Source organism: Hyperolius riggenbachi, chromosome 4, assembly GCF_040937935.1.
Source record: "Hyperolius riggenbachi isolate aHypRig1 chromosome 4, aHypRig1.pri, whole genome shotgun sequence".
In the NCBI taxonomy this organism is placed as follows: Eukaryota; Metazoa; Chordata; class Amphibia; order Anura; family Hyperoliidae; genus Hyperolius; species Hyperolius riggenbachi.
In genome coordinates this window covers 150,948,911-151,071,920 of record NC_090649.1, presented here as the reverse complement: position 1 = coordinate 151,071,920, position 123,010 = coordinate 150,948,911, and the positions used below count along the sequence as shown (strand labels likewise).

Below are 123,010 nucleotides of genomic sequence, written 5' to 3'. Positions count from 1 at the left end.
CCACTCAAAGACCGGGTCTTGGCCCCCAATACATCACATATGGTTCATATTGAACCAGAGTGGATTTATATTGCAGCATTCAGGGTTACATGGAAGAGGTGAGGCAATTTGCATAATTATATTTTCTATATAGGATCATTGGAAACTGGTTTGGTGTCTTGTACACAATTTTAATTTTGGAATTTGGCTTTGTGATCTAATAAAGATTTTGATACATTGATATATCATGGTGGCGCAGTTTCTTTTCGCAGGGTTTCTTTCTATGGTATTTTACTATATTATGCTGATCCTGTTACTTGCATGCCACATATAATTATTGGAGTGCAGACAGGGGCGTAACTAGACATCACTGGCCCCTCCTGTAAAACTTTGAATGGACCCCCCTCGCTTTCTGCACAGGAAAACTGAGGACCAATGTGTTTTCCCCATGCAGATAAAAACACTTAGACTTAAAGGAGATGTCAGGCAATCTATGCTACCACCAGATCTACTTACCGAAGGCTTCCTCCAGCCCCTTGCAGCCAACAAGTCCCTATTTGCAGCTCTACTTCCAGTACATACCTACACACACAGCCATATTATTTTACTACATGAGAGCACATGCTATATGGAGGAACAACAATGACATGCTGAACATAAGATATAGTATTCACTGTATTCACTTTGGCAAAACATTCAGAATGTCACTGATTGATACTGTTATTACAGGTTCTTGGATTCAGTATGAGACAACAAGCTCTCAATGAGGCAGCGACAGTCAGACATCAGTCTTACCCACTCCACTGTATCCATAATCAGACACCATAAGGTCACCTGCCTGTGTGTGATAAGAATCTAGGAATCTCTTCTGAGGAATTGCTGAATAAGGGTCAGTCTACAACTTTTTATCAACCTATGACTCCTTTGTTTGTAACGTTGTACATGAAGTCATCAGAACTTTGCTGCAGTGTGAGACAGATGTTTTTTACGAACCCTAGGGAGCAGGAACAGTGTACAAATTCCAAAGTGTGTATGATTCCTTATCTGTGTGGTGGACACATGCAGTCAATATAACAATGGTACGAGAGCAGAATACTTTTTACTCTCCATGCCCTTAGTTGTCAGTCTCTCAAACTTTTCCCAAACAGGGCTCCCTGTGGCTTCTGGGCCTCCCTGTGGAGGCATCCCTCGCCGGGTCTATTGTTACGCTCCTGAGTGCAGATACATCTATCCTTTTGCAATTTAGGTTAAATAATTGCAAGCGATCTCTGCTTGCACATAATGGTAACATTCATTGGAGTCCACCAGCACTAGGAGTTACTCATTAGAGGAATTATTAATATGAATGTAATAACCTTCATAATCTTGACAGCATTTCTGAACGTGTTTTATTAAGCATACGTTGCACTCAAACCAGCACTTAAAACACATATTTCACTGAAAAAAATCTCATTGGTCAAAAGAAGAAAAAAAAAGTATAAATATTGCACTTAAAAATGTTCATATGTTACACGACCATATTATTAATTACTAAAAATATATTTCTCAAAGTTTTCAGAAATGTATAAATAAAACAAATTTAAAAGTAGTCAGAACCTAGAACAGTTCAGTTTATAAGTTATTGGAATCTCAATGGGAGAAGCTTATGAAACAACATCCCCTGCTCTACTGGAGGCGCCAGTAAATAAATGTGTCGAAGGTGGCTGCCCATGCAGCTGTTACAGTGTCGGCAGCACCGCATGGGTCAACAGTCTTCATGGGTGGAATTGTGGAAGATATAACATCTCCTTCATGAAACAGGGGGAGAACAGTCACATTTGTCAAGAAAAACAACGGACGTCTAACATCTCTTGTTTTTCAGTGTGGTCAGCATTTTCTGGTTCTTTGTTTTGAAGTTCATGACAAAACTGTTGGGGAAGACCTTTCCTCGACCCTCTTCATCTACTTGGCCCATGATGATATAATTTAAGCCTGTGGGGTAGAAGACACAAAAGGATTGCTACATGCTGTCCTTGGCATTGATGAAGATAATCGTATGAAAATGTCATAAAACGTTTATAACTTTCACAGTTAACACTTACTTAAAGGACAGTTCCAAACAAATACTTCACACTAAGAGATATGTACAGAAGTAAATAAAATAAATACAGGATTTAAGTCTGATGAAGGCTGAATAGCCGAACGCTTACTCTTAATTATTTTAAAATGAACCTAAACCCAAATGAAAAAAAAAAAGAGTTTAACTTACCTGGGGCTTCTACCAGCCCACTGCAGCCGCCCTATGCCTACGCCATCTCCGTACAATCCTCCGATCCCCACCGCGGCTAAGTTTCGTTTTTTGAGCGACTGGCCAGTTGATGGGCTAGTGCGCATGCGCGGCTCTGGCCACGCGTGTCCTTGTTTACGTTGGCATCGCTGGAAGCATAATGCACAGGTGCAGTTGGGAGACCGGAGGATCGTACAGAGATGGTGCAGGTACAGGATGGCTGCAGGGGGCTGGTAGAAACCTCAGGCAAGTGAAACTTTTTGTTGATTTGCCAATGAGAAGAACACACTGAACACTTACACACTGAACACTGCTTATCACTGACAGGGATATATAACTGACGTGCAGATACTATTCACAACAAGCAGGTCCCATTGTCAGGCAGAGAACACTGAAAAGCAGATACCACTGACAGGCAGATACCACTGACAAGTACATACCAATTACAGACAGTTATCACAGACAGACAGAGAGTAAAAATACCCCTGTGAAACATACCTGATCCTTGCTGCTCCTCCATTCTATCTCTTGGGTACATATGGCCACTCCAACCTCTCCATAACTACTTTGTATTGTGCTCCTTCTCCTCCAACCCAGTGTCCAATCAATAAGGACATTCACTAATGTTCTCGGTAATTGGCCAGTTGGTGGCAGAGGAGAAGCACGCTTGCAGAGTTAGCAACAATTGCAGTAAAAAGTCACTGCAAAATCTGCACTGCATCGGCCCAGCTTGCTCAGGGGGCAGCGTAGTGAAATGTGTGCTGTTCAGAGGACACACGGGGCATAAGTAAAATAGTGGCAAAAGAGTTACCGTATTTTTCAGAATATAAGATGCTCCAGAATATAAGACGCACCTAGGTTTAGAGGGCAAAAATCAGGAAAAAAATATATACACTAAACCTGGTGCCTCCATGTTCTAGGAGCGTCTTATACATGTCCCCTGCCCATTGTCCTCCTATCCTATGTTCACTATGTGACCCCTTCTGGCCCCCTGTGTGGTCCTCCAGTCCCCCTGTGTCCACTCCTGCCCCCCTGTGTGGTCCTCCTGACCCCATGTGTCCCCCCATGTCTCTGCTCCAGCCCCCTCCCAGCATGTCTCCACTCCAGCCCCCCCCTCCCCGCATGTCTCTGCTCCAGCCCCCTCCCCCCACATATCTCCGCTCCCTGGGGTAATAATAAATGCAGAGTGACTCACCTCCCTAAGGTTTCCAGCTCTGGGTGGTCTTCTCAGTGCTACACCTGTAAAAAAATTGTTAGTGGCAGAGCGGCTCACCTTCCTCCGGCGGCACCGATCTGCAGTCATCTTGCGTACTGCGCGGCTCCCCCTAATGACGGCTCATGTTAATGAGTCATGGAGAATGACTCATTGAATCATTAACATGAGCCGTCACTAGGGGGAGCCGCGTGGTACGCAAGATGACTGCAGATCGGTGCCGCTGGAGGAAGGTGAGCCGCTCTGCCACTAACTATTTTTTTTACAGGTGTAGCGCTGACAAGATAAACGTGGAGAGGACCAGCCAGCACTGGAATCCATAGGGAGGTGAGTCGCTCTGCATTTATTATTACCCGAGGGAGCGGGGGGCCGGCAGACCACACAGGGGGACAAGGCAGGGAGTCCCCGACGTAGCGGCGGGTCGGCGGTTGGTATCGGTGGGCGTTTTTAAGTCGGGGATTCCCTGCCTTTGGAATATAAGACGCAGGGACTTTTCATCCCCAAATACGGTAATTGTCCCTCCCTCCTTCACAACCAACCAGGGGACTCCTAGGCTTTATATAAATTGCCCCTCCCTCCTTCCCAACCAACCAAGGGACTCCTAGGCTTTATGTAAATTGTTGTGATCCATATGTGCCACAGTAGTTGCATACAGATCCATGTCTGCTCCCTCTCACCCCCCATATTTCTAAACAGATCAATATGCAGTGCAGGCAACCGGCCATGAGACAGTGCAGGTAATAACCAGTCAATGAGCATACCCAACCCGTGCCTTAGTTCATAGCCAAGAGCTGCTGGCCAAATTCAGTGGTGTCTGTAGAGTGTTTTTCTAGTGCTACAAAGCATGTGTAGAACAAAACAGTGATCATGCTATCATTATTCAGCAAGCAAAATCATGCAGCAAGTGGAGGAGCAGCCAAGAAAGAGCTAGACAAGAGAGAAAAGTGAGTATTATTAAGTAATTCATATTTAATTAAATTAATGTAATTTAATGTTTAATGTAATTAATGTAATTAATTATTAAGTGATTAATTATTGAGTAATTAATGACTGCCCGGGAAGAAAAGTGTAATGATTGACTAGGTTTGCACGTCATTTGTTTAATATAGGCAGCAGACAGGTTCACTTAGAGAGATTTAATAATAGTGAAAAAAAAGTGATGCATTGCTGGGCCTGGATGATAAATTCAAAAGCTATAATAAGGGACATTGTGGTCAATTCATAAAGCATTACCACATTCGGTAATGCAGAAAAAAGCTGACTTTACCGAGCACTAAGGAAAATGTCAATCCATGTTACCACATAACAAGCTGAAATTACCGAGCAGTGAGGTACATTACCGATTGGTACGGAAATTACCTCAACACATGTCAGTAAATGCCAATTCATAAAGCCTGCAACATGTGATACCACAAAATCTGCTTTGAAGAGGTGAAAAAAAATGCAGTCTGTGCTGGGAGCCGAGATTCACAAGCAGAAGCAGAGGCAGCTGTGACTGACAGGAGCAGGGAGCCAATAGAAACAGCCCATCCTCTGCAAGTCTGCATGATGAAATGGAATAGGACCCACAGCCTTCGCCAGTGGGAAAAGCTTTTAAACCTCCCAGGCAGCAGCAGAGCGAGATCGGAACAAAACAGGCTTCCCCTGAATACCTTAGGCTGTTTAACCTCTTGTGTTCCTGTTTGAAGATGAGTAAGAGCTAGTGGGGAAAATCACCTAAGCATTGCATGTGTAAAGTTTATTGGAAGATAATCTATGCTGTGGCAATTAAATAGAATGTTAAGAAAGACTAATAGACAGATTCAGAGAAAATTCAGAGCTAGCAGAGGCAGTATAACAAAACATGAACATCTAAAGGGATGTCTGGGATGCCTCTAACTATTGTAATGCCCTCATTGCACGGAACAGCTTGTAACAACACAGAGACAATCCACTCCCTTCTGCTGTTATAGAAAAGGTTTCAGTCAATGGGCTTCAGTAATTTACAGAACTTCTACCGCACCTGTGAACATTTTTATTAATAAGCACACAAAAATCTAAAATACCAAATGCTGTATTTTTCTGACCAGATTTTTTTTCCACACAGCCTTTTATGAATTGACCCCATTATGACGGAATGCAATAGCAAAGGGCACTACAGAGAAGGTGCAAGAAAAGAGGATATTATAACCAGAGATGGATTTAGATGTAATGAGGCCCTAGGCAAGGTATTAGATTTGGGGCCCCCTTGTGGTTCTTTTGGTAAGCTGAAGTAAAGAGAGGTCAAAGAAGGTGGCAGGTGGGCCCCTTGACACCCACTAGTGCCCCAAGCATCTGCCTAGGTTGCCTGGAGGATGATCCTGCTCTGATTATAACAGATAGTGTGAAAAGAGTCAGAGAATAGAGAAGTGGTGCTCAACACAATGCCACTCCCATTTTCCTAAATTGCAAAGGCCTGTCACAAGATAGACTACATCTTGAATATTATAAGACACATCATGAACCTCAATTAGCTCAGCATTTTCCCATGGAACCTGCCACAAAGAGCCCATCATAAAATGTATTTGGTGTGCAGTTTAATACACAGATGCAGTGGCATAGCTAAGGAGCGTTAAGCCTCTATGCAAGTTTTACATTGGGCCCCTCAAGCATTCTTCCTATGGCGCAACAAAACCTGCCAAGGGCATCCACAGTATGAGAAGTACAAGCAGAGGAGGGAAGCAGAGGAGGGGAACAGCTTGTTAATGATTATCACTATTCAAAGCATATATAGAAGTGATCATTATTACCAGCATAGCAACATTGAAGAGCTAATACTGTGGTTGAGGGAGGGCCCCTAATGGGCCCTGGTATGTTTAAAGTTTCTTGGAAGTTAATCTATGCTGTGGCAATTAAATATAATTGTAAAAAGTAAACACATTCAAGTAAAAGACAATACAAATCATACACCAAATATGACTGTAGTAAAAGGTCAAAAACACTAGCCAAATACATCGGATGCCCTAGGTGTAGAACGCTTCAAACAGTGCCATGTTTGACCTCTTTAAATACCTTATTTGATTCGGCAAAACAATTCTGGTTTAGAGATTGTGAAGCCTTTTGCGCTACTTTTCTGTGTGTCTAAAATAAGGGTCCATACATACCTATTTGCTGGGAAATGGGTGGGCACATTTTACATGTGCTTTAGATGTATTTTATGTGCTCTGTACCCATCGGATTCCTCATTTACCAATCTGCATAGATTATGTCCGCAGTTTATAGTTGATGCACAAATTAAAGGACCAACTGTGTGGATGGTGCCCGGTCTTCTGGTTTCGTTTGAGTGCTGCTTCTGCGGAACAGTCCCACGCCCAGAGGACATACTGGTGGGTGAACTCCGGCTTTATGCCGCATACTGTGATTATCTCGAGTGTTGTTTCATTTACTTCATGTTTAGATGCTTAACATTAAAGGATAGGTCCAAGCACAAAAAAACAAAATCCACTTACCTGTGGCTTCCTCCTGCCCCTGGCTGGCATCCTGTGCCCTCGCCGCAGCTCAAGTGGCTCCCGGTGTCCTCCGCTGCAGAAGCCGACATCACCAGGTCGGCTTCCTGGTCGGCTTTCTGTGCGCTCCACGGCGCGGGTCACATGGTTGGGCTGACGTCACCAGGTCTCTAGTGCGCCGGCGCAGAACTACTGTGCCTGTGCAGTACAGATCTGATGAGGTCAGTCGGACCACGTGACCCGTGCTGTGGAGCGCACAGGAAGCCGACCCGGAAGCTGACCTCGGCTTCTGCAGCGGAGGACACCGGGAGCCACTTAAGCTGCGGCGAGGGCACAGGACGGCAGCCAGGGGCTGGTGGAAGCCCCAGGTAAGTGGATTTTGTTTCCTTTAAGAACAACAGTGGTTCATGCAGTTCAGGTATTTAAAAATAATGCACAGTGGCCCTTATTCTATTTACTTTTACTCTTAAGTTACTTTTACTCCTAGTTATCCTAGGAGATACATTCTCAACTTCTGTTTAACCTTCCTGGCGGTAACCCCGACACAGATTGCTGCCGCCCCACTCCTATTCGCCGCTATCCGCCGCGCCGCACCCCCCCCCCCCCAGACCCCTTGCGCAGCCTGGCCTATCAGCGCCAGGCCCTAGGCTCGCTACATGATTTAAATAAAAAAAATGGCTGCGCTGCCCCCTGGCGGTTTTTAATAGACCGCCAGGAGGGTTAAAATAACTTTTCTTCTCTCTGCAACTGAAAAACTGTCGAAAAAAGTAGGTGAAATAGTACTGTCAAAAAAAGTATTTTCTTGTTTGCTGGTGGCTTAAAAGGCATTTTATTGATAAGGTGTGAAAATGTCACCTAGGAGAAAACGTTAATTGAATAAGGGCCAGTGTGTTATACAATGCTGATTCTTATCCTGTTCAGCTGTGCAATTGGAAATATGAATTTGCATGGAAATGTTTTAGCACTGATTCACGGCTACTGACCTCTTCTGATCATTGGACAGTGTTTGCACACAACAACAATTTTGGCACTCATTGACTTGCCGGCCTGCTGGATGGCCAGGGTCCCCTCCTTATAGACATTGATAATGGACACCGTTACACTTCCTCCTTTGCTTAGTGCTGTTAAAACTGTGCAAGTGATCACTGGAAGAGCAAAATAAAAGATGTTACTATGATGCACATTGCCTTAGGACATCATTTGCAATAACATAGTACACGTAAATGGGACAAGTTCTAACATTATAAAATCGTTGAAGGGCGCTGCTACAATGAGAAGTTGTGTTTTTCAGCTGCCTATTCCTCAAGGTGTGGGGTATCCCCCAACCCCCACCAGCATAAAGGACACACAAAGTATTTTAACAGAGGATGGCGCCATCCTCTGTTAAAATACTTTGTAAGTTCTAACATTAGGATTACACTACCATATATTCAGAGTAAACTATAATAAAATAAATGTACACATGTATAAATATAGTGACAGAGCTACCCCCATAGAGATCACTAAAATCATTCACCTGGATGTCAAGTGCCATAGCTACCATCATATTGCCCATCAAGAATGGCATGCTGAGGGATTGCACCATGCCTATACATGTTTTTTTTCTTCCTTTTTAGATTTACAGTATTGTGATCCTGAATAAAAGTAGCCATAAATGTATCGATTTTCATGTTAACTTCCTCAAAGACACATAAAGAAACACAACTAAACAACTTTGTTATGTTGCCAATCTAACTGTCAGGCTGGTGTCACACTGCAAACTGGCGGCAGCAATGCAGTGCATCGCGCCGGCCGCACTGCCAGAAACAGGCCTTCAGGGAAACACCACATTAGTATGCGGTGTTCCCTGTCTGGCCACCATCCAAACAGGAAGTGATGCGTGCTTGTGGTCACTTCCTGCTTCATGGTATGCGGAAGTGATCAGAAGCATATTGTAAAAATACTATTCCGTGCATGTGCGCTGCTACGTAAACTTTTTCAAAAAAACCTGTGTCACCATAGACTAACATGACTTCCAGGCCGACGCAGATCACCGCAGCTCGCCGTGGATCAGGCACGGTAACGCAGTTCTGCGCTAGCGTTAGATTAGGGACTTCCGGCAGAGCGTACCACAACGTGGGAAGTATGAACTTCCCCATAGGGTTGCATTAGGCACACTGCACCAGTGTAAAAGGGCACTAACACTTAAATTATAGAGTAACAACTGTAGCAAAAACAAAACATTATAAATAGTATTGTGAACTGGGGGAAAATTAATAATTATAAGGGCCCATATGCAATTCACTTTTTCTCCTGAGTTTTCTCCAACTAGTCGTAAAATGCCTTTTAAGCCACCAGCATACACAATAATACTAAAATAAATTTGCTAGTACTTTTTGACCAAATTGTAAAATGCTGAAAAGTTAGTTTAAAGAGAAGATGAAAATGATCTCCTAGGAGAAAACTCAGAAAAAAAAGTAAATTGCATATGTGCCAATATATTATGCATATGTAGGATAATAAAATCAAGACTGTGTTGTGTTACTCATAACTTCTCATTTCTCCATTTGTAACACTGTGTTACAGTGAATCTGAATTATACTACCCACCAAGAATTTGATTCCAATGTGACAAACCTGTCCTTGTCAGGCAAATATATACAGGGTGTTCCAGCAACACAACATGCTGAATAAAGACCTTTATATAGTAACAGTTCACCTTCTGTCTGGCCATTTGTGTTTACCCTGTTTGCCTGGGACACATGTTTATGTTTTTCTCTTCCATATGTCTCAAGGAATCTTTTGAGTCATGGACACCAATGCAAGACACAGATGGTGCATATCGATGCCAAGTTTTAGCTACGTTTGTGCCATCTCCCAGCAGTCAGACATACTATCTCTAATCAATAATTACAGGTTAATTTGTTTTCCCATACCAAAGTTACTTGAACAGTAATTGCTCTCCAGGGTTCCAGTTCTTCTACATTTTTGTTGGCAGAGTGGAACTGTTGGTTTTGGACCTGCAATAAAATGAATGCTGCAATTAAAACAAATTGTAGACATCAGGAAAAATAAACATTTTATATCATGTTTTAGAATAGCAATTGCAGTAGTAATAGTAATAACAACCACCACAGTAAAAGCACTAATCAGTACTTAAAGCCTAATTACAGCTTTAGCTTTGATTGAGCCACCCCAGTATTCACATAAACCAAATTGAAAATATTTTTATTTATAATTATTGATTTATATAGCACCACCATCTTCTGTGACGCTGCACAACAGAATGCAAACTATGACAATACAATATAAACAATACAACAATTAACAATACAAGACAATGGTGGATTACAGCAATAAACAAATCAACTAGAGAAGGGTGGGAGCCAGGGCCGAATTTACAACTCAGAGACCTGCAGGCACAGGCATTCTGGCGGCACAGGCGTTCTGGCGCCCTAAACTCCAATCCTGAACACAGGCCACGCCCCCAAGTAAAAAATGTTGAACTCTGATCCCTAAATTATATTACTTATATCACTTACTTCCTTAGAATCTTACACTGGCTCATATCATCCTTATTGACATGAGACAAGGATTAGGGTGTAAGTGCCTAAGGTCAGTGATATGAGGCAGGGATTAGAGTGTAAGCTCCTGATGTCAGTGATCTAAGGAGGAGGTGCCTTCTTTCCCACATAAGGCGCCTGTGGGCACGTGCCTTATGGAAAATCCGGCCCTGGTGGGAGCGTGGCGGATGTGTTCAGGGAGAGGTTTGCAGAGGAGTGAGAGTATCAAGAGAAGTCTTGTAAGCGGGCGTGAGAAGTGGTGAGAAGAGAGGAAGATGTTGTTAGTAGAGTGGAGATTGTGTGTATGATGGTATCTGGAAATAAGTTTATTTAAATAATCAAATGGGCCCCTTTCTTTCTTCTATCTACAGAGAGCGACTTCTTAATCTTGAGTTGGGACAGGCTAATCTCCCCACCGGCTTATACAGTGGTTGCCTGGAGGTAACCCTGGCTTGTGAGTATAAATTTGTACTCGTTTCACCATACCCAATTGTCAATAATGACTACACTATATTGGGCTCTCGTTTCTCCTTTTTCACAAATAACTGGTATGGAGCAGTACCACCTCGCAGTATAATGTAAACTTCTAAACATGACATAGTGTGTGATGTCTCCCTTCGTCAGGTGCCCTGCAAGATTTGACTACTCCAATCACCATAAGGAGCCCATATCTCTATACAGTATCATGATGTTCCAATCAAAATGTAACTGGTCACATGCAATATGTTGAATACATAGCATGGATTTGAAAATGGAAGCCTAGCCTCTGGTTAAAAAAAAAGATATCTTTACCAAGTAAATGACTATTCTATAGTGCTGTGGGTCCTTGTCTTATTTAATACACATTCCACCAGTGATGTGGAAAATGTGGGAGGTATGTACAGCTGATATAAATGTTGGCCTATGCATGATACACGTGTGCAGTGTGTATATGCCGTGTGGCCAGCCACAGTGGAATGTGTGAATAACAGAGGCACTCCTGAGCCACCACCACCCTGTAATTCTTCTAACTAACCAGATTTATTTATAGTAGAAAACATAGAATTTCCAGTGGCATTCCAAACCTCTAAAAGAGCCTTGTAACATATAAAACCACCAGAGCCTTGCTGTTCTGCAGCTTCAAATACATGGTGAGGATTCAAACTCACAGAAGGAATGCAAGACATTGTATTAGTGTCTGGAGAACTAAAAGCATGACTTCCATAGGCAAAGTCACGTAAGTTTACCGTGTGGGCATCAAGACAGCATAATGTACATTCTGGGAATTACAAAACTATTTTCAACTTGAGAGGCAGAAAGATTGAACAGCCATGGATCTGATTACTTTTGTGCGATTTTAACAATACAGATTCTCTTTAATGCTGGCCATACACTTATAGATTTCCACCCAATGTTCCAAAAACAATCGATTCCTTTCTGAAAAGAATTGATTCAAAACGAATTGATTCCCCCCATACACTGCACATCAATTTCCAATGCATCTGTAGTCTAACTTTGGAGAAAAAAGAATGAGGAATACAGAGAAAAGAAACAAATGGTGGTGGTGGGGCTCTGATTTGAAGGCCAGATTTAAATTAATTACGTTAACAAGGATATCCACTTTTACCGTAATTTTCCACTTCCTATACTGTACTAGAAACACTTCCTATACTGTATGTAGCCCCACCTTCCCAGTGATGCTTAGCCTAGGCTGATTAGATATGCCTAATTCTCACCCCCCGAGCATTGTGGGTGATCTGGTATATTTTGTACGTGCTTCGGAATTCTCAGAAAAAAATATTCTGCAGAGATCACCTGCCAGTATTAAAGATGTTACCGCCTGTGTAAAAGTTCAATAAAATAAATCAGGGAGAGGAAAGATGTTACAATGAGAAAACAATGACTAAATCATTTCTAAAGTAAAAGTGTAAAAAAAAAAGCAAATGTATTCATTATGCTATCTTTACTACAGTTTCTCTTTAACCTGCTGAGCGGTCTGGACGAGCTCAGCTCGTCCAACACCGCCAGAGGCTGCCGCTCAGGCCCTGCTGGGCCGATTTTAGTCAAATAAAAAGCAGCACACGCAGCCGGCACTTTGCCAGCCGCGTGTGCTGCCTGATCGCCGCCGCTCTGCGGCGATCCGCCGCGAGCAGCGGCGAAAGAGGGTCCCCCCAGCCGCCTGAGCCCAGCGTAGCCGGAACAAAAAGTTCCGGCCAGCGCTAAGGGCTGGATCGGAGGCGGCTGACGTCAGGACGTCGGCTGACGTCGATGACGTCACTCCGCTCGTCGCTATGGCGACGATATAAGCAAAACAAGGAAGGCCACTCATTGCGGCCTTCCTTGTTTATTCTGGGCGCCGGAGGCGATCGGAAGATCGCCTCCGGAGCGCCCTCTAGTGGGCTTTCATGCAGCCAACTTTCAGTTGGCTGCATGAAATAGTTTTTTTTTTATTTAAAAAAAACCCTCCCGCAGCCACCCTGGCGATTTAATCAGAACGCCAGGGTGGTTAAGATCTTTAAAGTCACATGGCCAAAACCATTGCAGCTATGCTCTTGTGCAGAGTATAACACTCAGCTAGGCATCCTCAAGTTCGCCGACGACACCACCATCGTTGGCCTCATCTCGGGTAATGATGAGCAGGAGTATCGCCACCAGATTGACAGAATTTGCCACTGGTGTAGGGAGAACGGGCTGGTCCTCAACACTACAAAAACGGTCGAGATGATTGTCGATTTTAGGAAACGCGGCACCACCCCACCCCCGATCAGCATTGATGGCACGGTAGTTGAGAACGTCCCCTGTGCACGCCTCCTTGGCACGACAATCTCTAAGGACGTGACATGGAAAGCCAACACTACCTCAACCCAGAAAAAAGCCCAGCAGAGGCTATTTTTCCTACGCCAACTAAAGAAGTTCGGTATGGCCCGCGAGCTTCTGACGAGCTTCTACACTGCCACAATTGAATCTGTCCTCTGCTCCTCCATCCTGGTCTGGTATGCTGGATCCGCCGCCAGCGACAGACACAAACTGCAGAGGGTCATCAGATCAGCGGAGAGAATCATCGGGAAACCACTCCCCTCTCTTGACCAGATTTTCAACTCTAGACTGCGCTCCAGAGCTCAAAAAATCGCTAATGACCCGTCCCACCCAGGTTTCCGCTTCTTTAGTAGGCTCCCCCTAGGCAGGAGATTCCGATCCAACTACACCAGGACCACAAGGCACAGGAACAGTTTCTTCCCCTCAGCCGTAAATTATCTGAACTCTTAGAAGTCTTAGATCCCTCCTCATCCTACCACGACAAGTGGTGTCTGGTAGCACCCAGCCTGACCGCACGGGTGCACACTTCATATACACGTGTTCAAATGTGTCCAAATGCTGTAACTGTACCCTTTATATTGTCTGTCTGCTTACATACTGTATATGTATCGTTTATGTCCTGCTCGTTCTCACACTAGCCCTGTACTTGCCAAACCCAATTCCGGGCACGGCCCAGCCGTGCTTGGCGAAATAAAAGATTCTGATTCTGATTCTGAAACTTGTATAGAGAATGAACAAGACAGGACAAATATACACTCTGCAAGGATTTGACCAACATCACAGCTCTGAAATGTTGAGAAATCCCCCTTCTCACTTCTGTTCAGTTCCAGGAACGGAGAATCACTCAGAGGACTTCAAGAAAAGTTCCTTTCTTTGAAAGAGGAAACATTACAAAAGGCGATGTTACGGTTGAACATTTATTGGCTTGAAGAAGGATCGCTGCTGACCTGAAACGTCTCCTTTTGTAATCTCTCCTCTTTTGCAATAAAGAAACTTTTATTGAAGTCCTCGGTGTGCTTCTGCTTTCCTAGAACTGAGATATTTACACCTCAAGTGTCTAAGGGGGTGTGGAGGACCCTGTACATGGCACATACAGTGGGGTGTGAGTGTCTGAATTACTTCTATTCAGTTACACAATGTTGCATTGAGGCACCTGTAGCATTTTACAAAGAACACCGTAAATATGGAACACAACCCGTATGTGTACATTTTCTTACGAACAGTTAACCATTAGAAAGAATAAAGTAATAGTATCTCTTAAGATTTTACAAAGAGGGCTGTCAAAGCCATAGGTTGAATACTAATAAGTAATAACAATTTATAATGATTTGAATGGTAGGTTCTGTGTTATCACCCATTTTCAGCTCAACGCTATTATCTTGCCACTATGTTACATTACAAATGTGGAGAGTTAAGGCGTATGTTTGACGTTTGAGTGCGTGGTACGGTATAGTCAGTATTTATAATATATGTAAAATACTGTTTTTGTCACTTTTTTCCATCCACTGGCTATGCCTAAACAATGTCCTTCTCCTTACTAGTGCCTCACCCCAATTTCCACCTCAATGCTGATTCCTTCCTAATATCTGACCCAAACCAAACCCCTCCCCAACCTTAGTTGCTTCCTATTGTCTATTCTTTTCCCGCTTCCCAAAATTCAGTTCTTCGTGATGTTAATCCCTAACCTTTTCTCTAACGTTAATTCCTTCCTAATGCCTAACCCAATGACCCCTTCCCACAATATACAGTACATCATTAGGTCTAACTCAAACCTTTAAACTGTAACTGTTACATATAACCTTCCCAAACGTATCCCCAACCTTCCTAAAATAGTGTCTAACACTAATTGATACTTCCATTGTCTTTGTTTATAGGTAGTGTATTTGGTTGCTGGAGTTTGCCTACTCTGTATCTGAGAACCAGGACTTGGCTAGCTACTGCACATCAAATGGTTCAACTGTATTTTGGCGGCAAATCAAACAACTTACCCTTCAAACAGCATATAGCCGCTAATTTCCATCAGGTGAATTGTGGCACCCGAATTTACTGGTTCACTGTTTACTTGCTTCAACAGTGAAGGCAGGTGAAATACGTTTTTCGTCCAAAATATACACACTCCATGGTGTGCACTGTCATTGCGAATTGCAATGCATGGTTGCATGTATTTTGGTGTGTTTGCGCAGCGCATCTGGGAAAATCGCAATGCCATGTAGTGCCATGGGTCACCACAACTACCTGCATTGCAAGTGGAAACGAGGCCTTAGGGAAATGCCATTTTATCTGGGCTACACATAGCTCTTTAAAGGGAATCTCAGTAGACATGCACTGATGAATTTGCGTACTGTAAGTTTAAAAATAAGTATGTAATTCTAATGGGCCAATTCAAATGCCTATTATGTGGATATACAGTATACCCTTCTGAAACTGGAAAATATATTTCTAACCCTTTAAGTTCACCAAAACTGAGAGAGATATGGAGGCTGACATATGTATTTCCTTGTAAACAATGCAGATTGCCTGGCTGTCCTGCTAAACCTGTCTCTAATAGACATAGGGTACCTACACACATGCAATTTTGATTGGCCAATCACTGACCAATTTTTCTACCTCCATGTAGTACGAGATTCAATAGATTTTTAATATTATGAACAGATTATGTAGGTAAGCTGCCCCACTTCCTGGAAGTGGTAAAATTGGCCAATGATTGGCCATTCAAAATTGCATGTGTGTACCAGGCTTCAACCACAAACCCAGAACAAGCATGCAGATCAGGTGTTTCTGGCAAGGTTATTAACATGCTTGTTTCAGGTGTGTGATTCAAATACTACTGCAGTCAAAGAGATAAGCAGGGCTGCCAGGCAACTGGCATTGTTTAAATGGAAATAAATATGGCAGCCTTCCTATCCTTGTCAGTTCAGGTATACTTTAACCATTTCTGCCGCCCAAACGTGAAGCTCACGTCTGAGCGGCTGATCTGCTGTGGTGCCGCGCACGCCCTTGTGCTGTCCCCTGGTAGCCCTGACATCAGTGAACGGGAACATGGTTCCCGATCACCGATCCATGTCCCCAGCAGAAAAACCGAAGCGCTCTTACAAGAGGCTTCAGTCTTTCTGCACGTACAATTTTCCGCGTCATCCTTGTGCTTCCGTTTAGCGAGAAGCACAAGGAGAAAAAAAACAACTACTATCTTGTGGCCAAATAGTAAAACTACATCTACATATTTTTTTACATTACAATTTACACATATAATAACATTAAAAATTAACTGTTTATTTCCCACACCAAAATATTACCCAAATACAATTTTTTAATGGAAAAAAAAAATTACAATAAAAAAAAAAAAAGCCATAAATCGTTACCTAAGGGTCTGAAATTTTAAATATGCATTTGAAGGGGGTATACTACGAAAATTTTTTAAATTATAAGCTTGTAAATAGTGATGGACGCAAAACGGAAAAAATGCACCTTTATTTCCAAATAAAATATTGGCGCCATACATTGTGCTAGGGACATAATTTAAATGTTGTCATAACTGAGACAAACGGGCAAATAAAATACATAGGTTTTAATTATGGTAGCTTGGATTATTTTAAAGCTATAATGGCCGAAATTTGAGAAATAATGATTTTTTTCCATTTTTTTCTTATCAATCCTCTTAAAATGCATTTATAAAAAAATAATTCTTAGCAAAATGTAAAGAAAGCCTAATTAGTGGTGGAAAAAACAAGATATAGATCAATAAATTGTGGTAAGTAGTGATAAAGTTATTAGCGAATGAATGGGAGGTGAAAATTGCTCTGATACATAAGGTGAAAAATCTCCGCGGGCTGAAATGGTTAAAGCAGTTTGATTTTGTTAACAAAATGTTTAAATTATAATGTGCGTTTCTGCTGCATTTTATTATGTGTAGCAGCGCAGTCAAAACAAGATGAAATGATATGCGTGAGTAGTTTAATCAAATCCGCTCATCACTTTCCATTATGCTCATGATAATGATTAATACAGAGCAATATCCTTGCTGTCACCCAGCGTGATCAGATTCTCCTGAACTGTACCAATATTCTCTGTTCTGACAGATGTAATGTTATTAAAGTCTTTTTCTTCATTATGCTTATTACCTTTTGCTGAGAGGTATCTATTACCGACATGAGAGATCGCACTGTAATTTCTGAGAACCTTATAGATGGGAAAAATAAGCAGTGTCAGACTTCAAAGGACTTGTTTTGATGAACATCAGAGCTGTTCCATTAAAATGCCATTTTGCTATCTGTAATTAGCAGATTTCGGTATTTGGAGATTAGTATCTCAGCCATTTTCAGAGGAATGCACCATACACAGGTAGAGCCTTGCTCAGTGAATGTTTAGGATGGGTGAAGTTACTGCAATGCTGAGTAGAGAGATCTTACCTGCAGAGAATACTTACTTGTAGTTGTAGTGGTGGTTGTAGTAACAGGAGCTAGTGTCGTTGGTGGCAGCTTCTTGGGCCTGAATTTGTAATGAGCGATAAAGCCATCAGCAGTTAAGCTTAAGTCTGACAGGAACTGGATGTAGAGCTCATTTTTATCAGATACAATAGGCCTAATGCAGAAAAAAAGAAATTCAAAATGCATCATTAAACATAACAATATCAAATATGATTCATTAGGGTTGATTCATAATACTGAAACACATAGATTTGTTTTTTTACACCCATAACAATTTACAGCCCATAAGCAATTAAAGCAGACCTGAACTCAGAAATTACTCTGCACTATAAAAAAATAGGCAACTGTATAAAAAACATTACCTTGATGCAGCTTATAGAGCTACTTCAGAGATGCTGCAGTGTAGTAACTTTCTGGTTTGCTGGGAGCACAGAAAGGGTTAAACTCCCGTGTTTACATATTAGCTCTCAAAACAACAGACAGCTGGGAGCTCAAATTACACTAGCTAAATACTTGCTGAGAAGGGAGAATTAGACAGGCGGCTCTCTATAAACACATGCAGGGTGGGCACAGGGTGGATTTCTTTGTGTTCTTCTCTCCTGTGCAAGAGTTCAGGGCCCATATGCAATTCTTTTTTTTCTCCTAGGTTTTCTCCCATGGGATAAAAATAACTTTTCAGCATTTCACAATTAAAAAAGTACCAAAAGCAGCAGAAAAAGTACCATCAAAATTATTTTGTGTATTTTCTTGCTTGCTGGGGGTTTAACCACTTCCCGACCGCCCACTACACAGGGGCGGCGGGGAAGTGGAGCCCTGCAGGACGGCCTCACCCACAGAGGCGGCGGTCCATTTAAGGGCATGGGCGGAGCGATCGCGTCATCCGTGACGCGATCCTCCGCCGGCGCCTGTCACCGTTCGCTCGCCGCAACATCCCGCCGGCTATACGGAAGCGCCGGCGGGATGTTAACCCCGCGATCGCCGCATACAAAGTGTATAATACACTTTGTAATGTTTACAAAGTGTATTATACATGCTGCCTCCTGCCCTGGTGGTCCCAGTGTCCGAGGGACCACCAGGGCAGGCTGCAGCCACCCTAGTCTGCACCCAAGCACACTGATTTCTCCCCCCCCTGCCCCAGATCGCCCACAGCACCCCTCAGACCCCCCCCCTGCCCACCCCCCAGACCCCTGTTTGCACCCAATCACCCCCCTAATCACCCATCAATCACTCCCTGTCACTATCTGTCAACGCTATTTTTTTTTTATCCCCCCCCCCTGCTCCCTGCCCCCTCCTGATCACCCCCCACCCCTCAGATTCTCCCCAGACCCCCCCCCCCAGACCACCCCCCCCTGTTTACTGTATGCATCTATCCCCCTGATCACCTGTCAATCACCTGTCAATCACCTGTCAATCACCCGTCAATCACCCATCAATCACCCGTCAATCACCCCCTGTCACTGCCACCCATCAATCAGCCCCTAACCTGCCCCTTGCGGGCAATCTGATCACCCCCCCACACCAATAGATCGCCCACAGATCCGACATCAGATCACCTCCCAAATCCATTGTTTACATCTATTCTCTCCTCTAAACACCCACTAATTACCCATCAATCACCCATCAATCACCCCCTATCACCACTTGTCACTTTTACCTATCAGATCAGACCCTAATCTGCCCCTTGCGGGCACCCAATCACCCGCCCACACGCTCAGATTGCCCTCTGACCCCCCCTTATCAATTCACCAGTGCATTAATTACATCTGTTCTTCCCTGTAATAACCCACTGATCACCTGTCAATCACCTGCCAATCACCTATCACCCATCAATCACCCCCTGTCACCCCCTGTCACTGCCACCCATCAATCAGCCCCTAACCTGCCCCTTGCGGGCAATCTGATCACCCACCCACACCATTAGATCGCCCGCAAACCCGCCGTCAGATTACCTCCCAAATGTATCGTTTACATCTGTTATCTTCTCTAAACACCCACTAATTACCCATCAATCACCCCCTATCACCACCTGTCACTGTTACCTATCAGATCAGACCCTAATCTGCCCCTTGCGGGCACCCAATCACCCGCCCACACGCTCAGATTGCCCTCAGACCCCCCCCCCCCTTATCAATTCGCCAGTGCATTAATTACATCTGTCCTTCCCTGTAATAACCCACTGATCACCTGTCAATCACCTGCCAATCACCTATCACCCATCAATCACCCCCTGTCACTGCCACCCAACAATCAGCCCCTAACCTGCCCCTTGCGGGCAATCTGATCACCCACCCACACCAATAGATCGCCCGCAGATCCGACATCAGATCACCACCCAAGCGCAGTGTTTCCATCTATTCTCTCCTCTAAACACCCACTAATTACCCATCAATCACTCCCTATCACCACCTGTCACTGTTACCTATCAGATCAGACCCTAATCTGCCCCTTGCGGGCACCCAATCGCCCGCCTACACGCTCAGATTGCCCTCAGACCCCCCCTTATCAATTCGCCAGTGCAATATTTACATCTGTTCTCCCCTGTAATAACCCACTGATTACCTGTCAATCACCTATCAATCACCCATCAATCACCCCCTGTCACTGCCACCCATCAATCACCCCCTGTCACTGCCACCCATCAATCACCCCCTGTCACTGCCACCCATCAATCAGCCCCTAACCTGCCCCTTGCGGGCAAACTGATCACCCACCCACACCAATAGATCGCCCGCAGATCCGACATCAGATCACCACCCAAGCGCAGTGTTTCCATCTATTCTCTACCCTAAACACCCACTAATTACCCATCAATCACCCCCTGTCACTGCTACCTATCAGATTAGACCCCTATCTGCCCCTAGGGCACTCAATCACCCGCCCACACCCTCAGAATGCCCTCAGACCCCAGCCCTGATCACCTCGCCAGTGCATTGCTTGCATCCATTCCCCCCTCTAATCACACCTTGAGACACCCATCAATCACCTCCTGTCACCCCCTAGCACACCTACCCATCAGATCAGGCCCCAATTTGCCCCGTGTGGGCTCCTGATCACTCGGCCAAACCCTCAGACCCCCTTCCGATCACCTCCCCAGTGCATGGATTGCATCTATTTTCCCCTCTAACCACCCCCTGAGACACCCATCAATCACCTCCTGTCACCCCCCTAGCACTCCTATCCATCAGATCAGGCCTAATACAACCTGTCATCTAAAAGGCCACCCTGCTTATGACCGGTTCCACAAAATTCGCCCCCTCATAGACCACCTGTCATCAAAATTTGCAGATGCTTATACCCCTGAACAGTCATTTTGAGACATTTGGTTTCCAGACTACTCACGGTTTTGGGCCTGTAAAATGCCAGGGCGGTATAGGAACCCCACAAGTGACCCCATTTTAGAAAAAAAAGACACCCCAAGGTATTATGTTAGGTGTATGACGAGTTCATAGAAGATTTAATTTTTTGTCAAAAGTTAGCGGAAATTAATTTTTATTGGTTTTTTTTCACAAAGTGTCATTTTTCACTAACTTGTGACAAAAAATAAAATCTTCTATGAACTCGCCATACACCTAACGGAATACCTTGGGGTGTCTTCTTTCTAAAATGGGGTCACTTGTGGGGTTCCTATACTGCCCTGGCATTTTAGGGGCCCTAAACCGCGAGGAGTAGTCTAGAAAACAAATGCTTCAAAATGACCTGTGAATAGGACGTTGGGCCCCTTAGCGCACCTAGGCTGCAAAAAAGTGTCACACATGTGGTACCGCCGTACTCAGGAAAAGTAGTATAATGTGTTTTGGGGTGTATTTTTACACATACCCATGCTGGGTGGGAGAAATTTCTATGTAAATGGACAATTGTGTGTAAAAAAATCAAACAATTGTCATTTACAGAGATATTTCTCCCACTTAGCATGGGTATGTGTAAAAATACACCCCAAAACGCATTATACTACTTCTCCTGAGTACAGCGGTACCACATGTGTGGCACTTTTTTACACCCTAAGTACGCTAAGGGGCCCAAAGTCCAATGAGTACCTTTAGGATTTCACAGGTCATTTTGCGACATTTGGTTTCAAGACTACTCCTCACGGTTTAGGGCCCCTAAAATGCCAGGGCAGTATAGGAACCCCACAAATGACCCCATTCTAGAAAGAAGACACCCAAAGGTATTCCGTACGGAGTATGGTGAGTTCATAGAAGATTTTATTTTTTGTCACAAGTTAGCGGAAAATGACACTTTGTGAAAAAAAACTATTAAAATCAATTTCCGCTAACTTGTGACAAAAAAATAAAAACTTCTATGAACTCACCATACTCCTAACGGAATACCTTGGGGTGTCTTCTTTCTAAAATGGGGTCATTAGTGGGGTTCCTATACTGCCCTGGCATTTTAGGGGCCCTAAACCGTGAGGAGTAGTCTTGAAACAAAAATGACCTGTGAAATCCTAAAGGTACTCATTGGACTTTGGGCCCCTTAGTGCAGTTAGGGTGCAAAAAAGTGCCACACATGTGGTATCGCCGTACTCGGGAGAAGTAGTACAATGTGTTTTGGGGTGTATTTTTACACATACCCATGCTGGGTGGGAGAAATACCTCTGTAAATGACAATCTTTTGATTTTTTTTACACACAATTGTCCATTTACAGAGGTATTTCTCCCACCCAGCATGGGTATGTGTAAAAATACACCCCAAAACACATTGTACTACTTCTCCCGAGTATGGCGATACCACATGTGTGGCACTTTTTTGCACCCTAACTGCGCTAAAGGGCCCAAAGTCCAATGAGTACCTTTAGGATTTCACAGGTCATTTTGCGACATTTGGTTTCAAGACTACTCCTCACGGTTTAGGGCCCCTAAAATGCCAGGGCAGTATAGGAACCCCACAAATGACCCCATTTTAGAAAGAAGACACCCCAAGGTATTCCGTTAGGAGTATGGTGAGTTCATAGAAGATTTTATTTTTTGTCAAAAGTTAGCGGAAATTGATTTTAATTGTGTTTTTTCACAAAGTGTCATTTTCCGCTAACTTGTGACAAAAAATAAAATCTTCTATGAACTCGCCATACTACTAACGGAATACCTTGGGGTGTCTTCTTTCTAAAATGGGGTCATTTGTGGGGTTCCTATACTGCCCTGGCATTTTAGGGGCCCTAAACCGTGAGGAGTAGTCTTGAAACGAAATTTCTCAAAATGACCTGTGAAATCCTAAAGGTACTCATTGGACTTTGGGCCCTTTAGCGCAGTTAGGGTGCAAAAAAGTGCCACACATGTGGTATCGCCGTACTCAGGAGAAGTAGTATAATGTGTTTTGTGGTGTATTTTTACACATACCCATGCTGAGTGGGAGAAATATCTCTGTAAATGGACAATTGTGTGTAAAAAAAATTAACAAATTGTCATTTACAGAGATATTTCTCCCACCCAGCATGGGTATGTGTAAAAATACACCCCAAAACACATTATACTACTTCTCCTGAGTACGGCAATACCACATGTGTGGCACTTTTTTGCAGCCTAACTGCGCTAAGGGGTCCAAAGTCCAATGAGCACCTTTAGGCTTTACAGGGGTGCTTACAATTTAGCACCCCCCAAAATGTCAGGACAGTAAACACACCCCACAAATGATCCCATTTTGGAAAGTAGACCCTTCAAGGTATTCAGAGAGGGGCATGGTGAGTCCGTGGCAGATTTCATTTTTTTTTGTCGCAAGTTAGAAGAAATGGAAACTTTTTTTTTTTTTTTTTTTCCTCACAAAGTGTCATTTTCCGCTTACTTGTGACAAAAAATAATATCTTCTATGAACTCACTATGCCTCTCAGTGAATACTTTGGGATGTCTTCTTTCCAAAATGGGGTCATTTGGGGGGTATTTATACTATCCTGGAATTCTAGCCCCTCATGAAACATGACAGGGGGTCAGAAAAGTCAGAGATGCTTGAAAATGGGAAAATTCACTTTTGGCACCATAGTTTGTAAACGCTATAACTTTTACCCAAACCAATAAATATACACTGAATGGTTTTTTTTTTATCAAAAACATGTTTGTCCACATTTTTCGCGCTGCATGTATACAGAAATTTTACTTTATTTGAAAACTGTCAGCACAGAAAGTTAAAAAAATCATTTTTTTGCCAAAATTCATGTCTTTTTTGATGAATATAATAAAAAGTAAAAATCGCAGGAGCAATCAAATAGCATCAAAAGAAAGCTTTATTAGTGACAAGAAAAGGAGCCAAAATTCATTTAGGTGGTAGGTTGTATGAGCGAGCAATAAACCGTGAAAGCTGCAGTGGTCTGAATGGAAAAAAAGTGGCCGGTCCTTAAGGGGGGTAAAGCCCTAGGTCCTCAAGTGGTTAAAAAGCACTTTATTGTCAAGGTGTGAAAATATCAACTTGTAGAAAAAAAGATAATTGCATATGGCCCAAGGTCCGCTTTAACTTTTCCTCCTGAGTTTTCTCCTAGGTGATAGTTTCACACCTTGGCAATAAAATGGCATTTAAGTCACTAGCAAGCACTAAGAAAAACTCCATATCATTTTGAAAGTACTTTTTCACCGCCTTTGGAAACTTCTTCAGTTTTTAATTGAATAAAGGGTCCACTGAAGGAAGCTGCTGCTCCTTACCCCAGTGTTCTCCAAGAGGACTTCAAGTTAAGAATATACACGACTGTAATCAGCCCTGTTATTCATTATGGTTGAAGACATGGAAACTGACTCAGCAATAGGGTGGATAAAAATCAATTATTTTTTTAATAATTTTTTTTTTTTTATTTAAATCAGATTTTTTTTTAAATAAAATCCTTTTTGAGGAAAATATATTACCAATACCATCCGTTCTTCCATCATGAGATTAGTTTTTTAATTATGTAGACTAAGGCTGTATATGTTTAATTGGGGAAATCGATTCCATTATCTATTTAAATTGTTATTATTAAGGTAATGATTATTTTTCTCCTTCCTAAGTACAACAGAAAAGTTGTCCAAATATGAATGATTAACCTATAAAACTGGGGATAAAAAAAAAAGAATGAGAAAAGTTTTTTATTCTACAAATCTTCATCTACTGGCATATTAAAGTTACACCAGCAAGAATTAGTCTTTATGTAGAAAACTATGATTTAAATCAAGCATGAATTAAATTAGTTTGATTTAAATCAAATCTACCCTGCTCAGCAAGGATTACAAGTCATTGCGTGCTGGTCTTACAGACACATTTTTGGATGTGAATTATAAAATACAATTTGGAGGAGAAGAACAAAGTTCTAAGCCCAAAGAACACAATGAATAGGTCATGTGTTTACAATGAATAATGACAGATACACTAGGCAGCAGTATGATTGGTTATTCACATACAGAACCAGAGGTATACCCAGTGGCATAGCTACAGAGCCATGGGCCCCAGTGCAAATCTTACAGCACTTTATGTGTAATTACCTGTAATTACCTGATAAAGATTATCAAAGCTGGCGTTCTAATGAAAAACACTTTTAATGTGAGAGTTGAGAGAAAAAAGGAATGGTTTGTTAATGATCACCACTATTCAAAGCACATAGAGATGTTCATTACCACTACTGCACCAATAAAGAATTAATGTAGAGTCTGGAGGAGAGCCCCATATTGAAGCACATTTTGATTTAATTACAGCATTCAGTCTACTTGGGTAGAAGTCTATCAACATGGAATATCTTGATTTGGCAATAATTTGCCCTCTCTTCCTTGTGAAAGCGCTCCAAATCTGTCAGAGAGGGTGTCTCTTGTGCACAGCCCTCTTTCGGCCACCCCACATGTTTTCTATAGGATTTAGGACTGGGTGTGGCTGGAAAATTCCAAATGTTTCATTTTTTTCTTTTTGTTGTTTTGTATGTAGGTTTGGGGTCACTGTCTTGTTGAAAGGTGAAATTCCTCTTCATCTTCAGCTTTCTAGTGGAGGTTTTGGTATTTCAATCCGTTTATAATTCCTTCCACATTGACTAAAGCTCCAGATCTAAAGCAACCTCAAAACATGATACGGCTACCACCATGCTTCACTGTGGGTATGGTGTTCTATTATTGATGTTGTTTTTGAGCCAATCATACCTTTTGGAACTACGGCAAAAAGTTCAACTTTGGTCTCATCAGATCATGATACCTTTTCCCACATGCTTTTGGAGCCTTTTGGAGTCTGGATGTTTTTTTCTTTTTCTTCAATCTAACAACTGCACCCCACAGTCCAGACATATGAAGAATACGGTGGATTTTTGTCATAAGTGGTACACAACCAGTACTTGCCAGAAATTCCTGCAGCTCCTTCAGTGTTGCCTGTAAATCTTTTGGCAGCCTCCCTGGCATCCTCCTTGACTAGTTTTTAACTTGATCAGTTTTGAAGGAAGGTCTAGTTCGCTGCACATTACTGTTGTCCTATATTTTCTCCACTTTTTGATGTCTGTCTTCACTGTGTTTCAGGGCATGTCCAATTCTGTGGAAATTGCTTTGTACCCTTCTCCTGACTGATACCTTTATCAATGAGATCCATTTGATGTTTTGTAATCTCTCTCAGAAACTTGGATAATCCTAGTACGACAACTCAGCTTTATGTGGGGTTAATCAGAGTCTCTTTAATTGATGACAGGTGTACCCAAGAAGACAGAATCCTGCAAATAAATCAAAAGGTGCTTCAACACAGTGTTAGTTTAATAATGTGCACAATTAAACAATGTTTGCACAATGTTTCTATTTTTATACAATGATCCCCAAATATATTTGTTTGTTTTTCAATAGCACTACACAGGTTATTGGTCACATTAATGGTGGAAAACGTTTTGAAATGATTTACTGTGGTCTCAGTTTTTACATCACAAAAACCTAGTATTGTATCAGGGGTGTGTACCCCATTTGTATCAACTATGGGTAACCAAGTCAGCGGAAGATGGAAAATCCTAAAAATAATTTTAGGGAATGGGGGAGGGGGTGTTCTATTAGGTGTTACAAAAATTTACTGACTGGTAGCGAAAACACAAAATGCATGAAGTGCAAGAAGCATTATAAAGTACATTTAGAGAGGTGTAATATACTTAAAAAGGATAGATTGGTCAGAAAAGATATGCTTTCATCCTTCTCTCACAAGGAATAGGCCATTTTGGAAGCTGTAGAGGGTTGCCACATGCATTTCACTCTCCATAAATTGTTATGCCTGGAGGTGAGGCGGCTTATGAGACTTAGGCCCAGTGCACACCAAAACCGCTAGCAGATCCACAAAACGCTAGCGGTTTTTAGAGCTGATTTCAGAGCGATTCTAGGTATGTTTAGAGACGTTTTCTAAACACACCTAGCGGTTTTGGGTGAGTTTTTGGGTAGCAGATTACACATATTGTTACAGTAAAAGCTGTTACTGAACAGCTTCTGTAACAAAAACGTCTGGCAAACCGCTCTGAAGTAACGTTTTTCAGAGCGGTTTGCGTTTTTCCTATACTTTACATTGAGGACGAAACGCTTCCGAAAACCGCAAACGTGCAGCAGGAGGCGCATTTGCGGCTTGGCAAAAACCTCAAACCGCCAGTGTGCACTATCCCATTGCAATACATTAGCCAAGCGTTTTTACAGGCGGATGCGGCCGGCGGATCGCTCCAAAAACCGCTCGGTGTGCACTAGGCCATAGATAGGAATCAGGCCTTAAATGACAACTATGAAAGAATACATTTTTCTCAAGATGCTATTAATAAATATGAGTGACTTTGCACTAAAGTTACTAGTAGTAGTAGTAGTAGTAGCCTGTATCTTCAAAATAAATTAGTGAGCCCTTTACCCTTCCTATGCCTGCAGAACGTTGTCCTATTAAAGAGCCACGTTTAGGCTGAAGTTCCTCTTTAACAAAGCAACGTCCTCTGTGAAGTCATAGGCTCTCCCGCTGCTCTCTCTCTCCCGTCAATACTTTTATGGAATAGTGTTCTGCAGGTATAACAAGGGGAAAGGGACTTCTCGTTTATTTTTAAAGCTACAGTCTTTTAGGTCAAAGTCACTCCTTTTTATTTATGGCATCTTGAGAAAAATGTATTTTTTGATAGTTGTCCTTTAAGTTGGAAAGTTCATGATTTGAACATCCTCAGCTTAGGTTTTTACAGACAGGGATGCCGGAAGCAGCAGTCAGGATTCTGTGAAGGCAGCAGGAGTTAAATCGATTTTTTCTAAACAAAATAATCATTACACATATGTCTAAATCATCCTGATGTGTACTCACGCTGGTGGGCTGTCCCCGCAGAATTTCCCAATCCTTTTCGCATCATTCATTTCTGCTCCATTAAATATTGCAACATAGTCATAGCGGCAGTAATTATCTCTCTCCACATCAAACTTCTCAAACTTCAATTCTATAACCTTAAATAAAATAGATGTCATTTGTTACAATTTAGAATTTTGCAAATGTCATTAGGAGCCCTAAGCACTGATTAAGTATATATCACATCACTTTCCCACACTGGAGAGTACAGCAGATATTGGTTGTTTATCTGTTACCACCTTGATAAAAGATTTTTTTGTGTCTTGTGAAATATTGACTAATCTATCACACTGATAAAATAAACACCAAGTTAATATAGAAGAAGATGCCCCATTGTGCAGTGTACCCAGGCTGACTAATATTGTCCCTGGGAGGTATTTGTGTGTTGGTCTTTGACTACATAGACACCTATTCATTCTCATGTCACATGTCTCACCCACCACTTCGCAGACACAGTTTCACTTCAGTCTCCTATACCTTTGTGCATCTTCCTTCAGTAATTGCTCCAAACCCAAATTCTGCTCTCACTTGCCTTCTCACACTCTTCAGCCACTGATCTCTTAGGTTCTGTTGTATGTTGCTGTAAGCAGTGGTGTAGTAATAGGGGGATGTAGATGCATTGGCTGCTTCAGGATGCCTGGACTTGATTTACCCACTTAGGGCCCTCCTTTAGTTGCTTTCTTTGCTGGGCATAAAGGCATAAAAAGTGCAGGGGATTGCGGCTAGTGGAATATCACTTAAATTAGCGATATTTTACTGCTGGATTCTCATAGTAAAATAAATATCTGATTTTACTATGGCTAAACTTAACCCTACTTTCATACAGAACCCTCCCTCTTTCGATGCTCAGACTTCCCCCCCGAGGTGCCTAGCCTTAAGACCCCCCCCTAATGGTGCCAAACCCTAAGACCCCACCCTGGTGGTGCCCAATGTTAAGACCACCTCTGGTGGTGCCTAACACTAAGACCTCCCCCCCCCCGGTGATGCCTAACCCCAAGACCACCCCGAGTGGTGTCTAACCCTAAGACCCCGCTGGTGGTGCCTAGCACTTCCCCCGTGGACCTGACCTTAACCCCCTGCATAAACCTTTACCCCCCCTCTCCCCCCCCCCCCCCCCTCTGCCACAGAGCCATGAACAAAATTTCGGCGCCCGGAGGTGCCTGATGAATTGTGCCAACATTTTACTTCTTTTTGGGGCCATTATAAAAGCTGCTTGGGACAAAGAATGTTAATTTCAGCGCCCGGATGCGGGCGCCACAGTGGGCCCAAATTTCCATTCGTTGCTGCAATTCAACTTTTATAATAGGCGCCGAATTTTTCCATAAAGGCTCCAGTGCCCCTTTTTCCTGATTTGCTTTGCTGTTGCTGTAGTGGTAATAATCACCTATGCATGTGCTTTGAATACTAGTAATCAGTAACCAACCATTCACTCCACTACTACCAATTATGCTAATACCGTATTACTGGTAGCACTAAATATTTAAACAGCTATATTTGTTATTTGCAATGAATTACAATACTTTAGAATGAAAGCCAAAAATGTAAAAGCCTTATTTTAACAATATGAATAACAAATAACTCACCTGATGTTTTGGTGCCAAAATGTGCCAGGAGCATGTGACTCCGGCAGGATAGTCCCGTTCCGGCCAGTTTGGTGTTTTAAAGCTTCCGATAGGTTTATCCAGTCTTCCCCCACAATACTGATCTCCTGTAATCACAGACAATGCACTACGTGACCTGCACAGGAGGCTCTTCAACTCAATCCCCACAGAATATGGTGCACTAAGCAAAGAGTTGTCTCGCTAAAATGTACTGAAGCAAAGCTACCTTATGGCATAACATTTACTGGTGTGATAGTAGTTATGTGTTTCATAAACTAATGTCATAAATAGGTTTCGTATCTTAAAGGGAACCCGAGGTGAGAGTGGTATGGAGGCTGCCACATTGATTTCCATTTAAAAAATGAAAGTTACCTGGCTGTCTTCTTGATCCTGTGCCTCTAACACTTTTAACCATAGACACTGAACAAGCATGCACATCAGGTGCTCTGACTAAAGTCTGACTAGAATAGCCATATGCTTGTTTCAGGTATGTGATTTAGACACTACCATAGCCAAAGAGATCAGCAGGACTACCAGGCAACTGGTATTGTTTAAAAGGAAGTCAATAAAGCAGCCTCCATATCACGCTCACCTCAGATTTCTTTAAAGGAGTACTGTAGGGGGGTAAGGGGAACAAGAGTTGAACTTACCCGGGGCTTCTAATGGTCCCCCGCAGATGTCAGTGCCCGCGCAGCCACTTACCGATGCTCCGGGCCAGCCTCCGGGTCACTTCTGGAATTTCTGACTTTAAAGTCTGAAAACCACTGTGTCTTAATGTTTCCAGTACAGGAAGAGTTGAGAAACTCCAGTTATCTCTATGCAAACAAGCCATTAACTCTCCGACTAAGTTAGTCGTGGAGAGGGCTGTTATCTGACTTTTATTATCTCAACTGTTCCTGGACTATTTACTTTTCCTCTGCTAGAGGAGATGTCATTACTTCACAGACTGCTCTGAAAGAATAATTTTGAATGCTGAGTGTTGTGTAATCTGCACATATTATAGAATAATGCAATGTTAGGAAAACACTATATACCTGAAAATAAAAGTATGAGAATATTTTCTTTGCTGCTAATCTTCTAGTAATTATTCATAGTACACAACCAATTCATTATATCATTTTTTTTTCCGCTTCAGTGTCTCTTTAAATCATTAAGAATCACTGACGTTGCATATTATCTACACTTCCAGGTGGTATTAATTATTTTATTGTGAAAATAATACATGTATTTGTTTCTTATCTGGAAAATAAAATCTGAAGACCATTGTAGGAAAAATCCCTGTAAATATGATCTGTTTTAAGCACCTGTGAATATTGCATGAAGTGTGAACACTGTACCTCTTTCGTTGGGTTTTGCTGCAGAGAACATTGCTATGAAACCATTTCCTGCTGTGTTTGCATCTGACACCATTTGGACCAACATCTTGTTGCTGCTGGATACCAGTGCTCCAGGTCTAAAAGTACCACAGAAACGACCAATGCGTTGCCCGTTGGAATGGCCATTGTATACATCCACAAAGTCATATCGGCAGAGATTGTCACTCTCCAAGTCAATGAAACGGAAAGACAAGACGACCACCTTCCCCTCTGGGACCTGAAAAAAGAGTTGGCCTTATTACTGGTACTAGTAGTACTACTAGCATCTAGGTTTTCTCCATAAAATACTTGTGTACACAAATCAACATTTAAACCTTATGGTTTGGCTGGAACATTGTGTTGAGTTGCTTGGGACTTCTGAATTCTGAAATGAATTTAGTGAATTTTACTAATACATACTGTATATTATATTCTACTTCCATATTTGAAGACTGGGGTTTCTTTTGCAATATCTAGCCTAGTTTTCTCCCCTTTGATTTTAGACAGCCCCTTTCATTTCATTAGGCTTCCTCCTTTGTTCTTGTTGCTTCAGTGTACTGTAGTGTTCTTCACTTAAGCATCATCTATATATTTAAAGGGAACCTGAAGTGAGAGACATGTAGAGCCTGGCATCTATATTTATTTCCTTTTCAACAATGCACATTTACAGGCTGTCATGCTGATCCTCTGCCTCTAATACTTTTAGCCATAGAACCTACACAAGCATGTAAATCAGATGTCTCTGACTGAAGTCTGACAATATAAGTTGCATGCTTTCGTCTGATTCAGACATTATTAACCAAAAAACAGTAGTGCCAGGCAACTTGTATTGTTTAAAAGGAAATAAATATGGCAGCTGCAGCCCCCATATGTCTCTCTCAGGTTCCTTTTAAAGTTGCATTTAACTGAAATGTATATATTGGTCTTGATGTACATATTTATATTTGACCTTATGTTTCTAACAATGATTTCTTTTAATGTATTGTTTTTTTCTTTGGGGAAATAAAAACAAAGGCCTATACATGGATACACTCAGCAATGTACAGCAATCGTGCTGCTTAAAATCTCATTGCTGCCAGTCATTTGGTGCTCTGGGACCACTATTTATTAACCACATGAATATAATTACAATCACAAAGTGATAGGGATACAGCACAACATAGTATCATGGGACATGTGAATTACTAAAGCCTTGCACACATGTCAGACGTTCTTGGTCTAGGCCAGTGGTCCTCAAACTATGGCCCGTGGGCCGAATGCGGCCCCCTGAGGCTTTTGTACTGTATTACTTATAGATGCGTTCTACTGCATCTTTAAATATTGGTGGCCTGCATATAGTGTTGGGCGAACACCTGGATGTTCGGGTTCGCGAACGTTCGCCGAACATGGCCGCGATGTTCGGGTGTTCGCGCCGAACTCCGAACATAATGGAAGTCAATGGGGACCCGAACTTTCGTGCTTTGTAAAGCTTCCTTACATGCTACATACCCCAAATTTGCAGGGTATGTGCACCTTGGGAGTGGGTACAAGAATAAATATTTGAAAAAGAGCTTATAGTTTTTGAGAAAATTGATTGTACAGTGGTGGGTGAGCGGTGTACTACTATTCCCAGCAGCGACACAGAGCACAATGCTATACAGTGGAAAGTGAGCGGTGTACTACTATTCCCAGCAGCGACACAGAGCACAATGCTATACAGTGGTGGGTGAGCGGTGTACTACTGTTCCCAGCAACGACACAGAGCACAATGCTATACAGTGGTGGGTGAGCGGTGTACTACTATTCCCAGCAGCGACACAGAGCACAATGCTATACAGTGGCGGGTGAGCGGTGTACTACTGTTCCCAGCAGAGACACAGAGTGACAGTAAACACAATGCTATACAGTGGTGGGTGAGCGGTGTACACAGAGTGGCAGTAAACACAATGCTATATAGTGTGGGTGAGCGGTGTACTACTGTTCCCAGCAGCGACACAATGACTGGGGGGACCCTGGCTAGCCTGGCTGGAGAGAGAAATACCCTGCCTGCCTACCCAAAGCTAAACCCACAGACAAATGGCGGAGAAATGACGTGGATTGGGTATTTATTTACCCGAACCATGTGACCCGTTCGGCCAATCAGAGCGCGTTCGGGTCCGAACCACGTGACCCGTTCGGCCAATCACAGCGCTAGCCGAACGTTCGGCCATGCGCTCTTAGTTCGGCCATATGGCCGAACGGTCGAACTCGAACATCACCCGAACAGGGTGATGTTCTGCAGAACCCTAACAGTGGCGAACACTGTTCGCCCAACACTACCTGCATATAGAATAGCAGTTCTGGCATCACCCTTCCACATGGAAGCCAGAAAGCAGTCATTTGCTGGCTTCTGGGTAGAGGGGATGACAAGCATTATCACATATATTTTGATCAGTGCTGTGCAGGAATGTTATGGTTACTTTGTGAAGGGGAAATGGAGGGTTGTACTGCATATGTTTCTACAGAGATCATGTGTGTATGGGTGAGATTGTGCTGCAGGCTTTGGCAGGCCATTGGGTGAAATTATGGCTCACATATGACTTTCTATGTTACGGTCACAATATATGCACTGTATTGGTGGCATACTATCTGCACATGCGGTGGTGAATTACATACTATCTGCACATGCTTTGTTGTGGGGGGGGGGGGGGGGGGTATACTATCTGCACATGCGGTTGTGGAGTGCATACAATCTGCACATTCTGTGTTGGAAGAGATACTATCTGCACATGCTGTGGTGGATTGCATACTATCTGCACATGCGGTGGTGGATGGCATACTATCTGCACATGCTGTGTTGGGGGGGTATACTATTTGCACATGCGGTTGTGGAGTGCATACTATCTGCACATACTGTGTTGGGAGGGATACTATCTGCACATGCGGTGGTGGATTGCATACCATCTGCACATGCGGTTGTGGAGTGCATACAATCTGCACATTCTGTGTTGGGAGGGATACTATCTGCACATGCTGTGGTGGATTGCATACTATCTGCACATGCGGTGGTGGATTGCATACTATCTGCACATGCGGTTGTGGACTGCATACAATCTACACATTCTGTGTTGGGAGGGATATTATCTGCACATGCTGTGGTGGATTGCATACTATCTGATCATGCGGTAGTGGATTGCATACTATCTGCACATGCTGTGGTGGATTGCATACTATTCTGCACATGCGGTTGTGGAGTGCATACTATCTGCACATACTGTGTTGAGAGGTATTCTATCTGCACATGCTGTGTTGGGAGGGATACTATCTGCACATGCTGTGGTGTATTGCATACTATCTGCACATGCGGTGGTGGAGTGCATACTATCTGCACATACTGTGTTGGGATGGATACTATCTGCACATGCTGTGTTGGGGGCATAACATCTGCACATGCTGTGTTGGGGGCATAACATCTGCTCTGGTAAATGGGAGATATGAGGACTGCCCATGTTAATAGGCGCTGTCTACAATACCTAGGCTCAATGGTATGTTTTTCTACATCATTTCATGTATACTCCACCCCCTAGCAGTCTGAAGTATGTTGACCCGGCCCTTGACCGAAAAAGTTTTGGGACCTCTGGCCGAGACTATCAGTTACGGTGGCCTCTACACAAAATCTAGTGTGTGTACAGAGGCTCTCAGTCCCCCTTAATGCGTCAGTGAAAGATTCGATAGTTGGATTGCCTTGGATGAGCACAGGCAGAAGGCATTGCCCTCCTACTCCCCCTTTATGCTCCGCCTTCCTCCCCTTCATAACAACAGAATGCATTGCTAGACTGCAAGTCAGCGATGGGTCTGTACAAAACTCAGCACCAACCTGAGTTCCGAACCCCAAAGGGCAACAGTCCTTCTACATGTGTACAAACAAAAGCTTCCAACAATGCCTAATGAAAAACCCTGCACATTCCTCAGACTGACTCTCTCTCCAGTCTGATTCATACCCCTTGAAAGAAACTAAAGATAATGATTGGCTTTGCATAGTGCAGGAAATGTAGAAGCATTCAAGTATAACTTGTACTTGTTCTATGACATCACTACAGCAGCTAAAAATACTGCTTTAGTAATCTTCTAAAAGATGACTACATAAAAAGAGTTCTCATTTTATGTTGTCCACCATTCACCTCCGGGTGGTTAAAGCAAAGCGTCTAAAAATGTACGGAACTGTTTGATCAATCCAAATCAAATTACATAGTAAGTTAATTCTGCAAAATGAAAATTATTAAACCGCTACTGCAGTAATTTACTCCAATTAAATATGCAAAACCTGTCTGTAGTTTGCAAAATAATCTGTAATGATTTCTCTGCATCATCTTAAAATAGGAGCATATTGCTTGCTTATACATCTCTGACTTCCCAACATGTAATTGGTAAGTATTTTTACTATACTGTGAAGCAATCCTAAAAGAGCAATTGGTGACATTGAACAACAGAAGTGGTGCTGGTGCAAAAGTCTTAACACCTTTCCACTTGTCCTTTTTATTAAGACTTTTTGTGAGGTTTTTTGACCATAAATATTTCATCAAAGTGAAGCAGAGGTCAAAATAATCTGATGAGATAAACAATTGTATTTATCTTCTTACTCCTAAAATCGACTTTTTTAAATATCCTGTGGTTTTATTCTATATTTAAACATTTACAAAGTAGATCAAATGTTTTATTGTCTCTGCTCACTGGCAGTCTATTAAGTGTCCTAGAGTTAAAACACATGGACTATTGAACTTTTTCTATCTCTCTCCTGCCCTCAGAAGTCATATTCTGTCAGGAAAATTTGTATGGCTGTAATTTGCTTATCACTGAGGTTTACTATATTCTGGACAAGGTATAGACAAGAGAGAAGCAGTGAATTGCATGCCTCAAAATTAACTCTTTCAGGCATCAAAAGAAGAAAAGAAAAACAGCCTGGTTATTCATATGTTTTGCACTGTACATACACATGTTTATCTCATCATGTCACAGATCGCCTCAGGTACACTTTAACCACTTGAGGATCGTAGGCTTACACCCTCTAGTGACCAAGCTATTTTTTACAATTTAGGCCACTGCAGCTCCCCCCCCCCCCTTTTCTGCCCACCAACAGAGCATCCTGATGACTTTAGCTTGAAATGCTTTTTATGAGATTGTTTATTACTGTTCCTTTAAATGCTGATGTCTCTCTTTACCTAATTTCCATAATTAAGTTTGTGCCCGCCCCTTAGAGGGTGTGTTTTAACGTCTTTTACTGATTTATATGTGGGTTTGGATTGTATTTGGTAACACTTGATAAAGGCCTTGCGGCCAAAACGTTGTGTTTTCTGCTACTATGGTGCTAATAAAGCCACAGCTATAATTGCAAAATCCAGGTTGAGACCCAGCTATCCTTTCTTTGTGCATCCTGTTGGTGGGCTCTGATCGCTCTTTGGTTGTTTATTTGTTTCTTTTTATAAAATGTCCTATTTTTTATTTATTTAATTTCCTGCCCCTCCCTCCCCCCTGCCAGCCAATCACAGCAATCGGCTGTCATAAGCCTCAGCCTGGGAGACTGATGAGCTCCGTCACTCAAGCGGAGATGTGAGCGCAATCGCAATTGGCGTTGAGCGGTCCTGGGGCCACGTCCATGCCAATTGGCGTGGAGTGGTCGTTATCTAGTTAAGCCTTCAGAGCATTTAGATGCTTTCACCTGTTTCTTTTTTAGATACTCTAAAGCTTGAGCTTCAGTTAACAACCACAAACGTAAAACACCCCTTAAAATCCATGTCAAGAAAAACAAGCTAGAGATTTGTGAAATGGCACTTACAGTCTTTATCTTATACAGAATGTTCATGCAAGAGGCCCAAGAACATCTTGGAATAAGAAAAGATCTGCAAGGTAAGTGGGCAAAAGTCCCTACAACAAGAACCAAATAAGCCAAATGAATAGAAAACTGCTTTCTGCCCAGAACACTTCTGTGACTCTTTGCACATAATGAGCTATGATTGGCTCCACAGGAATGGACAGGGAATAGTATACACACAGGGGTGAGCCTGGGGTGCCTGGCACCTGGGTGCAAGATTTTCTCTAGCGCCTATGGGAGTGGTTAAATTAACCGCGCCCAACCACATAACCACACCCATGTCCTGCCTAATCACACCCACACCTTCCACCTCTTTACGCATGCATGTGATACCCCATTCCTACCCCTCTTCCATGGGCTTGCTCCTGGCTGGCTTTGGCTTCCTGCGAGTCTGCTAGTCTCTGGACTGACTCAGATTGAGAGGCTCTGCGAGTGCGACGCAGTCACACACTACGTATGTATGGCTGCATGCGGCCACCCTACTCTCGCTCGCTGACGTCGGCTCCTCCCCCCTGCCAAGCCCAAGGTGGGCTGCCTGTATCTTTCCCGTTGCGCCACACATCCTGCCAGTGTTGCCAACCTTTCACGTTATTTTTTACTGACAAATACCTAAAAATTTACTGACAAAAGATTATTTTTACTGACAAAATTTCCCCACTAAATGCACATAAGAGACAGCTTTTCCCCATGTAAATGCACATAACAAGAGACCGCTTTTCCCCAGTAAATGCACATAACAAGAGACCGCTTTTCACCAGCAAATGCACATAACAAAAGACTGCTTTTCACCAGCAAATGCACATAACAAGAGACTGCTTTTCACCAGCAAATGCACATAACAAGAGACTGCTTTTCACCAGCAAATGCACGCAACAAGAGACTGCTTTTCACCAGCAAATGCACATAACAAGAGACTGCTTTTCACCAGCAAATGCACATAACAAGAGACTGCTTTTCACCAGCAAATGCACAAACCAAGAGACTGCTTTTCACCAGCAAATGCACATAACAAGAGACTGCTTTTCACCAGCAAATGCACATAACAAGAGACTGCTTTTCACCAGCAAATGCACATAATAAGACAGCTTTTCACCAGCAAATGCACATAATAAGACAGATTTTCACCAGCAAATGCACATAAGACAGATTTTCACCAGTAAATGCACATAATGACAAACAGCCAGTGTCCCCAGAATACATAATAAGACAGATTTTCACCAGTAAATGTAAATGTAGCCAGGGGGTATATGTGACCAGGATATGTAGCCAGGGGGTATATGTGCCCAGGATATGTAGCCAGGGGGTATATGTGCCCAGGATATGTGGCCAGGGGGTATATGTGCCCAGGATATGTGGCCAGGGGGTATATGTGCCCAGGATATGTAGACAGGGGGTATATGTGCCCAGGATATGTAGCCAGGGGGTAATATGTGCCCAGGATATGTAGCCAGGGGGTATATGTGCCTAGGATATGTAGCTAGCCAGGGGGTATATGTGCCCAGGATATGTAGCCAGGGGGTATATGTGCCCAGGATATGTAGCCAGGGGGTATATGTGCCCAGGATATGTAGCCAGGGGGTATATGTGCCCAGGATATGTAGCCAGGGGGTATATGTGCCCAGGATATGTAGCCAGGGGGTATATGTGCCCAGGATATGTAGCCAGGGGGTATATGTGCCCAGGATATGTAGCCAGGGGGTATATGTGCCCAGGATATGTAGCCAGGGGGTATATGTGCCCAGGATATGTAGCCAGGGGGTATATGTGCCCAGGATATGTAGCCAGGGGGTATATGTGCCCAGGATATGTAGCCAGGGGGTATATGTGCCCAGAATATGTAGCCAGGGGGTATATGTGCCCAGGATATGTAGCCAGGGGGTATATGTGCCCAGGATATGTAGCCAGGGGGTATATGTGCCCAGGATATGTAGCCAGGGGGTAATATGTGCCCAGGATATGTAGCCAGGGGGTATATGTGCCCATGATATGTAGCCAGGGGGTATATGTGCCCAGGATATGTAGCCAGGGGGTATATGTGCCCAGGATATGTAGCCAGGGGGTATATGTGCCCAGGATATGTAGCCAGGGGGTATATGTGCCCAGGATATGTGGCCAGGGGTTATATGTGCCCAGGATATGAGGCCAGGGGGTATATGTGCCCAGGATATGTAGCCAGGGGGTATATGTGCCCAGGGGGTATATGTGCCCAGGATATGTAGCCAGGGGGTATATGTGCCCAGGATATGTAGCCAGGGGGTATATGTGCCCAGGATATGTAGCCAGGGGGTATATGTGCCCAGGATATGTAGCCAGGGGGTATATGTGCCCAGGATATGTAGCCAGGGGGTATATGTGCCCAGGATATGTAGCCAGCGGATATATGTGCCCAGGATATGTAGCCAGGGGGTATATGTGCCCAGGATATGTAGCCAGGGGGTATTATGTGCCCAGGATATGTAGCCAGGGGGTAATATGTGCCCAGGATATGTAGCCAGGGGTTATATGTGCCCAGGATATGTAGCCAGGGGGTATATGTGCCCAGGATATGTAGCCAGGGGGTATTATGTGCCCAGGATATGTAGCCAGGGGGTAATATGTGCCCAGGATATGTAGCCAGGGGTTATATGTGCCCAGGATATGTAGCCAGGGGGTATATGTGCCCAGGATATGTAGCCAGGGGGTAATATGTGCCCAGGATATGTAGCCAGGGGTATATGTGATCAGTATATGTAGCCAGCGTGTATATGTGACCAGTATATGTAGCCAGGGGGTATATGTGACCAGTATATGTAGCCAGGGGGTATATGTGACCAGTATATGTAGCCAGGGGGTATAGGGTCCTCGTTTAGGTAGTGAGTGACAGGAGCGCACCCAACCCTCCCCTCCCACCGCCGCTGCCGCTCCCCCCTCTCCTGGCAGCAGCTTCAGACCTCAATCAGCGGGTGACCCGACCAGTAAGAAGGGTGATGTCACTTCCGTATATCAGTGCGGCGTGCTAGGTCCTAGCACCTGATTGAGGTCTGACGCGGCGGCGCCGGCGGCTAGAAGGAGGGAGGGAGCGGCGGCCACAGGGGGAGAGCAGCGGCCGGGCGGCGCCTCTCAGAGGCACGCGTCCGGGTGCCTTGCACCCGCCCAGGCTCGGCCCTGTATACACATATGCATGGCTGCCTATTTATCACTGAGCACTCAGGTTAGCTGCAGATGGCCCACTGTTTCTGTGTGTAAGAAAGTGTAAGAAATAAAATGTTAAAAAATAGCATAGCCCCCAAGTTTTATCAACCCAGAGTTTCTATGTTCTCCTGTGTCTGTGCGGGTTTCTTCCGGGCAATCCTGTTCCCTCCTACCGTACATACAGATAAGTAAATTGGCTTCCCTCTAAATTGGCCCTAGACTACGATCCATACACTACACAATACGTACACAGACATATGACTATGGTAGAGATTAGATTGTGAGCCCCTCTGAGGGACAGTTAAGTGACAAGACAATATACAATACATTATAATAATAATTAACCTGATAAATCACAGAAGCCAGAAGACAAGTTTGCATGCTAGCAAAGTACCCTGTTCCTATGGTTGAGGGCCAAGAAACTTTAAAAAGGAGGCAGGATAAGGCACCACCCAAATAAACAGATAAAATTGATCATTTTATGAGTATTTACACATGGAAGGTGTTCCAGTGCCTTTTGTACAATATTTCAGTTACCTGTGCTCTGGTTACCTGTGCTACACAGAACATGTAATAAAGTAGGTATGCTTCAAATAACCAAATGGTTTTATTTTTTTCTTTGCCATGCACTTCCAACACAAGGCATGCCATGAGCAATTATTGTGGTGGGGGGTGTGAAGATGTGCATTGGAATCCAGCCTGACAGGGTCCCTTGTTGGGTTGACTAGCTTGTATTCAGTATAAAGCTGCAAGCTATATTAGTCCTACATGATAATTAACAGCATCATATAGGTGAATTTGCATAATTTAAATATTTAACCCAGCGTGTGATTAATAGAGGATATTTTTAGTGCACTTGACATAAACAAAAACAATACTCATTTCTGTAGAAAAAGAAACACATTTTCTTATAATGTGAATAACATTGAATATGATATGGTGCCTAGATGCTGTGTTTGGGTGAGGCTATCCCCTGTCACATAATCACACCCCACATGGAAGCAATTACTTTAAGAAATGAACTGTAATGTGACCCTGTCTATGTTTTGCTTGCCTGACTGAGCGTGTATTAGATTACAGTACTTTATATTCATAACTTGATTCAGCTTTGGTGTTCAGTAAAAATATTCAGTATGTAAACTTGGCTCCAGAAAGCTGGTTAATTATGCTAGAGAACAACGGTGGGGTAATACCACAAGCATCAGATTCCATAACTATTAATAAGAATTCAGTCTGTTACTGCTGTGACTCTCTCCAAATGAGTGTGTGTGTGTGTGTGTGTGTGTGTGTGTGTGTGTGTGTGTGGAAACATGGGTCTAACTGATTTTTCAACATTTTTCTTGTTTTGTAGGAAATGGGCAGATCTTACAGTCACCTACAACTGGTCATTTACCTATATTCCTTAAGGTGGCCACCCATGTTACAATGTTGCTGTTTGTTGTTACCCCAATTTGATTAAAACGATCAGTTGTACCTAATAGTTGTAAAACGATCAGTTGTACTCTCTACCACAGTCTATCTGTCATGCTCCAAGCCTAGCAATTTTCAAATGTACCCTCAAGACACACCTTTTCAGACAAGCTTATAATTTGCTATAGCTAGAACTTAAAGAGACACTAAAGCGAAAAAAAAATGATGATATTATGATTTGTATGTGTAGTACAACTAAGAAATAAAACATTAAGATCAGATACATCAGTCTAATTGTTTCCAGTACAGGAAGAGTTAAGAAACTCCAGTTGTTATCTCTATGCAAAAAAAAGCCATTAAGCTCTACAACTTTCAAAGTCGTGGAGAGGGCTGTTTTCTGACTTTTATTATCTCAACTGTTAGTAAACAATTTTCTTTTTCTCTGCCAGAGGAGAGGTCATAAGTTCACAGACTGCTCTGAAAGAATAATTTTGAATGCTGAGTGGTGTGTAATCTGCACATATTATAGAATGGTGCAATGTTAGAAAAAACACTATATACCTGAAAATAAAAATATGAGAATATTTTCTTTGCTGCTAAACTTCTAGTAATTATTCATAGTACACAACCAATTCATTATATCATATATATTTTTCGCTTCAGTGTCTCTTTAAATCTGCCTGCCTCATCTGCTAAACCCTTTGTCTATTTCCCCAGTGTCTCAAGCCCACTACTCTCCAGATTGTAAGCTTGCAAGGGCAAGGACCTCCTCCTTTTTGTTTCCTGTTTCTTTTCTTTTTTTTCAACTTTCTTTTTATTAGCAAATTTAAAGAAGAATAACATGTACAAAATATTGTCACACACATATGATACACCAACCATGTGATTATACAGCATAAATGGAATTAAATAAGTCAGTTGATCAGCACTTTGTCTCAGTAGAAATTCATTTATTTAGGACATATCCCAACATAGTAAAAAGCAACACGCTGACATGTTTCGGACTCTCAGGTCCTTAAAGAAAACCTGAACTGGAAATTAAAAGTCAAAATAAACACACACAAGTCATACTTACCTCCTGTGTAGTCTACTCCTCAATCTCTTTTTCCTCTCCTGCGTCCTGTTTGTCCACTGTGATCAATGGAATTCTCTGTCCTCCATTTTGAAAATTGCCATTACACCATAACAGCTTTCTGGTCAGCACACAGTTAAACTGTAACATCACCCACTTGAGCCATAGGAAAACATGGACATATCAGTTCTCCTCTCAGCTGTAACTGACAGCAACTGATATATTTCAGTTCTGACAAAATATTGTCAGAACTGGAAGGGATCATTGTCAGAAGAAAATGGTGAGCTTCTGAGAGGAACTGACGGCAAGGTAACTACCAGTATGTAATGTTCATTTGAAGTTACATAGTTACATAGTTATTTTGGTTGAAAAAAGACATACGTCCATCAAGTTCAACCAGTACAAAGTACAATTCCAGCCCGTCCCCCACATACCCCTGTTGATCCAGAGGAAGGCGAAAAAACCCCCACAAGGCATGGTCCAATTAGCCCCAAAAGGGAAAAATTCCTTCCCGACTCCAGATGGCAATCAGATAAAATCCCTGGATCAACATCATTAGGCATAACCTAGTAATTGTAGCCATGGATGTCTTTCAACGCAAGGAAAGCATCTAAGCCCCCTTTAAATGCAGGTATAGAGTTTGCCATAACGACTTCCTGTGGCAATGCATTCCACATCTTAATCACTCTTACTGTAAAGAACCCTTTCCTAAATAAATGGCTAAAACGTTTTTCCTCCATGCACAGATCATGTCCTCTAGTCCTTTGAGAAGGCCTAGGGACAAAAAGCTCATCCGTCAAGCTATTATATTGCCCTTTGATTATATTGCCCTTTGATGTATTTATACATGTTAATTAGATCTCCTCTAAGGTGTCTTTTCTCTAGACTAAATAAACCCAGTTTATCTAACCTTTCTTGGTAAGCGAGACCTTCCATCCCACGTATCAATTTTGTAGCTCGTCTCTGCACCTGCTCTAAAACTGCAATATCTTTTTTGTAATGTGGTGCCCAGAACTGAATTCCATATTCCAGATATGGCCTTACTAGAGAGTTAAACAGGGGCAATATTATGCTAGCATCTCGAGTTTTTATTTCCCTTTTAATGCATCCCAAAATTTTGTTCGCTTTAGCTGCAGCGGCTTGGCATTGAGTACGATTATTTAACTTGTTGTCGATGAGTACTCCTAAGTCCTTCTCCAAGTTTGATGTCCCCAACTGTATCCCATTTATTTTGTATGGTGCTAGACCATTGGTACGACCAAAATGCATGACTTTACATTTGTTACACATTGAACTTCATTTGCCATGTATGTGCCCATATAGCCATCCTATCCAGATCCTGTTGCAATATGACACTATCTTCCTGAGAGTTGATGATTCTGCACAATTTTGTATCATCTGCAAAAATAGCAACATTGCTCACTACTGCATCTACTAGGTCATTAATAAATAAATTGAAGAGCACTGGACCCAGTACAGACCCCTGTGGGACCCCACTGCTAACAGTCTCCCATTTTGAGTACGATCCATTGACCACAACTCTTTGTTTTCTGCCCATTAGCCAGTTCTCTATCCATGCACATAAACTCTTCCCCAGTCCTTGCATCCTCAACTTTTGCACCAGACTTCTGTGGGGAACAGTGTCGAAGGCCTTTGCAAAGTCCAAGTATATCACATCTACAGCATTCCCAATATCCATATTAGCATTCACTACCTCATAAAAGCTGAGCATGTTAGTCAAACAGGACCTGTCTTTAGTAAACCCATGTTAATGCTGAGAACTAAGATTATTTTCTACTATGAAGTCATGTATAGTATCTCTTATTAACCCCTCAAATAGTTTTTATACAACTGATGTTAAGCTTACAGGTCTATAATTTCCTGGATCAGATTTTTTGCCCTTCTTAAATAATGGGAAAAACGTGGGCTGTACACCAATCCACTGGGACTCTGCCAGTTGCAAGAGAGTCACAAAAGATAAGATAAAGGGGCTTAGCTATAACTTAACTTAATTCTCTTAGGACCCGAGGATGCATGCTATCCGGGCCAGGTGCCTTGTCTATTTTTAATTTATTTAGTCTTGCCTTTACTTCTTCCTGCGTTAAGTATTTAATATTACAGTTAGAAGATTGAGACTCTTCTGCCTCTGTAATTTGCAACAGTGCTGTTTCCTTTGTGAAGACGGAAGCAAAGAAAGCATTTAATAACTCTGCCTTACCTTTGTCATCCACCATTGAGTTCCCACCCTCATCCTTTAGGATTCCTATACAGTCAACCTTTCTTTTTTTAGAGTTGATGTACTTGTAAAACTTTTTTGGGTTAGATTTGATATCCCTAGCGATTTGATTTTCAGCTTCGATCTTTGCCAGCCTAATTTCTTTTTTACAATTTTGATTGCACTCCTTATAATTGCTTAGTGCAGCCTCTGTCCCCTCCTGTTTTAAGACCTTATAGGCATTCCTTTTACTCTTCATTTTATCCCTAACCTTTCTATTCATCCATAGAGGCCTTTTTTTATTCCTAGACATTTTGTTTCCATATGGGATAAACATACTACAATATTGATTGAGAATATGTTTAAAAGCTTGCCATTTCCCTTCAGTGTCCTCCCCTTGTAGTACATTATCCCAGTTCACCAAACTTAGTGCCTGCCTAATTTGATTGAACTTTACTTTTCTAAGTTACCTCATGTTTTTATTTTAAATAATTTTACTCAATACAAGTTCCCTTTAATCATAGCCATGGCTATGATTAAGGACCTGAGAGCCAGAAACAATTAATAAACAGAAAACATTGTGTGTTTATAGCAAAATAAGTTGTGGTATATAGATTTGTGAGAAGCAATGTGGTGTTCAGTGGTAATTGTAATGATAAACAGCAACTGATGATCATGTGAGATATTGATAGATGTACAGAGATAGAAACTGGTGATAAATGTCACAGTGAAAACAAAGTTCTATGAAAATGCAAAATGGTCAAAAGTTGATTATTGAGTGAAAGATTGCCCTGCAGAAAGGTTTTCTAACCAACCATACTTTGTTCAACATTTACAATCTTTTTTTCCCGAAATTGTGGCAATCTCAAACATACATATGTGTTAAATCAAAACATTTCTTCAAAACTTCCAAACAACCAAAAAATTGGATTAAATTGTTTGACTTGAATCAAAAGAAAAATTGTAACATGTGTGGCCACCTTTACGGTGATCCAATGACTTCTGGGTCATAGATACTGTGTACCCTCTACATATAATGTATGATAAGCAGAAGAGTTAAAGCTAAAAATGGCTTTTCACTGGAATGAGATGGGCACAATACAAAGCATTGCTTTCAGTCTACCCGGTCCCCACACACTTGAGATCCTGGGTAGCCTCGCCCAGAACTTCTTTAGTATGGAAAGTTCTTCTTGTGATATTACTCACATGAACACACCCTTCAATGGCCCATAGACATCATAAGGCAGTTCATTTTTCAGAAATAGTTCTAACACCTCTAAGTCAGTTTTTCACCAGACTGTCTCATAAATGTAAACTCTTAGTTTAGCCAAGAATTAATGGTCCATGCAGTCAGACAGGAGGAAGAAATCATAGAACACAAAACAATATACTGCAGATACCCAAGAGCCACCATCAGGCTCCATCAGACTTTTCTGGGCCAAATACAAGCTAACGTCACTGTTTCCTACTTCCTGTATCCTAGCAACAGCATCGCTACATACACCCCTTATAACCAGGGGGAGAATTAGTAACCCATATAGAACGTTTGAGCCATCTACTGAAATTACAGATGAGTTCTCACATAACAGAGACATACGGTAAGTCTCACATTTCTGGTTTTCAGCAAAGCAGATCCCTAATTTTCAGCATCGTATTTTGGGACACAGTATAATGTTTTATTTTAATGATAGGAGTGATATAATATGCATAATAGTTAAAGCTAACCACAAGTACATTTTTTTTTTACTTAAAGTGGACCTGAACTCAAATTGTCCTCTCTGCGCTAAAAGATACACAACAGCATAATAAACTTTGAACCAAAAAAACATTTCTTTGTTACAGCTGATACAAATCCTAAAATAAATCTGTGCAGTTTCTACATCCTGATTCATGGAAGCAGACATATTGTTAACAGCCTCTGCTTTCAAATGAGCTTATCTGCCTTATCTGCCATGGCAGTCATGTGATACAGGGGAGAAGTCAAATTACAACTTGTGATTAGACACAAATGAGGGGGAATTAAACAGACTAAACTCTCTAAATATAGGGCGCATTTCTCTATGTTTTCCTGTTGTTTTTTGCAAGAGTTCAGGTCCACTTTAAAGGACCACAATCATTATTATTATTATTTTTATAAATTTTTATTTACATAGCGTCAACATATTCCGCAGCGCAATCATGAAAAAATGTACGATTTAAACTACATTTACCGTATTTTTCGGACTATAAGACGCACTTTTTCTCCTCTAAAAGTGGGGAGGAAAAGTGGGTGCGTCTTATAGTCCGAATACTAAATTTTGATTGGCTCTGTTCCACTCCTCTGTCTGCCCATCCCCTCCAGAGTGCTGTCCCTCATCCCCCTGTCCCATCAGTGTCCTCAGCAGCTCTTACATACTGTATGTATGCCGACGTTCTGGACACGAGTGTGAGGGCCACCGACATGCTGCACCAATCGACCCCTGCTGCTTGTTCCATCCATCACCGCCGCTGCCCGGACCGTTGAGAGACTGAAGATGTAGCATACCATACTGTATGTACACCGACGTTCGGGACACAAGTGTGAGGGCCACCCACATGCTGCTCCAATCGACCCCTGCTGCTTGTTCCATCCATCACCGCCGCTGCCCGGACCGTTGAGAGACTGAAGATAGTGATGCACGCCGAGCGACACTATCTATGCCCAGAGAGAAAGCATCGCATGCTGCGCGCCGCAAGTTTCAGAAGTACGGTCATGTCAGCAGGGGACGCATTAGCGAATCAGGCGGGGGGCGCTGCCCCAGCCTGCCAATGATGGCCGCTCACAGCTCCCTCTCCTGACTGGACGCGATTGTGTCAATCCCGGGACCAAGGCTTATCATTGGGGTCAGTGCACTGCAGTCAGGAGAGGGAGCTGTGAGCGGCCATGATTGGCAGGCTGGGGCAGCGCCCTCCGCCTGATTCGCTAATGCGTCCCCTGCTGACATGACCATACTTCTGAAACTTGCGGCGCGCAGCATGCAATGCTTTCTCTCTGGGCATAGATAGTGTCGTTCGGCGTGCATCACTATCTTCAGTCTCTCAACGGTCCGGGCAGCGGCGGTGATGGATGGAACAAGCAGCAGGGGTCGATTGGAGCAGCATGTGGGTGGCCCTCACACTCGTGTCCCGAACATCGGCACCCCGGCAGCCACGTGATGCATCCGTGTGGATGCAGGAACCCGCAATGAGCAGTGTGCTCGACCCTGCCAGAGGAGGTGATGGAGGCCACATGTCCCGTCCACCTGGAATATGGCCGCAGCTCCCGACAGGTGCACCACTGTCCAGAGCCTGGCATGCACAGGCCCCGCAGGATTGGGAGGGGAGAAGGGGGAAGTCATCCACACAGGGAACCCATCTTGGATACCGGTAAGCTTCCAGCACAGGATAATGGGGGACAGTACACTGGAGACAGCACACTGGGGACTGGGGTGGAGGACAGGGGATAACTGACATATGACAGAGGACACACTATAACGTGGGAGGACACAGAGACAGAGGATGCAGGTTGACATGGGGACACAGGACAAAGGGAGATGGAGAACATAGGAGGAAACCGTGACACCAGGTAAAATGAAGGCACAATGGGGACAATAATTGAGGAGAGAAGGTCTATAAGATGCTCCTGGACCATGGACAGACCAGGTTTAGTATTTTTTTTTTCCTTGGTTTTTGTCCTCAAAATTTGGGTGCGTCTTATAGTCCGGAGCGTCTTGTAGTCCGAAAAATACGGTATATGAATATAAATATTATTGTATGTAAAATTTAAATTTGTTTCAGAGAAAATGCAATGTAAAATACTTATATCTTATAAAGCTGTTACTTATAGTAGGTGGTAAAAATTTAACAGCTGTGGAAAGTTTGAGGCCTTTTTTACACACAATCCATAAGGATATGCATCTTACGTCAGGATTTTTAGTGCTTAACCACTTAACGACCGCCTAACGCCGATAGGCGTCGGCAGGTCGAAGTGGTGTTACCATGGAAACCATGTCAGTTCACGGAGGGTGTCTCTGTGAACAGCCTGCGAGCCTCCGATCACGGCTCGCAGGCTTAATGTAAACACGCGGGGAAAAAAATCCCCGCTGTTTACATCATACGGCGCTGCTGCTCAGCAGCGCCGTAAAGGAGATCGGCGATCCCCGGCCTCTGATTGGCCGGGGATCACTGGCATCTGATAGGCTGAAGCCTGTCAGAGGCGGCGCAGGATGGAATACCATTCTGTGCCGCCCAGAAAGAAAAGGGGAAGGAGGGAAAGAGAGGGAGGCTGGGAATCGCTGCGGAGGGGGGCTTTGAGGAGCCCCCCCGCTACACGCAGGTAGCCGGCGGCGATCAGACCCCCCCCCCAGCAGGACATCTCCCTAGTGGGGAAAAAAGGGGGGAAGTCTGGTCACCCTGCCTGCAAAGTGATCTGTGCTGTGGGCTGGAGAGCCCACGCAGCACAGATCACAGAAACACAGCCCGGTTCTTAAGTGGTTAAAGTGTACCGGAGACCATAGCATTTCCTTGTTAAAGTTGATGCAAATCCTGCAATAAATCTGCAGTTTGTCTACTTCCTGCTTTCATGGAAGCAGACATATTGTTTACATCCTGTGTTTACCGATTAGCATCCTGTCCTGGCAGTCAGCTGACACAACGGAGGGATCAAATTACAACTTGTGCTTAGTCACAGATGATGGGGAATTAGACAGGCTAAACTCTTGCTAAACTCTTTAAATACATACAGGGTGCATTTCTATATATTTTCCCTTTGTCCTGTGGAAGGTCCACTTAAAAAGGAAATAAATATGGCAGCCTCTATTTCCCTCTATATTCAGGTGTCCTTTAATAATCAGATGCCGTATGTGCTGCCAGTGGAGAAGGCAGTGCTGGATTTTGCAGCACACTCAGTACACAATATTTTGGAGCATTTAGGGTCGACCATAAAAACCTGGATCTTTCCCAAAGACCTGACTGGTTGTATTGTTTCACATGTTTAAACAAATGCATTCATGCCACTGTGTTCATACTTTTGATAAGATAAACAGTTACCATCTGTTCTCCATAGCCGAGCCTCCTAGGACACTAAGCTGTGTGAAACATGGAAGAACACAAGAAAGTTCTGCATATGCACAACTTCCATCTATCATATCCATTCTGGACAGAATAAAGGGAAAGGAACGAGACCCCCTCTGTATGTAATGCTGTACAGATGTGGCCAAAGGCTATACCTATTTCTAGTAAACAGTACTGCACAGTGTTCTTCCATCTAGGTAAGTGCTGTTGTCCAAATTTGCATTAATATGAATTATATTATTAAAAAAATAAACATGTTTTAGTCTTTTTTATAAGAATTAATACTGTCCCTTTCCCAAGGCTTTACCATATTTTGTAGTGTTAACACTTTTCAATGGCTAGGTGTTTGCTTTTGGGGTGGTTTTCAAAAAACATTATTTTTGTGATGGTAAAATGAGCACCATAGTACTCTATGTGACTTTTAGACAAAGTACACATATGTTCTCATAGGTGCCATTCAGCTTTTGTTTTGCATAGCATTTTGTGTAGGTGAATAACATAACTTCAAAAACCAAAGCAGAACTATTAATCACGCCACATAAAACTGACCATTACCAGGTGTGTTTCCTTTTAAAATCATATATACCTGTGCTCATGCTGTGGATTGTTGTTGAAGTCTCCCTGCAGCTCTGTTCCCTTCGAATTTAATATCATTGAGGCCCACTGTGGAAACTCTTCTTAAAGGGAACTTTAACTGAGAGGGTTATGGATGTTTCCTTTGAAACAAAACCAGTTGCTTGTCAGTCCTGCTGATCTCTTTGACTGCAATAGTGACTGAATCACACACCTGAAATAAGCATGCAGCTAATCAATCCAATCTGACTTCAGTCAGAGCACCTGATCTGCATGCTTGTAGAGGGGCTGTGGCTAAATGTATGAGAGACACGGGATCAGCAGGATAATCAGGCATCTGGTATTATTTTAAAAGGAAAAATGCATATCCTTGTCAGTTTAGGTTCCCTTTAAGTATAAAAGAACCCTACGGCTGGCCAAACACATATTGATTTTTCTGGATGATTTGGTCCCTTTCAACAAACTTTTTAGCAATTTTCCGTCCTGCACATGTCCAATTGATCATCTTTTGACTGGTTTCAGACAGTTTAGGTTGATTGAGCATGTTGGAAAACATCCATTCTCTGAAAGCAAGTCAAGATCAAGTGAAAAATTTGGTAGAGAATGTGTTACTCTGTAATCAATTTCCGATGGTCGGGGGCGCAATTGATTGCTTGCCATATTGGATCATTATTGCCCCACGAATAGCTAGCTATAGTTGTTCCAGGTAAGATTATACCTTTTTAGAAATTGTAACCAAGAACAAATCATACCACTGAGAACTTTTTGTTACAGTCATTTCCTTTCTAGTTGTAAAAAGCACAGTAAAAATATGCATGTCAGATGTACCATCTGCTATCCCCCCCTTTCCCCCGAACATGCCAGTATGAAGGAAACGGAGATAAAAGAAACACATTTAGTCACTGACGGTTGTACTTCTGATCCTGCATCATCATAATGCTAAATAATGCTTGGAAATACTACAACGTGACTCTAGCGCTTTATCCATCTTCCTAACATTAATTGTTGTCTTGAAATGCCTAAGTGAAATCTGTTCAGGTACTTGTCTGTCAGCTACACTAGTATTAAGCCATGAAATACTTCGATGTGGTTTTCCAGTTCAGAAAAAGTTATTTTACAGCCGCGTTGAAGCTGTAAATAGAATGGGATTGTTTCCAGATACAAAACAGAGATTCAGGAAAATGCAAAGCAGATCTGCAGAGTCCGGTACTCCTGTGAGGGCAGTAATATGTATCACAAAGAAGAATGAATACACTGACTGACTGGGACTCACAGATGCAGAATGCTCTCCATTCTTCACATAAGTAACATTTTACCGCTTCCAGATAACAATGAAGGCAACTAAAGTATCTTTGAGTGTACCTTAAAGGAAACCTGAAATAAAAAGAATTAAAGCATTCCTTTAGCCCCCTTTAGGCCGTTGGCTCCCTTGTCGTCCTCCCAGGCTACTCTAATCGTCAACTGGCCGGCCCAGTCTCTTCTTTCAGTTGCAGTGAGTCTTGCTGTACTGCACATGCATAGACGCCTGCACACCCATTGCAGTACTAGTGCGCAATTGCAGAATGCTCAAGACAAGGGGAGCGCGTGTGTGCGTCCGGGCCACGCATGCACAGTACAACACAACTGAGATGACTGGAAGAAGAGACCAGGCCTTCCAGCGAATGATTGGAGCAGGCCACGAGGATGGCGAGGGCGCCAATGGCCTAAAGGGGGCTGAAGGTAGCCCCACATAATTATAAATGCTTTAATAATTATTGTTTTAGGTACACTTTAAGTCCCAGCAGAATTACAGTATGGCAAAACGTTTCCTTGCTCCTTATCGCCCAAACGGTTATCCTATCTGCTCCTGTTCCAAATTAATATCATCTGTATCTGCTTGGCTGAGGAGCCAATGAGGCGAAGCTACCATCTATAAGATTATGACTGAACGCCTATAAGTCAGAATCCCCCCTAAACATGACGATACCGCAGTGCCGAGGAGCCCAGGTCGGCCTGAGATAGCCGGTCCCCCTCCCGTGGGGGGACCTGGCACGTAGAGCCTCTCGCCTTGGGACCGGAGTGTGGACGGAAGTGGGTCACCTCTCTCCGAGAGAGCATCGCATGTTATCTGTATAAAATCCTAAGCAGGGCCTGGGCCAAGGCAGAGGCGAGATAGGCTCCAGCATCAGGGCGCAGCGTAGGAGGGGGGCACACAACTTACTCAGCTATCATTCCTCTATTGTGTTTGAAGCAGAGAGAAATAAAAAAACAGGATATATAGTGGTGACTGCAAGCCAGATAACTAGAGATTAAGGTGTTGGGGGCCCTGGGGCGCCTCTTACTAATAGCAGTCAGTGTGTGATGGCTGGGAGGGAGGGATGGGGGGGCGCACTTTGATGTCTCAGCCTTGGGTGCTGAAGGATCTTGTCCCGGCTCTGATCCTAAGTTTCCCCCAGATCACAGTGCTGTTTCACTGTGAACTGCCAATGCACGTGCTTTCACAGTTCGTCCTGCAACTTATATAACTGTTTTTTCACAAATATATATTTCATTCTTCGGACCTTTCTGATTCCACAATCCCTCTTTTTCTTTTGACCAAATAACTTTTCACTATGTTCTTTTATTTTATCGATAAATAAAGTTACATTTATTTTAATAATTGTCTTCAATTTATAGCTATTAGATGATGTTATGAAACCTACCATACATCATTCAATTTTCCACAGCCAATCAGATCTTTATAGAAAAAAAAAACAGGAAAATCAACTTCTTTTTTTCTGATTGGGAAAAGCATTTTTTTATTTTTAATAAATCTGATGATTTTATTGAAAAACATGGAAAAAACAATTTACTTGATTGTATTGATTGTGGTCAGTTTAAGGCTCCCTGCACACTGCAAATCCGTTTTCTGATTCTGATTCCGATTCCGTTTCCGATTTTCAATTCCGATTTTCCCTGAATGCATTCAACAGAAAAACGGATCAAAAAACGCAGCATGCAGTAAAGATTAAACATCGGAATCGGAGGTAAAAACCGATTAAAAAGCGGAATCGGAATCAGAAATGCATAGAGTGTGCAAGAGGCCTAAGGCTGTTAAAGAGACTCCGTAACAAAAATTGCATCCTGTTTTTTATCATCCTACTAGTTCCAAAAGCTATTCTAATGTGTTCTGGCTAACTGCAGCACTTTCTACTAACACAGTCTCTGTAATAAATCAATGTATCTTTCCCCTGTCAGACTTGTCGGCCTGTGTCTGGAAGGCTGCCAAGTTCTTCAGTGTTGTGGTTCTGCTATGAACTCACTCTTTCAGGCCCCTTTATGCACACTGCCTGTGTATTATTTAGATTAGAGCAGCTTCTCTCTTATCTTTTACAAGCTGGATAAATCGTCCTCTGAGCTGGCTGGGCTTTCACATACTGAAGAATTACAGACAAGGGCAAAGCTGTTTGCAGGAGAAAAACAAGCAGCCTGAAACTTCAGTGCATGAGAACTGCAGGGGGGAAGAAACACACAATGATCTCTTGAGATTCAAAAGGAAGGGTGTATACAGCCTGCTTGTGTATGGATGTATTTTCTATGTGTGGACATACTGTACATCAACCTACTTCCTGTTTTGGTGGCCATTTTGTTTGTTTATAAACAAACTTTTTAAAACTGTTTTTAACCACTTTTAATGCGGCGAGGAGCGGCGAAATTGTGACAGAGGGTAATAGGAGATGTCCCCTAACGCACTGGTATGTTTACTTTTGTGCGATTTTAACAATACAGATTCTCTTTAAGGTTCATCTTCCAGCTTTTCATAATTAAAGACAGGTAAAACCTATTTCTAGCTCCCCACAAGAAAGGTTCCTGACCACTCATATGATTATATCCACTAAAGCACTAATTACAGAAAATTGGAAATCACATTATGTAGCCGACATTCAAGAAGTACTCCATAGAGTAGATTCCTGACTGGATGCTGAAAAATCACTGGCGATCTGACTAGCCTCTCTTCCCACCTTTCTAAGGAAAGCTTCCCCCTAAGCAACTCATTTACCCAGACATTCAGCATCATCTAGTCTATAACTGAAGGACAATATGAAGGTTTGGCTGGTATCAGCTAAAATTTCCCTATTTAAACCTCTTAAGCCCTTGGAATCCCACCCCAAGTAAGTAGTCAATCTACCATAAGTGCATAAATCTGATACTGCCTTACAGCTCTAGCCCAATACACAATACTACTTTCATCTCTCTCCTTCACCCGCCATCCCTAAAATGGCGGATCGCTTCAGCCAAGAGCATTGTTTTCCCCACTTACCCAGCCTCCATGTGACATTACAACTGCACTGCTCTGTCACTGTCACCTATCCCCCCCCCCTCCCACCGGCATAGAAACAGTACACATAGCTAGCTTGCAGGCTAGTGACGTATCTGTCAGTTTTGGTCTTGCAATGTCACCCAAGGAATCAGGTACTTATCCACGCTGGGCAGCATTGATTTCACATGTGTATTGGCTTTTAGTCTATGAGAGAGACTTATGGCTATGGCAAGATTAGATTGTAAACGCCTCTGAGGAACAGCTTGTGGCATAGCTATATATTGTATAAATTGCTGCATACTTTGTCAGTATTATATATATACACAATACATGTTACATACAGATTCATACAGATTCACAGCTTAGAGTTTATGTTTCCAGGTTTGAACTCTAGCAAGTTCAGCCACAGGCAGTTACATCAGTGTGTCCCCCTGTGATTTGTGCATACTGTATACATTACATATTATTTAACAATATTTAATACTGTGCCACACCTCCAAGGAGTTATACTCTGAGGATTATCAAACTTCAGGGGGATTATTAGCAAGGCTTTGAGAGGAGACAGAAGGATCGGTTTTACATGATAATGAGATGTAGAAGGAGCTTTATTGAATACCATCATAAAAACTACAAGATGACATAAACCCAGCCTGTTCATACACATATTTTTTATACCAGACAAATGCAAAAGGTAAAAAAACAGTAGATTCTCCTTCTGTCAAGCTTCTCTGCATTTTCCCTTCTGTAGTCAGAAAGAGAGATTAAGACTTCTAGTAGGCTGGAATCATCTGCTGTTCTGACTCACGAGTACATACTACTAGCACGCTAACATGTGGCTGGTGACAGCGAATGCAGACATCTTGTTATGCATGGAATCTGTAGTCATTTCTGCCACTTATGGCTTATGGGTATCTGAGTCAGTAGTCTCCCAGTAACTATGACTAATCTGCCTGTCTGGAAACATTCCCAGCTCATTACAAGAGGTATACGACTCACTTCATAGTCATAACATGTCTCTTCAAACAAACACATCTATTTCTCAAAACTCATGAAAGCACAAGCAGCAGGTTGGCTGAAAGAGTCTTCTCCACTGTATTTAATGCTTGAATGTACTTACAGCAATATAAACAGCTTACTGATGGCATGCCATCTCTTACAGCTCATTTGGTGATACACCAGATCTCACCATTGCCTAAACTGGATTAACACTGAGAAAGGCACTCCACCACCACTATCAGGGTCTTACTGACCACTAACCACTTGAGGACCAGCCACGTGAGTCACATAGTTAATTCTTGGACCATAAAGTAAGCACTGTGAAAGTCTGTGATATGCCCTCTCCCAGCTCTGCAGAGGTTAATGGATCCCTATCATATAATGCAGCACCTCTTTTTTAGAGCTGACATAAGGGTCAGGTAAGACGGGCCTGGGGCATATATATTTTTATACACTATACACACCTGGGGTGCCTCACACCCAATGATGCTAGAGTATGCCACGGCCAAAAGCTGAGGGCTGGCTACATAGAAAGAGGTTGGGCTGTGGCGGAGGTAATCCCACAGAAAAAATGTCATGCCATTTTTTCGGAATGGGGCGGGGCCTTCTTCTTATGTGTCACAAAGTGGGTGAGTAAATAGTAAAGCCACTGTCCATATCCATTGTTGTATATGGAGACAGTGTGACTGACAATATCTTTAAGTTACACTGGAGTTACGTTTTAATAATTATAAATGTAGCACTGCACACAGCAACACCACACCCAAAAATAAAACCATACCCAAAACATACAGAAGTTCATTGGCTTCTCCTTAAATTGGCCCTAGATTACAATGGACATAGGACTATGATAGAGATTAGATGGAGAGCCCTTCAAAGTGAAGCAGGTGATTTAGATGCGGTGCGTGCCTGGTAATTTAGGTGCTGGAGCTGACGAAAGCCAGCGCCTACTAAATCATTTAAGCAGGCGAAGACCATGGCTATGGACAGTGCCTGACTTTGGCCAGCACCTGTGAAGTAATTTGGGCACCAGATTTTGCTATTATAGTCCAACCCCCTTGGGATTGTGGCGGTGAAAGCGGCTATGGTCTACTGCGGGTGGGATTTCAGCAGTAGGCACTGAGGGTTTCAGCTACATTAGCTGCAGAGGCTAGTGTAAGGTCAAGATATCTGACCTAAGAGGAGCCCCTGATGTGTCCTGATGACGAAACACATTGAGCAGAGCTTATGGCGGCATTGTGGAGACATGTTTTAACTGATATGTGCATCACTTTTACCATTGGCTTGTGAGTGCAGTTCATGGAATTTATGTTATTGATTGATGATTGTTGAGCGCTGTTCAAACACTTAATCTATTTGAAAATAATACAGTGTATTTTTGGAGCATTTTTTTTTACTAGAGACTTAGATAAACTCTTTACAATATTTACATTTCACATATATTTCCTATTAGATTAGCTTTATCTTAGTCAATTTATATCTAAAGAAAAGAAATGAGTCAGCCTCAACCAGATCCATTTTTTAATTGTTGTGAAACCACGCAAGTGCCCAACAAATGCTACTTGTACCCCCAGGGGCACTTCTGATGGGTTCAGGGTACTTGGGTTTAAAGGAGCACTATGATGATAACTGTAACATTTAATTAATGTATATACAGTATATAATATGTTGGTTTTTTTTTTTTCATTTTAAATCCCCTTTCACAATTTGTATGTAAAACAAACAAAACATAAGAAAGGATGACCACCTACCGTAATCTTCCATGAACATTTGCTATTGGGTGGGTACACTCCTGGAAAGCCTTCACTTCCTAATACTCCACTTTCTCCAGTTAGATTTCCACCACAGGTAAACTGATGCCTGCACAGAAAAGGTATATAAGTAACCAGCAATCTGCTACAAATATAGACTCCATGTGATTGGGAGGAGACAACACACAACAAGACAGAGAAGAGCAAACCTCATATGCTAATTTAATAACCCACAACAGTCAATAAGATCACACTTTTTATTAGTTCCAGCCATCAGTGCAACACTTGATGACTTTGTCTCCTTTCTCCAGCTGATACATCCTCATTTCATACCATGGCTCTCCTTTGGCCCCTGCTGGACCATGTATTATTTTACTAAACGTGGACTCAAGGTGAGAGTGATATGGAGGCTGCCATATTTATTTCCTTTTAAACAATACCAGTTGCCTGGAAGCTCTGTTGATCTATTTGACTGCAGTAGTGTTCCATTAGATTGTAAGCTCGCAAGGGCAGGGTCATCCTCCTAATGTTTACTGTTCTTGTAACAATATTTGTGCTGCTTGGAACTCTGCTGGACATTTGTTAGTTGTATCTATGTTCCCCTTGTCGTCTTATTGTGCTTTGTAAAGAGCTGCGGAATATGTTGGCGCTATATAAATAAATAATAATAATAATAATAACACAAGAAAAAAGCATGCAGCTAATCTTGTCATGTGCTTGTTTAGGGTCTATGGCTGAAAGTATTAGAGGCAGATGATCAGCAGGATAACCAGGCAACTGGTACTAAATTTTGACTGAATGTGATAAAGATTCTCCTCTTGAAGTGTAAGACTGTACACAAACCTAGCAAATGGCTACCTAATAGGCATAGTTACTTGATTAAACAACCTTTTTATTCATTAAAAACATTCCATGAAATCCTTGTGACACAGTGGACTCTCTGTAGGCTATAGAAGGTCTTTGAGTCGTCTTATCTGACAAAGGTGACATCCATATGAGAGATACTCAATATCCCAATTCACAGAAGACAGTTGGCATGATTTAGTAACCGCCATGATAAATGAATAAAAATGAATACAAATAAACCTAGTGTTGTTGCTTGTGTGCTCAGTCCTTCTCACTCTAGCCACACAGACACACGGGTATCCTTATTTCTTTATTTCTGTACATGTCAGTCTTCCTATATAAACTCATCCTAGCATTAACCTTTATTTTCATTAAATCATTACAGTAAGAATAAAAACACCAATAAAGGGAAAAAGCACATTTAAACCTATAGCCTGCCACCCTTCTCAACTTCCTCTTTCAGGTTTGTCTGCAGCATTGTGGTGACAGTGATAAAGATCTATCCAAAGTTTTGTTTCAATATGCCCACCACATGTTTTCCCTCCTGGTAACTTGTACTGTACTACAGAAGGTAAGAGGAGCAGCTTTGATTGACACACCATGATCCCTTTACCCTTTCTATGCCTTTGAACATTCACTGGTGGCAATGGAGAAAATGGACATTTGGGAGAGGTCAGAGGGAATGAGCAGAGGACCAGGGACCAACGGGAGTCGCACTTGGATGGGAAGGTGATATTTTCTCCTCATGGCATTTCCCTTGGCTTCCTCTTCCCAGTGGCAACTATCGCTAGGAGAGGAAGGGAAGAAGACTCCCAGATGGGTCTCACACAGGTTTAACTGCCGGAGAGAAGCTTTAGCTAGAAATTTTTTTTTTTATTTCTGTATCCTTTACCTCACATCCTGGTCTCAGTGATAAGAGCAACTAAGACGGTTAGTGAGGGGAAATCTCCTCAACATAAACGCAAAACCCAACAATGGTTGCAATATTTCCTCACTCAGTCTAAAGCTAAAATAAACACTCTGGCTGGAGGCCTGCTCTACTTTATTGCTGCATGCCAAATTACCGTAACCATTCCAAAAATGATATATAGATAGATAGATAGATAGATAGATAGATAGATAGATAGATAGATAGATAGATAGATAATGTATATATCCCATAAACCTTTTTTTAAAATAAAAAATATTTTAATATAGTTATTCTAATCTTAAGTTTTTTTAACCTTTTTTTTATTTCAAAATAGGTCATCATTACAGTAATAGTAGACCACAACAATATACATGGCAACAGAGAAACAGAGAATACTTTTGCAAAGCAAGACAAGCCCTATCATTCGCAGTTTATTTCAAATGAACAATCATTAAGAGCTCATCCTAGATGAAAGAAACAGAACAGTTGGAGAGGTAAGCATAAGCTCCTGACTAACCAACTCTTTATCAGGTTTTCATAGTGCAGAACCATAACTGTCATCTATATCCAGCAGATGTATGCCAACATAAAGAACTTGTATCATCTGCAACAATCAGGGTAATAGCCAGCTCCCTTTGCCTGGAGAGGGTAATGCCCAGCTCCCTTTGCCTGGAGAGGGCAAAAGACACCAAATGAAAAACAAAGAATAAGTAGAAAAGAGTAAAAGGAAAGAAACCAAAAGTCGGTGTAACGAATGCGGAATAATCTCCGTGATCAGCGCACAAGGCGTGCGCTGACACGGCGGAAATCCTCCACAAGCGTATGAAGGGGGGAACCCAGCTTTGGTGCAAGCACCAGTAGAGGACAATTCCCACCGGCAGATGACGCTGTGGAGTGCAGACGAGTACAACCGCTGCACGGCCACAGATGCCAGATGGGGATTGTACAGATCAAGACAATGCGGGGCTGAACAGCCCTTAAAGAGAAAGAGCACAGGTACAGGATGAATGTGTGTTCACCAATCTAGTTGCGACCCTGAGACTGTGAACACACATCAGCAGAAACAAAAGTAGGAACGCGATCGCGAGAAGGGCGATCGCCAGAAGTGACACAAGACAGATCAGAACAGAACACGAGAGGAGCAAAGGCACAGCAAACGACAATGAGAAGTAACTAAAATAACAAAGGCTAACTAAAAGCGAATACCGCACTCATTCACAACAGCGAAATCGTTTACAGTGCGGTCTCCGCGTGTTAAGCACAACAGAGACAAGCACGCCTAACTAACCACCGACAGACAAACACGAAACAGAGAACGCGAGTGCTTGCTTAACGGTTACCTCACCGAGCCTACAGCAAGCGTTCGTATCAGACAAGACAGACAAACGGAAAACAGGAATAAGCTAGGAAGGATCCACAGCCGCTACGGCTAGGGGCTAGTGCGATCCAAGCAAGACAGGCGGATGAGATAGCTGGTAGCAACCGCTGCTCCAGCTATACTCCAAGAAAACAGAACAGAAGGATCCACAGCACTAGCGCAAGGCTAGTGCGATCCAGGCAAGACAGATCAGAAGGATCCACAGCACTACCGCTAGAGGCTAGTGCGATCCAGGAAAACAGAACAGAAGGATCCACAGCGCTAGCGCAAGACTAGTGCGATCCAAGCAAGACAGATCAGAAGGGGCTACCGGTAGCAACCGCTGCCCCGGTTAGCACCCAGACAAACAGAACGACTTCCTATCGACCACCGCTGGGACAGGACAATCGCAACAGACAGACAAAACAGATATACAATCTAACTGCACTAGGATACTGCCTAGTACAGTTCCAAGATTTACTCTAAGATAACTTTAACAAGAAATAGCATGGCTGACACTCTAGGAGTGTTTACAACAAACCCTGAAGGAATGACCAGCAAAGGATTGTGGGTGATCCCAACCTTTATACTGCCAGCAGCTAGATGATTTGCATAACCAATGTATGCAAATCCCTCAGCAGCAGAGCAGGTCTGGAACTTGCAAGACAAAGCCAGGTCTCTTATCCAGAGACCTGCATCCCTCAGACACAAGGAATGGTCAAACAGCTGTCAGTATGACTATCTACCAAGAGCAGGGGCAGAATCTTGGAGAGGTACAGAAACCCCCTGAGTCTATAACTATACCACCATTTAGCTAAAATGCCTGGTTTTATTTCATGTACTGTTTTTGTGTCTTTCCACTCTCATGCATGTACAATTGTCATGCGTACCGTAATCTTCCTTCAATTTGATTTTCATCTCCATGTCATGTTAGGCAGATAACTGATGGAATATCAACTGGAACACTGCCAGCTCTTCACCACTCAGTGTGGCACAAATCTTACACGCAATTGGTTTGTTCTGGATCTAAGTTCAAAATACCAGTAATGTTTTTATACAATCAAAAGTTTCACTAAACATTCAGTCTATTTAAAAATATCTAATAGCATGATTTGGGATGCAATGGAACACTAGCAACAATCTCTGATAGAAAATGGGCCAACCGAGAACCATAAGGAGGGCTTTCCAACCATAACGGAGTTGTCGGGTGGTAGGTCCACCAACATTAATGCAGAAATCTGCTAATAGCTAGCAGGTTTTACGTGATGAGTTGAGGAGGTAGGTGGCTCCAATTAAACCAAAGCATAGATTCCCCATTGATAAGGGAGCCCACTGAAGCTCATGAGGTAGGGCAAACATGCCACCTAAACACATGATTTTATTTATTTATTATTGTCTTCTTTTTGCAAGATAGCAAAGGTCTAGGTTGTAAGCTCACAAGAACAAGGTCCTCCGACTAGTGTTTCCTGTTTCTAACGTAATAAGGAATGATATGGTTCTAGCAAGGTAATATTTATAGCGCTTTTAATGCAGCATTACATACAGGTGCAGCAGTATATACTGAAGCGTTTCGGTATGACACTTTACCACAACACTGCCACCTACTGACTGACTAATACACATTACCAGGTTTATATATATATCTGTAGAGAGGAATTCCAACCGGCAGATGGAGCTGTGGAGTGCAGAGGAATAAACCCTCTGCACAGCCACAGATGCCAGATGGAGATTGTACAAAGTGAAGCAATACAGGGCAAGATAGCCTCTCTTACGAGAGAGTGAGCACAGAGACAGAATGTATGTATGTCCACCAATCTAGTCGCCACCCGGCGACGGTTGACATACAACAGCAAAGACCACAGTGAGAAAGCAATCACAAGAATGGCAATTGCTAATAGAGACACAAGACTGAGTAAATACAAATCATAGAATGAATAAAGACAGAACCAATTAACAAACTGCAATCCAACACCAAGGAACTGACAGGGCTAGCTAAACGCGGTCACCACACGTTAAGGGCAATAGCGACAAAGCGCGTTCAAGGTACGGTCGCCGCACGTTAAGCGCAACAGCGACAAAGCGTACCAACCCTAGCTAACTATTGAACACAGAAAATGACGACAGACAAATAACGCGAACGATTGCTAATCGGTTGCCTCACCCCAGACAACAGCAAGCGTTCATGCTAAACAAGACAAACAGAAGGAGTAACCAGTAGCAACCGCAGCTAATGTTATACTCCAAGAGTCAGACAAGGGAGATCCACCGCCTCTACCGCTAGGGCGAATGCGATCCAAGCAAACAGAGCGATTCACTATCAGCTGCCGTTGGAGAAAGTGCAATCGCAACAGATAAGACAAGACAGAACCAGGCCATACAAATAATTAACAATCTGACGGCACTAGAAGGAATGCTAGTGCACTCCCAAGGATAATTACTTTTAAACAATATTAGCAAACAATCAGCAGAGGGGCTGAAACTCAAGGTAAGTCCAGCAGAACCAAACCTTTATGACCAGCAGGGAATTCTGGGAGGAAATGGCATTTATACTGCAAGCCTTCAAAAGAGGCAGAGCTATCAATAACCAGATGAGTGAATGCAAATCCCTCACCAGAACAGCAAGTCTGAAACTTGCAGAGTGAAAACAGGTCTCCTTTCCAGGGACCTGCAGCATGCAGACCTGAATAATGGTCAAAAAGCTGCCTGCCTGTGCAGACAGCAGAGCAGATCATTACACTGTGGCAATGCATTCCACATCTTAATCACTCTTACTGTAAAGAACCCTTTCCTAAATAAATGGCTAAAACCTTTTTCCTCCATGCGCAGATCGTGTCCTCTAGTCCTTTATGAAAGCCTAGGGACAAAAAGCTCATCTGCCATGCTTTTATATTGCCCTCTGATATATTTATACATGTTAATTAGATCCCCTCTAAGGTGTCTTTTCTCCAGACTAAATAAACCCAGTTTATGTAACCTTTCTTTGTAGGTAAGACCTTCCATCCCTTGTATCAATTTTGCTGCTCGTCTCTGCACCTGCTCCAAAACTGCGATATCTTTCCTGTAATGTGGTGCCCGGAACTGTAAGTCCATATTCCCAGATGTGGCCTTACTAGAGAGTTAAATAGGGGCAATATTATGCTAGCATCTCGAGTTTTTATTTCCCTTTTAATGCATCCCAAAATTTTATTAGCTTTAGCTGCAGCGGCTTGGCATTGAATCTGATTATTTAACTTGTTGTCGATGAGTACTCCTAAGTCCTTCTCCAGGTTTAAAGTCCCCATCTGTATCCCGTTTATTTTGTATGGTGCTAAACCATTGGTATGACCAAAATGCATGACTTTACATTTTCAACATTGAATTTAATCTGCCATTTATGTGCCCATATAGCCATCCTATCCAGATTCTGTTGCTGCAGCATGTCAATATCTTCCTGTGAGTTGATGATTCTGCACAATTTGGTATCATCGGCAAAAATAGCAACATTACTTTCTACTGCATCTACTAGATCATTAATAAATACATTGAAGAGTACTGGACCCAGTACTGACCTTTGTGGGACCCCACTGCTAACAGTCACCCATTTTGAATAAGATCCATTGACCACAACTCTTTGTTTTCTGTCCATTAGCCAGTTCCCTATCCATGCACACAGACTCTTCCCCAGTCCTTGCATCCTCAACTTTTGCACCAGACTTTTGTGGGGAACAGTGTCGAAGGCCACTATATCACATCTACAGCATTCCCAATAATTACATTAGTGTTCACTACCTTATAAAAGCTGAGCATGTGTAACGATTGTGGAACTTTCTCCGTGATCAGCGCACAACGCGTGCGCTGACACGGCGGAAATCCTCCACAAGCGTGTAATTGCAGGCACCCAGCAAAAGGTGCTACGCACCTGTAGAGGGAAATTCCTGTTGGCAGATGGCGCTGGGGAGTGCAGAGGAACCAATCCTCTGTACCTCCACAAATGCCAGACAGGAATTGTACGAAGCGCAGAACGCAATCGCAAGAGAGGCGATTGCGAATGAGAACGAGCAAAGGGACAGGTTGTGTAACGATTGTGGGATATCTCCGTGTTCAGCGCACAAAGATGTGCGCTGACACTGCGGAGGTCCTCCACAAGCGTGTCAAGATACTAGAACCCAGCTTTTGGTGTAAGCACCAGTAGAGGGAAATTCCTGTCGGCAGATGGCGCTGGGGAGTGCAGAGGAACCAATCCTCTGTACCTCCACAAATGCCAGACAGGAATTGTACGAAGCGCAGAACGCAATCGCAAGAGAAGCGATTGCGAATGAGAACGAGCAAAGGGACAGGTTGTATGTGTGTGCGCCAATCTAGTCGCCACCCCGCGACCGCGTACACACAACAGCAGGTGCGAAACAGAAACGCAACTGCCAAGAACGGCGATTGCCAGAAGTGACACAAGGCAGATCAGAACAGAATACGAGGATAGCAAAGGCACAGCAAATCATACAATGAGAAGATACGGAAAATAATAAACGCTAGCTAACCGCGAACACCGCACTCATTCGCAACAGTGCACGCGGTTATGCGTGGTCTCCACGTGATAAGCACAATAGAGACAAGCACGCCTAACTAACCATCAACAGACAAACACGAAACAAAGAACGTGAACGCTTGCTTAACGGTTACCTCATCGAGCCTACAGCAAGCGCCCGTATCAGACAAGACAGACAAACGAGAAACAGGAACTTGGCAGAAAGGATCCACCGCTCTTCCGCCAGAGCAAGTGTGATCCAAGCAGGAACACAGATCAGAAAGATCCACAGCCGCTAACGCTAGCGGCTAGTGCGATCTAAACAAGACAGATCAGATGAGGTAGCTGGTAGCAACCGCTGCTCCAGCTTACACTCCAGAAACTAGATCAGAAGGATCCACAGCCGCTACAGGCTAGTGCGATCCAAACAAGACAGAGCGATTCGCTATCAACCGCCGCTGGTGACAGCGCAATCGCGACAGACAAGACAAGACAGAATAGGCAGTACAAATTATACACAAACTGACTGCACTAACTAGGAATGCAAGGAGCACTCCCCAAGAATTAACTATACTAAGATAGCAGTGGCTGACACTCCAGGTGAGTCCAGCAGGAACAAACCTCTATGAGCAGCGAAGCATTGTGGGACACACATAGTACTTATAGTACACGCCTCCAATGAATGTGGCCAGGCAATTTGCATGACAACGTATGCAAATTCCTCAGCAAGCACAAGCTGCAAAACTGACAGAAGGTCTTCTTTCCAGAGTCCTGCAGCATGCAGACCTGAATAATGATCAAAAGGCTGCCTGCCTGCGCAGGCAGCTGAGCGGATCGTTACAAGTTGTATGTGTGTGCACCAATCCAGTCGCCACCCCGCGACCGCGCACACACAACAGCAGATATGAAATAGGAACGCGATCGCGAGAGGTGCGATCGCCAGACGTGACAAGGCAGATCAGAATAGAATACGAGGTTAGCAAAGGCACAGCAAATAATACAATGAGAATAACAAGGAAAATAACAAACGCTAGCTAACTGCGGACACCGCACTCATTCGCAACAGTGCACGCGGTTATGCGCAGTCTCCACGTGATAAGCACAATAGAGACAAGCACGCCTAACTAACCATTGACAGACAAACATGAAACAGAGGACGCGTACGCTTGCTTAACGGTTACCTCACCGAGCCTCCAGCAAGCGTAGCAGACAAGACAGACAGACGAAAACAGGGACAAGCGAGAGATAGGATCCACAGCACTAGCGAAAAGTGGCTAGCGCGATCCAGGTACAGAGTAGCAGAACAGAAGGATCCCCAGCGCTAGCGAAAAGTGGCTAGCGCGATCCCAGAAGACAGAACAGAAGGATCCCCAGCGCTAGCGAAAAGTGGCTAGCGCGATCCCAGAAGACAGAACAGAAGGATCCACAGCGCTAGCGAAAAGTGGCTAGCGCGATCCCAGGAGACAGAACAGAAGGATCCACAGCGCTAGCGAAAAGTGGCTAGCGCGATCCCAGGAGACAGAACAGATAAGGTAGGCAGAAACAACCGCTGTTCCAACCTACACTCCAGACACAATCAGAAGGATCCACAGCCGCTAACGCTAGGGCTTGTGCGATCCAAACACAAGACAGACGGAACAGGCAATACAGATAATACAATCCTAACTGCACTAGGGAAATCTGCCTAGCACAGTTTCCAGGAATTACTCTAAGCTGATCTTCAAACAGAGAGTAAGGCTGACACCCCACCAGGAGTGTTACACAGGACGAAATCCCTATGAACAGCCAAGCATTGTGGGAAAGACATAGTACTTATAGTACACGCCTCCAATGAATGTGGCCAGGCAATTTGCATGACAACGTATGCAAATTCCTCTGCAAGCACAAGCTGCCAAACTGACAGAAGCTCTTCTTTCCAGAGTCCTGCTGCATGCAAATCAAAACAATGGTCAAAAAGCTGCCTGCCTGCACAGGCAGCTGAGCAAATCATCACAGCATGTTAGTCAAACAGGACCTGTCTTTAGTAAACCCATGCTGATGCCGAGAAATAAGATTATTTCCCGGATCTGATTTTTTGCCCTTCTTAAATAATGGGAAAACATGAACTGTACGCCAATCTACTAGAACTCTGCTAGTTGAAAGAGAGTCACAAAAGATAAGATAAGATAAAGGGGTTTATCGATAACTGAACTTAATTCCTTTAGGACCCGAGGATGTATGCCATCTGGGCCAGGTGCCTTGTTTATTTTTAATTTATCTAGTCTTGCCTTCACTTCTTCCTGCGTTAAGTATTTAATATTAAAATTGGAAGATTGAGACTCTTCTGCATCTGTAATTTGCAACAGCGATGGCTCCCTTGTGACAGAAGCAAAGAAAGCATGTAATAACTCTGCCTATATGCCTATGTTGGCTCTATACAAAAAAAAAAAAATAATTATAATAAAGTTATGGGTGTAGGAGGGGGGAGAGTGCATGCATCTGAAATTTTGTAATGAGGCCAATTGATCTAAAGGGAACCAAGCACCATTTCTTTTCTGAAGTTCGTCCTGGTTTATAATAGCTATAGGCGCTGCCATGTTCCCCCCTCCCCCACTACCTGCCCATTATTTATCCAGGGGAAGGTGTGAAGATAGCATCTATGGCTTCTCTAAACTCTTTGAAGCATAGTGCCCAATATGTCTTCCACCCCCCCCCGCTGATAAAAGCTATTGTTTGTTCTCTGTGAATGTGTGAAATAAAAATAATTGCAGCAGTACTTGTCTGCCTGAAATTCCTGCAATTGGACAGGCCTTGAAAGTAGAAGGAAGTAGGATAATATTTTTTTATAATGAGCCACATTGTTGGCATGCATGTTTAATGTGCTCTTTTGAGATACATACCCTGGGTACTAAAAATGGCGCTTGGTTCATGTTAAAGCTAATCCTGTGGGTAAACCGTCTCTTCTAATAATTATTTTTTATAACTAATACAACAGTGACATTTAAAAGGTAAAATAATGTTTGTACCTAAATCTCAGGCTGCGTCTGGCTCACTGCTGAGAGAGGAGAGGCATCCCAGTGATCGTATATCATCCTATACTGCAAGGATGTCAGGCTCACAAAGACAGACACCAGGGATCTCATAAAAGCCCAGCATGTTTGTCATGTCACTGATGTAACATTTTCCACCTTCAAGAATACTGAAACCCAAAGGCTGAATTTTAAACATGTTAAAAGCAGATGAATGACACTGACCACCTGCAAATACCAAAAGAGGTCGCACTTTGCTTCAGGGAAATGGATGAAATATGTCGATTTTTCCACAAATTGAGATCAAAACTACCTCTGTGGATTGCTGTATAAATGGACTCCCAGGTTAAGACATCTAATAATTTGAACATGGCAATTTCTGAATCTGTAACAGAGGCTGACCACTTCTTTTACAAAAGAACCTTTCAGCATTTAGAATGTATTTATTATTCTATACCTAAAACATTTGTCATATTATGGTACATATTATTTTGGAAGAAAATCATGAACCTTTTAAGTCTATATACATAAGATGCTTTTATTTCACAATATATTTATAGTATAATACTATATTGATAAAAATGTGTCTCATCATTAGTAAAAAGCAGTTCTATTAGGTAACCTATTTCAAGTCATGCAGTCCAGATTTTATCTCATAGGAGCATTGTGAGAAAGTAATGCTACAGTGAGTTGCAAAAGTATTTGGCCCCCTTGAAGTTTTCCACGTTTTGTCACATTACTGCCACAAACATGCATCAATTTTATTGGAATTCCACGTGAAAGACCAATACAAAGTGGTGTACATGGGAGAAGTGGAACGAAAAACATACATTATTCCAAACATTTTTTCCAAATAAATAACTGAAAAGTGGGGGTGTGCGTAATTATTCAGCCCCCCTGAGTCAATACTTTGTAGAACCACCTTTTGCTGCAATTACAGCTGCCAGTCTTTTAGGGTATGTCTCTACCAGCTTTGCACATCTAGAGACTGAAATCCTTGCCCATTCTTCTTTGCAAAATAGCTCCAGCTCAGATTAGATGGACAGCATTTGTGAACAGCAGTTTTCAGAACTTGCCACAGATTCTCGATTGGATTTAGATCTGGACTTTTACTGGCACATTCTAACACATAGATATGTTTTGTTTTAAACCATTCCATTGTTGCCCTGGCTTTATGTTTAGGGTTATTCTCCTGCTGGAAGGTGAACCTCCGCCCCAGTCTCAAGTCTTTTTCAGTCTCCAAGAGGTTTTCTTCCAAGTTTGCCCTGTATTTGGCTCCATCCATCTTCCCATCAACTCTGACCAGCTTCCCTGTCCCTGCTGAAGAGATGCACCCCCCGAGCATGATGCTGCCACCACCATATTTGACAGTGGGGATGGTGTGTTCAGAGTGATGTGCAGTGTTAGTTTTCTGCCACACATAGCGTTTTGCATTTTGGCCAAAAAGTTCCATTTTGGTCTCATCTGACCAGAGCACCTTCTTCCACATGTTTGCTGTGTCCCCACATGGCTTGTGGCAAACTGCAAACGGGACTTCTTATGCTTTCTGTTAACAATGCTTTTCTTCTTGCCACTCTTCCATAAAGGCCAACTTTGTACAGCGCAATGACTAATAGTTGTCCTATGGACAGAGTCTCCCACCTAAGCTGTAGATCTCTGCAGCTCGTCCAGAGTCACCATGGGCCTCTTGACTGCATTTCTGATCAGCGCTCTCCTTGTTCGGCCTGTGAGTTTAGGTGGATGGCCTTGTCTTGGTAGGTTTACAGTTGTGCCATACTCCTTCCATTTCTGAATGATCGCTTAACCTCCCTGGCGGTAAGCCCGTGCTGAGCACGGGCTATGCCGCCGGGAGGCACCGCTCAGGCCCCGCTGGGCCGATTTGCATAATTTTTTTTTTTTTGCTGCACGCAGCTAGCACTTTGCTAGCTGCGTGCAGTGCCCGATCGCCGCCGCTACCCGCCGATCCGCCGCTATACGCGTCGCCGCAGCCGCCCCCCCCCCCCCCCAGACCCCGTGCGCTGCATGGCCAATCAGCGCCAGGCAGCGCTGTGGGGTGGATCGGAGTCCCCTTTGACGTCACAACGTCGATGACGTCGGTGACGTCATCCCGCCCCGTCGCCATGGCGACAGGGGGAATGCTCTCCAGGAGATCCCGTTCTTTGAACGGGATCTCTTGATCTCCGATCGCCGGCGACGATCGGAGGGGCTGGGTGGATGCCGCTGAGCAGCGGCTATCATGTAGCGAGACCTCGTCTCGCTACATGAAGAAAAAAAAAATTAAAAAAAAACAAACGTATTTGCTGCCCCCTGGCAGATTTTGACAAACCGCCAGGAGGGTTAAACAGTGCTCCATGGGATGTTCAAGGCTTTGGAAATCTTTTTGTAGCCTAAGCCTGCTTTAAATTTCTCAATAACTTGATCCCTGACCTGTCTTGTGTGTTCTTTGGACTTCACGGTGTTGTTGCTCCCAACATTCTCTTAGACAACCTCTGAGGCCCTCACAGAGCAGCTGTATTTGTACTGACATTAGATTACACACAGGTGCACTCTATTTAGTCATTAGCACTCATCAGGCAATGTCTATAGGCAACTGACTGCACTCAGATCAAAGGGGGCCGAATAATTATGCACACACCACTTTGCAGTTATTTATTTGTAAAAAATGTTTGGAATCATGTGTGATTTTCATTCCACTTCTCATGTGTACACCATTTTGTGTTGGTCTTTCATGTGGAAGTCCAATAAAATTGATTCATGTTTGTGGCAGTAATATGACAAAATGTGGAAAACGTCAAGGGGGCCGAATACTTTTGCAACCCACTGTATCTGTAATATGTAAACATTGCACACGGACGAAGGAAACTACAAGTCACGGTGTGGCTGGATAGTGTAAAGGGGCCCATATACTGGTCGATTTCAGCCATCGATCGACGGCTCATTTGACCGCTCTGATCGAATCAGCTGGAAATTGATGCAAACGGAAGCATGATCCTCCGACCGACTTTGATCGATTTGCTCGATCGGTCCGGACAGAGAATCTAGGTCGATTGGCTGCTGCAGCCGATCGATGGCCCATAGGGTTGCATTGGATCGAATTATGCAACATTGCACTTCGATCGAATTTCAATAGATTTAATTCTGAAATCTATTGGAAATCGGAGGCGCTCATACCTGGTCTCGATCTTTACAAGCTCCACATATTGCCTGATGAAGCGGGATGTAACCCGTGAAATGCGATGCTATCACTCCAGAGTCTATTTGAATAAAGATATTTTTCAGTGAATAACTGATCGTGTGTCTACTTGGGGGAGGTAAGTCCACCACTACCTCCCCCTTTTTAAATGGTTTTTAACTATTTTATCCTTATCTGGCGCCTCCATTTTGAACAATTGTTTATTCTGAGTGTCCACCCTTGGTGGAGGGGTGTTACCCCCTTTCTTTTACTTCCACGGAGAGCAACATTTTTAACCCAAGTGGGGTCGGGTCTAATCTCTCCACCTGCTTACTGAGTGGTTATCAGAGGCAACCAACCTTTGTGAGTATATTCTCATATATTTACCCTTATGACCAATTGGTTTTAAATACTGCACTATTGGGGCTCTTGATCTGCTTTGCTTTTCAACTATTGGAAATCTATTCCTAGTGTGTGGCACACATAAGATTCCTGTCAGAATCGACCTGACAGGCATCTGACAGGAATCTATCTAATGTTTGAATCTGCTGCTAATCTATAAATGTATGGGTACCTTAAAGTGTACCACAGCTGAGAAAAAAAAGTTTTATACATACTTGGGGCTTCCTCCAGCCTCATGAGAGAGCCGCCGGAGAGATACGTAGAGGGCGCACTTCTTTTGCGCAGACTGAAGTTACGGGACCCGGTACCAAAGAGGGAGAAGACTGAGGACGGCGGCGTGGTAGTGATCCGTGCGCATGGGGCTGGAGGAAGCCCCAGGTATGAATAAAAAAACATTTTTTTTCTCAGCTCTGGTTTCCTTTAATGGCTAAGGGAGCCAGGAGACCTGGGTTCGCATCTTGGCTCTTCCTGTTTAGTAAGCCAGCATCTATTCAGACTCCCTAACACTGCTCCTGCCTATAGAGTGCATCCTAGTGGCTGCAGCATTGGCGCTTTGAGTTCGCCAGGAGAAAGTGTGATATAAATGTTATTTGTCTTGTCACATACAAGGCAGATGCCTAGAGTCTGGTGGGTGTTCAGGGGCCTCAATGCCACCTGTGGTGTCTTACTTTGCTCATTACCAAAAAGATCAGGTGCTAGTCAGGGGAAACCCAAGCTGGTGTCTTGTCTAGGACCCCATTTCAACCTTAACCATGTCTGGGCATCACCAGGGTAAAGCAGGAAGTAGACACACTGCAGATTTATTGCAGGATTCGTATCAGCTGTGACAAAGAAATGTTTTTCTGTAAAGCTGATTACAGACAGTCACGACTCCGAGTTCCTCTGCAATGCACCTCACTCAGCTGGGGCACTTCGCTGCAAAAGCTCCGGGCGTTGCTTCAGCGTGCGCCGTTGAACGGCGTGTATGGTCAGCTGATCGTGACGACCGTGACTGCGCACAGGACAACGAGGCAGACGGAGACAATCTAACCTGGCTGGTCAGTGTTGTGTACCCGCTGTCGTGTGTCCGCTTTGCATGGCAATACTGTCTATGTGGCTATGGATTTAAACCGGTGCATGGAGTTGTGGTGAAGGGACACCACTTGATTTAGCTAAGCTTTGCTTCGGGAATACTGGATTAATCTAGTGGACTGTACTTCACTTGGCTTTCATGGGGCATGCATAAAGTTACAAGGTTGTCATAATCTGAACATCAAGTCTTCATTAAGCCGGATGGCTGCTGTAATGGCTGGTACTTATTGCCAATGTTTGTGATTGAAGGAAAACCAATGATGCCACTTTGAATTTGAAAGCTTCCATAATAAGTGCATCCAATGAATCTCCTGCTTCCTATATCCCAGTTGGGGGACTTGTTACATCACAGTGACAAGAAACATCACAATATGCTGCAATTAACCAGCACCTGAAGTCTAGCTAGCATACTGAGGATTGAATTTCATGTTAGAAATCTTATGTGACATAGGGACTGCTATCCCTGCACATGATTAGTTGAATATGCTGGATGAGTGCTGAGGATGAATGCGGGCGAAGTCAGCTGACTTGTGGGAACACGGCCGTGTTTTTAAGGGGGGAGAAGGGTATTGTTATGATAGCTGTTTAAGATATTTTCAATACATGTTTGATACTGTTTTGAAGACACCCCCTGCAAGCTTTTTTTGTTCTATGCAATTTGTGTTAGTAGGTGGCTCCCCCATTAGGGGTCAGTATATGTATAGGCTCTAGTGCACCCCAATCTATTTATTCTTGTACTATATTTGACCATCAAAGTAACATAGTCTAATATCCCTGCCATGCTTGTAGTCCTTACCACAGTCTTGTAGTTCTTACAAGCCCACTACATCTGACAGCCGCAGAGATTGGGACTCGATCCCTAAGTCAGCAGTAGTTGCCAAGAGCTCAGTCATACTGTTGCTATGGGAAGAGAAGGAGGGACAACTGTGTGGCTCATGACTGAGCAGCTTTCAGGGGTCAGGGTAAAGAGGGGAACAATGCACTTGGCAGTTGCTGTTTAGGTCTTTATGTGGAATGAGGGGACACCTGTACAAGCACTAGATTCTAGGCCAATGACGGCCTCAAATGGCCACCTTAGCCAAATTCAGTCTAGCATGCGTACAAGACTCAAGGCCAGTTTTGGAAGGGACCAATCCACTTATCAGGTAGTATTTAGATGTGGGAGAATACAGCAGTACTTAAAGGAAACCCACATAAACATGGGGAAAACTGACTCCATGCAGAGAGTATCCTGGCCAAGATTCAAAATGGCGCTCTTCCAGGTTTGTGGGCAGAGCTTGCATGTGCATCTCCTGGTAATTTTACTGTCCCATAATACAATTTAGGAAGCTCTTATAGCATGTAGAGCTTATGCTGTTTATGGCCAATACTGAACATTTCTTTGTTTACTTATGCACAAGAGATGGTCAGGACCTTATGTAGGTCACCAAGCTGGCACAACATACTGTGAATCTAGACACAGACCTATAGGTCACAAGAAGTATGATTTTAGACGCCATGTTGTGAAAGAGAAGTAAAGCCAAGATAACCAGATTCAGGTAAGCACAACTATAACACAGATTTCTACATTAGAAATAATGGTGGCAAGTAATACTTAACACTAGACAACACATGTGCTTCCGGAGCGTAACATGTTTAGCAGTGTTGCTTGCAAATTTTAAAAGTCATTTTTTCATAGGAAATGCTATTTTTCGATTTCAAGAAAATGTTCGATTAAGGAAAATACATAGTATCTTTAAAATACGGTCAACAAAAAATAATTTTTCTTTACCATGTGAAAATTTGTAACTTGCAAAAAAATCATTAATTTTTACCACAAAAATTCAAGGAAAGCGTGAAAATCATTCTTAAACGTGAAAAATCACAAATTAAAATCACAAATCACTTATTAAAAATAATTCTCAATATCATTTTTGCTTGAAAGTCAAATTTAACATAACATTACAATGAATGCAAGAAGAATATCAAAGAATATCACCATTTTCGCTCATCACCGTTGTTTAGTATATATATATATATATATATATATATATATATATATATATATATATATATCACTTCACCCAAGAGAACAAGTGGTATCCACAATTTTTTTCTTTATTTTACAATACCACAAAAATTCAAAGTGAGTGCACACCAGTATCTAATCTAGGCATATTAGGCAATAAGGTGGAGAGGTGGCATTAGGTCTTGATAAAGCTCTTATGGTGGGGCGAAACGATCATCGACCACACCTCCTCCGCACCTCCTGCTGACTGTCCACCAAGCTGCATTACCTAGAAAAGGACCTGATAAGTATTTTTGTGCTTTTTTTTTTATCTTTTAAAGAAGATGTTGGATTAAAGTGTTTTTAAGAGGCAAGTGAGTTGCTCCTGGATCTTTTTTCTATATAGTGGATTCTTATTTTACAATAACATTTGGTGGAAGTTCTAACAGGGAGGCAAGTTCCTCATGCTGAACTGTTATTGCTTGTAATTATTGTCAGTGTGTCTCATATGCTTTTTCCTAGTTTTGGCTGAAACACAATTTAAAGAGACACTGAAGTGAAAAAAAAAAATATGATATAGTGAATTGGTTGTGTACTATGAATAATTATTAGAAGATTAGCAGCAAAGAAAATATTCTCATACTTTTATTTTCAGGTATATAGTGTTTTTTCTAACATTGCATCATTCTATAATATGTGCAGATTACACAACACTCAGCATTCAAAATTAATCTTTCAGAGCAGTCTGTGAAGTAATGACCTCTCCTCTAGCAGAGAAAAAGTAAACAGTTCACTTACAGTTGAGATAATAAAAGTCAGATAACAGCTCTCTCCATGACTAATGGCCCATACTCACGGGCTACAACTGTCGCCGCAACATGCGGCGCGCGCGTGTTGCGGCGACAGGTCGCCCGTGAGTATGCGGCATTGCCCGGGCGCGCACCCCGAACTGTCGCTTGTCGCTGATGTCGCCAGGCGATTGGCGCGGTCAATCGCCTGGCGACAGTCGCCGCCGCATCTCCGCCGCAACTGTCGATAGTCCGCGTGAGTACGCGGACTAGCGACAGCAACATAATAGCAAATAGACGGCGCTTCCGGCGGGGGGGGGGGGGGGGGGGACAACAGCGACAGCTTCCGTCGCATTAGCTGCCAGGTCCCTCCGCCATGTGTATGCGGAGGGACCTGGCGATGAGCTGTCGCCGGCCTGTCGCGCACACGCTCACGTGTGCTGGCGACAGGCCACTTTTGCAGCCCGTGAGTATGGGCCATAAGACTTAGACGGAGAGTTAATGGCTTGTTTGCATAGAGATAACAACTGGAGTTTCTTAACTCTTCCTGTACTGGAAACAATTAGACTGATGTATCTGATCTTAATGTTTTATTTCTTAGCTGTACTACACATACAAATCATAATATCATAATTTTTTTTTCGCTTCAGTGTCTCTTTAAAATGCTGTTTCTGTGCTAGCTGCAGTGTGCAACTGATAAAAGTTTCTGGGAACAGTCCTTAGAGATAGCGCACTCATGACGTCATGTTCTAGCAGTCACTGTCTGATAAGGCGGATTGACCCCACTGGAATTCCATAGCTTTACAAATTGCAAATATAAAATCCCACAAGAATGATGTTTCAGTGATTTACAAGTTGTGTAAATATGAGAACAATTTTAAATGTTTCCTTATGCTGCTGTTTTATCCACTCTCAGATTATAAACCTCCTTAATAGAGGATTGCTTGTGACATCTCCATAGAGCAAGCAGCAGCTTGTGTGATACAGATGTACAGTATGCTCCTTGCAGCCAGGGTTAACCATCAGACAGAGGGGAGATTTCCATCCTTCACATGTTAATAACTGAGATGTTTTCTAAAACACCTACACCCATCACCTCCCACATAAAGGATGAGGTCACCAATGGCTTCCCATGTATCTTTCCAATCTGGAACGATGAGTCAAGCATATGACATTACTGTGTGAGCTACACAGGCAGACAACACAGTTTGCTGTTAACGGGTCAACAAGTTAAGATGACAGTTATTTTATTCTTCTGTAAAGTGGCTTAGAATGGACGGTGCTTTCCTATCCCTCTGAAAACTAGTCATAAAGAATTATGGAAGATTTCACATCTTTAAAGGCTTTGAATTCACAAAAGTGGAGCCCAAGACATTGGGCTTCACTGACTGAGGTCTTAACAGTGGTTGTCATACAGAACCATTGCTGTTTATGGTTACACAGGATTACCTGATATCACCAGTAGTGTTATGGCAGGTCCTAGTAGTGCGTACGAGAGAATTCGGCTCTGGGAGACAGGGGCGCAGGATGCAGCCGATATATGGCTTACCCTGCTGCTGCACAAGTCCCAGCGGCGTTAATTACTATTCCCCCTCCAGGTCCACATGGATGGCAGGGAATTATGTAATTCGGCTTCCAGCTATTGCTGGTGGCCGAATTACAGTGTTTTCAAAGTAACTTCAGCTCCGACTTCTGACGGCGCCGAAGTTACTTGCTGTGGGCGGCTATAGCCATAATTCCTATTATAGTCTATATTGGTGCCGGCTGTGCCCAATTCTCCTGTGCTGGATTCAAGGTGTTCGCCAGTAGCACCTAGGAGCTTGTATATGAGAGACTCCTTGGCAGGTCCAAGCAACACCTATGGGCTTCTATATAGGAGACTCTCTGCCAGGTCCAAGTAACACCTATGAGCTTCTATGTTTGAGAATACCTAGAAGCTTCTATATGGTAGACTCCTTGGCAAGTCTCAATAACACATAGAAGCTTCTATATGGGAGACTCCTTGGTAGGTCCAAGTAACACCTATGAGCTTTTATATAGGAGACCCCTTAATAGGGCCAAGTAACACCTAGGACAGTGGTCCTCAATCTAAGGCTCGCGGGCCGAATGCGGCCCCGTGAGGCGTTTTTACCGGCCCCCCACACACAAAATGTATTACTTATAGATGCGGACCGCATCTATAAAAATTGGCAGCCCACATATAGAATAGCAGTGCTGACACCTCCCTTTGACATGGAAGCCAGAAAGAAGTCATTCACTGGCTTCCAATCATTCATTGTTGTCAAATTGGATGGCAGGTTGTCACCTGGGTATGCTTCTTTATCTGTTCCGCAAAGACTTTTTCGAATTGGCTGCAGGCTGCTGCAGGCCATTTGGTGACATTATGGCTCACATATGACTTGCTATGTTAGCGTCACAATATCTGCACTTGCTGTGTTGGTGACATAACTGCACTTGCTGAGTTGAGGGTCATAATTTCTGCACGTTAAAATGGTTTGGTTAAATGGGAGACATTAGGGCTGCACACAGTGGCGGCGCTACACTGGGGCTTACCCAGGCTTAAGCCCCAGCTGACAAGCTGTCAGCCCCTGCAAAAGCCCCCCTCCGCAGGAGGGGTGGAAGCGGAGAGAAGAGGAAGCCGTGTGGACAGCGGCGGAGAAGGGGGCCGTCTCCCCCCTTCCCTCACCTTGGGGCTCCCACTCTCTGCCTCGCTCCCCCCTCAGATATCAGCGGCTGGCGTCAGAAGACTCACTTTCTTCCCAGCGCGGCTGATCTGTGCGCCGCTCTGGTCTAGTCTAGACCAGAGTAGCGGCGCACAGATCGATCTCTCTCTCGCGCGCTGGGAAGAGAGGAAGTCTTCTGATTAGCCAGCCGCTGATATCTGAGGGGGGAGCGAGGCAGAGAGTGGGAGCCCCAAGGTGAGGGAAGGGGGGAGACGGCCCCCTTTTCCGCCGCTGTCCACACGGCTTCCTCTTCTCTCCGCTTCCACCCCTCCTGGCCTGGGGACACCTATGGTAAGTCCTACCTACCTGTACTGGGGACAACTATACACCTGGCTACATATACTGGGCACATATACCCCTGGCTACATATACTGGGCACACATACCCCTGGCTACATATACTGGGCACACATACCCCTGGCTACATATACTGGGCACACATACCCCTGGCTACATATACTGGGCACATATACCCCTGGCTACATATACTGGGCACATATAGCCCTGGCTACATATACTGGGAACACATACCCCTGGCTACATATACTGGGCACATATACCCCTGGCTACATATACTGGGCACATATACCACTGGCTACATATACTGGGCACATATACCCCTGGCTACATATACTGGGCACATATACTCCTGGATACATATACTGGACACATATACCCCTGGCCACATATACTGGGCACATATACCCCTGGCTACATATACTGGGCACATATACCCCTGGCTACATATACTGGGCACATATACCCCTGGCTACATATACTGGGCACATATACCCCTGGCTACATATACTGGGCACATATACCCCTGGCTACATATACTGGGCACATATACCCCTGGCTACATATACTGGGACATATACCCCTGGCTACATATACTGGGCACACATACCCCTGGCTACATATACTGGGGACATCTATATCATTACATGCATTTACTGGTGAAAGGCTGTCTGTCATTATGTGCATTAACTGGTGAAACACTGTCTCTTATTACATGCAGTTTGTGGTGAAACGCTGTCTCTCATTACGTGCATTTACTGGTGAAAGGCTGTCTCTTATGTGCATTTAGTGGTGAACGGCTGTCTCTCATTATGTGCATTTACTGGTTAAAGGCTGTCTCTCATTACATGCATTTACTGGTGAAAGGCTGTCTCTCATTACATGCATTTACTGGTGAAAGGCTGTCTCTTATGTGCATTTAGTGGGGAAACGCTGTCTCTCATTATGTGCATTTACTGGTGAAAGGCTGTCTCTTATGTGCATTTAGTGGGGAAACGCTGTCTCTCATTATGTGCATTTACTGGTGAAACACTGTCTCTCATTACATGCATTTACTATTGAAAGGCTGTCTCTCATTACATGCATTTACTGGTGAAAGGCTGTCTGTCATTACGTGCATTTATTATTTAAAGGCTGTCTGTCATTACGTGCATTTACTTCATATTTTTTTTATGTAACTACATTAGCTGGTACAACTACATTACAGTTAGCCCCGCCCACATGATGTCATGACCACGCCCACTCCTGTAGTCCTCCCCCCCTTAAACCCCGCCAGCCAGCCATTGTGCCGCTTTCGTGCCCCCCCAAAATTCTGAAGCTGGAGCTGCCGCTGGCTGCGCATGTTAAAAGGAGCTGTCTAAAATACCTAGGTACAGTGCAATGTTTTTCTACATCATTTTATGTATACTCTGCCCCCCCCCCCCCAGCAGTCTGAAGTATATTGACCCAGCCCTTGACCGAAAAAGTTTGTGGACCCCTGACCTAGGAGCTTCTACAGTGGCTTGCAAAAGTATTCGGCCCCCTTGAAGTTTTCCACATTTTGTCACAGTACTGCCACAAACATGAATCAATTTTATTGGAATTCCATGTGAAAGACCAATACAAAGTGGTGTACACGTGAGAAGTGGAACGAAAATCATACATGATTCCAAACATTTTTTACAAATCAATAACTGCAAAGTGGGGTGTGCGTAATTATTCAGCCCCCCTGAGTCAATACTTTGTAGAACCACCTTTTGCTGCAATTACAGCTGCCCGTCTTTTAGGGTATGTCTCTACCAGCTTTGCACACCTAGAGACTGAAATCCTTGTTCATTCTTCTTTGCAAAACCGCTCCAGCTCAGGCAGATTAGATGGACAACGTTTGTGAACAGCAGTTTTCAGATCTTGCCACAGATTTTCGATTGGATTTAGATCTGGACTTTGACTGGGCCATTCTAAAGACATAGATATGTTTTGCTTTAAACCATTCCATTGTTGACCTGGCTTTATGTTTAGGGTCGTTGTCCTGCTGGAAGGTGAACCTTCGCCCCAGTCTCAAGTCTTTTGCAGACTCCAAGAGGTTTTCTTCCAAGATTGCCCTGTATTTGGCTCCATCCATCTTCCCATCAACTCTGACCAGCTTTCCTGTCCCTGCTGAAGAGATGCACCCCCAGAGCATGATACTGCCACCACCATATTTGACAGTGGGGATGGTGTGTTCAGAGTGATGTGCAGTGTTAGTTTTCCGCCACACATAGCGTTTTGCATTTTGGCCAAAAAGTTCAGTTTTGGTCTCATCTGACCAGAGCACCTTCTTCCACATGTTTGCTGAGTCCCCCACATGGCTTTTGGCAAACTGCAAATGGGACTTCTTATGCTTTTCTGTTAACAATGGCTTTCTTCTTGCCACTCTTCCATAAAGGTCAATTTTGTGCAGTGCATGACTAATAGTTGTCCTATGGACAGATTCCTCCACCTAAGCTGTAGATCTCTGCAGCTCGTCCAGAGTCACCATTGGGCCTCTCGACTGCATTTCTGATCAGCACTCTCCTTGTTCGACCTGTGAGTTTAGGTGGATTGCCTTGTCTTGGTAGGTTTACAGTTGTGCCATACTCCTTCCATTTCTGAATGATCGTTTGAACAGTGCTCCGTGGGATGTTCAAGGCTTTGGAAATCCTTTTGTAGCCTAAGCCTGCTTTAAATTTCTCAATAACTTTATCCCTGACCTGTCTGGTGTGTTCTTTGAACTTCATGGTGTTGTTGCTCCCAATATTCTCTTAGATAACCTCTGAGGTCGTCACAGAGCAGCTGTATTTGTATTTAGCCATTAGCACTCATCAGGCAATGTCTATGGGCAACTGACTACACTCAGACCAAAGGGGGCAGAATAATTACGCACACCCCACTTTGCAGTTCTTGATTTGTAAAAAATGTTTGGAATCATGTATGATTTTTGTTCCACTTCTCACGTGTACACCACTTTGTATTGGTCTTTAATGTGAAATTCCAATAACATTGATTCAAGTTTGTGGCAGTAATGTGACAAAATGTTGAAAACTTTAAGGGGGCCGAATACTTTTGCAAGCCACTGTATATGGGAGACTTCTTGGCAGGTCCCAGTAATACGTAGGAGGTTCTATATGGTAGACTCCATGGCAAGTTCCAATAACACCCAGAAGCTTCTCTATATGAGAGACTCCTTGGTAGATCCAAGTAGCACCTAGGAGCTTCTATATGGGAGACTCCTTGACAGGTCCCAGTAACACAGTAAGAGTCGCCTCGCCTGCTAAGTAGAGCAGACCTGAACGGGCTCAGCTATTTCTGCCTGAGCCCATCGGGAAGCCGCTACTGGGCCTGCGCTGGAGCCTGGGAAGACACATCCTTGTCAGCTGTGGTTTCGAGGGAGCCAGCGATGCCACTGTGCGATGGAGGAGGACAGGGGAAGCTTCACTAGGATCCAGAGGCTTCCCCGTCCCAAGGTAAGTACTCCCCAGGGGACTTTATTTTGTTACAGTGTCTCTTTAAAGGGAATATGACGTGAAAGTAAACTTATGAGATAATTAATTGCATGTGTAGTACAGCTAAGGAATAGAACATTAGTAGCAAAGATATAAGTCTCATATTGTGCAGCTAATGTTTTTGTGGCCTCGTGTGGCCCATATTTCGTGGCCACCACCTCCAAAGGCAGCAAAATGGGCGTGGTCCTGCCTGGAAAGAAGCGACGCGCAAAGCGTGACGAGTGATGTCACTTCTGCATATGAAGTCAGTCAGGGATACTTACTTTATGCCGAGCCCAGCCCGAGGCCCCTGTAGGGGGTGAGGATCCAGACCGCCACTTGCTTTTCTTATAGCTAGCACTAGCACTGTCTCTGAGCTCTCCAACCCAACTTAGGTGGAAGACAACCTGTTTTCTAATACTTATACATCAAAGAAACAGTGAAAGTCAACTTCAGATAAGATTTTACTGCAGGGAAGTTGTCATTATCTCTGCTCTGTTTCCCAGTTTAAAATACAGAGTGTTCTTTGTAAACTGCAAATATTAGAGAATGATGCAATTTTATAAAAATAAAAGCTATTTAAATGAAAATAAAAATACTCTTTTCTTTGCTACTAATGTTCTATTTATTACCTGTACTACACATACAATTCATTATAATTTTTTTTGGCTTCAGTGTCACTTTAAGTGACTGTGAATGAGGGATGATCGTCGATGCAAGAAGAGCTGGTGCTAGCATCTCCGAAACAATGACCTTTTTTTTAGGATTTTTGTCGCCCAACAGTATCTCTGGTGTTTATAGAGTGGCAATTGAGAATAAAAAACTTCAAGAAATAAGGACTATTCTGGTCAAAAAAGGCTGGTGAACAAGAGAGGTGAAATGCAAGTAGGACGCATAGTCCATAGCAACAGAAGGGCAACAATAATACAAGTTACAGCTGAATTCAATGCAGGTGCATCACAAAGCATATCCCAACGCACAACAAGATGGGCTTTGCAAATGATGGGCTTTAGCTGCAAGAGACAATCAAGAGTGCCTTTGGTATCACAGAAAAATAGGAACAGATACCTGTTGTAAGCTCTTGCCACCATGCCACAATCCAATCTGACCCAACCTAGAGCTGCAATTATGTCAGCATGGGCCAACATTCCTCAGCAACAGTATCATCCTCTTGTTGAGTCCATGCCAAGAAGAATATCAGCTGTGATCAGAGCAAAGGTGGACCAACTCTTTATTAGAGAGTGTCTCTAATTTTTTGGCCACTCAGTGTATGATCTGCATGTTTGTTCAGAGTCTATTGATAAAAGTATTAGAGGCACTGCATTGTTTAAAAGGAAATATACAAGCCCCCATATTCCTCTCACTTTAGGGGTGCTTTAAGATCCAGTTATGAAAGAGTCGTCAGTGTTCTGAAAATGAGCAAAAGGTTTATGCACTCCTTCCATGTCTAATATATTCTCTTTGGTGCTCGGACAGGAGGACACTAAACAGAATGTATAAAACTGATCCTGCCAAACACAATATTTCTCAATTCTCTCTGATATGAACAAAAGAGAAGTGGCATCTTATTTCTTCTCATTTCCTAGATCTGTAGTCATCCTCTCTTATAATGAGCAGTAAATCTGATACAAGCTGAAATTTGCACACTACATACAGTAAAACATCATATGATACAGCCACATAACTTACTTCACATCACCTGTAGACCTAGTCTAATAGATGAAGACAAGAAGACACGAGATTGCAAACTGCAGACTCAACTGAAGGATTGGTGGTAAAGCTCTCACATCACACATCAATTGCCAAATGAATACACATATACTTTACATCACTATAGCCCAAAGCCTGAAGCCCAACATCTAAGTGAAAGTAGCACTTACACTCGCACACTCATACTGAGAAACTGGGCGCTGGAAAGTGAGGGGATATTATGTAATCCTGGATTTATGAGGGAAGGGAGTGAGCCCTACTGACCAATTACAGACGTGCTCTCTGGTTACTATGAAGTATTAGGTAAAGCCAACGTTAGGAGGACACATAGCACAACATCTTGAAAAGGAGCAGCAGCAGGAGTCATAGGGTGACCTGCCAAATGCTCTGAGAGTAGAAGGAATGCGAGGATCACTTGCAGGGGACATATGAATTGAAGATAACTAGATAACATTCAGTGTCTGATTATGTCACTGAGGCTGAGCCTACCAAGACACTCATCACTATTTGAAAAAAAGCGATCATCAGCTCAGTTCCTTCAGAAATGCAGCTTCCTTTGTACAGTGATTCACGAGAAATGCCTTTATTTCTTATCTTGTAGTACCCAGTGCCCACTGCCCATACAGCGATCAGTAGCAGCTCATAGCATGATGCGAGGGAAAGTCTGCGGACCACCACTGAGACGCGCTGCACGTGTTGGGAACGCTCTATGCATGGGATGGACTGAGACAGTCTGACTCACACACTCACTACAGTCATGCAGGCTTGTCAATACGATGCACGGGGGCAATTATCACGTAAAAAAACTGTTATAAATATAGAAGCCAATAAAACTCATCATACAAGGCTGAGAAAAGAAATCCAATTGTCACTAGCGGACTTTGACCATCACTCTCCTTGCTGGAAAAAAATAAACCATCTGCAAGAATAAATATTGAGAAGCCTGATAACAATAACAAATAGAAAACAATAATAAAATAGTAGCCGATTATTCATATGTGAGCAGAATAGCAGATCCAGATATATATCGCTGTAAGTGATGCACTGATCACAGGTATTTTCCATACACTCCATGCTAGATGAGATCACAAGCAGCGTGTGATACAGTGCGGGTACCCCCAGGGCTGATGGCTCTCCTTACCTCTCATTGGGCTGCTGTGCAGAGCTGCGAGCAGCTAGGAGCAGGCAGATGACAAGCACAGTCAGTCGCTGGCTCATGTCTGTCACTCTAGACACACAGTAGGTATAAGGAGGTTACAGGGGCTTTATAAGGAGGATTGCTCTATAGTCTGAGCATTTACTCATTTCCCTCTGGGAGGATCTCTGGCATAGACAGACTCCTGATGAATATCCCATTTGTTCCTGCAGTTCTGGGGAGGAGGGGATCCAGTTCTCCCTAAAATCTGATCCTCCCCTCTCCTCCCCTTTTGCTTCTTTTTTCAAAGACTACCATTAACCCCTTCACACCTGGGAGCATCTGTCATTGCCATCATAGGTGGAGTTTCTCTGTTCCCCCCTAGAAAGGAAAATACTTGTGTATTCAATAATATGATTCTTCTTTGTCTAACATTCCAGCACAGGCATGGCTGTTTGCGACACATGGCTTTTGAAGTGACACGTTGGGAGAGCCCTGAAACGTCACCAGCACCCTATTAGCAAATGTAAATATTTACAGCAATATGTGACAGCTTCTGAGAGGCACAAAGCTGCAGGGGACATTCCTGGGACAAGGATACTGTCTGAGGGAGGAGGAGGAGCTGTGTTGCACCTTATTAGCTGTAGGTAGAAACAATACAATGTATCATTAAATGATACGTGTATATTGGCTATTTGAGCAGATGGGAAATGCATGCATGTGAGACAGCCCAGTCCCTGGCACAGTGACCTGCGCTGCTTCCAAACTTGGAGTTGTAATCTGAACTTAAAGAGGAACTGCAGTAAAAATAATTAAATAAATAAAATTGCTTTTTTTTATAATATTAATTTATAAACTATTTAGTCAGTGTTTGCCCATTGTAAAATCTTTATTCTCTCTGATTTACATTCTGAAATTTATCACAGGTGGCGACATCTTTTGTCCTGACAGGTGTTCTTTGCAGAATGTGCGTTCAATGCACAGAGGGAGATATTGCTTGTTTGGCAGCAGGAAAAAAATCTGTTTTTTTCCCACAATGGAACAAGGTTCCATGCCGATGACATCACTCTGTGGGAGGGGTTTCTCCACAATATCAGCCAGAGATGTCCTTGATGATCTATTCAAGAAAAGGTATCGATTTCTCATGCTAAAAGGGGTATCGGCTACTGATTGGAATGATGTGCAATCCTGGGTTAAAGTTCCTCTTTAAGGTGTGTACATGTGCACAATGGTGGTTGCCTGTAGGGACTGGGACTCAATCCCTCTGGTCATAGTTCAGGGACCGAGACGCCTCACTCTGATATAGCAGACCAACTTGTACTGTTTCAATGGGAAAACTTGGAGGGATGATGGCTCAGCACTCCATCGAGTGACTTTCAGCAGGAGGTGTAAGGAGGGGGAACAATGCAGTTGGGGTCATTGTCATTTCAAGATCAACATTCTTAAATGAGCTGTGAAGTCATCTGTACACATGCTTGATTCTTGGCCGGTGTGGCCACAAATGGCCAGCTTGGTAAAGTTTAGAATAACGTATGTATGTATGTATGTATCCACCTTTAAATCACAAAATTGTAAATAAATATAAAAATAAATAAAAAAAAAGCTATTTCATGATACAATCTTACCACTTCTGTGTTATATGAGGGACTACATAAAGTATCTGTTCAAAGTGTATTCACTCAGAGTACCCTTCTACAACGTAAATTTAGTGAAATTGTACAATCAAGATTGTATCATTAGTGGGCCACCTTAGATTCAGCTCTACTTGCTACCCCCTACTATCAATAAGGTAGATCGCTCTTGTCTAGATGTCACCTATTGACCTCTGCACTATCCAGAGACCAACCAAGACCAGAGTGTGGTCATATAAGAAGTAGGGGCGGGGTATAGATCAAACCCTCATATATACCAAGCAAGAGACATGGAATTATGAAACTCCATTTATGACTTGATGATTAGATAAGATGAACTTGCACTGCAGACTGATTGACGTAGGAGAGACATATCCTCTGCACCTCCCAGCTCCTCCTGCACTAGCCATGATCAGCAATAAGTTCTTCTGGGCAGTGCGTATTGTTTCTCAGTGTGGCCCTAACAGGGATGGATCTGGGGGGGGGGGGGGGGGCAGGCAGGTCTCTTACCCCAGGCGCAGTTTGTTGAATTCTTAAAAAGGCTGCAAAATTTGGATGGGGAATGGCAGTTTAGGTGCCAAAACCTGACCTTTAGGCGCCAAAACTGGATGGGGAATGGCAGTTTAGGCGCCAAAACCTCATGTTTAGGCGCCAAAACCTGAACTTTTGGCGCCAAAACTGGGTGGAGAATGGCAGTTTAGGCGCCAATACCTGACCTTGCCCCAGGCGTAAATTGGTCTAGATCCATCCATGAGCCCTAATGTAAGCCACCTGTTTCTGTAATTATCTTTCTGACTAATTCACAGATATCGGTAAGATTTCTGAATAAACTCAAAATCTGGACATTATTTGGAAGTTTTGTTGCTGAGAACTTTTGAAGAACAGACATTATTTAACCCTCAGCCCAATGACACAGAATTTTCCTTTAATGGAGAGAATTGTAGCTGTCTTCCAGCAATTAGAAAGAAAGTAGATCCGGGCACCAGGTAAGTTGCAAATTAGGCTTCCACCACTTTATTTCATCCCACAGCAAACAGACACAAGTGGATGTGTTGGTGATCTGACAGCTGTTTTGTGAGTATGCGCTCGCTTCCTTAGAGACCAGCATGGAGCATGAAGCCTAATTTGCAACTTACCTGGTGCCCAGATCTACTTTATTTCTAATTGTTGGACTATAGCTCTGTCCAGAGGCACGGGAAGCCACCTAACCCTCAGTGGTACCAGGTTGCAACTTGTGCCGATCCTGCCAACCCTTGTACAAACATTGTAGCTGTCTTTTAGGGCTGATTGACACATAAAGTGCTTTTAAAGACTACCTGCAGTGAAGTTTAAAATAAAATAAATGTAATACTTATTGTAAATAAAGTTGGCTTCAGCAATTGAATGGATATATTACTCACCCATTCGCAGGGAAATGTGCAATATTGTTAAACCCAGCCATGGCAGTTTTTGGCCGAAGCCTTGCTGGAGCTTTGTGGCCACCCTTAATTGCGTTGCTGTGGTCCAATCCCAGCTCAGCAACTGCGGCCCGACAGGCGGCTGCCGAGCTGCTGGGGGCGGGGGGTGGAAACACGTGGGGATGGCAACATAGCTCCGGACTTCATCTGGGAGGCTTCAAGCTAAAAAACTGTGTAGTTATATACCCCTTCAATCGCAGCAGCTACCTTAAGGTACATTAATTGTATTTAAAACTTCACTGCAGATACTGTTTTTTTGGTTACAGTCATTTAAATAAAAATCACAAAAGGCCGAGGCAAACCTGAAAAGATCTCTCTCAGCCATGCACAATATAATACGGTAGGATTAGACTGTGGTAGAGTTTAGATTTTGAGCTCCTGAGGATAGTCAGTGACATGACTATGTACTTCATGCAGTATTTTATAGTGATTGTGATTCTGCTAAAAGTATAGAAAAGCAAAATCACTGTGAAAATGCCTGGTGTAAATGTAATAGCTATTGCGACTGCGATAGTTTTAAAGCGAACCTGAAATATGTTTAAAAAAAAAGAGTTTCACTTACCTGGGGCTTCTGCCAGCCCCCCTGTGCCCACGCCGTGTCTGAATGATCCTCCGGTCCTCTGCCGCGGCTTACTTTCGGTATCGCAAGTCGATCTCCACTGCACCTGCAGGGGGCTGGCAGAAGCGCCAGGTAAGTTAAACTCTTTTTTTTTTTACATATTTCAGGTTTCCTTTAAGATTATGTAAGTAAAATAGTTCAAACTTACAAAGACGAAGATAACATGTCTGATTAACAGATACTATGTATAAACACACAAAAACGTTTTCCCTTATATGGAAAGTTACAGCCATGATTGGCACAAACTAGCTAGTCAAAAGGTCACCTACTCCAGGGCTGGTCTGACCTGCCTGTTACATTCAGAGGACTGTTCCCTCACCGCTGTTATTGTTCTGTAACATTGGTGTTAAACTGTAAATAAAGATTTTAAACAGAGGAGTTATCATATTTCATGAGCTAAAGCAGCAACTGGATTATTGCTAATTGTTCTGAGCCTAAATTGGATTATAGATTACTTACGCTGTAGCTGTTTTCCCAGCAAGATGTGATTGCTTGGAAAGTGTAACATGAAGGCAATGGGACACTTTCCAAAACTTATAAAAACTGCAAATTGCATTTCTTGATTATTAGGCAGATAATTAGCTTCCAAACCATAGGAAACAGGCATCTATTATCACCTTACCATTTACAAACAAAAAGTTTATATAGAATATAGTAAAAAGTTATTCTAACCTTAGTGGTCTCAGTTCCAAGAGATTTGCTTCAGCCATATGGAGTGAGTTTGGAAGTTGATTCGCTATGCTCTTGATCTGACAAAGGAAATTACTGGCAATAGCAAAATCTAAAAGAAACTACTCTTATAGTGCAAATAAAAACGGTATCATGAAATAGGCAAAATACACACGGACATGTAGATACAGATATGCACAAGCAGTGTGTGGCAATTTTACCTTTACTTGTGTGGACTATGTAGTGCACATTGCGCAATTAGCTTAGCCCACATTACATGCGCAACATTCACGTAGCTCAGGTAACACGGGCTGAGCTAATTGTGCAATGTGCACTGTGTAGTCTGCAAAAGTAATGGAAAAATTGTCATGCCAATTTTACCAAAATTTAGTAAATTTGGCCCAGAATGTTATAAGATGGAGCAAACCCTGACATTATAACTAAATGCAGCATTCATCATAAAAAGGCAGAGCAGATGAGGACATGTTAGGCTAGGTATAGGGCAGAGATTACCTTAATTTACAGGAAGGTTAGAATCAGAATTGTGCCATTGTACAATTCATACTGGGATTGTTTTTTTGGCACATACAGGGAACATACAGGGCACAAAAGAAGAAGATAAAACCGATTTTCAATACCAACACCCTGGTACAGTAACAAAAGCTTAACAATAGGACAGATTGACAATGACAATGCTCTGGAGTGCAGTCTGGAGGAGTGAAGGAGGTCAAGTGGTGTAAGGGGTTTGTCAGTTATCCTTTCCACTGATCTAATGATCCTCTGAAGTCTGTATCTGTCTGTATCTGTTGCTAGTGGTGGAGCCAGCTTGACAGACCAGGATGAATGAACAGAGGACAGATTGAATAGTGGCGGAGTAGAAGGACCTTAGGAGAACCTAAGCAATGCCAAACTTCTTTAGTTGGCAAAGGAAGAATAGTCTCTTCTGGGCTTCCTTCAGGGTAGAGATGGTGTTGGCTTTCCAGCTCAGGTTGTCAGAGATAACTGTGCCCAGGAGGTGGACGCTAGCTACTCTTTCAACTTCAGTGCCCGCGATGTGGATTGGAGATGTTTTGGTTGCATGCTTCCTGAAGTTGATGATCTCAAACACAGTTTTTGCTGTGTTGAGGACCATCTTGTTCTCTTTACACCAGTGGCATATTCTGTCAACCTCCTGACAGAAGGCCTGCTCGTCGTTTTCAGTTACATGGCCAACGATGGCGGTGTCATCAGCAAATTTGATGATTTTGACAGAGTTTGCAGAGGATGTACAGTTTTTTGTGTAAAGAGAGAACAGAATCAGTGACAGTATGCAGCCTTGTGGGGCACTAGGGTTGATGACCCTTAGTCTGGAGGGTATTTCAACCAAGCAAAACAACTTGGGACCTATTAGTGAAATCAATTATCCAACATTTACATTACCCATATTTTACCATGCACTTACCCAACACCCATTCTCACTTGGACTCTCTCCTCATAGTGCCTAAACCTTACTCCTCCACTTAATACCTAACACAAACCCCTCCCACATGTAATGCCCAACACTAACACCCCCCCCAGCCCCACACCAAAATGACCATTATTGTAGCCAATTGTCTACAAAATAGATGATCAACTCCTTTGTTCCTTACACACCTAGTATCCAATTGGCTACTTCTTTAGCCAATAGGTTACTAGTAATGCATCGGGTGCCCAACTCACCGCTTGGGCACCTGATTGCAAATACTTTCTTTCTACAGGTATTTTTTTAGACACCTACTGATCCCTGCACCCAAATCACCTTCTTGGCTCAGCTTTTTTCTAGGAAGGTATTTCAGTGAAATGTTATGGCTGGTTCTAGAGCGATGTAGGCAACTTTGCATAATACAGCTTGTTACAATATTTGCAAAGAGTACATGATCTGATGAGGATTGCTTTTGGTTAGCATAGGTGGAGTTAAAGATTAAACTCATTATGCAGTAACTTTTATTAACTGTATCTGTGTCACAGATGGCTGCCAGGACATTAGTGTGACTGTTGCTGTACCTGCCTCATCCCTGTAGGCTCCTTACCTGTCCTGTTCTCCTGATGTCTGTAGTACCACTCATGTTGGTTTCTGTTCAGGGCACCTTAAGTATATTAGAGTTCCTTCTATTCCTTTTTCACTGCCACTTCCTCAGAGGAGTCGTGTTGTTGTGGTATGCATGCCACTATATTGGAACGGCAGCCTCAGTTCCTTCAAGCTGGTAATTTAACTTAGATATTTTTTAGCAAGCTTAACTCACTGCCCAGGTACCAGTGCTAAACGTATACTTTGGTTTCTGGTGCTCTGTTTAGCATTGCAGTTCAGGCATGTTTGACCTGTGTTTTAAGCTTTTTTTAATTAAAAAACGAAAGAGGGGAAATGTAAGAATAATCCCTAGTTCTTATAATCTTTGAGTCAGGACTCATGCCTACATCAACCAAACTGGAGAGGTCCCGCCGTTATCTGATACAATCTACCTATTTGTTTGGATTCTGCAAAAACAGCCTCTAAGCCACGTAAAGGATAACCTGTGCCCAGTTTATGGTCATTAGATTCTGATGTGATGTAAGCAGAACAGAAATGGATTACAATGATATGGAACTCTAGGCAAGATAGCTGTTTTTGCTGATCATCTGTTTTTTTATTTTTATTTCAGTGTAGTTTTTATTAATTTATTTATTTTGGCATACATTCCATCAAAATGTAAAACTGGCCTGGTCCTTAAAGTGGAATGAAACCCAGCATTTCTTCTTTGCTCTAAAAGATTATTTACAGCATATTATGTGCTACCACCATTTTTTTTTACTAGAACAGCAGTCAATTAGTTAAACATAGGAGTTACAAGCTCAGTGCAGAGAAAGCTGGACGCACCCGAACTGGAGATAATGTTATCTAGTGTTTACTTAATTGTATCAAGTGAGGAATGTAACACATTCTCTGACTGTGCAGACTCTCCTGAACACAGACAGACAATCAGAAAGCATTTCTGCCTTCAATACAAGATGAATAAAACCAGTTATGTATAAAATGCAAAGGCAGCTCTCAGAGCAAAAAAAATGTACTTGTAATTTCTAAATGAATAATAATACTTATGCACAAAAGCAAATATGTTAACCGTATGGCATATACAAAGTAGAAAAACATGTTTTTATTGAATATTATGTCAGGGTTTTATACCGCTTTAAAGATTAACTATTGCAACAATTTTTAAAATTTTAAATCGTGCAGGTTTTGGACTAGCCCATCCCCTCATGGGGGGCTGTCAGTTATTTCTTTATTTACTTACTATACTGCAGTTGCCTAGTCTACTTAATATACAAACAAGTTGGGAAGCTAGGTGACATATTTGTATAGATCCTTTCCAGTGAGTGTTTTTACAAAGAATAAATGTAATTTTAAGAAACCCCTATGTGGAAATGGACAAGCCCAAAATCTGTCAGATCTGTCCTGCTTTTAACTACCTACTATAAGTGACAGCAACATAAGAAAACGTTAATTTATAATGCATTTTCCTCTGAGAGAAAATGTGCATTTTATATTTATATCTTTAAAGGGACTCCGAGCAGTGCAGAAACTATGGAAATACGCATATCATTTTAAAGCACTCTTTCTCCCCTTTCCAATGATATATAAACCGCCGCCCTACACCATTTAGTTTTCGCTATTTTCGCGATTGAAATTGCCGCAGCCACGATTTTAATCGCGAAAATAGAGAAAACTAAAAGGCGTAGGGCGACGATTTAGGTGTCGCCAAAAAGAGGAGAAAGAGAGCTTTAAAATGATATCCATCTTTCCATAGTTACATTGTATTACACAGGACGACTTTTTCCTAAAGTCAGCAGCTCCATTCTGCTGAATGGAGCTGCTGACACTGGGGAAAGTGTTGTCCTGTGTAATGCAAGTAACTATGGAAAGATGGACATCATTTTAAAGCTCTCTTTCTCCTCTTTCTGGCGACACCTAAATCGTCGCCCTACGCCTTTTAGTTTTCTCTATTTTCGCGATTGAAATCGCGGCCGCGGCAATTTCAATCACGAAAATAGTGAAAACTAAAAGGCGTAGGGCGGCGGTTTATATATCATTGGAAAGAGGAGAAAGAGAGCTTTAAAATGATATGCATCTTTCCATAGTTTCTGCACTGCTTGGAGTCCCTTTAACATTTTACAATTTTTTGACGTTAGTGGTCCTTTGAGGATGCTTTATACTGGGATGGTTAACAAGTCTGTAGCTGTAAACTGCCAGCTAGAGCTGTATTCTAAAATCCTCGGAAAACAGTTTCTTCACAAATCTCTACTGATCACAAATGTTGAATGAAAAATTCTCCAAGCATGCAAGTTTCCACAGATCCAGAAAGAAAAAGGAATTAGCCAGTCTAGGCCGCTAGCATTGTATCCCGGGCTGGGCCGAGGCAGAGGCGAGAAAGGCTCCAGCCTCAGGCCAACAATTTACTCAATTATCATTCCCCTTTGGTGTTTGAAGCACTGAGAAATAAGAAAGGGGGATACAAGCCAGATAACTAGAGATCAAGGTGTTGGGGGCCCTGATTGTCTAATAGCAATCAGTGGGTGACGGCTGCTGTGGGAGGGATGGAGGGGTGCACTTTAGTGTCTCAGCCTTGGATGCTGAAAGACCATGTCCTGGCTCAGATGGTATCAAGTACCTGACAGCTGATTAACATCCTGATAATTAGTGGGCTAGATTAGCCACTTTCTTTTCTTTGCCTGGTCCAGTGAGATTTATATGTAAAGGGGCCCATACACTGGTTGATTTAAGTCATCGATCGATCGATTGATTCTATAGAATCGATCGATCAGAAATCGATTCTATCAAATTCCCTATTCAATCGATTTGCGGCCGATTTTGATTGTTTTCGATCGATTTGATCTATCTGACAGGATGGAAAATCTAGGTCGATCTGCTGCTGGCAGCAGATTGATGGCCCATAGAGTTGCATTGGATCTAATGGTCCAGTAATGCATTTAGATCATTTCCAATAGATTTAATTCTGAAATCTATTGGAAATCTGTTCCTAGAGTGTGGCACACATCAGATAGATTCCTGTCAGATTGGACTTGACAAGCATCTGACAGAAATCTATCTGATGGTCGAATCTACTGCAAATCTATAAGTGTATGGCCACCTTTAGGAGTATACATAGTGCAACAATGCTGGTAGGCCACCTCACAAAATACCACCCATTCATAAAATACAGTCGTGGCAGCAGTAATAAGCTGGAAATGAAAACAAGTCAAAGCAGCAGCTCTAACTACACCATGTCTTTCAGCACAGCAACAGCTCGTGATCCTTGGTGTTTGCTACACACGTGCCTTGTCATTACACACAGCTAAATCAACTAACAGCTCCCACCTGGACCGGGCTGTGTTTAATAACACTGTCACACAAACCAGCGACTGGACATATGTTTAACATTACAGTAAACATTATGTTCTTGTAAAGTAAGGATAATTCTATGTTTGTTATCTGGCTTGTGCTAAAGTATAGCCATTTTCTAATGTCAGTCTGTAATGACTGGAATTCTGTAAGATGAGTCAGCACTAAATTCCTTAACCATTTCCGGACCGCAGTGATAGAGATCTACGCCCTGTTTTGATGGGCTCCTGGCTGGCAAGGCGTAGATCTCTATCACCGGCGCCGCCGCTCCCCGCCGCGATCGCGCGCACCGAACCGGCTGCACTTAGCTGTCTTATGACAGCTAAGGCTTCCGGGTATCGGCAGGAGCCGTCACTGATTGGCTCCCTGCCGTGTGATCGCTGTGAGCCAATCACAGCGATCACCCTCCGAAAGGCAACATAGTTGCCGTTCCGCCTCCCTCTCCGCCTCCCTCTCCCTGTCACTGTGGATCTTGTGTGACAGGGAGAGACGCACAGCCTGCAGCCGTGACAGGCTGTGCGATTTTAGAGTAAAAATAAACTTTTTTCCAGCTCTCTCCCCCCCATGTATCCCTTGATCCCCTCCCAACCACCTATATATAGATCTATATATATATATAGATCTATATATATATATAGATCTATATATATATATAGATCTATATATATATATATATATAGATCTATATATATATATATAGATCTATATATATATATAGATCTATATATATATATATATAGATCTATATATATATATAGATCTATATATATATATATAGATCTATATATATATATATATAGATCTATATATATATATATAGATCTATATATATATATAGATCTATATATATATATATATAGATCTATATATATATATAGATCTATATATATATATATATATAGATCTATATATATATATATATAGATCTATATATATATATATAGATCTATATATATATATAGATCTATATATATATATAGATCTATATATATATATATAGATCTATATATATATATATAGATCTATATATATATAGATCTATATATATATAGATCTATATATATATATAGATCTATATATATATATAGATCTATATATATATATAGATCTATATATATATATATATATAGATCTATATATATATATATATATAGATCTATATATATATATATATAGATCTATATATATATATATATATATAGATCTATATATATATATATATAGATCTATATATATATATATATAGATCTATATATATATAGATCTATATATATATAGATCTATATATATATAGATCTATATATATATAGATCTATATATATATAGATCTATATATATATATATATATATATATATATGTCTCTATATATATATATATATATATATATATATATATATATAACTGGATTGTGATTTTAACCACTTGCCGGCCGCCCCTACCTAGGGGCGGCGGCAAAGTGGAGCCCGCAACGACCGCGCAATACGCCGATCGGCGGCGGCTCGTTGCGGACTAGCTGGCCGGGGATCGCATGCTGGATGTGCCCACCCGCGACGTCAACCCGCCAGCCAATTAGCAGCGGCGGCGGGTTGTTAACCCCCGATCTTCCGCATGTAAAGCGGATAATACGCTTTGTAATGTATACAAAGCGTATTATACAGGCTGTCTCCTGCCCTGGTGGTCCCAGTGATTGAGGGACCACCAGGGCAGGTTGCAGCCCTCCTAGTAAGTACCCAAGCACACTGATCCTGCCCCCTGATCGCCCACTGCACCCATCAGACCCCCCCTGCCCACCCCTGGGACACCTGTTTGCACCCAATCACCCCCCTAATCACCCATTAATCACTCCCTGTCACTATCTCAACACTATTTTTTAGATTAGGTCCTAAACTGCCCCCTGGGGGCTCCTGAACACACACCCCCCACACCCTTAGATCCTCCCTAGACCCTCCCCCCTGTGTACTGTATACATCTATTCTTCCCTATAATCACCCACTGACCACCTGTCAATCACCCATCAATCACCCCCTGTCACCACCTGTCACTGCCACCCATCAGATCAGACCCTAACCTGCCTTTTGTGGGCACCTGATCACCCACCCACACCCTCAGATTGCGTGCAGACCCACCCTCAGATCACCTCTGAAAGTGCATTGTTTACATCTGTTCTCCCCTCTAATCATCCACTGATCACCCATCAATCACCCCGTCACCACCTGTCACTGCTACCCATCAGATCAGACACTAATCTGCCCCTTGCGGGCACCCAATCACCTGCCCACACCCTAAATTAGCCCCCCAGACCCCCTCTGATCAACTCGCCAGTGCATTGCTTGCATATATTCTCCTCTGTAATCACCTACTGATCACCTATCAACCACCCCGTCACCCCCTGTCACCACCTGTCACTGCTACCCATCAGATCAGGCCCTAATATGCCCCCTGCGGGCTTCTGATCACCCGGCCAAACCCTCACCCGCCCCACCGCAGTGACAGAAATTTTTTTTCTGATCACTGCTGGTACGACTTAATTGCCATGTCCAGGTCATGATTTGAGAACATTCCTGCACTTCAGTGCCAATACAACCTGTCATCTAAGAAGCCACCCTGCTTATGACCGGTTCCACAAAATTCGGCCCCTCATAGACCACCTGTCATCAAAATTTGCAGATGCTTATACCCCTGAACAGTCATTTTGAGGCATTTGGTTTCCAGACTACTCCTCGTGGTTTTGGGCCCCTAAAATGCCAGGGCAGTATAGGAACCCCACAAGTGACCCCATTTTAGAAAGAAGACACCCCAAGGTATTCCGTTAGGTGTATGACGAGTTCATAGAAGATTTTATTTTTTGTCAAAAGTTAGCGGAAATTGATTTGTATTGTTTTTTTTCACAAAGTGTCATTTTCCACTAACTTGTGACAAAAAATAAAATCTTCTATGAACTCACCATACACCTAACGGAATACCTTGGGGTGTCTTCTTTCTAAAATGGGGTCACTTGTGGGGTTTCTATACTGCCCTGGCATTTTAGGGGCCCTAAACCGTGAGGAGTAGTCTAGAAACCAAATGCCTCAAAATTACCTGTGAATAGGACGTTGGGCCCCATAGCGCACCTAGGCTGCAAAAAAGTGTCACACATGTGATATCGCCGTACTCAGGAGAAGTAGTATAATGTGTTTTGGGGTGTATTTTTACACATACCCATGCTGGGAGGGAGAAATCTCTCTGTAAAGGGACAATTGTGTGTAAAAAAAATCAAAACATTTTAATTTACAGAGATATTTCTCCCACCCAGCATGGGTATGTGTAAAAATACACCCCAAAACACATTATACTACTTCTCCTGAGTACGGCGATACCACATGTGTGACACTTTTTTGCAACCTAGGTGCGCTAAGAGGCCCAACGTCCTATGAGTACCTTTAGAATTTCACAGGTCATTTTGAGGCATTTGGTTTCTAGACTACTCCTCACGGTTTAGGGCCCCTAAAATGCCAGGGCATTATAGGAACCCCACAAGTGACCCCATTTTAGAAAAAAGACACCCCAAGGTATTCAATTAGGTGTATGGGGAATTCATAGAAGATTTTATTTTTTGTCACAAGTTAGTGGAAAATGACACTTTGTGAAAAAAACAATAAAAATCAATTTCCGCTAACTTGTGAAAAAAAAATGAAATCTTCTATGAACTCCCCATACTACTAACGGAATACCTTGGGGTGTCTTCTTTCTAAAATGGGGTCACTTGTAGGGTTCCTATACTGTCCTGGCATTTTAGGGGCCCTAAACCGTGAGGAGTAGTCTAGAAAATAAATGCCTCAAAATGACCTGTGAAATCCTAAAGGTACTCATAGGACTTTGGGCCCCTTAGCGCAGTTAGGGTGCAAAAAAGTGTCACACATGTGGTATCGCCGTACTCAGGAGAAGTAGTATAATGTGTTTTGGGGTGTATTTTTACACATACCCATGATGGGTGGGAGAAATATCTCTGTAAATGGACAATTGTGTGTAAAAAAATCAAAAGAAATCTCATTTACAGAGATATTTCTCCCACCCATCATGGGTATGTGTAAAAATACACCCCAAAACACATTATACTATTTCTCCTGAGTAAGGCGATACCACATGTGTGACATTTCTTTTGCAGCCTAGGTGCGCTAAGGGGCCCAAAGTCCTATGAGCACCTTTAGGCTTTACAGGGGTGCTTACAATTTAGCACCCCCCAAAATGCCAGGACAATAAACACACCCCACAAATGACCCCATTTTGGAAACTAGACACTTCAAGGTATTCAGAGAGGGGCATGGTGAGTCCGTGGCAGATTTCATTTTTTTTTGTCACCAGATAGCAGAAATGGAAACTTTTTTTTATTTATTTTTTTTGTCACAAAGTGTCATTTTCCGCTAACTTGTGACAAAAGATAAAATCTTCTATGAACTCACCATGCCTCTTAGTGAATACTTTGGGGTGTCTTCTTTCCAAAATGGGGTCATTTGGGGGGTATTTATACTATCCTGGAATTCTAGCACCTCATGAAACCTGACAGGTGCTCAGAAATGAGAGAGATGCTTCAAAATGGGAAAATTCAATTTTTGCACCATAGTTTGTAAACGCTATAACTTTTACCCAAACCAATAAATATACACTGAATGGGTTTTTTTTAATCAAAAACATGTTTGTCCACATTTTTCGCGCTGCATGTATACAGAAATTTTACTTTATTTGAAAAATGTCAGCACAGAAAGTTAAAAAAATCATTTTTTTGCCAAAATTCATGTCTTTTTTGATGAATAGAATAAAAAGTAAAAATCGCAGCACCAATCAAATAGCACCAAAAGAAAGCTGTATTAGTGACAAGAAAAGGAGGTAAAATTCATTTAGATGGTAGCTTGTATGACTGAGCAATAAACCATTTAAGCTGCAGTGGTCTGAATGGAAAAAAGGCTCTGGTCCTTAAGGGTGAAAAGACTGCGGTCCTTAAGTGGTTAAAGAGACACTGAAGCGAAAAAAAATATATGATATAATGAATTGGTTGTGTACTATGAATAATTACTAGAAGATTGGCAGCAAAGAAAATATTCTCATATTTTTATTTTCAGGTATATAGTGTTTTTTCTAACATTGCATCATTCTATAATATGTGCAGATTACACAACACTCAGCATTCAAAATGATTCTTTCAGAGCAGTCTGTGAACTAATGACCTCTCCTCTGGCAGAGGAAAAGTAAAAAATTTACGAACAGTTGAGATAATAAAAGTCATAAAACAGCCCTCTCCACGACTTTGAAAGTCGTAGAGCTTAATGGCTTTTTTGCATAAAGATAACAACTGGAGTTTCTTAAATCTTACTGTACTGGAAACAATTAGACTGATGTATCTGATCTTAATGTTTTATTTCTTAGCTGTACTACACATACAAATCATAATACCATAATTTTTTTTCTCGCTTCAGTGTCTCTTTAAAGTACCCGAGTCACAGAGAAAAAGGTTATAAAAACTAGAATATAAAGATGAACAATACAGGATAAGGTATGTATGAGAGTTTGCCCCTACATTTGCAGTGCTTTACCTATACACATCCAGCTTACTTGTCAGCAAAGCTAAAAAAAAAAAAAAAAAAAAACCCCACACAAAACAAATCAGGATAAACAGGCGGAGCATATGCACAATTTAAGTGCCTGTTTGTCATAATGGTGTCTATTCACAAAAGGTCACTGCAGTAAAGTTTACATGTGTAATGCATATTATAGAAGCAATGTACTCATTCTGTGTATACCAAAAGCTATTCAAATGATGTAAAGTGAGTTACCATATTTTTCAGACCATAAGATGTGCCTAGGTTTAGTGGACAAAAACCGAGGGCAAACATATATATATACTGTATACTAAACCTGGTGCATCCATGGTAAAGGGGCATCTTGTGGAGTATGCCCCCTTGTACCTCTTGTGTCTCCTTGTGTCCTCCTCTATGCCCCTGTGTCCCGTGTCCTCCGTTGGTCCCCCTGTGTCCTCCTCTGCATGGACATAGTACAGGGAGCTCCCGACATTGCAGCAGGTTGGAGGTTTGTATTGGCAGGCGCTCACAAGTCAGGAACTGCCTGCATTTGGACTATAAGATGCAGTGACTTTTTCCCCACTTTTGGGGGAGAAAAAGTAACTCTTATAGTCCAAAAAATACAGTACGTATTTTTGGTAAAGACTAGTAAATTATATGTGTGCTATCCGTGTGCATTAATTTTACCAATCTTTTCTGAGTATACCCCAATGTTCAGTGCACTGCAGAACAATGTTCCACACAGAGGAGCCTCCTTATCAATCTATTAGCCTCCCTCACCCCTTATACTTCACTCACAGCTCACAGCAGTTCACTTTAAAGGGAACCTAAAGTGAGAGGGATATGAATGCTGCCATATTTATTTACTTTTAAACAATACTAGTAGCCTGACATCCTGCTGATCTAGTTGGCTGCAGTAGTGTCTTATTCACACCAGAAACAAGCATACAGCTAATCTAGTCACACTTCAGTCAGAGCATCTGATCTGCATGTTTGTTCAGGGTCTATCATGGCTAAAAGAATTAGAGGTAGATGATCAGCAGGATAGCCAGGCAATTTTTGTATTCTTTTAAGAGAACCCGAGGTGCGTTTTAAAAATCCTAATTGAACACAGAGGCTGGGTCTGCAGATAATGCCCAGCCTCTGTTGCTATATTTTTCTCCCCCAGACCCCCTCTGTGCTCTGCTTGCCCCCATAAATCAAACCGCCGTGCTAGCGACACGCAGTGTGTCGATAGCTGACTGTTTACATGGCCTCTGCCGCTCCCCCGCCTCCTCCATATTGCCGCGTCCTGCCTGCATCCCTTCCCTCCAATCAGCGGGAAGGGACGCAGGCGGGAGCGTCGATATGGAGGAGACGGGGGAGCGGCAGAGAGTGACAGTGGCCATGTAAACATCCGGCTATCGACACGCTACATGTTGCTAGCACAGCGGTTTGATTTATGGTGGCAAGCAGAGCACAGAGGGGGTCTGGGGGAGAACAATATAGCAAAAGAGGCTGGGCATTGTATGCAGACCCTGCCTCTGTGCGCAATTAGGATTTTTAAAACCCACCTCGGGGTCTTTTTAAAAGGAAATAAATAGGGCAGCCTCCATGTCCCTCTCACTTAAAGAGGAACTCCAGGGAAAATAATGTAATAAAAAATGCTTCATTTTTACAATAATTATGTATAAATGATTTAATCAGTGTTTGCCCATTGTAAAATATTTTAAAGCCCTGATTTATATTCTGACATTTATCATATGGTGACATTTTTACTGCTGGTAAGTGATGTAGCTGCTGCTTGCTGTTTTGACAGTTGGAAACAGCTGTAAACAGCTATTTCACGCAATGCAACAGGGTTCACAGACAGGAAACTGCCAAGAGTACGTACTCAGAATTTCTTTGTGGGAGGGGTTTCACCACAATATCAGCCATACAGCGCCCCCTGATGGTCTGTTTGTGAAAAGGAATAGATTACTCATGTAAAAGGGGGTATCAGCTACTGATTGGGATAAAGTTCAATTCTTGGTCGGAGTTTGTCTTTAAGATGTGTTAAGGTTAAGAAGCACTTGTTGTAACAAGGCCAATTCTTTATTTTGCTGGAGAGAGACAATGCATTGCCCAGCCATGTTCCTCCTCTGGCTCCCAGCTCCCCAGTGGTGGTTAAGGCTGGTTTTACACCAGGACGTTGCGTTTTAGGGGATGTTAAGGTCGCATAAGGTGCCTCTAACGCAACGCCTGGTGGTGTTGGAGCAGGACGCTACCAAGAGCCGCGCTACAAGCAGCTCTTGGTGAGCCTGCTCTGTCGGAGGCACTGCGGAGACCACGTGAGCGGAGCTCTCCGCATCACGTGGTCCCGCCAGCCAATCAGCGGCCGCTCCAAGAAGAAAACACTGCAAGTGCAGTGAATATTAAGTAGCCATGTGCCTGGCTACGTAGCGGCCTCTCCCCGCCTCCTCTTCGCCCCCAAAATAAAAAAACCCACCCATACTGAGCATGTGCAAACAGTCTAACCGTGTGTAAAGTACTGCATGCAGTACGTTATCAGGACGTGCTGCGTTACAATGTAACGCAACGTGGGCACTGTGAACAGCCCATTGATTTTTAATTGCTGTGCGGTGGGGTGCGTTACAGGCTGCTCTAACGTGCGCCTGTAACGTCCCACTGTGAAAGCAGCCTTAAGGTCATCCTAACCAACCAATGAGAGTTAAGGAATCCATTCAGCACCCTGATTACAATGATGGCTGAAACTGGCTGAAACTAGTGCAGAGAGATGAGCTACGCACCAGCAAAATACCTTATCAAACTTAACAAATAAGATGCTGGCAACTTTTAGAATTGAGAATTGACAGTTTGCTTTGTTGTTTGTTTTTTTTAAATACATTTTTATTGTTTTTCTTTTTGTCATTTTAAACAAATGTGACAATAATGAAGAGCAACATTCTACAACAATATGTAGTCTCCTGCACAGTCACATTAGTTGACATTTGCAGTTGGAGCAACATAATATATCATGTGGATAAATATCTCATTGGTGAATTATATTTTTCTAACTATCATACAGTGTTCTTTTCATGGTTCTTAATAAAAGGCATGTATTACACTGACGTCTTAGAGGAGATTGTATTTCATTTCTATTAACATGGGCCGTATCTGTAGATTCCATCCATATGCCTCATATGTTTTGATATTTTGCAGGGTTGCACCTATTTGTGGAGGTGATTTGATACAGTTTGAAGTTTACTAATTCTTTCCAGTCTTCAGTCTTCAGTGGGTGGTGGTGGTGTTGTGTGTGTGTGTGTGTGTGTGTGTGTGTGTGTGTGTGTGTGTGTGTGTGTGTGTGTGTGTGTGTGTGTGTGTGTGTGTGTGTGTGTGTGTGTGTGTGTGTGTGTGGGGGGGGGGGGGGGGTTGGTTACGTTTGGAATAGAAATAATTTTTTTTTGCATTGAAAAATAGATACCGGTATTTATATAAACCCAGTAGGCATGATTTTGCATTACACATACTTTGGAATGTTATTTTGCTGTACAATCATTTTCTGATTTTTGTGTGCAAAAGTTATCAGCAGGAAGACAGGCAACTAGTATTGTTTAAATGTTTAAAGAGAAATACATATGTTTGCCTCCATACCGCTCTCACTTCAGGTGCCCTTTAACTTGAGAACAGTAGTTTTGATGCAGATATTTCAGTTGGACTATTTTTTCTTTGGAAGTAATTATTGTAGGGGTGTAAGAGGGTTAAATCTGCTCCCATTCCTCCACAGTTAGGTCATCAGTAATTCCCATACATTTTTCAGCATTCCCTTTCAAATTTGGTAAAGTCTGCTACAAATAAAAAGTTAGGACCTGGAATAACTGAAACTAATGCTGGGTTTACACCATACAATTTTCTGTTATGCTGGGAATACACGGGTCGATCCGGCGGCCGATTAGCCGCCGGATTGACCCCAGCTGCGACCCTGCCGCGTCCCGCGCTGATCGATTGCCGCTTGTCCCCGCCGGCGCTTCCTTATCAGCGCTCGATTCCCTGCCATTGTCCGCCGGCAGAGATCGAGCGGGCGGGAGTCCAGCGGCTTGATCGGGCCAGCTGAATATTATCAGCTGGCCGGATCAGCTGGTCGATACACGGTACAGAAAAGTACCGTGTATCCCCAGCATTAAATTCTTTTGTTAGATTTTTCTGTTAGGTTTTCTGTTAAAATGCATACTTAGATTATTTTCTGTAGAGACTGGTCATTATCTCTGGTGCATTGTCTTCTGTTTATCTCCTGCTGAGTAGAACAATGTCTGATAGATACATTTCCACCATGTTGAACTTTATCTATCTGGCAGGTAAATCTAACAGAAAATTGTATGGTGTAAACCCAGCATAACACTGTCATTTTAAGCCTGATCTACACGCGTAGATGAGGCGGTGATGTGGCTTATCAATCGAGCCGCTAATGCGGCTCGATTGATAAGATCCGACAGGTCAGATCTTGCTACCGCCGATTCCCTGCCCGTTCCCCACGAGGGGACAATAACAGGGAATCGAGCGGAAGATAAGCGGCGCGGGGACGAGCGGGTATCGAATCCGGCGCACGAGCGGGCGAGCGCGGATGCGGTGGGGACGCGGAAGAGGCGATCCGGCGGCTAATTGAGCCGCTGGATCGGAACCTCATCTATGCGTGTAGATGAGGCTTTAGATTCAGGAAAGAACCCCTTATACTTGGATTTAGTTTTTTTAGCCTGTTTGTGGCCCATGGCATGATTGCATTAGTGGTATTTATAGTTACTTTGTGCATTATATTTGACCTTGGACACAGCCACCTATCACCTGTCTTATATTTAAAGTGGGATTAAAAGTTGACATAATATTAAATAAAAGCATGTTTTCCTACTTTTTATTACTCATACAGTTATCATGTTTGCTTTTGTGCACAAGTATTATTGTGCATTTAAAAATTAAAAATTTCCAAAGTACAGTTTATCTGCTCTGAAAGCTGCCATTACATTTTATTGAATAGCTGCTGTATTTCTATATTACCAGCTGAAGACCCAGCATTGCCCAGCATTGTACGTGGTTGTTGTTGGGTGCAGCCACTTTTTCTAACCTTGACACACAGTCAGTGAATAACCAAGTTTGTGAGCTTTGGGATGCTTGGCATCAATAATGTGTGAATGGAAGCAGTTTAAATTTTCTCATTTAAATTAATCAAACAAATCTGACTGTTGGCTTTGCCGGCTTTTCAGAATGTGAACCCCAATCACTCAAAGACCGACTGTACCAGGTTTGAGGCTTCTGATATTAGCAGTGTAAGAATGGTGAATTTTGAATGGCTTTTGTAGGCTCTCCATACATGCGCAGACATGTTCGCTCCCACTCCAGCCAATGGGAAAGCCTCATTGGGAAATATTCTAGTGCTGGAGTCTCCGGTTACTGTACTTTGTGCCATGGAAGTGTGAAATGAGAACTGCGTGGTGGCAGTCTGCTGGTAAACAAGAAGAACACAGCAAAAGAGCAGGACATGAATACTGTAATTTAACCACTTCAGGATTGTGGCAGTTTCCATGGAAACGGCTGCTCGCATGAGCGGCCGTTCCATGTCAGTTCATGGAGGGTGTCTCTGTGAACACCCTGCGAGTCTCCGATCGCGGCTCGCAGGGTAAATGTAAACACGCGGGGAAGATCTTCCCCGCTGTTTACATACATACGGCGCTGCTGCGTAGCAGCGCCGTAATGGAAATCGGCGATCCCCGGCCTCTGATTGGCCGGGGATCGCCAGCATCTGATAGGCTGAAGCCTATCTGAGGATGCGCAGGACGGAAATCCGTCCTGCGCCGCTCACAGGGGGAGGGAGAGGGAGGGAAGGAGGCCAGAAAGCGCTGCGGAGGGGGGCTTTGAAGAGAGCCCCCCCCCCGCAAGCGCAAACAGCCAGCGGCGATCAGACTCCCCCAGCAGGACATCCCCCTAGTGGGAAAAAAAGGGGGGAAGTCTGATCGCCCTGGCTGCTATCTGATCTGTGCTGCGGGCTGAAGAGCCCCGGCAGCACAGATCAGCAAAACCACCCGAAACCCGGGAGTGGTTAAAAAATAGACCTGAATTATGAATAAAATATTATAAAGTATTTTTAAACTAGGCGTGCATGCATTTTTTTTATACTTTAAAGACCTTTAAGCACATTGTGCATATTTCCTCAGAATTTGATATGATTTTTTTTGGGGAGGGGAGGGATTCGCTGCCACCTTTTGCAAGCAGCCCTCCAATGTTAGGAGCCATATTGTTTGTTATTGGGGTGGAACATCGAACTTGCAGTTTCCTCTCTACTGGGTACCCAACCTTCATGTTTGGATACGAAGTTATTAAGTCTTTGGATTAGGCGGGTAAAGGGAACTATGCTGAAATGACCACCAGTAATCAATGATACTAAGTGTAACATTTATTTAGCATATGCATGGACCTTTACAGTTAGAGAAATTAGGTAAAGTTTACAAGCATTTACCTTAAAGTGAAATTAGACTCAGAACTTTCTCTCTGCTCTAAAACATCAGCCACTGCATGATAACCTTTATGGGAAAAAAATGTCTTCAGTACAATTTATGGAAATCCTGAAAAACCTAAAGTTAAGAATATGAATATGATTTCACTTAACATGGGGCACTGAAGGGGTTAAACCTCGGGGCCCTTTCACACAGAGGTGGTGCGGTATTTTTACCACACCCCAGCGCTGTGCAATAAAAGTCTATGGAGATTTTGATATTGTGATTTTACGATGCAACGCAACAAAAATGAATTTTCACGGCATGCTCTGCGTAGGTCAAGAAGTACGTTACCAAGCAGCTTCTGCGTCGATTTGCAGCAATCTGCGTCGGCCCAGAAGTCATGTTAGTATATGGCAACCCGTAGGTTTTTTAAAAATGTATGATGCGACAATACACTTCCGCATACCCGAAGCAGGAAGTGACAGCAAGCACACGTCACACATGCGTCACTTCTTGCTTTGCCGGTGGCCTTACAGGGAACAGCACGCAATAGCGCGGTGTTCCCTGAAGGCCAGCTTATGGCCGAAAGCGGCCTCAGTGTTAGCTGTACAGGGAAAACTGCCATGGCAGCGGAGCGCCTATTCAGTCTATTCACAACTGCTGATAAGGACTAATTAGATACTCTGATCTAGCTGTGGATTTCTTTAGCAACTAAATATAGAATAAAGACTTTTCACGATGTACTGTGGAAGAGTTTGGGTCTACCAGTAGGTATGATACTGCTGTGCTATTTTTGCTTATTACTGTACTAGAGTTGGCCTTCCATAACATTTGTAGCATACAATAAATCTATGTTTTGTTCTTCCTCCTCCCCCCACTTGCCGCGTGACATCACATCTGCGCCGCCCCCTCTGTATTGCAAAACTACACGTCCATACAGTCTCAGTCCAGCGATGTCGCCCATCTAGTGTGTGTATGGGCCTTAACATACTTAATTTACTTTACTGCAAAACACCAATTAAACTTTATGGGCTAGATTCACAAAGGCGTGATAAATGCTATCACGGCCGTGATAAGCTTAGCGCGCGTTCAGGTTTGCGCGCATAATAGTAAAGGTTTGCGTGCATTAACTTTCCCCATTCAAGCGCTAATCCAAACTTAATGCGTGCAAACCTTTACGATTATGCGCGCAAACCTGCAGGCGTGCTAAGCGTATCACGGCCGTGATTCGAGCCCTATGTGTGGTGTCAGTGTACAGCAAAGATTTATTAGACTTTCACTAAGGGCCAGAAGCTCTTCTTCAGCTCTAGGCTGTAGTGAGGTTGTTCTATGAATTTCATCTTACCTCTTCCCCTTTTTCATTCCTTGTTGTTTTTTTTTAATTTATTTTTTTGGGCTAAAGAAATCTCTTTGATTTTGTGGTATATTAATCTTTCTGCTGGTATCACTTTTTTCCTTTGAAATCCATTTTCTACCTGATTGGATAAAGGAAGAGGACTCTACATTGACAAGTGTAAATATTGTAGCATAAAGTGATTTACCTGTTGGAATGCTCAGGCAGGCTACCTTATATTATATTATCAAATCTAATAGAATGCTAGTATTCTCTTATATATTAGCCAGTTTTGTTAATATTAGAGTATATGGTATTACTGTTCAGTATTTATCATGAATCCAGTCCAAACTTGAAAAATGTATGGCAGTTTTTGCTCATGCATGTGAGTAGTTGCTATAGAAACACCTAACTTGGCCATTTTGGTTAGTAAATTACCTCTTGGATGCTGTAAATGGTTTGCTTAGTCAAGTAATTAAATTGTCAGAAGTTTATTTACTTCACGTAGCTCAAGATGTTTAATGCTACCTTTGATCTGCCATTAATACACAAAGGTCTCTCTGCCAGATGTAGAGCTGCTGCTACTTGCTTGGCAACTACTCTCCTGACAACGAAGAAAATAACATTTTCTGGAAAACCAAATAACAATTCCTTACCGTAAAATGCACTAACTTCATGAATAAACACCAGAGAAATAAAATAGCCCTTACATTAACCCATTTATGCATTAACTTTCCAAAACCTTTTCTTTATCACCAGTGACACCAGTGTGTGTGTGTGTGGGGGGGGGGGGGGGGGGAGGGGAGGGGAGGCATGGGTGATCAAGGGAATGCTGCTGTAGGGGGATTCTCCCCAGGATGGGGAGGAGCCAGCTCATGCACTGTAGCCCCACCCTCACTGCCACATGCCAGCCTAATAATGATAGTGCAGTATGCAGCATGGTACTGAAGGGAATCAAAATGTCAGGTTTTGTCTGACACTTTGACCCACATAGGCTGATGCCGTGCCAGACTAGATCCAGCAACAGCGCTCCTAGCAGTGAGCCCAAATGCACCCATGTAATATCTATATTACAATATAACGCAATGGTGGAGCAGGATGGCTGACGGTGTGCAAAGTGTCAGTTTTAGTGCTGGATTTTGTCTGACAATGGGCCTGATTCACAAAGCTTTTCTGTTGAATTATGTTGCCTTACTTACTAATTCAGAAATTATCTCTGCTTAAATCACTTAACTCATGGTTTATCTCTCCTTAAAGAGAACCCGACTTAAAGAGAACCCGAGGTGGAATTTAATTATGTTAGTGGGGCACAGAGGCTGGTTGTGCACACTAACACCAGCCTCTGTTGCCCCATGGTGTGCCTCCAGGACATCCCTGCGCACCGCTATACCCCCCCCCCCCCCCCCGCAGTGCTGGCGACACACAGCGTGTCGCCAGCACAATGTTTACCTATGCGCTGTCTGTCAGCGCCGCTCCCCCGCCTTTCTTTATTTGGCTTAATTCATGAGTTATGTCTCCATATCTGTTTATCTCATGAATTATCTCTCCTTATTTATCTCATGCATTAGATCTCCTTACAGTTACGGTGAAAAATAAGTACGCTTTGTGAATCAATCCAATTGACCCACATTGGACCTATACTGGAAAGTGCCAGGGTTGGAAAGGGTTAAAATTCTGATTGATATAAACAATAACAAAGTTTAATGAAATGTGCCCCAGTTTATTGCCAGAGTAAACCGAGAGCGTGAACAGAAACCAAATGTTGATCATACAGTAGATAGACCTCCGATTTCCTGTGTCCTAGTGGACATGGCACCAGTTTATCTCTGCACATTCAGGGTACTTGTACTCTGTGTAGAATCATTTAAGTGTGATTCTGCTTTTTCCCAGACATAGCAAGGGATTTCTGCTCTATATACTTCGGTAGGGGTTTTAGTTAGGATTAGGAGCTACAGCCGGTTAGTGTGGGGTAGTGTGAACTTGAAGTGTGCATCTAGTTGAGACACAGAATATCTGATGGAACACTTCCTCTCTACTGTGTGGAGTTATTCTCTGTTTGTGTTTGATGCAGGATTCTATCATATCACAATCCAATTCATTTACATAATTTTTCATTTCCTAGTTCAGTATGACCATACTTGTACTCAGAAAATGAAATAATCAATAGAAATGTGTGTGTTTATAGGGCCAGAAATCCAACATTACATGATGAGAATAAAGCCAGTGTCACTGATAGAGGTGGCTGGATAACGAAAGGAACGGAGTACTAACTCTTGCTTCCCACAACTCCCTTTGCGTCAACAATAATTTGATTAAGGCCTCGTTCCCATTGCGTTCCGATAGCGTGTCCGTTCGCTTGGCCGTTTTTTGAGGCATTTTTTTCCCTTTCCCTGCACTTAGGCGAGCGATGCGTTTTTGTTAATAGCACTTTTCTAATCGCTTTTCCGGAGCGTTTTTTTTTTTATTCACTTCCTGACGCAAGTCAGGAAGTGAACTCTTTGATCCGGAAAAGAATAAATACAATGTATTTATTCTTAAAAACGCGAACTCAATCGTTGCACAAAGCGATTTTGTGAGCGTTTTGCATTTTTCCTATACCTTCCATTCAGGGCAAATCGCCCTGAAAATGGTCCATGCAGCGCTTATGTCAACTGACAGAGCACGGAACGCCCCAATCTGAACTACACCATAGGAAACACACCCTGATGAAACGTCCAATTAGGACGTGAAACGCGTCGGTGGGCGGAGCTGACGCGGCTGCGTGCACCGCAGCATCATCCACACACGTGAGGCACGGAACTCCGGGTTGGCGTCTTCCGTGTAGGAGAGTTGCGGCATGGTGGAGCCAGCAGTATTACGCTCCCAGGCCAATCGATAGGACTCTGTTAAACGGACCGACGGAAGTTTCCTAGATGCGATACCTACATCTGATATGGGTGAGATCTACCCCTTCTTGCTTTGACCAAGTGGTGAATATTCAAGTTCTGGTGAAATTCTGATGAACTGAACCACCTGGTGGGATCCAAGTTAATCTTAAGGGGGCCCCCCATATCCAAAATTAAGGCACATGTATGTGTGGTGCATGAATGCGCGGGCGTGGTTAAGTGCAGCAGGACTGATGTTTCTGGCCAGACACAGTTTTGTCTTTCATGCTTAAAATATTTAACTATTGTTTGTTACGCAGTTAGCGTTATATATGTCATCCGCAATAAATGTTTTTATGGGGATCATGGGGGATATACTGACCTATGGTTATTATGCCTGAGGATTGGTGTCTTTTTACAATTTTGATACAATAAACGTACTTGGTATACTTTATGAGGCTGTGTGACCAATTTAATTGTTTAATTGTTTAGTATATGTCTATAGCTCAGGTTGGCCTCATCTCCATATTTTAGGGAGTGACAAGTCCCAAGTAATGAATGACACCGCTTATGCATAATTTATTAGTACTACACCATAGGAAAGCAAGGTGTAGCCGTTTTTAGGGCACTTTGAAAAATCGTCAGCGCTTAAAGAGACTCCGTAACAAAAATTGCATCCTGTTTTTTATCATCCTACAAGTTCCAAAAGCTATTCTAATGTGTTCTGGCTTACTGCAGCACGTTCTACTATCACCATCTCTGTAATAAATCAAGTTATCTCTCTCTTGTCAGACTTGTCAGGCCTGTGTCTGGAAGGCTGCCAAGTTCTTCAGTGTTGTGGTTCTGTGATGCACTGTACCATCCAGGCCCCTCTCTGCACACTGCCTGTGTATTATTTAGATTAGAGCAGCTTCTCTCTTCTCTCTTATCTTTTACAAGCTGGATAAATCCTCCTCTGAGCTGGCTGGGCTTTCACATACAGAGGAATTACATACAGGCAGAGCTGTCTGCACTCTGCAGGAAGAAACAGCCTGACACTTCAGTGGAAGATAGCTGCAGGGGGAAAGAAACACACAAATGATCTCTTGAGATTCAAAAGGAAGGCTGTATACAGCCTGCTTGTGTATGAATGTATTTTCTATGTGTGGACATACTGTACATCAATCTACTTCCTGTTTTGGTGGCCATTTTGTTTGTTTATAAACAAACTTTTTAAAACTGTTTTTAACCACTTTTAATGCGGCGAGGAGCGGCAAAATTGTGACAGAGGGTAATAGGAGATGTCCCCTAACACACTGGTATGTTTACTTTTGTGCGATTTTAACAATACAGATTCTCTTTAAAGTCCAAAAGCTCCTCTAGTGTGAATGAGCCCTTAAGGTGTGTACTTTATCAGACTTCAGTACCCGATCCTAATGGTGGATCTGCCACCTAAAGTTTCCAGGCACATGGATTACCTGTCTGATTGAGGCTTCCCCCATCCTCCTCCATCCAATGGTGGTCTCTTTAGGCCGCTCCAAACAGCGGCCACATAAATATTTCTCTTCCCCGCGCCTGTGCAGTAGAGCGGACCAGACTGGGATCTGTTATTTCCACCTGATCCGAGCTGAGAGCAGCTACTGCGCCTGCGCTGGAGCTGGGAAAGGTAAATATTGCTACAGCCAGCCACAGCCTGACGAATTGTCAGCTGTGGTTTACAAGGGGCACAGCGAGATCACTGTGGGACTGAGGAGGATGGGGGAAGCCTCAATCGGGTCCAGAGGCTTCCCCCCTCCCAAGGAAGGTACCCCACAGGGGCCCTTTTTTCAGTACAGGTTCTCTTTAAGTCTAGGGCACCTGTCTAATACTGCAATCGCTAGAACAATGAGAGCTGTGAAGGAACGTTGGGTCCCTTGGCTGGTTACCTTTGTAAGGGTCTAGTTGGCTACTCACATTAACACAAATAAATAAATACTGTTTTTAGGAAAGGATTACGGTATTGTGAATGTATAGTTTTTAATGGATAATCTTAATACAGCTACTCATGTGTTAGCTTAGTTTGCATCTTATTTTGAAAAGCTACAATTCTGCACTAGCAATGTGCAGTGCATATAAGCCCCCTAGTGGAATGAAAGACTTACTGCTCTCTAATGTAATTTTTTTTTTTTTTTGAGCGTCAACTCAATTGGTATTGCATTGCATTGCGCCCCTGGCACTTCATGACCTGCCTGCTGGTGTAGTATTGGACGTCTCACTGTGTTGTAGCCCAAGTGCTTTTGTTTGTCTTTATTGTCTTTGTTGTACATGTTCTAACAATGCATGTATTTCTATTTTTGTTTTGTTTTAATTTAGTTGTACTATGATAAACTTTGTTACAACCTTTATATTCTATGTAGTAACAGGTAGATTGTAGTGGCCAGCAGGTAGTAACAGATACATTGTAGTAGCCAGCAGGTAGTAACAGGTAGATTGTAGTGGCCAGCAGGTAGTGACAGGTAGATTGCAGTGGCCAGGAGGTAGGAACAGGTAGAATACAGTGACTAGCAGGTAGTAACAGGTAGGTTGTAGTGGCCAGCAGGTAGTAACAGGTAAAAAGTGACCAGCAGGTAGTAACAGGTAGGTTGTAGTGGCCAGCAGGTAGTAACAGGTAGATTGTAGTGGCCAGCAGGTACTAACAGGTAGATTGTAGTGGCAAGCAGGAAATGACAGGTAGATTTTAGTGGCCACCAGGTAGTGACAGATAGATTGTAGTGGCCAGCAGGTAGTAACAGGTAGATTGTAGTGGCCAGCAGGTACTAACAGGTAGATTGTAATGGCCAGCAAGTAAAGACAGGAATATTGTAGTGGCCAGCAGGAAGTAACAGGTAGATTGTAATGGCCAGCAAGTAATGACAGGTAGATTGTAGTGGCCAGCAGGTATTGATAGGTAGATTGTAGTAACCGGCAGGTAGTGACAGGTAGATTGTAGTGGCCAGCAGGTAGTGATAGGTAGATTGTAGTGGCCAGCAGGTAGTGATAGGTAGATTGTAGTGGCCAGCAGGTAGTGATAGGTAGATTGTAGTGGCCAGCAGGTAGTGATAGGTAGATTGTAGTGTCCAGCAGGTACTGATAGGTAGATTGTAGTGGCCAGCAGGTAATGATAGGTAGACTGTAATAACCGGCAGGTAGTAAGGGGTAGATTATAGTTCCCAGCAGGTAGAAACAGGTAGATTGTAGTGGCCAGCAGGTAGTAACAGGTAGATTGTAGTGGCCAGCAGGTAGTGACAGGTATATTGCAGTGGCCAGCAGGTAGTGACAGGTAGATTGCAGTGGCCAGCAGGTAGTGACAGGTAGATTGTAGTGGCCGGCAGGTAGTGATAGGTAGATTGTAGTGTCCGGCAGGTAGTGATAGGTAGATTGCAGTGGCCAGCAGGTAGTGACAGGTAGATTGTAGTGGCCAGCAGGTAGTAACAGGTAGATTGTAGTGGCCAGCAGGTACTGATAGGTAGATTGTAGTGGCCAGCAGGTAGCAACAGGTAGATTGTAGTGGCCAGCAGGTAGCAACAGGTAGATTGTAGTGGCCAGCAGGTAGTGACAGGCAGATTGTAGTGGCCAGCAGGTAGTAACAGGTAGATTGTAGTGGCCAGCAGGTACTGATAGGTAGATTGTAGTGGCCAGCAGGTACTGATAGGTAGATTGTAGTGGCCAGCAGGTAGCAACAGGTAGATTGTAGTGGCCGGCAGGTAGTGACGGGTAGATTATAGTTGCCAGCAGGTAGTAACAGGTAGATTGTAGTGGCCAGCAGGTAGTGACAGGTAGAATGCAGTGGCCAGCAGGTCGTGATAGGTAGATTGCAGTGGCCTGCAGGTAGTGATAGGTAGATTGTAGTGGCCAGCAGGTAGTGATAGGTAGATTGTAGTGACCGGCAGGTAGTGATAGGTAGATTGTAGTGACCGGCAGGTAGTGATAGGTAGATTGTAGTAGCCAGCAGGTAGTGACAGGTAGATTGTAGTGGCCAGCAGGTAGTGATAGGTAGATTGTAGTGGTCAGCAGGTAGCAACAGGTAGATTGTAGTGCCCGGCAGGTAGTGCTAGGTAGATTGTAGTGACCGGCAGGTAGCAACAGGTAGATTGTAGTGGCCAGCAGGTAGTGATAGGTAGATTGTAGTGCCCGGCAGGTAGTGATAGGTAGATTGTAGTGACCGGCAGGTAGTGATAGGTAGATTGTAGTAGCCAGCAGGTAGTGACAGGTAGATTGTAGTGGCCAGCAGGTAGTAACAGGTAGATTGTAGTGGCCAGCAGGTAGTAACAGGTAGATTGTAGTGGCCGGCAGGTAGTGAGGGTAGATTATAGTTGCCAGCAGGTAGTAACAGGTAGATCGTAGTGCCCATTATCGAGCCCTGGGGCACATTGTATTTTAGTGGTACAGGGTTGGACAGTAAAGGCCCCAGTGATACATTTTGATAAATAATAGGCCCATTTAAATCTGTGAGTTGGGTGTCAGGTTCTGTCCTAATAACAGAAACCAGGCTGTGCTCTACCCAGCTACACACATTATGCCTGCATTACAAATGAAGGGCAACAAATTCACTGTGAACTTACTCTAAAGGTGGCCACACACCATACAATTCTTTAAATATCTGTTCAATTTAAGAATTACAATCAATTTTTCTGACTGATTGCAACATTTCAAAAATATGACCAATGCACCACACATATATGTTCAATTTTTCCCCAATTATGATAAAAATGAATTTTAAAAAATTGATAAAAATGAAAACTCTGAGAAAATTGCTGGGGTGTGTATATTAACCCATTCGCGTTCCGTCGTTTTCACTTGAGAAATGTTCACCTCCCATTCATTAGCCTATAACTTTATCACTACTTATCACAATGAACTTATCTATATCTTGTTTTTTCCACCACCAATTAGGCTTTCTTTGGGGGGTACATTTTGCTAAGAGCCACTTTACTGTAAATGCATTTTAACAGGAAGAATAAGAAAAAACTGAAAAAATCATTATTTCTCAGTTTTCAGCCATTATAGTTTTAAAATAATACATGCCTCCATAATTAAAACTCACGTATTGTATTTGCCCATATGTCCCGGTTATTACACCGTTAAAATTATGTCCCTACCACAATGGATGGCGACAATATTTTATTTGGAAATAAAGGTGCATTTTTTCCGTTTTGCGTCTATCACTATTTACAAGTTTAAAATAAAAAAAAATAGAAATATTTCATCTTTACATTGATATTTAAAAAGTTTAGACCCTTAGGTAAATATTTACATGGTTTTAATTTTTTTTACTTTTAGTTGTAGTTTTACTTTTTACATGACGTCATGTTTACATGTTTACATGTTTACATGACGTCACTCTAAGCGTAACACACACTTAGAGTGACGCATCGGGGAGGGAACGGCCAGAAAAAGCACAGCTGCCGAGAGAAGCTGTCGCTTTTTCAGCGGGGGAGAGGAATCAGTGATTGGGCACCATAGCCCGATACATTGATTCCGTAGCTACCGAATCTGCAGCCGGGAGTGCGCGTGCACGCGCGCGATCGGCCGCGGGAGCACGCGGTAGCGCGCATGGTTCCTGGACGTAGTTTTCTATGTCCAGGAACCAAAATAGGTTAATATATTGACAATCTAACACACACCATACAATCTTTACATTCTGGATCGATAAAAAGCGGAAAAAAAATGGGAAATCTGATCGGATTTTTCAAATTTATGAATGAAAAACAAACCTTTCGATTGTTTCGGGAGATCCGATCATATTTATCGAATTGCTGTAAAATCGGATCATTTTATTGTATCGTGTGTGGCCACCTTTCGGCCCCGTTCACACTGGGGATCACAAAACGCTATATAAATCGCTAGTGTTTTGTGATGGTGATTTTTTTTACATATTTTTTACTGGACAATTTTGTGATTTTTGAGCAATCAGGATCTCCCTTTTTTTACATTTCAATTATGATCACTCTAAAATCGCCAAAAAAGCTGCATGCAGCGCATTTTTGTTTTTTCGCAAATCGTACAGTGAGATCACTGCCATATACTTTTAATTACTCTAGTGCTTTTCAATGCGCTAGTGATCACCGGCGATTCAGAAATCTGTGGAAAACGCCTGCAAATGACCACAGTGTGAATGGGCCCGGCCATTTTACATCTATTTTTTGCGTTGCAGTAGGGAGGTAATTCTCCTGCCGCATCCCAACACAAAAAATGACAAACATATGAGCCTGCAGCTTCCTGCTGGGTAGGAAGTACATCACTGGGTTTCCCGTCAGTCTGGGCATGTGCGCTGCAACCCACCACACTCCATTATTTACACTACGTGTGTCGCCCACAGACTCTCATTACCCCAAGCACTGTGCATTAAGAGTGGTGCTTGCGGTAAGGTGCTGTTGCCCTTGCATCAGCTCAGATTCTTCTGGCGCTCCACAAGGGGCCACAGTAAGGGCCCTTTCACATGGGTAGTTGAATTGTGTGCTCAGTGAGAAGTTACCAAGCAGCAGCAAACATTTACCAGGCAGCAGCAAGCAGTTGTGAGAGTTTGACTGTCTTTTCACTGCCTATCAACTGCTTATGTGAAAGGGCCCTTAGTATGAACGTGTCCATAGACTTTCCTTGTGGCAAAATAGGGTAATGCAATGCAGGTTTAATCGTGCAAGTACAAAAGGGGCTTCAAGTGAAAGAAAAGCTCAGGTGGATTCTCGAGGTTTTGTTTATTTTAAAAAGCACTCCCTGAAAGGCAGTAGCAAAGTCCAGCTGCCAAATTAGTGTGCCACAAGTAGCCAACATCTTTGTACAAGTCCTTGCCAGGAAGTGCTTTTGTAAAGCATACAGGAAACCTTGAGAATTCCCCATAAGGAGATCCTGTTGGTAAGAGGTTCAGACCTACCAGATTAATAATATCTGCTATAAGTGACAGCTAGTGAGCTACACAGGAAGTAAAACACGGTAGTTACTCTGTGACCAATGAATATGCATAGCTCTCAATAATCCCTCTTTGGGAGCCCTGTCCCTCTTTCCTCCTCATGTGTCCCTCTTTCAGGACTTTGTCCCTCTTTCTATGTAATATAAATATTTCTCTACTAAAAAATGTGTTTGACTCTAAACTTTATTCCCATCCTTTAAATTGACATATTACTAATTTTAAAATGTTAATATAAAGGAAAATGAACCCGGATACAAAGAACCAGTGTGGTTTGAATTATAAAGCAGCATATTTTTCTTAGGAAATCTCTATGGCATACGTGATTAGGGGTGTGCCGGGGGCGTGATCAGGGGTGTGGCAGGGGTGCAGCTTAAGTGTCCCTCTTTCTCATCTCAAAAAGTTGGGAGGTATGAATATGGGTGTGTTATAATTTAAGTATTATATGTGTAGGCCTCAGTTATTTGAACTGAGATAGTTGAAAGGCTTGATTTACAGAGTCTCCTTTAAGCAGAGTTTCTCGTAGAAGAGATGATGCAGCCAGTTACCAGGAACATGTTCCTGGTGGAAGGCCATAGGCCTAAACTGCCCCAGACCGTTAGTTGACAGAAAGGTAAACATAGCTAATATTTACCAAACATGACATTCCTTGTAACTGGGTTAGAAAGCAATGGAATATTAATTAATTAAGTGCGTGTCATGACACCACGAGGGGTCTGAGCCAATTGTAGGCTTAGGGGGATGGCTCAGATGATGTCACATTTAACTCTTCCCTGGCTAGTATTAAACTCGCAGCCAGCTTACGGAGGGGCACTTCTCTTTGCTGGCTTTCAACCTTTTACTCTTATTTATGTCTTGTCATCTTACATAACTGTATGCTGTATATAGTAGATAGGCCTTCGGGCTATGTAGTTAGATGTAACGTAGTATAGACAGAAGATAACCTGATTACCATTCACCAGGAATGGAATCAAGAAGCTGTAATGCCACTGACTTACTACAGAATAATCTGCTTTGCTAAGATGTAAAGAACTGTACTGTTTTATCTATTGACTGAATAACCTCCTAAACTCTGAGGACGCCTAAGAAGTTATATCTCCAATGCTGTTGCTGTGATGTTTGCAGCTCTTGTTGGTGAGTTGCTGGTGCCGGAATAAAGGTGTTGTGTTGTTGCCCATAGCAACCAACGTATAGTTTCTTACAATTGGTGCTGTGAAACCCAGTGCTGCCTCACAGAAAAGGGCAGATAAGGGCCACGGGCCGGAGTTTTCAGTCTATCAAGCAGGGGTCGAGTCCTGTGTGAACGCGGGATGACAACGGCCACTCACTTTTTTTGGAGAGTGGACGCCGTCCCCCCCTAGCACCCTGGAGGGGAGCAGCGCAGTGAAGAGGAGCATTGGGCAGAGCAGCGGGGAAGGGTGGACGTTTCCCCCCCCCCCCTTCCCTCACCTTGGGGCTCCTCTTCCTGGCTCTCCCCTCCATAACAATTACGGCGGTGGCTGGTGGTGGTGACTGGCAGCGGCATCAGTGGGCGGGACTTACCTCCTCCAGTGTTCCGGCGAGTTGATGCTGTGCGTGCCGCTGCTCTGGTCTTCACTAGACCAGACTTAGACCAGATTAGCTGCATGAACAGCGTCAACTCGCCGGAACACTGCAGGAGGTAAGTCCCGCCCACTGATGCCGCTGCCAGTCACCGCCGCCAGCCACCGCCGCAATTGTTATGGAGGGGAGAGCCAGGAGGAGGAGCCCCAAGGTGAGGGAAGGGGGGGGGAAACGTCCACCATTCCCCGCTGCTCTGCCCAATGCTCCTCTCCACTGCGCTGCTCCCCTCTAGCTGGGGGGACACCTGGCTACATATACTGGGGACACCTATAGACTGGCTATACTGGGGACATGTAATGGATTGCGGAGACACCGCCGCGCGGACTGACAGCGGGGCAGCTGAATCCGCGTTCAGTCCGGCGGTTTTTCCGCAGCGGCATGCGTCTGGTTTGTCTGAGCCTAGTAGTGTACACAGATGGAGAGCTACGCGCACACGCGCTAACAGGCAGGCCCTTTATGCCAATAGGGTCTGACGTTGCGAATGCTTATGTGTTAGCACTCAGACCATAGTCAGATCCCTCAGTGTGTTAGAACCAGGTGGACCTGGGAATTCACACTTAGAGTCTGATTCCCAGCTGTCCAGGGAATCACTGGCTCTCTGGTTATCTCCAACCCTATCCAGGAGATACCTATTATACGGTCTAGGGTCACCTGCTCCTCAGGTGGTCCAAGCTCATTACTGTTGCACCAAACACTTACACTTTACCAGGTGTCCAGAGGTTAGTTATACTTGTATTATTGGTGATTCTGCAGATCATCAATAATCAGGTATATATCTGTATTCTTGGTGATACTGCAGATCACCAATAATCAGATTCTCTCTGCGTGCTGACACCGATCGTTACAGAACGGCAGACCTGAAAAACAAAATGGACGCACTTAGCAGCCATCTTGATATGCTCACCACCTCGGTGGAAAATGTCATCAGAGTGCTGGACGGTCAACAGGCCCAGATTTCTGCATTATCTGGGTCCTTGCAGGTCCTTCAGACGGCTGTCAATTCAGTGCGATCTCCTCCAGTTACAGACTTGCGCATGTCTGTACCCGAAAGGTTTTCTGGTCATAGATCTGACTTTCAAAATTTTAAAAATCGTATAATGTCATATTTTGAACTGAGACCTACCTTGTCAGGAATAGAGGCACAGAGAATTACGTCTATTAAAACCCTGCTGTCAAGAGATGCTCAAACTTGGGCATACAGCCTACAGACAGGGCATGAGGCACTGACATCAGTAGAGGCATTTTTTACGTCCATGGCCATAATTTATGACGATCCGGACATTGCCTCTACTGCTGAGCGGAAGCTAAAAACCTTGCGTCAAGGCACGGATCCAGTGGAACTCTATGCGGCTGAATTCAGAAAGTGGTCTGTGTCAGCTAGGTGGGGGGCTTTTGCACTGTTGAATTGTTTTTTATCAGGGTTGTCAGACGCAGTTTCAGAGTTGATGTTGGGACACCCTGAACCAAAGACTATTGATGAGGCAATATCGTTAGCAGTACGGGTTGACCGCCGTTTACAGTATCAGAAGCAGACCCATGGTAGGAACGCGGTCAGATATGATTCTTACGCCTCTCCTCCACCCGCCAGAACCAATGCAAATTGGTCAGTCCAAGTTGACACGGATGGAGAGCAATCGCAGGAAAACAGAACAGCTCTGTTTATACTGTGCAGAGGAGGGCCATAGAGTACAGAATTGCCCCAAGAAGTCGGGAAACGCTGCCACCTAGGTGTAGTCAGAGGTAATACCCTAGGCGTGCAGTCTTTACCTCTAGACAACAATCGTTTGCTCCTTCCATGTTCTGTCACATGGAAAGGTCAGCCTATCACCGCTAAAGCTTTAGTTGACTTGGGTTCAGGGGCTAACTTTATAGATTATGACTTTGCAAAAAATTGGGAATTCCTATACTTCCATTGGACCAACCGATTTTGGTCACTGCTGTAGATGACTCTCCTCTGCAAAGTAAACATCCTCTGTCTCGTACTCCGAATTTGAAGTTCAGTGTTGGGGTACTGCATGGGGAGAATCTGCAATTTCTGGTCTTGCATATGGCAACCTCCACCATCATTCTTGGCATGCCCTGGTTACAACTTCACTCCCCTCAGATAGATTGGGTTTCAGGTCAGCTAACGAGCTGGTCGTCCCATTGTTATCATCATTGTTTAGTGAAAGTAACCATGGGTAACACCAGCATTCAGGTCGAAGGTGTGCCAAAACAATACACAGAATTTGCTGACGTCTTGTGTCCCAAGTCGGCAGATAAACTTTCCGCCCACCATACCTTCGATTGTCCCATTGATTTGAGATCTGGTTGTATGCCCCCCAGGGGTCACCTCTCTAATCTGTCTGAGCCTGAGAAACTAGCTATGCAGGAATACATCAGAGAAAACTTGGCTAAGGAGTTCATCCGTCCCTCCCGGTCACCAGCAGGGGCAGGGTTCTTTTTTGTAAAGAAAAAAGATGGAGGCCTTCGCCCTTGCTTAGATTATACAGACCTAAATAAAATTTACGGTGAAAAATCGCTACCCTTTGCCTTTGATTGATGATTTGTTCACGCAGGTGACCAATGCCAAGATTTTCTCAAAGCTAGATCTGAGAGGTTCATACAATCTGGTGTGAATTAGAGATGGTGACGAGTGGAAGACAGCCTTTAACACGCCCAACGGGCATTACGAGTACCTGGTGATGCCCTTCGGGTTGTGTAATGCCCCGGCTGTCTTCCAGGAGTTAATTAACGAGGTATTCAGGGAGGTGTTGGGGAAGTTCGTCTTAGTCTATCTGGACGACATACTGATCTTTTCGTCCAATCTTTCTGAACACCGCAAGCATGTTAAGTTTGTGCTAGAGAAATTAAGACAGAATCAGCTTTATGCCAAATTGGAGAAATGCCTCTTCGAAGTAACCTCGGTTGCCTTCTTGGGGTACATTATCTCCACCTCTGGCCTCTCAATGGACCCAGGGAAAGTTTCCGCGGTCCTGGAGTGGCCTCAGCCTGTTGGACTGAAGGCACTCCAGAGATTCTTGGGCTTTGCCAACTACTACAGAAGGTTCATAAAGGGGTACTCTACCATCATCTCGCCTCTCACCAGTCTCACAAAAAAAGGGGCTGATACTCATCACTGGTCACCAGAGGCTCATGCGGCTTTTTCCACATTAAAGAAACTGTTCTGTTCCGCACCCATATTGAGACATGTCGATGTCACCTTTCCTTTCATTGTGGAGGTTGATGCTTCAGAGGTGGGGGTAGGAGCTGTATTGTCTCAGAGGTCAGGCTTGCAGGGTAAACTCCACCCATGTGCCTACTTTTCTCGTAGACTTTCACCCGCAGAGAAAAACTACGACATAGGCAACCGGGAGCTTTTGACCATCAAGTTAGCTTTTGAGGAATGGCGACACTGGCTAGAAGGTGCAGAACACACTATCACAGTTTATACAGATCATAAGAATCTGGAGTACATAGAAGGTGCTAAGAGACTTAGCTCTCGCCAGGCCCGGTGGTACCTGTTCTTCGCAAGATTCAGATTTGTAATTACATATACCCCTGGTAGTAAAAGCATCAAAGCCGATGCCTTATCCAAGTGTTTTAAACCTGAAACAGTACAGCCCTCAGCTCCTGAGACCATTCTACCTCAGAAGATAGTACTGGCAGCCACTGAGACCTGGAGGGATTGGACGGTCACGCTGAGTCCTTACCAACAGGATGCTCCAGAGGGGAAGCCTGATGGGGTCATGTTTGTACCACTGCCTTTCCGTTTGCAACTCTTGCAGATGTTTCATTCCCATAAGAATGCTGGTCATCCCGGGGCCACCAGAACTCAGGATTTACTGGCCAGATGTGTGTGGTGGCCTACATTGGCGACAGATTGTAAAGAGTTTGTAAGAGAGTGTGCAGTGTGTGCAAGAAGCAA

The 123,010-nt window shown here is 43.1% G+C and overlaps 1 protein-coding gene across 1 annotated transcript; it reads right to left on the bottom strand.

Annotated features, from left to right (window-relative positions):
- Positions 1 to 1,353: 1,353 nt before the first annotated feature.
- PCOLCE2 (procollagen C-endopeptidase enhancer 2) lies at positions 1,354 to 84,853 on the bottom strand. Its single transcript, XM_068279250.1, has 9 exons — positions 84,646 to 84,853; positions 57,255 to 57,363; positions 30,873 to 31,128; positions 29,518 to 29,642; positions 27,896 to 28,032; positions 17,683 to 17,837; positions 9,837 to 9,920; positions 7,906 to 8,067; positions 1,354 to 1,950 (listed from the first exon to the last, which is right to left on the bottom strand). The coding sequence occupies exons 1-9, from the start codon at positions 84,720 to 84,722 to the stop codon at positions 1,820 to 1,822; spliced, it is 1,236 nt and encodes a 411-aa protein (XP_068135351.1). The 5' UTR covers positions 84,723 to 84,853; the 3' UTR covers positions 1,354 to 1,819.
- Positions 84,854 to 123,010: the final 38,157 nt, after the last annotated feature.

What these genes read in the sequence shown, in the direction of transcription:
- PCOLCE2 (XM_068279250.1), bottom strand. Translation starts at nt 84,722, where the DNA reads ATGAGCCAGCGACTGACTGTGCTTGTCATCTGCCTGCTCCTAGCTGCT. An exon ending in GCACAGCAGCCCAATGAGAG is followed by an intron (nt 57,364 to 84,645) that starts GTAAGGAGAGCC and finishes TTTTCTGTGCAG; the next exon opens with GCATCAGTTTACCTGTGGTG. An exon ending in AGCAAAACCCAACGAAAGAG is followed by an intron (nt 29,643 to 30,872) that starts GTACAGTGTTCA and finishes CTGTGATTACAG; the next exon opens with GAGATCAGTATTGTGGGGGA.